This window comes from Vanellus vanellus, assembly GCF_965231255.1.
Source record: "Vanellus vanellus genome assembly, chromosome: 5".
NCBI lineage: Eukaryota > Metazoa > Chordata > Aves > Charadriiformes > Charadriidae > Vanellus > Vanellus vanellus.
Window position 1 is genome coordinate 11,309,693 of NC_138910.1, and position 141,267 is coordinate 11,450,959.

The 141,267-nt window shown below is 42.5% G+C and overlaps 7 protein-coding genes across 8 annotated transcripts in view; 5 read left to right on the plus strand and 2 right to left on the minus strand.

The window, feature by feature from the left end:
- Positions 1-9,471: 9,471 nt before the first annotated feature.
- On the plus strand, positions 9,472-41,575 carry ESYT3 (extended synaptotagmin 3; the record flags this gene model as incomplete). The annotated part of the gene is made up of 23 exons (XM_082483730.1): positions 9,472-9,756; positions 15,898-15,939; positions 16,197-16,331; positions 16,895-16,971; positions 23,438-23,504; positions 24,091-24,180; positions 25,248-25,303; positions 27,957-28,077; positions 29,078-29,251; positions 29,753-29,835; positions 30,285-30,333; positions 30,955-31,044; positions 31,903-31,965; positions 32,062-32,130; positions 33,038-33,103; positions 34,254-34,340; positions 35,184-35,333; positions 35,871-36,313; positions 37,503-37,592; positions 38,162-38,293; positions 39,796-39,901; positions 40,451-40,500; positions 41,414-41,575. 23 exons carry the CDS (start codon positions 9,472-9,474, stop codon positions 41,448-41,450), a joined length of 2,562 nt encoding a protein of 853 aa, XP_082339856.1. The 3' UTR covers positions 41,451-41,575.
- A 1,211-nt stretch (positions 41,576-42,786) lies between these two features.
- On the minus strand, positions 42,787-54,739 carry CEP70 (centrosomal protein 70; the record flags this gene model as incomplete). Its single annotated transcript, XM_082483439.1, has 17 exons — positions 42,787-42,956; positions 43,332-43,411; positions 44,372-44,486; positions 45,724-45,892; positions 46,421-46,567; positions 47,215-47,385; positions 48,071-48,173; positions 49,265-49,339; positions 49,701-49,789; positions 50,191-50,290; positions 50,990-51,049; positions 52,281-52,450; positions 52,766-52,946; positions 53,272-53,395; positions 53,557-53,684; positions 54,150-54,250; positions 54,338-54,739. The coding sequence occupies 17 exons, from the start codon at positions 54,737-54,739 to the stop codon at positions 42,895-42,897; spliced, it is 2,277 nt and encodes a 758-aa protein (XP_082339565.1). The 3' UTR covers positions 42,787-42,894.
- On the plus strand, positions 54,507-61,797 carry FAIM (Fas apoptotic inhibitory molecule). Of its 2 annotated transcripts, none has more exons than XM_082483747.1 (5): positions 54,507-54,533; positions 57,418-57,553; positions 57,921-58,149; positions 59,623-59,672; positions 61,115-61,797. In XM_082483747.1, exons 2-5 carry the CDS (start codon positions 57,443-57,445, stop codon positions 61,262-61,264), a joined length of 540 nt encoding a protein of 179 aa, XP_082339873.1. In that variant the 5' UTR covers positions 54,507-54,533; positions 57,418-57,442; the 3' UTR covers positions 61,265-61,797. The 2 variants fall into 2 exon arrangements, with proteins under 2 accessions (XP_082339873.1, XP_082339872.1); XM_082483746.1 differs by lacking the exon at positions 54,507-54,533 and adding an exon at positions 57,079-57,196.
- Positions 61,798-63,111: 1,314 nt separating this feature from the next.
- PARP9 (poly(ADP-ribose) polymerase family member 9) lies at positions 63,112-76,767 on the minus strand. Its single transcript, XM_082483658.1, has 10 exons — positions 76,718-76,767; positions 76,167-76,206; positions 73,381-74,213; positions 71,760-71,987; positions 71,462-71,680; positions 68,624-68,699; positions 67,825-68,199; positions 66,865-67,013; positions 65,311-65,485; positions 63,112-64,189 (listed from the first exon to the last, which is right to left on the minus strand). The coding sequence occupies exons 1-10, from the start codon at positions 76,730-76,732 to the stop codon at positions 63,894-63,896; spliced, it is 2,406 nt and encodes an 801-aa protein (XP_082339784.1). The 5' UTR covers positions 76,733-76,767; the 3' UTR covers positions 63,112-63,893.
- A 33-nt stretch (positions 76,768-76,800) lies between these two features.
- DTX3L (deltex E3 ubiquitin ligase 3L) lies at positions 76,801-84,964 on the plus strand. The gene is made up of 5 exons (XM_082484245.1): positions 76,801-77,016; positions 77,298-77,500; positions 79,867-81,408; positions 82,127-82,344; positions 83,962-84,964. The coding sequence occupies exons 1-5, from the start codon at positions 76,839-76,841 to the stop codon at positions 84,029-84,031; spliced, it is 2,211 nt and encodes a 736-aa protein (XP_082340371.1). The 5' UTR covers positions 76,801-76,838; the 3' UTR covers positions 84,032-84,964.
- Positions 84,965-88,521: 3,557 nt separating this feature from the next.
- PARP14 (poly(ADP-ribose) polymerase family member 14) lies at positions 88,522-130,588 on the plus strand. Its single transcript, XM_082483440.1, has 33 exons — positions 88,522-88,722; positions 89,513-89,710; positions 90,372-90,659; positions 92,300-92,536; positions 93,440-95,676; positions 97,068-97,301; positions 97,581-97,802; positions 98,817-98,907; positions 99,879-100,028; positions 100,543-100,605; positions 101,630-101,797; positions 102,680-102,886; positions 103,140-103,733; positions 104,850-104,995; positions 105,543-105,717; positions 105,939-106,216; positions 108,783-109,203; positions 110,649-110,788; positions 110,880-110,913; positions 113,124-113,384; positions 113,985-114,221; positions 115,267-117,545; positions 118,979-119,215; positions 119,464-119,685; positions 120,170-120,233; positions 121,152-121,301; positions 122,001-122,063; positions 123,307-123,474; positions 124,706-124,912; positions 125,003-125,611; positions 126,133-126,278; positions 127,602-127,776; positions 129,374-130,588. Exons 1-33 carry the CDS (start codon positions 88,611-88,613, stop codon positions 129,661-129,663), a joined length of 11,103 nt encoding a protein of 3,700 aa, XP_082339566.1. The 5' UTR covers positions 88,522-88,610; the 3' UTR covers positions 129,664-130,588.
- A 3,755-nt stretch (positions 130,589-134,343) lies between these two features.
- LMLN (leishmanolysin like peptidase) overlaps positions 134,344-141,267 on the plus strand; it is a gene marked incomplete at its 5' end in the record, with an annotated part of 14,229 nt that continues 7,305 nt past the window's right edge. The window contains 10 exons of the mRNA XM_082484247.1: positions 134,344-134,511; positions 134,864-134,961; positions 135,076-135,106; positions 135,803-135,889; positions 136,357-136,470; positions 137,290-137,468; positions 138,108-138,213; positions 138,469-138,563; positions 139,384-139,501; positions 140,762-140,869. Of these exons, the coding sequence (XP_082340373.1) occupies positions 134,344-134,511; positions 134,864-134,961; positions 135,076-135,106; positions 135,803-135,889; positions 136,357-136,470; positions 137,290-137,468; positions 138,108-138,213; positions 138,469-138,563; positions 139,384-139,501; positions 140,762-140,869 (1,104 nt within the window). The remainder of the gene's footprint in view (positions 134,512-134,863; positions 134,962-135,075; positions 135,107-135,802; positions 135,890-136,356; positions 136,471-137,289; positions 137,469-138,107; positions 138,214-138,468; positions 138,564-139,383; positions 139,502-140,761; positions 140,870-141,267) is intronic.

Consider the following 141,267-nt stretch of genomic DNA (forward strand, 5'->3'; position numbering starts at 1 on the left):
AGTAATGTTTACTGTATATACCTCTTTTTAAAGAAAAGGATTTTTAAAATTGTCTCACATAGCTGAGGTAGCTATTAAACATACCTTAATCCATTCTTTGTACATTTGTTGCAACTCCACTTATTGCATCTGTCTTTAAATTAGATCATAAGTTCTTCAGGGACTGGCCTATATTGTGGAAGAGTGTAAACAAACGAGCTCAAGAAAAGATATGATATTATTAGCAAGCCTTTTCTTTTTTAATTTGTTGCTTGCTGCAGTCTGATCACTTGCTGACCACTTTAATAATATGAGAAAATTCACCTCCACTAGATCTTGCCTCTGTATACAGTGACAGAAGCAGTTCATCAGAAATGACAGCTGCTCTCTAGCCAGGTGAAAAACTGGTATCTTAGCAGTTGTGCCAAAAAAAGGGACTATAGTGAACAAAGCTAGCTCCAAGCCACAAAACTGAGGACACCAAGACCAGGGAACATAAAGTCCTTTCCCTCACAGTTCCTCTGTAACACAGTGTGCTATAACACAGAGATACAAATTTTTATTTTCTGGACAGCAGCTAACATTTCTTACTGATTTTTTACCCATCTCAAGCCCTTTCAGAGTCTACTAAAACATACAGTAGGACAGGACTTTACAAAAAGTAAAGAGTACAAAAATTGATATAGCCTTTCTGCTAATAACATTCCCTGCCTGGGTTAAGGAAACTGTCTCAGCCTGAGACAGTGTCCCTCTTTCCTTCCCCGCTTGTGAGAAACTACAGACACCTGTGCATTCTCTCAGCAGGGGGAGAATTTCACCTCTCTTTGACAAATACTTCCTCAGAAAAAAAAAGTTCTGTTCCTTAAATTTTCTGTGTATTAAATTTGACTTGGTAAAGGATGGTTATAAATGAAGGTAGTGAGCCTGAAGTTTCAGAAACAGCTAGCTAATTTTCCAGGCAAATGTTTTTTCTAGTGCAAGTACACAGCAAAAACATAAGAATTTGATGTCCAGAGCTGCAGGTAATCACAATGAAATACTACTTCCTAAACTCCTGTTTGTGAGGATCGATATGTAATAATTGAATTTACCCTGACAATGAACAGTATTTGCCATCGGAAATGAAACTCATAAAAGAGCAAGATTATATCAACTGCTACCTTTTTCCTAAAACAAAAAATATTTTCATTTGCGGGCTGGATGTTTGGGTTTTTTTCAACCTTATAAGACTAAGCACAAGAGCAGTAAGCAATGACTCCAGTTAGCGCAAGCCCAAATGTAGCACTGGCTTCCCTGATTCAATAACACTCTCTCTCCTGCTTTCTGAGTAAGACCAGGGCCACAAATACACTGCAAACATTGGCTTGGAAACCAGAGACCGGCTAGGATTCCTCATTGTATTACCAAACCAGTTGTTTAACCTCTCTACCCCAGTTTCTGCTCTTGGAAATGGGCTTTAATAGCATTAGTGTTATGTATGTTGAACTGCAGGTCAGACAATCAGCTGCTCTCTATTAATTTGGCTCCACTAAATGTAATGGAGACAAATTAGTTTGCTACAGCCAACGATGTGTTTCTAGTCACTTATTCTGATATTCCTCAGTGATAAGCATTTACTTACTTTTCTATGCACTTCTCTTTTTATCCATAATGGAGGACATCTACCCTGGAGCACCAATCTCAATATACCACTTATGCCCTTACATACCACTTATGCACTTTTATCATTTACCAAAGATTTGGGTAACAGAAGAAGTCTTTGGGAAGATTTTTCTCTAGGACGTAACTTAGAAAGCCTCCCATACCAGCAGGGATACCTGTACCTGCATGTAAAAGTGAAGTAGGAAAGACTTGGAATATCTGGGCTATTTTGCAAGGCCCTTGCTATTGTATTGCTGCAAGTGACTGACATGAACAACATGCTCAGCATCAGGTGGGGTGCTGGCAGGTTAATGCATCACTGTAGATGGTGTCTCTTCTGTTGTCACCAATAAAATATCTATGTAAATCTTAGCTGGATTCAGGACTGCTAACACTTAAACAGATGCCAGGATCTCAGTTCTGGCCAGCAGAGGCCACTAAGAGATTATAGGAAGAGCTGTTGTATGCGGGCCTGGATGTTCTTTTAGCATGCTCACTGCTGGAGAGATAGCATCTGGGCTATGGATTAGGACCTTTACTAAAAAGAAGGAATCTTCTGAGGATTTTCAAACTTTACAAGATTCTAAAAATAATCTTGGGATGAATATTGCTTTTGCCACTGGTCTGCACTCTGAGTGGGCTGGTACTTGCCAGCAGTGAGCTGGAGCAGGTGCAGAGGGAAAGCTCTTTATAAAAACAGATCCAGGATACTATTCTACTTGTGCACAGTGCTAGAGAGGACTTTGTAACTACATTGAGCAGTTTGGTGCAGTAAGCCAAAGACAAACTGTCAGCATGCTTTTGTCAGTGTTTAATGGTCAAGCTGAGATTTCGCCTTTTGGATGGACAGTAGTAAAAGCCCAGATGTAGCCCATGGGGCACAGCTGTCTGTGTCACAGGGATGCAGTGAAGTGCCTCAGATGGGCTTTGAATCTGCTGAGTTTACTGTAATCTCATGTTCCTCTTGATGGGTATTTTGTGTTTGTGAGTAGCAGTGTTAGCTTACTTCAAAGCTGTTGTCTTTCCTCAAGTTTTTCTCAGTCCCTCTGGGTTTTATAAAACCCACCTAATACTGTCATGTCTTTCCCCAGCCCAAACAATTCATTGTTCTGTGCCTAACCTCATTCAGTTTTAGGGTACGCATTGCTGCGAAGGGGCAAACATTGGATAAAGGAAGCCAATTTTGGCTTAGTAACCTACTTCCATAATACTGTGCAATTTCTTTAAGTCTTGAGCTTATTTGTGTGCTGAAGCTGCTCATGACGAGCTAAGAAAAGTCATTTGAAAATTCACCCAATATGCGTCTTCAAGTGCGAAACTCTGGCACAAAGCAGTTCTGCCTGCTGGCAGGGGTTTCAGGACACTATTGCATTCAGCGCTGAATCTGCTGTAAGCAGGCTTTTCACTGACCTTTCTGAAGCTTTGAAGACAGCACTTCCCCAAATTCAGATCTTCATTTTGGAGCATCAGCTCTTTGCTGAAAGCACACACTGAAAACAGGTGGTAGGAACTCTTCAGGGGGAGCTCTTCAGTCAGGCTGTATATATGTTCCTTTCTCGAAGAAAAAGCTAAGTGCGCTAAGCAGAAACTCGGCAGGAGCTGGGAGGCATAGCCTCGCAGAGAGGCAAGATGCTGTCATTGGTCCTTGGCAATAACTTGGCTCGAGGTAAGTGGCTTCTGACTGACTGAATTCCCAGCCCTGTGCCAGCCTGGCTCTGCTGTTGCAAACTGTGGCTGTGCCATCTTTGGCAGCCCACACTCCAAGTGGGAGATGGCAGGCAGGTGTTCCTGTGTCAGGATCCATTATGATGAAGGGATGTCCGAGCAGGCAAAAATAAAAACAGCATTCCTCACAGTTTCACATGCATTGCTCTTGTTGTCACTCTGTAGGTCTGGATCTGATCTGACACGCGGTGCCATATACAGACCACAGACATGAAGAGTGCTCAGGCAAATCTGCACTTTAAATGGACTTTATTAAAGGTGTAATTATGACTGAGACCTGCAGAAGAAAGAATGGAGCAGAAAGTGTCAGTTTTTACCTGCCTCCTTTCCTTCTGGGGAGAGAAAGTGTAGCAAATGATGTATTCATTACTTCTTCAAAGCCTGGGTGTAAAGAAACTAGCTTCATAGGGATGTGTTATTAGGTAAAGCAGGTACAGTGTATCAAGAAACCTCTTTGTTTTGTAACACTTCAAATGGAAAGTATGAGGTAAACAAGATGTAGCCCTCCAAGAAACTTAACGAAGAAAGTTCCTCATTCCTGGTTTCACCATTGACGGGGAGGTACCAGCCGGGATGGCAGTTCAGTAGTTCATAATTATCCTCCTCCACTGCTTGACAATTTTAACGTGTTTCACATAGGTTGAGCATTCAAATTCCTTAAAGAAGAGGTTTCTGAGAGCTCAGTCAAGTCCTTTAAGAACTTAAAATAAGGCAAGATGTAAATTGTACAGATTACAGATTAAGCTTGTTCTGGAACTTCATCATGCACTTGAAAGGCAATTTTTACAGCCTAATGTGTGTCAGTCAGCAAAATAGAAAAGGATTTAAAAGGATGTGGAGACAATTTTTTTCTTAGGGCTTTCTTGCTTGCCTTTCACTAACTGACATAACAAAATCTATAAAATATGTTATCCTCAAGAAATGTGTTGTGTTATTTTTAGACTGAGGACATTGTAGCTTGTGCTCACAGATCCTGTTGCAGCTACAATTGTTCAAACAGAAAAATGCAATAAAGTCATGTTATAACAATGACAAAATTTAAACCAAACAGATTTCACAGTCTGTGCTTCTGAGATTAAAATATAGTATAGTACAATAATAGAAGTTGTACTTGGCAAAGACTTCTAAAAATAAATTGAAGTCTCCCTGGCTCATTGCAGTTCTCTGCCAGTTCTGTTATATGTGAAATACAGTCTAATTTCAGCAAGATTTGACTTTTCAGGTGAGAAATTATTTTTCCTCAATCCAGATTATAAATTACCTACCAAATCCAGTTTGCATACTAACATCAATGACACGATGCAAAGCCACCTTGTGACAGCATCCAGGGATGTGTCCTAGGCAGACAGGTCATAACTTCTCTCAGATAAGCTCTGCTCTAGCTCTATTTTCTGTAGCCTGCCTTCCTGAAGTAAAAGCTGTTGTCTTCAGCAGGTGGCACCAGCTGCTCGTGGCCAGTGAGACGACACAAAGGTGTGCTGATGTGTCTTGTGAGAAAATCTGAGTCCCCCAGAGCCAGCAAAGTGTCAGCTTCAACACACAGGCTGTCTCCGGAAGCACTGGAAAATGCTATCCTCGCTGTAAGGGAAGTTTATTTTTTCTCTCTCTGCTGCCGTCATAGATAGCGCTTTGCATTCTTTCACTTTCTCCTGCCTCATCTGTGCAGTTGGATAGTTTGTGTATAGAAGAAAGCTTTTCTCAGTGATCTGCTAACACAGGTGTCTGCTGTGACTTGAGGAGTCAGAGCAGTGTGGGATTTGCTGGCAGGAAGGGCAAGGCTGGGCAAGAAGGGGCACTGGGGCACACTACCCTTTTACCTGCTGTGGTGGATCCTCTGCACCCTACTGCACTGCCCTCATGTTAATGGCCCCTCTGTAGAAAGAACAAGTGGATGGGTGAAATAAATTGATGTTACTGGGTTTGTTATATTGCCAAAAGTACCAGCTGTCCAGCGCCTCTCTTTACTGCCCGTTGTACAAAAGCAGTGAGAAGCCACGAATGAGGCGGACACAATGCATGGTACAAGTGAGTAAGCACAGTGAAGCAGAGCCTTTAAAAGCAAGAGTCGTGTACTCCCAGCCTGGCCTTCCACTTACTGCCAGCAAGACCAGGGTTTGGTCTTGCAATCTTCCACATATTTTATATATATGTATATATACATATATATAATTATTTTCGTCATTAGCTTTACCAGTCCGGACCAGGTTTATGGATAACACCAGTTAGTCCTAGATTAGGCACAGTTTAGCTAGTCAGTATCCCACAGCTAGGCTTGAGGTTGGTACTACTTTATGCCAATGGAATGATTCACAAAACAGGACATACGTAATTCTTTTCAAGACCAAATATAGAATAATATACCTGGCTGAACAATGTAACATAGGCTCATTTTAGCTGCCCAGGTCATATTTAATTTCTGGACAGAATGGAGGAGACACAACTTTCTCTAGGGAAATGCACTCCAGACTCACTGGGAGTGTTTTCTCGAGAACAGGCAGTAGGAGTAGATACAGGTGATGGTAGGCAGAGTCTGGGTATGGCTTTCCTTGGCAAGGTGAACAGTGCCTGGATAGAGAGTGTGAACCCAGAGCAAACTGAACAATAACTCCTTGTCAAGTGACAACAAGTGCCAAATGGACAACTGCTTTAATCAGGTCTTGATATATAAGTCATTCTGTTAACGCAAGGAGTAAGGTTTTATCCTTACATAAGTGGTTTCTATTTTGCTATGGATGCACATAGAAAAAACATAGTGTAATTCTAGTATTTACTATCATTGATGTGGGAATTTCACACTGGTCACAAACCCTGGACCCACAAGAAAGTTAGAAATTCATCTTCAGTAAACCCTTTGATATCACACTGGTATGCACTTAAATGGATATTTCAGATTAATTCCTTCGCATATTCTCTATAGTTAAAAGAAAAAGCGTTGGCAGTGGTTTTTCATAACTCCCCACCTTTAAAGTGGGTTGCCTTAGTTACCATGGCCAGCTTGAGAGACAGCAAATTTAGTACTAATACATTGTCAAAGCCCTACAGTTTCTGTAAAATCTGTGTCATAATCAGCTATAACATATGCTTTTATCATAGTGTTAATGAGCTACAGTGGTGATGTCTGGTCAAGTTATATCAGAGGTGCAGATTGTCACAAGCCAGAACAATAGCCTTGGGTCATTACTTTAGTGACTGTTCTGTGCATTTTGGGAGAAACAGGTTGCTAAATTTCCATATAATTGGAAATAAGATTGGCTGCAAGTGGCTCAGGTATCTGGTGCTTGAAAGCAGGCTGCTGCAGTCAAGATCATACTTTCCCCAACAGCAAAGTGATAGACAGGTCTTAAGTTGTCCTCTTGATCAGTGATTCAGTATTTCCTCTGACATTTAAAAAAAACCTGCAGGAAACAATTATTCTTTAAAGGGTAACTACTATCCACCATAAACAGAGTTAACGGAGGTCTCAAAGGCTATTGATTTATCTTGTTCTCATGAGCACTGTATTCGATTTAAGAACAGCTCTCTGTGTAATCTGCTGTGATACAAGTAAATTTTCACCTCTACTCCTCTTTTTCTTTTGTTCAACTTTTAAAATTTTAAGTAGTACGAGCTTAAGTCTAAAGAAATTTTATATTATTTCTGTAGTTTAAAGTTCCTAGAACCACTTTTGATCTAGAAAGGAATTGTCTCTTCACAAGGTAAAGAGTTGGCAGCAAAGGAACAAGCAGCGCTCAAGACAGCATGGCTGTTTCTGAGCTCAGGGTCCCAGGGGACGGTACATGGTGGGACACGGAGTGGGTACATGGTGGGACATGGAAGTATCTCCTTCACTGAACAGCAGCTGCAGGCTGTGCTGCAGGGCTGAAGGTGCTCTGTTCCCTTGTACAGAAGGAACTCTCTTGTTATCCTTTAACCTTAACATAGGTTTTTGTGATCAGCTGAATGAAGAAAAAAAAAGTAGTTTATTTATTAAATTAGCCAGTAGGTATTTCAGTGCATCCCTACTGTTTTTCCTACTCAATAAGCTGCCACCTGTTGATGCTTCTAAACTGCATAGCTCTCTGAGCTAAATATCTCGAACTGTGTAAGAGTGGTAATTTGAAGGAGGAAAACACTGGATCTACCTTTTATTATAGCTTCTCCTGGTAGCAAAAGCAACATTCTAAGTCTTCAAAGCACTAACAGAGCACAGCTCCCACCGCCTTTTTGTTTCAGAAGCTTCTGTTTTTCTGAAAGGTTAGACTTTGGGTCTGAGATTATCCATGTGAAGCTTCACCCCGTGAAACGTCATACTGAAAATGTTTTACAAAGCTTTAAATGGCAGTGGCAAAAACCAAGTAACAAGTCAGCCTCAGGCTTTGGTCACTGTTAGAAAAAATAACAGGTGTATTTTTGCATGTAAACATCTCTCCTGATATATGTAATTGTGCAAACTAACCATTGTGTGGTTTTTAATGTATGATATCAAGAGGACAGATAGTTCTTCAGCTGTTAGATCCATCTGTTTCTGATCTTTCTTCCCAGCTTTGCAAATAGAAATGCCCTCTGGGGTCAGATCACTGTTCTGCCTGCTCTTGGTGGCAATAGGAGTTGCTGTTTAGGGAAAGAGCATAAGCCCCGTCATTTTCTGAACTCCTTTCCTCTCTACCTCCCCCAGTATCTACAACTGTGGAGTACATTTATGGGCCTTGTTGTTTGAGAATTTATCTAATCCCTTTTTGCACCCGCTGATACTGTCTGCCTTGCAGCTTCCTCCAAGTTCTAGAGGTTTACTGCTGGCTGTGTAAAGAATTACTTTCTTAAGTTTATCTTTGCAACACCCCCAGGAAGAAGAGCATGTTCATCCTCATTTGACAGAAGGGGAAGATTAGGGGGTTTGTTTCCAATAGTACCTGTTAGTAGTAGATGTCTCATGCATGAGTGTGTCTAATGTGAGGCATGAGGCTTGATTTTTTCAGATGCCTGAACTGATTTCTATCCCAAATCAGTCATGCGCAATGATTAACATCCAAATGAGGATCACTTGCGGTATTGTTTGATTTATTGACTGACCCGTAATTAGATACCAATTACATGGCAAAGCAGAGGCCAAACCTAGTTCTCCCCAGTCACAGTCAACTTCCTTTTCTTGGAGGTTTGTGCCTGCCTCATCATTTGTTATCTTGTGCAGCCAATGTCAAAAAGCAGCCACAACAAAAGCTGGCATCATTCACTGGTGTTCCAGACTTATCCACTGAACAAAGAGTAGCATTTGCCTGATCCAGGGAAAACTGCAGTGGAAAAGACAGTGTAGAACAGTACAATTACAGCCCATCTGTTAAGGCATATAGAGAAAGGTATAGAATTAATATTGCTGGGAGTGAAAGTATCTCAAAAAGTGTCTTATGGTTCCCCAAAAATGCTGCATTCCCTAATTCATAATTCTCAGTATTCCAAAATCTGAACCCCCCACAATATCTCCGTCAAAATCAAAATAGGAAGAGAAAAAAAGTACTCTTATTCTTCCAAGCAGCAAGTGTCCGGAAACAACAGGCCGTTTCTGCCTCATATCCTCCTGTATTAAGCAGGAAGCAATGACGGTGGGATTCGGTTAGGTCCACTGAAAGAAGTGGACCGCAGCAATGGCTGGGGCGAGCCAGGCCACTCTGAGGGGACCCTCCTTTGCGGTGGTGGGTGACCCCACATCTTGCAGCCAGAAGCTCAGCTACCCCTGCCCAGGTGGGAGCCCACCCCCTTTTGCAGCAGCGGTTCCTCCGCCGGTGCCCGCTCTGCCGTCTGTGCCACGAGTTCCCCCGCTCTCACCCCTTTCCCCGCTCTGGCAACACCGGTTACCGGCCGGCCCTCGGGGAAGCCGGGCTGCCCGGGAGGGCCGACTGCCCCCGCGATGCGCTCGCCGGGGGTGGTGGCGGGGGGACCACCGCGGCGCGGCTTGCCCCGCCGCTGCTCCGCGACGCGCCCGCTGGGGGGCGCCATAGTGCCAGCGGCGGGCCGGGCGGCCGGCGCGGCGCGCGCCTCCCCGCCGGGCGGGGGCAGCGGCAGCGGGAGGGCGCACTCGGCAGGGGCGACCCCTCGGAGTCCGGGGAGGGACGGAGGGGGGTGTGTGTGTGTGTGTGTGCTGCGGCGCCGACCATGGATCCGGCGGCTGCCTCCCGCCCCGCCGCCCGGCGGTCGGGCGCCCTGCCGCGGCTGCTGCTCTCCTCCGGCGCACGGGCGCTGGTGTGGCTCGGTCCCGTGTACCTGGCGGGGTACCTGGGGCTGAGCGGCAGCTGGGTGCTGCTGGGGCTGGCGCTGTGGCTGTGCTGGGGTCACAACCGGCGGTGGAAGCGCGACCGGCTGGCTGCCGCCTTCGCCCTGCTGGAGGATGAGAGGGAGGCGGTGTGCCGGGGCCTGGCCGCCCGGCACTTGCCGGCTTGGGTGAGTGAGGACCGGCGGGCGTCTGCCGCGCATCCCCCCGCGGCGGCGGTGGGAGCCCCTGGGAGCGGGGATGCTGCGGGCTGCCGGCGGGGCGGGGGGAGCGGTGGAGAGCCAGGTGTTCCGTAGTGAGCAGCTGAAGGGGGAAAGTGGAAAAAAAAAAAAAAAAAAGAAAGGTGCCAGTGATGCCTTGGAGCCAGCAGTAACGTCTCTGATTTCGAAGTCTTGTTCAGTAAAGTGAGAACTGAACTGGAAGTTGTTTTAGCCTAGGAAATGTGCGTGTTGCTGTAAGCGTGCTTGTAAAATAGACTGCTGTATCCCCGGAGAAATCTTTTAAATATGTGCTGTTGCACTGCAGGTATTTTCGTGTAGAGGATACTTATTATAGACCTCCTCATCTAGAAAGTTTTCTCCCTTTCTTTTTAGCATCATTTGAAAAAAAAATATCTATAAACATAATATTCTCTGCCTGCTAAAACTCAAATATTTAACTTTAAAGAGCCATCTCTTGATGGTATGGAAAGCCAGCCCCTGGTTGTTCTTCGCATTTGTTCCTAGCCACTCTAGGTTTTAAAGTGAAGAAACTCAAAAATCTTAACAGCACATTTGATTCTACGTCTTTGGTTATTTGTTGGGTAGCCTTGGTTGGCTAATGGAAAAGGATGATAAGGGTGTTTTTTTTCTTCATCGTCATTTGCTTAGCATTTAAAAACATGCCAGGAACTGGTAGGAAAATGCTTTTCTTGTAAGAAAGAGAATATCAAAGAGCTCTATTTGTAAGGAGTGTTGCATGGAGACATTTATAGTCAGCAAACTGCTTTATGTAGCCTACAGCACTTGGCTCTCCTTAATACTGTGGGAAACGAAGGCAGTCAGCACTCCTGAGAAGGGAGGCCAGGGTCTCCTAGCAGAGCTGGTGCAGCTCCCACACATGTTCCCTCCTGCCGGGCGCAGAAGTCTGTCTCTGAATGAGGTTTCTGCTTGTTTGTATTGACAGAGCGTTTAAAACAACTCAGAACGTTAATGAGAGTGGTGGTGTCAGCTCTTGCCCTGATGCTGTAAGAATAGTGTTGTGTTTTATCCTCAGGTGCCCTCAATCTTGGTAACAAGAAACTGAGTCTCTTAGTCATCACTGAAAGATCAGAATCGCCCCCCCCAGCACACACACAGTCTCAAAAGTTCTTGGGTTTTGTGGTTGAAAGTGTCAGGCTTCATTAGTGCATGTGCAGGTGGTCGATGGAAGGGATTGCCTTGTACTCGGCACACACAAGGCTGCACCGAGAGCGCTGAGTACCCCAAGTACAGGAGGGATTTTGACAAACGGGGAGACTCCAGCAGAGCCCACCGAGATCGTCAGGGGCTGGGGTACCTGGTGTGAGGAGGGGCTGATGGAGCTGGGGCTGTTCAGCCTCCTTCAGGAGAAGGGAAGGCTTGAGGGGGATCTCACTGCTGCCTCCCACTGCCTAGCGCTTGCTCACAGAGAAGGTGGAGTCAGGCTCTCTCCAGAGGCCTCGCTCCTGGCTTAATTCTTGGAGCTGGCTGCTGGAAGGCAGGATGTAGGACCTAAGGATAAAGGGGCTGCACCGTGTGCTTTTAGTTTTAGCTTTTATCCATTTTGCCACTGCTTGACCTTTCCTTTTCTATGTTGGTAACTTTAGTTCTTCATCCGTTGGTGTTTGTTTTCACACCACATTTGTACTTGATGTTTTTTTAACTCCTCAGCTTTAATTTTCCTTCTACCCCCTTTCAATTTGATCTTCTAGTTCTCCCCTGTGCCAGTCTTGGAGGCTGATTCTCATCTGCTGTCAATTCAGTTTATAATCTGTGGTGTTGTCTTTTCTTAATCTTTATTTTTTTCCTTCCAGTGTTCATGAGCCTTCAGCTCAAACAGCTCTAAAAATGTCCCTTGCGTTCTTCTCTCCTGACATGCAGAGGCGGGAGTGGGAATACAATTCAGGCTAGGGGGAGCATGGGTTGAATTTGCAGTGTTGTAATCCTAGGAAAGGTTCTGGAGGTGTGAAGCGATGGCAGTGTCTTAGGGGATTGGTAAATAGTTGTCTCCTTGCGTGCCCTGTAGTGAAATGAGGAGGATCCATCCAGTGAAGAATTAAGACTAATCATTGATTGCGCTAGTTGGTTAAAAACTGTTCTCTCTAAAAGCAGCGCAGTGGCTCCTTCAAATGTGGCTCAGTCTCCCCTCCATCATGGTGGTGTCAGTTGTTAGGAGATGCATTGATATTGCAGCCTTTCTTTCAGGGGGGATGCTGGGAGGATTTCCCTCATCTACTTAACCATCTGTTTCAGGGAATTTGCAGGGTTATTTTGCAGCACCAGTTTCTTGGCTGAAACCAGCCAGTGAGTTTGGAATAGAGGCATTCCTGTGCTAGACAGTTTACGTGGGCAGGCTGCGCTTCCTTAGGAAACCAGGCTGGAAATCTGCTTGTGTCGAGTAAAGTCAGATCTGTGTCTTGGAGAGGTGAGACTTTCTGACTTCAGCCTGTGCAGCCTTTAGCCTGACTTTTGTAAAACCAGTTAGTGCCCAGAGCAGAGGTAGCTGGGCTTCCAGCTGTGTTCTGGCTCCTGGGAGTGGTGGTGGCCTCACCGTGTTGCTTTTGCAGCGGTTAGCAGGTTGCAGGTGAGAACATCCAACTATGCTGGGTTTCTTCCTGATGTCAACTTCCTTTTACCAGGAGAAATTGATATTACTGGGTACAGAGTGGTCCTTTTAAAACTTTTCCTGTTAAATTCCTTGTTCGTGCAAAAGACTTTTTTTTTGCCCCAGTGGAGGGAGCTAAAAAAACTGTCCCTTAAAAAAAGAAAACAAACCCAAAACACCAAAAAAAACCCCCAACAAAACCCCAAACAAACAAACAAAACCCCTGATGGATAGATTCCTGTGGTGTATTTGAAGACAATGACACTGTTGTGGCAGACATGGGTTTTGCTATTGCTGTGATGGTTGGTTGGCCTGCTCCAGGGCAAGGTGGAGCCGTGCAGAAACTTACACATTTTCTTCACTTGCTAGTAATTGGCCCTTACCTAGTGTTTTTGATCTTCAAAGCTCTTTTCAAATGCTAAGTAATTTTTGCAACATTCCTAAAATATTGATGAGAAAGTATGCCTGCTTTTGTAAATGGGGAAAACTGATTTTGATAGTGGGACTTGCCCGGGGCTGCAGGATTAAGTCTAATTCTATAGTGTTAACTTTGGCAGCTCTTGGTGGCTGGTTCTGGGCTTATTAGGAAGTGTTTTAGGCTTCTCTTACCTGTACTGTACTGATGACAAACTCGAGGACAAGACCTTGCTGCCAGGGCTCTCACCAGTAACAAGAGTCAGAAGTGAGTTTGAAGTCCAGAGCACATGGTTAAAAAGTATGGAACTGCAGCTGTTTTGTTTGTTTTTTTTTGTTTTTCCCAAGAAGTATTAGGACACAGTAGGTTCTTGGAGTAAGATGTTGGGTCAAGAAGAAAGCTAGATGGTGTCACTGGGATGAACTAGAGCAGAACTCATCTTTTGCTCGTGGGAGATGCACGTTATGGGAATACCCTGTGGGTAGGAAAGGCGTTGCTCAGAGTTTATGTCTTACTAGTGAGCGGATAATTTAGATGCAACACTTGGATGCCAAGTTCTGCTTCCTCTGCGGAGCTGCTTGTTGTGTTCGTACCATTGAGTGGAGCTCACGTTTGGTATTGGGAACCCACTGAAATTCAGTGCCTTTCATAGTAGGCAGAAAGCTGTTTTTCACCAGAGGCATGTAGTCAGCCAGTTTCTGTGATGTTTGCCTCTGTGAGAGCCTTGTTGTGTTAGCCAAGGAGCTCCTGGTGGTCTTTGGTACCTTTGAGCTACAGCAGTGCTATTTCTTGCATCTGTCGAAGGAAACTGAGGCACAGCTTGCCTGGGTAGGAGCTGTGTTGCAGACAGGTGAATGAGAGGGTGTTGAGCAGGATGGAAATGTACCACAAATGGCTGCTAAGGCTATCGCAGCAATCTGAGGTGTGACACAGGGATCTGTGATTCATTGCGGTTACTTTTGGAGTTTGCCCTGGGCCGTCTGGTTTGAGTGTCTGTGGCTCAAATAGTGAATTCAATTTTGCTTTTTCTTAAGGTGGGTCTAGCTGCTGTCTCATTCTCATGGTTTTTGCCTGTTTCCTGATGCTCCTGTGTGCTGTTCCAGCTCTCGTTGGCCACCAGCTTGCTTCTTGGACGCCTCTTGCAGTTGCATTTCTAGCAGCTTTGGCTCTAGTGAATAATCCCAGCCAGTTTTAGTGGTTTATATTGGGCTGCGTTTCTCCCCTTAATGTTGGTGGGTCACACGTGGGCTATGGCTTTCTCATTGTGATCTGGTGGCCTAACTGTTGCCCTGAGTCCTGGTCTGTCCTTCCTTTTGGGTCACATCCCTCTCCTCGCTGTAAGGTCTTTTGAAGAACAGCTTGCCACACTGTTTCCGTCCATGCTGTGCCCTGCCTGTGACTGGTCTGGGGCTGTCGAGCAAATGCTGTGGGACACTGGTGCTTGGCAGTTGCATTGGAGCTGGGGACCACCTGCCTTCAGGCCACCCAGGATTTATGTGCCTTGGTGGAGGACATTTTGGTGAAAGATGAAAAACTGGCAGGTGAAGTGGAAGTCCCTTGATCCACGTAATCCTCTTTGCTGTAAAATGTCAGCAGCATTTTTTTTGGTATTGATTGTCCCTTCTGGTGCTGTATTCTCACTTTATCATGCAAAGAGCTGGGTAGGCTGACATTTCAGTCAACTCACATGGTCTTCTTTAATGGAAAAGTTGCTATTTAGAGCATCAAAATAAATTGCTTATAAAGAATATGGTAATATCACTTTGGGGTTTTTTTTAATGTAATAATTGGAGATAATTTGAAGCATTATTTGAGCAAGGGAAATGGGCTCTGAAATCATACATAAAGCTGGAATAAAAGGCAGGCTGCTGTCCATTCCAACCAAACATCTCTGAGCATCTCTCTGAAAGCTGCCGAATTATACAGCAAGCCTTTGACTGAAGAGTGTATGTAATTCACAGCTCTTGTATAAGGAGGTAATGTATTGTCCTACCCAATTGCTATTACCAGGCTAGATGACAGTCAAAGGAGTCCTTTCGTATTTGGGTGCTCTTGTAGAGCTGAGCAGGGCCCAAATGTCCATTCTGAGAAGCTGCTGCACCACCCTTCCCTTCTGCAGTAACCTGCAGGGCCCAAATGTCCATTCTGAGAAGCTGCTGCACCGTCCTTCCCTTCTGCAGTAACCTGCTACGGGCTTATAGCACTGGCTGAAGATACCACATCCTTAAGACTTTAATGTGTGATTGTAGTAAGGTGATTGTGGCTCTTCACTCAGCAGCTTCTTGGTGAGGTCTGAGAGATCAGTTAGTTACTTGAATGACAGTCATATCCAGCTGTCCTGCTGGTGATTAAAGTAATCACTTCAGGGAACTGGAGGGATTTTGCAATGGACACAGATACTTCTTGTTGGCATTTGATGCGTCCAACTTGAAAACATGATGCATGAGTGACTACTTAATTTTAATTTGTCTTTAGCATCTTAAAAACCTCTGAGAGGTGAAAACACTGGGCAGTTACACAGTAGTGTATGCTAATAGGCTTGAACTCTTACAGTGCTTCTTTCCCCTGAAGCCATTGGCACTATGTTAGTATTAGTGGAGAAATGCTGCCGCAGCCAATAAATTGAGTTTCCCAAGCAGATTCTTGTATTCGAAATTGTGGTGTCCTGGTTGAGGTGTGCCAGTACAGGAAACAGGTCCTGTGCAGCTCGTGATCTTGAAGGGAAGCAGATTCTTGTGGCTTCCCAAGGCATGACCAAGAGAAGGATGAGAAATCTAATGCTGCTTTACCTCACAAACAGGATATGACACTTTCTTTAATCATATAAATGTGCCCAGAGGCATACTGGTACCTCACTGCACATGTTCTTTTGCCTTTTACTATTTTTTACTGTATTATTTGCCTTTCACAATTTTTCAAGGAGGTAGTAAATTATAAAGGATGTATGTATGAGGGCAGAGGGATCTCAACTTACTCTAAAACTTGTTCCATGCTCCGTGATATCTTTTGCACATGGTGCAGTATGCCAAAACAGATGGCATGTGGCACTCACTTTATTTTTCTTTGCATCCAGGTTCACTTCCCTGATGTTGAACGAGTGGAGTGGCTGAACAAGGTGAGGAGCTCTGAACTCCAGTTTGTGAGGCCATCTGCTCTGAGCTGCATCACAGCACAAACTCTGTGGGCCAAGTCTGACAAAGTTATCAAGTCACTACAATATGGCTCTGTAGTTTGCAAGCACAAATGTGACTTGGTATTTTAAAAGGACAAACATTAATAGCCAGGTGTTCTGTGATGTGTGTGTCTGTTTCTTAACAAAAGATATGTTATACAAAGAATCTTCAGTGTGTTTCCGTTTTTGCTGTTCTTTAGGTTCTTATACAGGCTTGGCCATACTTTGGTACAATCATGGAAAAAACATTTAAAGAGGTTCTTGAACCAAAGATCAGAGCAAAGAATGTACATCTGAAAACATGCACCTTTACCAAGATCCACTTTGGTGAGAAGGTAGTGTGAAACCTTTGCAATGCTTGCAGTTCAGTCTTTTCTGAAAAGTTCAGATGCAAAGGGGAGAGCCTTTGTTTGGGAGTCTGAGTTCAGCTCTTTAATAGCTCTGAGTGTTTAAGAAAATGGTACAGCACTGCTGCCGCCTTTGCTCCCTCCTCATGTTGACTTGTGCATCCTTACTGTGAAGGAGAGATCATACAAGAGACGCACACATCCCTTCCTGCCGGCTGTCAGTATCATGGGACTGGGGATAGAAAAAGGGGCACATATCCACATTTCTTTATGTTATACCCTTGCAACAGGAGTTTTCAGTGCTTCCTAAGGCTTGCAGCATGGGCTACTTGCAACCACCCTGTATCTGAAGACTGCCAAGGCTGTTCACACTGCCTCTTTAAGGGAAAAACTTATGTGGTTTATTCATACTTTACATGCAGTTGTGCAAAGTCTTTAATGAATACAAAATCTTTAATGAATGCTTCTGTACTCAGATCAATTAAAGTGAGTAGGACTTTTCACTTGGGCTTAAGTTGAAAGATGCTATATCTTGTTTGTCTTTATTTCAGTGCCCTAGAATCAACGGAATAAAAGCCTACACCAAAGAAATCGACAGAAGACAAGTTATCCTAGACCTGCAGATATGGTAACATTGCATCCTTGATTATGTAGATGGTTCTTAACTCACTACCCATTTGAAACCTGCATCAGAGTTGTCATGCTGGAATGGACATGTGGTCCACTAATACCAGCATGAAGTGGTGAGGTCCTTATCTTCTATCAACCTAGAATGATATGAGATAATCTGTCCCCCAGCTGAATGTCCTCAATACTTACAGAGGTGAGATGTTGTGCATCAGCCTTTAAATCAGAAATCAGTGTCATCTGCACAGGTCTAGGTGTTACCTCCTCTGGCCCATCACTGTTGCCATGGATATAAGAATGTGTCCCTTGGCTTTGCTGTTCATGGCAGTAAGAACCCAAGTTTTGGAACCGTACTTCCTGTTCTGATAGCTCTCAGGCGTGGAGGTGCTTGGTCTGTCTATTGCCCCACCATGGTTCCTCTTCAGTCCAACCTCTCCAGTTCTTCCAGAACTACTTGCGCTACTTATTTTTTAATTCCTTCCCCTAGATTAATCCTTTTGTTTCACTCACCATTTGTTCTATGTGCCACCCAACACATTTGCTTTTTTTGATTACAGCTGTTCTCTGAGCAGAAAAATGCCTCTAGGTCTATTAACAACAACAACAAAATTAGATAAAACATTTGATACCTTCTAGGCTGTTTTGAATGAGCTTGTGTATTTTGTTAACATCAACTAAACTCTCTCCTCATTTAGCCTGGAGAATGGAATTACTGGGGGAATTACCACTTGCATACTGCTGTAGCTCTGTAAGTTTAGTGGGCGATTGAGCTGCCTAATTTAAATGGCTTTTCTTCATGGTAGTGCCAGGAAAAAGCAGTGTGAAGTTACTGAGTGTTTTGGCAATAGCACAGAGCTGCTCAGAGCTGTGCCTGCTGCTTAATGTGGCAATGGCATGGCAGCATCCCCGGCCCTGGCAGAGCACTACTGCACCCTGCAAAATGACATGCTTGATTTTCAGTCAGAACATGTTGTGCTTCAGTGCTGTCAATGAAGTGGTCTTTGTCATAGCCAGTTTTAGGGCCTTTGGCAAATCATTTGTGCTTTCCACATTGACATCGAGGGATTTGATGCCTTTGAGGCTCTGCAGGAGGTTGGTGCTGTTTGCTGTTAAACTGCTTCTCCAGGCTGCTTCTCCCACATACTCATTTTCACTGTCTTTTAACAATCCTCTCAGAGGGATTCCCCCACCTCCTCATTCCTGTCCCTGTGGCAGACCCATCAGCATCTCCAATCGGCCAAACACTTCTGTTCCTCATCCTGACAATGACTTAAGCTGAACTGTCATCTGATAACCCAAATATTTTCTGTATTCACACAGAAGTGTTCAGACTACATTGTCTCTCTGATGGGGGTCTCTTCTTCTGGGTTTCTCTTATGTTAATACATTAACATCAGTTTCTGCAACTAAGCTGCGTGTTGTGCATTGTATGGTGTCCGCAGGAGGTAGTGGATTACTTCCAGGAATGGGGAGAAGCAAATCTATGAGCAGTGGTGTTATTTATCTACTTTTTTCTGGATTGCCAAAGAAACATGTTTTTTTTTTTTTTTTCTTTTCTTTATTCATGGGTGATCTCTACTTTTCTGGAGTGAGGCAAACCCCCATTACAAAGTCGACTCTCTTAGCTACATGAACAGCAGTGAGTGTCTGCAGTAGTGCAGCTGGTGTTGGGAGAAGAGCTGGTTAGAAGAGATGGACTTGAGCTGCCCCAATGTGAGGCTGCCGCCCTTTGCACCACCTCTCTGTCACTGCGTGCTGGTGAGGATTAAATGGCTGGATCTGTCCAGAGAGCTGAGTCCTGGCATCACAGCCCTGGAGAAGAGAGTGATGTGCTGCGGGTGCCAGCATGGTGCACTTTGCAATGCTGACACCTCAGTGACTGACTTCCCCCTCTTGGGTTGGGTTTCAGAGAAGTGTAGCTATGTTGCAGTGGACATTAAAGGATTAAGGTGTCTGCATGTTCTAAACATGACTCCTTTGCCTTGGTACTTGCTAGCTGTAATTTTGTGGGAGTTCCTTTGCTGGTGAAGCCACGTGAGCGTGGGCTGTTGGCTGGTCACACTGCATGCAGTGCTCACCTGGGCGACTGCAGCGGGGAAGGCTGAGCAGCCTTCCTTTGCTCTGTGTTAATATCACATCACAAATTACACCCTTTGCTAGGAGACTGTGAAAAATAGCACTTAGAGATCCCTTGCGTGTATGGGCAGTAGCTGTCAGCAGAGCCAGTGCTGCAGTATATCTGATATTGCATGGAGTTACCAGAAGGAACTTGAGAAGCTGCTTTAATTAAATCTGTTAACAACAGCTTACATGTCCGTAGCACCAGAGCATTAGGAATGGTTATGTAGAGTACTGTCTTATTGCGATCTTGACTGTCCCACGTGAAAGGACTATACTTGAGTTTTTGGCAGGAAAACCAAGGCTCAGAGATGATTACTACTGAGGCACAGAGACCTTTTGGCAAAGGCAAGGAAGGAGGCTAGAAGTCTTCCTTCAAGATCTTTTGCTCGGTCCCCGAGATGATGCACCCAGCTGGTGTAAGTTAAGTTGTGTAAATTTTGTCACAGTTTATAGGACTGATCAGAAATGTTGAGATAGTCACTGCTTACCCTCAGGTCTGCTGTACAGACAAAGATTGTCATTTACCTGTCTGAAGGTCCTGGTGTCTGTGTTCTGTTCATGTATCTGCTTTCCGGCGCAAATATACCTGACCTACAACTTTCACATGACACATAAGAAAGTATCAGGGTTCTTGCAGTGGCCAAATGAAATATGAGATCCCTGCCAGACTGGGATTTGAAATCCCCAAATCTTAAATGTGAGATACCAGCTGGAAATAAACTGGCAATACTCTGGGATCTCCAAACAATTTGCCCTAGATCTAAATTATGAATCTGTCCCCTGAGCACAGGGAGCTAACAGTTGGATTCTCCACATGAATTAACGTCAAAGTATTCAAAAAACATTATACAAAATGGCATTTTTCAAAATGTAAACGTTTCAAGTGCAGCCACTTGACCTCCTACAGCTGCTTGTCTTCCCACTAATTCTGCAATTGCCTGAGCTGCTGTGTAGCCATGTAATCATTGGCTATAATCATAGAGTTTCAAAGTATTTCAAGGCTCTGTTAGCTCCCAGAAGAATATCACGGAATCACGGAATTTTCAGAGTTGGAAGGGACCTCTAGAGATCATCTAGCCCAACTCCCCTGCTAAAGCAGGATTGCCTAGAGCACATTACTCAGGACTGCATCCAGGCGCGTCTTGAAAATCTCCAGAGAAGGGGACTCCACCACCTCCCTGGGCAGCCTGTGCCAGTGCTCTGTCACCCTCACCGTAAAGAAGTGTTTCCGTGTATTTGAACGGAACTTCCTGTGTTCTAACTTGTGCCCATTGCCCCTCGTCCTGTCACTGGGAACCATTGAAAAGAGCCTGGCTCCATCCTCCTTCAGCCCACCCTTTAGATACTTGTACGCCATAATAAGGTCTCCCCTCAGCCTTCTCTTCTCCAGGCTAAAGAGTCCCAGCTCTCTCAGCCTTTCCTCATAAGGGAGATGCTCCAATCCCTTAATCATCTTAGTTGCCCTTCGCTGGACTCGCTCCAGCAGTTCCCTGTCCCTCTTGAACTGGGGAGCCCAAAATATCTTGCAATCCAGTTGTTTCCTATTTCGTTAATCTGATTTAGCACTCATAACCATTTTTCATTGGAAATGTTTTGAATTTTCATTTCCATGCTCCGTTGTGGCTTTTACAATACATGAGATGTCATAGAAGAATAGTGTAATAATTAATATGTATAGAAAAAAATATGAATGCATTGGAAGAGAATCTCTGGGCTTCCTAACTGGCAAGTTTTCAGATCTGGAAAGACAGTCTCTGTCATCTAGTGTAGAATTGGAGAAAGTAGTCAAAACAAGTGTGCAACTATACTTTGAGCTTTAGTGTAGTTTGAGTTAACTGTTTGTAGGATCTTACAAGAAACTAAAAGCATTTTGGAAACTTGTTGGTCTTGAGCAGAAAAGGAACACTTGCCCTCAGGAGCCTGACTTGATAGGCAAAGGGAAAAGGCAGAGGTGGTCTGTTTTTTTCTCGTACCCTGTGGTACTTGGTCATGTTTTCCTGTCTCTCTTATTTGTCTAATACTGCTTGCTCATTTACCCAAATCAGTTGGACTGAGCAGTCGTCTGCTTTACAATACACTTGAGAAGGCTGGACCAAAGGGGCCTGTTAGCATGCGGGCTGATGAGAAGATGGGGCCTGTGGGGAGTTGCTTTACAGGGGGCGAATTGCATGTGCCTTTTCTAAAGGGATACGTAGACATCCAGGTTAGTCAAACTTGTCAGTATGTGCTCTTGTGCCATCCCTGCCTTCAGCCAATGGATTGCCATTGTATCATAAACATTGGGCCCAGCTTTTCCATCCAAGTACAGAAGAGATACAGATACTTGCCCTTGTACAAGCTTCTCCAGTTGTCATCCATGGTATAGGCATGCTGAATTCCATCACCTTGTGCAATAGGTGATTTAGGAGAGAAATGGGTGGTTCTTCCGTCCTTCACAGGTGGGTAAAGCATGGTCCTGTGGATAGTGGCAGAGCAGCAAAGAAAGCCCTACGTGCTTTTGAGTGTCAAGGCTTGAGTTTGGCTCAGGTGTGCTCTGTCTGGGGGAGGACAGCAGAGAGCACAGCAAGGTTACTCTGAGCAGAATGGGCAGACAAAAGCATGAGCAGTTTGGACTGGAAATGGGGAGTAAAACTAATGAACAAAGAGTGCATCCTTCCTACCAAGTACCCTGGTGTGGTGGTGATACCTGTATGAAGCAGACTTAAGGATAATTAAAGGTTCTGGCTCTGATAAAGGGGTAAAGGCTTCTCTGACATCTGGTCTTTAAAACACAATTGTATGTATTGAGGTGTTAGTGGAGAAAAGAGACACCTAGGACTGGGTGGGAAGAGTTTTTGACTATGTGGAAAGGCATAAAGGTTGTAAATTGAAACACCACAATTATTATTTGATGTGTTGGACACTGGCAACAGCTGAATTAAATCCTCTTGGATTAATTACTGCAAATTGAGGAACTCATTTTGGCTTCTCATTTAGACTTTTATTGTGACAAAGCTCTATTAGCACCCAGTGTAATGAGCTGTAAGATAAGGCCAAAATTGTAGAAATTAATAAATGTAAAAATAAGTTTGTTTAATTATGTGACTAGCTCATAAGGAAGATTGTGTTAATTTTGGCATGGCCTGTGAGGTTGGTTATTTAAGAAATGAGAATGCTCTAACATTAAAGGCTTTAATTTGTGTGTTATGAGCTTTTTAAATTCTTCTAAGTGCCTCTCTGTAAACAAATATTTGAGAACTTTGCTTGCAAAAATGGAGACAAATTCACAGGCTGACACATTCTTGGCAGGTTTTTTTTTTTTGGGGGGGGGGAATCTATGTGTAAATTACGGTGTGAATTAGTGATTAGTGGCAACTGCAGCACTATTTGCCCATATACATGTGGTCAGAGCAAAAATCTTGTCCTTTTTCTTTGATTATGGGGTGAAATTATGCACGCAGGTGGCAAGCACAGCACATTCACTACACTGCGGTACCTTTACACCCTGCTTTACCTGCAGGGTGTTTGCGTGTCTGCATCCAGAAAGAGCAATTTCTCAGAGGACTGAAAGGGAACTTGGTAGCTCTCTTCAATTGTTTTCTACCAGAGGGATCAACAAAACTGCTAGGTTCTGCTCCCTGGGGAGTGGCTATCAGTTTCTGCATAAGGTGATGTTTGTACTTTTATTAAAGCTTAAGGTGGTTTCTAAATTGTGAAAGTACCACACTCAGCATTCATTTTATTTAGAGCCTGATGTTCTCTATGGCAACTGACCAAAATCTGATCTAAGACGTTGTCTTTTAATTCAGCCTCAAGGAAACCAGGTTATTTTTAGTGATGAATTTGTCCTTCGAGTGGGCTTTGTGGTTGTGGGCAAGATGAGGACCCTGTATGTAATAGCAGGATGGCTCTGCATCATCTTGGGAGCTGAGTCACCAGGTTGTGGGGTGGGATGAGGCCTTCGGCAGAGGAGGGAGCAAGAGGGCAATTGCCTTTCAATTGACCTTTCAATTGCCTTTCGATTCAATTGACTTTGAATTTTGAATGAGCCTGTTGATTCCCTCCTTGGAGCAAGCTTGCCTCAGCCAACTGCCAATCTTAAGAATGGAAAAGTAACCTTGAAATACAGATGTTGCTTTGACATTTTGCAGGTAGATCAATATCCCAGCTGACTGCAGGGTTTCTCTTGTGAAGATCTGACCCTTAGTCAATGTGCTCAACTTTCGCTTTTCGGTTGCTTGAAAATCCTTCTGTGCACATGGGGTCATGTTGTCAATCTTTAAACAATTTCCTTTATACTCTGTACAGCCCAACATTTCTCATTGAACTATTGCAAACTGTGGAATAATGTGAGAATTTTCTTTCAGTTACATAGGGGACTGTGAGATTCACATGGACATATCGAAATTTAATCTTGGAGTGAAAGGCGTACAGGTGCGTGCAGTGCTAATGTTGTCTGTGTGTGGCAGGAGGCAGCATGTCTCAATGGGGAGGTCATGACAACTGGGAAACCACCAACTAGCAGGCTTGGAATGATTGGCTTTATCTTCTTGTGTTTTGGCTGGGGAAACAATGCCTTCCTTGGAAAGCACCTAAATACCACTTTTAATCTTCTTAGTGTGACTCTTAAAGGTCAGTGCTAGAGCATCAAGCTTGTGTAGGCTAGCTTTTGCCACTGGAGTTTAGAGGAGTTGTGTGTTGGTAGAAAACTTCAAAAGAGCCAGTTTTGTCAGGATGTTCATAAACTCATTTGGATTAGACCAACAACCCATTCACGCAATGTTGAAAACTAATAGGCAGATCACTCCATTGTATGGCAGTCAGGATTGCAGGAAGATTCCACAAACTTACAAAACATTGCCCAATATCAGTAGCAATGGTTTGGGGGGAGGGATTTTTAGTAAAATTATTTCAAGTAGGATGTTTAAAATTATCTCCATCACTGAGAAGCTCACAGTTTTGAAACTGCACCCCGACAGTACCTTCAGGCTCAGTTTTTCTTGGTCTATTCTGTTTGCAGTTGTATGGGACGCTGCGGGTGATACTGGAACCTCTTCTAACCGATGCACCTTTTATTGGAGCGGTGACCTTGTTTTTTCTGCAGAAACCGGTGAGTCAGTAGTGAACTGCACTTTGCAGCCTTCTTGATATTTGGTCTGTCTAAATGGATAGATAGATCTTCAGTGAGTGACACATCACTGGTAACCCAAACTGCATGACTGTGAATGCCTCACAGTGCAGGTGTTTAAATAGCAAATTCCCAATTATTCAGCATTCCACTTGAACCCCAAGCGGGTGGGAATAAATTTGCCCTATTCTATTTTAGTGGTCGTAGTGCCTAAAAAGTTACTTGCTTCACTCTAAGAATGGGAGGACTTTGTGATGGTGACAACACAGCAGGTATTTCATAGGCCTTTGCTGCAAGGTTCTTGGCAAGTGGATTTTAAATCTTCCCATTCATAGATTTTTAACACAGTCATCTTGGAGACCATTCAGTCGTGGTCATGCTTTGAAACCTTGCCTGTTTAAGGTCATGTGCCTTGTAGCTGAATTGTGGTTTAATAAAATATGAGAAACCTTCTAGTCTTGTAAGAACCAGTTATAGCACACAGCTTTGCTTGCTTGTGGGTTACGCTCTGCTTGAGTTCATGGAAGTCATACATTTTTGATCTTGGGTAAGGTGTTTTTGTGTTTAGATGTAGTAGCATTATTTTAGCACATGAAAAAGCCCTTTTTGTTTATTTTGTGAATAGAAATACAGACTGTTGAAGCCATGTGGTGTTTGTAAATCTCCCTGCCTCAGGGCATAGGCCAACCCCTAAGTGAAAGGATGAGGAAACAACTTCAAAGTCTAGGTAGAGCTGTTGGATTTACTACGCATGACCCCAGGGCATCTGCCAGTGGCCGTTGCTAGGGGCTGAATGCTGTCTTTCCCTGTGCTTGCAGGATAAGTCCCAGTGATACCCTCATTTCAGGTATGTCAGGTAAAACAGATAAGGGAATTGCTACCAGCTGTTGGTTTTAATGTATAGATGCAGCCACTTACTGGTGCAGGTTTTGGTTTCTGTAAACAGCTGGCTTTCTTTTAGAAACGTTTGCTTCCCCTTTGAATTCTACATTTATTCTGAAATAAATTTTAATGGTCCTGTATAATTTTTCTCCCTGATCTTGTTGTAGCACTTGGAAATCAACTGGGCAGGCATGAGCAACCTCCTGGATGTCCCAGGAATTAAGTGAGTGTCTACTTTTCTTCACTTTATTCTTCTTTAAAAAACCTTTGGAAGTTGGGATGGTGTTCTTCAGTAGTCATCAAAGCTATTCTGAAGAGTGCTGTGTAAAGGTGTTGTGCTGATACTCATCCCATCCTATCTGGCTGTGGAGTTTGCAAAACCTGAGGAGGGTGCTTTTTACATACTGTCAAAATTGCTTCAATCGCTTCATTGCATTTGGGTTGTAGGATGGAAATAGTAAATCCCCAAAACTACAATGGTCTATAAACTAAAAACCAAGACCTTCCGTTTCCCATGTGCCAGTTACTTGCAAAGGTGGATGAAATAGATCTAGTTGACTGGCAGTCTGTGTTTATGTTTGTTTTCCTTAAAGAGAAAAAAGGCAAGGTATCACAGACTTATAAGGAGAAATGTTCTTCTCCGTGTAATCTGCTCACCTTTTAAGTTCTTCAGAAACAGAAAATGTAGCTCTTCCCCAATGCCTTTTGGGTTGATCTTGTACCTGAAACTTGCAGAGCAAGGATGAAAATCTTAGCGGTTTTCAGTACTGTAAGTTTCGAATTGTTTCTCCAGATTGGAGACTTGCTTTTTCCTTGTTCCTCAGTATGAGGAGAAAATCTGTTACACAAGAACAAAATATATTTGGTTACTCAGCCATTGCTTTTCTCCCTTTAAATGCAAATGCAGACACGGTTGCTCCCCTCTCTTCCCCTGCAACTCATGGTTTGCAGACTCATAGGAAGTGGCTGGCTACTTCAGGTACCAGTTTATGCATTAAAGGGCCTCTGAAGACCTTTGATGTTGAGTGAGAGGAAACCTTCTTTTTGTTCTTAATTTGAGGCCAGAGTGGCCTTTTGCCCTGAAGTTTGCCCTGAGAGCTCCAGTTTTTATCAGAGGAACGAATCTGTTCTTTTGAAACACAGCTTTCCTTAATCCTTGCAGGGAGAAGAAGGTATGTAGGTGTTCCAACCTACAGCCTCTCATGTAATTAAGTGCAAATTTTGTGTCCTAGATTTTCACTCTGGTTCTCTCACAGAGATTTGAACACAGAAACTCTTGCTTGTCCATCAGCACTACACATGAAAGCCAGGAGCAAAACATGCCTGACCATGAATAGGCTGAAGTACAGGTTGAGCAAGAGCTCTCCCTTTCAAATTAATTGAGAGTAAAGAAATGGATGCAGTCATCTGTCCTGATGTACAAGCTGTGTGTAGTTGGGTGTACCCTGACACTCGAGAGAAGGGACAATTCTGTGACCTTCCTGTGGGGATTTTTGACAGAAAAGCCAACAGCCTGACCGAAGGCTTTCAGGCTCCTGGTTTTATGTTTGGAGCAGGAGAGGACTTCCTGTCTGCGTGAATCCAATCTCATCTGTGAAATGTGACAATTTTATTGAACAGTCTTACCCTGAGAAGCTGCCTTATAAGGAGTAGGTTTATCAAGAGGATGAAAGTCTTTCAGATGTTTGGTGCTCTCAGGTTTCCGTGTTAATATTTTCTTCTGCTCATGCCAAGTGTATTGAAATCCTCTTATTAATCACCTGGAGAGTGCTGGAGGTCTATGATAGCCATATGCTTCTTGCTCAGGAGAATTAGGTCGAATTAGGTCAAATTAGTTGTCCCCACCATACAAATAGAGCAATTCCAAAGAAAAGATTTGAACTGAAAGGCTAAAAATGCGTAAGTTTTAGAGTAGACTGGAAAGTTCTCTAAACTCCAAGACACACGGTGCCCTCAGTTCAGCCAAGTGTCATCTCCTGTGTACCAAAGTTCCAGTTACTTTAAACAAGATTTTTTTTTCTTGGTGCAAAATATATCAAGATACAGAATCTCATCTTTTGTTTAGTCTTCTGAAAAAAAAAAAAAACAAAAACAAACTAATTTTGTTTTGAATGTGTCTGGCTTTTCCTTCCATTTTACAGTAAGATCTCAGCATATGACCAAGAGCAGACAGCAGTGTGTGCAGCGGCCGTGTTCTTAGTCTAAAAACAAACTACCTCGAGGTCTTGAACCCCCTGTGAAATGCTGACAATTCCAGATTCCCTCCTCACCATGTCCGTCTCTGGTGTCGGCATTCGCAAGGAAACCCAGAAGGCACATGAGTTTTGTAGGGCTTGTTTGGGTGCATGATGATCTCGTCACATGGCCTATGCTCCCATTTATCATTTACAACCTACTGGAGCCAAATTCACATCCAGCCCTAGGAACCCTAGACTGGAACGTCCCTGCGGGCAAGTGGGCACTGCACCATGTGTGCTACAAGGCAATGGCTATTACATGTGGAACGGTAGGGAATAAGGTTGAAAGGCATCTTGAGAGGTTGCCCCATGCTCATATTATTCTCTGTAGCAGCCCAACTCGATGCCAGTTATTGATAGAATAGGCCTAGCCTTCCACAGTGACCCACACCCACCTTTAGTGATTGGTTCTGGTGTTAAACTGTTCTCTCCATTTTCTCTTGTTCTAAGCTAAATGTCACAAGCATGAGTTTCTTCTGCCCATGTGCATGTAGGCACGCTTTGGGTGAAGGTAGGCAGTATCACTCCTTTTGCAGCACCCATTTCTTGTGTTGCTCCTCATTCTTTCATTCTAACTAAAATTGCTATCGATTGTAGAGATTTAGTTTGCCCTTTTTCTTTTTTTCTCCCCACCTGTAGTGTAATGTCGGACTCGCTAATTCAAGACTTCATAGCCACACGGCTGGTTCTACCAAACAGGATCACAGTGCCTCTGAAGAAGAACATGAACATTGCCCACTTGAGGTTCCCTATCCCACGTGTGAGTTTTTTTCAGTAAGAGCGCTAAGCTACCTGGCTGCACGTTTGCCACAATGCAGCTGCATGCAAGCTTAGCGTGTTAGATTCCTGCACATCCAGCTCTCATCAGCTGTTTCAGCCTGGATGTAGGCTTTCTGTAGGTAATATTTCAGAAATATAAAAGCAGATGTTGGATAGTGTATAATTTGGGGGAGTGAGGACTGAGGGCTCCTAGCCTCTATATGTGGCATAAGAAGTCTGTTTAGACACTGAGCTCACTTACCAATTTAAACCTTTAGTCTCATTTGAGATTACCACAGATCTTCAGTTAGAGAAGGTAAATACATGAGCAATGAGTGTCAGACTACTTCATTTTTTCACTAATGATGTGAAGGGGTATAAATAGGGAGCTCAGGGGGTGACGTCTCTTTGCTACAGAAAAAAAATCAGGGAAAAAAGAACCACTCAGATCTCCTAAATGCTTGAGATATATCCAGATCTTCAGTCTCCTGCTTCCATCGAATACCTAATACACTCATTAATGAGGGTAAATATAAATGAATGACAAAGGAATGCTGGCTATTGCAGACTCGCATCACCAAATTGAAGTTGAATGGCCATTCTGCAATAAAATAAGAACTTGCCAATGGATTCTTAATTCCTTCTTCAATCAGTGGGAATTGATCTTTACCCCACGCTTAATTTGGTTGTGGCTATAATCCTGTGTGCATATGTATGTTTCTGTTTTAAAAATAAATTGAAGAATATTTCCTAGCCAATTATGTAGATTGGATTGTGTATCTGTTTAAGTTTGGTTTGTTTTTTTTTTCCCAAGGTAAATGTTGGGAGAAGTGTTTTAATACAACTGTCATTTGAAATACACTGCATCAAAATATATGTCTTTGCAAACCTGTCATGATGACTACCCTTGCTGCCTGAAATAACTAGTTTTAGGGGGTAGCATATTATAATTATTCAAAGATCGCATTTTCATGACCAATTTTGTATCTTATTTTATCCAGGGAGTAATAAGGGTTCATCTGCTAGAAGCTGAAAACCTTGTCCAGAAAGACAGTTTCCTTGGTGCAATCAGGGGGAAGTCTGACCCGTATGCTCTTCTTCGCATTGGCACGGTGCAGTATCGAAGCAAGACAGTTTCCCGAGATCTTAATCCCATTTGGAATGAGACATTTGAGGTACTGAATCTTTTGATCTTTCCATCTGTAGGATGCACAGCCGTTTACATCCCTGTGCTTGGAGGACCTTCTCTTAACTGACTACACTGGAGCAGGTGGACTTCCTTGTTACTTGATTGACGAGGCATTTCTCTCCCAAGTTCAAATTTACATTGCAAACTTGAAATGTCATTCAGGTTGATCTGATTTACATATGTGGGTTCTTGGAGGCGGTGCAAAGAACTGCTTTAAATATCAATCAGTGCAGTAGTCTGTGCAGCTTTAGTCTGCTCTAGCATTGATTTTTCTCTGCTTATTAGGGATACCAGTTTGAGGGGTGTAGCTTGTAGTTCAGAATCAAGCAAGCTGGTTTTGAAATGTCTTCAATTGCGTTTGTTATATGTTTAGCCACGAAACAGCAGGGAATGTGTTACACAGATGTGGTGTCGTGTTCTTGTCCACAGCCAATATGAACCTGTGTGAATGCTTTTTATTTTTAATCAATACCTCTTTCTCCTCCAGTTTGTTGTTCATGAAGTGCCGGGTCAGGACTTAGAAGTGGATTTGTATGATGAAGATCCAGATAAAGATGACTTTATGGGCAGGTAAATTAGCATGACCCTTGCTTGGGATACAGTAACCTCTGAAACAGGACACCCAGATTATTCATACTGGAAATTTAATATTGAAGGAAGCTGTTCCTTTTGACCACATATTGATACTAAGTTATTAGTTCCTAGTACAACTAACTTTGAACTAGGTAGAGAATGGGCCCAGACTCCTGCAGGGAATGCCAGGAAGCCATTGGAAGTGATGGTTACAACACGACTCGAGATTTACTTCAAATATAGTTTAGTTTTGGAAGTATTTCAAGGGGGAGATTTCAGAAGTCTAAGTGCATTCCAGTACACACGCACACAGGTAATGCGTAGAAGTTGCTATTTGGAACAGATGAGTGTGGGCTTTTTTGGGTTCTTCTCCCCTCCTTCCCCCCCCAGCAGCAGTATGCTATATGCCTAAATATACACTGAAATGTTTGCTTTTTGTCTTTCAGCTTGCTTATAAGCCTAGTGGATGTAATGAATGACAGAACTGTTGATGAGGTAAAGGTCACAGCTTATTTCTAAATGTGGTTGGTGATGTACGCTTACTTGTACCCGTTTGCGCTCTCCATCTTCTACTACATTGTTTCTATATGCTTAAAGCTTCCTTGCACTGTGGTATTTTCACAAAAAGATAATACCTTTGCTCAGCTTTTTACAGTCAAGCTGGCAACCTCAGACAGCCCTGAGGTTACGCTGAGCCAGCAGTGAGTTATCTCGTGTTGATATCCCGTGTCCTGTGTGCACCAAATGTTTTGTGCAAGGCTACAGATAAAGTTTGGTGAAGCAGTCTGATTGCTGAGGGAAGAAATGATCTGGTCTTATCGTGGTTCTTCCTGCAACCCAGCACTCTGCAAACAATGCCAGGGTGCCTGTCTTGTGCTGTTGCTGGTTGGAAATATCCATATGCTTTGCATGTATATGTGTCTCTTATTTTCATTTTTTTCTGGCTTGTGTTTCTAAGTAGATGGACGTGCTACAATCTAAGTGTCACAAATGCAAGCTAAGGCACTCAAAGTGCAATTCATATTGTCTGTTGTACATAAGTCTCGGAGACTGCAATATATAAAAAAATTATTATGCCTTACAGTTCTCAAATTACTCTTTGTTGTCTCCATTTAGTGGTTTCCCTTAAGTAAGACAACGAGTGGACACTTGCATTTAAAACTGGAGTGGCTTTCACTAGTAAATGACCAAGAAAAGCTACATGAGGTGAGTATATTTGCTTAAAGGATTCAGATACTCTGATCCCCATCTGGTGATCAACAAAGGAGTGCATAAAATTAGGAACCCCAGGCAAACTCACGGGAATTCATTTTTGTCTGATAAAGTTTTGATGTGATTTTCCCTCCTGCTGCCCCTCCTGGAGAGGAAGGATGTTTGCTTGCCCCAGGTCCCTTGGTAATTCAGGAGTAACTCAAATCTGGCAGCTCTTCTTGCTTGAACTAGCAAAGCTTTGTTTGACTCACTGCAAAATGGCCTCTTACAGTTCCCTTCTTTGATAATTTTTCCCTTCCCTCTTCATCTAGGATCTTTGTAGGACCCCTGTCTGTAAGCTGTACTAGTCGTAGACAAATAGCCAGCACTGGTGCTTGGTAGGGCCATGGCTCCAAACGGTGTCTTACTTGTCCGGCAGAATTGCTTGGATAAAGCCCATCTCCCAAGGATGCTGTTTCTTCATAATCAAGCAAAAGCATTTGAGTTCCACTGAAGTGAATAAAATTTGTTTCCAGGCTTTGTTCTGCTGCCACTGATGTTGATGTACGTGGTTGAGCATGTGTTTAGGTGTCTTGCTGTACTGGGGAATCCAGCCAGTGCTGCAGTAGAGAGATAAAGAGCATTAAGGCCAGTGAATTGAAAAGACTTGCACCTCTGCTTACTGGTCTGCTTAACACTGTCATGCTGTATCCGCTTGTGTTCCTCCAAATTGCAAGTTTTAGGAGAAAGGTGAATAACTGCTTTGCTTTCAGAAACTATCCTCTGAATTTCTGTTGTGCTTTACGTTGTCCTTGATGAGTCATCATGCCTACCTTGTGAGTTTTTTTGTTTTATCTTTCCTGGCCTTTGCAGGATAAGAAGGGTCTGTCTACAGCTATTCTGATAGTCTACTTGGACAGTGCCTTCAACCTCCCAGTAAGTACAAACCACATGCAGGCTGCCTTCACTCCTAACCTTTTTTTTTTAAAACCCACAAATTAATTGTTTTTAAATACTCTTTTACTAATTCAGAAAAACCACTTTGAGTATTCAAATGGTGAATGTGGAGCAAAGAAGATCAAAAATAACAAGTATCTCAAGGTAAAATTTATATTCTCCTCCCATGCTTGCAAAACAGCAGTCTGGATTATGTGGTATCGTAGCAACTGAAACTAGCTGCAGTTAAAAAGAAATAATCTTTCCATTGTCAGAATCAAAGTGACCAGGAGTCAGAATAGTGATTGAAAGCCCACCCCACCACAGTGAAAGTCTAGGAGGTCCAAGGGGGAATGCAGCACAGAAATACTTGATTGTGGGGGGTTGTCTTTATTTTTATTTTATACTTTGGACAGTAAGAGCCTCCAGGCATCAGACCAAGTCGTGTTGTCCTTCCTGCTGCTGCTGCAGGGGTTCTTCCCATGCTGAGCTGTTCCAGTTTGATCTTCCACATTGGGATGGGAGGGATTCAGAAGCCACTCTGTCATTCATGCCTCCTCTCTCTTTGCTTCAGGTTACTTGTTTCAAAGTAATGCATTTTGCTACTTTCATTTGCTACTTTCATATTTACTTTGTGATGTAAATAGTAGGTGTAGAGAAGAAAGTCTCCCTTTTTTCTTGAACAAGCTACACACAACCACAGCTCTGAGCAATGGTTAAAGCTTCCCGTTCTTTCTGAGTAGCTCCCCTCCTAGGTGCGATCTTTACAATTTCGATGAGTTACTAGCACTGTGATACAGATCACATTTGATAATCTTTAATTCTGGACTTCATTGTGTACACTTTTCTTGCTGTGCCAAAACGAGATAGTCAGCCTTAGTGCACTAGTGCAGAAGAGCACAGTACGAGAGGTTCAGCATTATTGCTTCTGGGAAGGAATTGTTGCCTATTTCAAGTAAGAGTAGTGGTTTAATATGGTTTAATATTAGTTCTTGTAAACTATAAATATCTCTTTTTTTTTTTTTTTTCCCTTTTCCTTTTTTTTCCTTTATTCCTTGGTATTAAATGACAGAAGACTGAACGAGAACCTTCCTCCTTCGTCCTGCTCACAGTAGGAAACAAGACTCAGAAAAGCAAGGTGAGGCTGTTTGACTCTTCTGCTTTCCTTAGTCACCCATAAAATAGAAAGTATTTATCTCCAAGTAGTGCCTGGGAAATGTAGGACTAGTGAAGCTGTAGTTATGGTGATAGCTGCAGAGGCCAGGAGGTAGGGGGTCAACCAGCATGTGGAAGCACTGTGTCACTGGGCTGTGCTTGATTAGTAGGTGTCTCATAGCTGCTGTACAGATGGGTGGTTTTCTGCTCATGGCCATGAGGTCGTGTTGGCCAAGATACCCTAGTTCTGTGAGGTCTGCAGAGGAAAAAATGATAGGCCTCCAACCTGGCTCATCCTTTCTCAGGGCAGGGTGTCATTTGCATCAAGCTGGCATTTGTTCCCTCATCAGTGTCTCCTGGCTCCTGTGTTTCACAGAAGTTTTGCTTGAATGTTTTTTATCTGGACAAGACATATCTGGATCTCCTCCATTTGACTTTCCATTCCTTTTTGCAATATGTAATATTTATTTTTGCCTGATGAATATGAGCAACAGCTGAGTTTTGCCCTCTCAGTAGCTGCTGTGTTTGTTGCCCCATAGCTGGATGTGGAAGAAGGCAGCCCTACGTTCTTTTGGACACCCAACAAATGCAAATGAATCCTGTTGGCTACACATGAGCATATGAGACTGGCCCCTATTTTCCTCTGTTTTTTCCACTTTGTCCAGCCAGAGACTGGGTTCTGCTTGCAGAACCCCTCATACTGCTCCTCTAGCTTCCTACCCTTCCCCTCCAGCTCGCTGCAGCTTTGGGAGCTGGCTCTGGGTGCCTGCAGGCTGGAAGCAGCACTCTGGCTCTCCCTGGGTGGAGAGGTGGGAGGGAGGGAGGGAGGGAGGGGTGCCTTGCTGCAGGTGAGGCAGGCTGCTGGTCCAGGCAGCACTGGTTGGGGCTAACTTCAGCTCACCAGACTCGTTCTTCAGCATTTCCATGCCCCGCAGAACTCGTTCTAGTTGTGCTAGAGACTTTGCTTCTGCATGCTTCTGACCTGGAAATTTCACTCTCTCCATACAGTGGGGGTGTAGCATCACTGAATAAAACAAGAGGGTCACTGTGACCCCCTCTGGTGATCAGTGTCATGGTATTCTTTGCTGCTTACAGAATAAGCTAACATATATGCTGCAATCTTCTCGTTGCAGACCTGCAATTTCAGCAAAGATCCCACATGGGGCCAGGCTTTCACCTTCTTCGTCCACAGTGCTCATTCCCAGTCACTCCATGTTGAGGTAAGAGAAAAGCCTTTCCTTTGAAGGTCGAGTGCACACCCACACGGAGAAACCTCTTTTATGGTGGATGTGACCTCAATGCTGGTTGTTTCTGTGTGCTTGTACTGGGGTCCTCCTACTTAAAAGGTGGAAGAAGCACCTTTTGTTGCACAGAAAATTCTCTTGTTCGGTGATGCTGGTATCTACCTTTGCTTTAGGATCATGTAATGCATATCTTAGTTTAAAACATGGTACATTTCTGGCTCCAAAGTGCAAAGGAGCTTTTATACAGGTCTGTGTGTAGTAAAGCCATGAATATTTTGCTGTCAGAAATTGCAGCCTTCATAATTCTTAACCAGAGTCCTATCTCTTTACCTTGGAATTTTGGCTCGTTAAGAATCCTGTATCTCACTAGCATACATTGCAGTCACAGCCAGTTCTATGGCTGTTCACTCGGCTACAGAAGTGGATTTGAACTTCGAAGGTGTATTGAGGTTAAAAAGGATAAACAAACTTACCGAAAAAGCTTGTAAAGATTTAGACCAGTTGTCGTCTCAGCTGCCTGGGACATTTTCTCCAGAGCAAGTAAGGAAAGTCAAATAAATCCCAGGGCCTAGTTTTTCTGCTAAGGCAGTTCCTTCTCTGCATAGTTAGAAATGGGATTTTTACTCCAAACATAATATTTGTTACACTGCTGAAATATTGGCATCACCTATTTGGAAGTAACCATATCTGGTTGTACATCCTGAAGTAAATAAGCTAATTTTGATCTCTGTCTGAAATACCTTCTTGGTTTGCTGTTCCCAGTGGTATGCTTTCCAGTTTGCCATCTAATAAACACTTTTTTTTTTTTCCCTCCACTAGATAAAAGACAAGGATCGGGATAGTGCCCTGGGAACTTCAGTGATATGTCTCTCCCACTTACTTAAGGACCCAAACATGACTCTGGATCAGAGATTTCAGCTGGATCATTCCAGTTCAGACAGCTTCATTAAGATGAAACTTGTGTTGCGGGTAAATTGTTCTTTGCCATATTCACTCAGCTTCCCCAGCGGAAGCATCCAATTGTAACCAGGCAGAAGAGATGAAAGGTGGGAGAGGAGAAATGCAGCTTTGCTTCATAGATGAGTAGAAAGTAGAAGCGTGACAAGGTCTTTAATGCAATTAAGAGTACATGGTAGAGCTGAGAGGTATCCCTGAGGCTTCCTAAAATTTAGTGTGGTGGTATTGCTGGAAATCTTCTCAAGACAATAAAGAGCTGGACTGAGAAAATCTAAGCTGGGAAATCAAAGCTGCTTAACAGTAAGAGAGACCGATGCTTAAGAATTGTTTTCTCACTGTGCTCTTAATCAGTATTTAGACACTGTGAAATACATACACAGCAGGACAAGGGAAGGGAACATCGCACCTAATCCCATAGGCCTCTGTCACCTCTAATGGCAGATTCCTGTTGTTTCAATTTTGTGGCGAAACTTCATCCTAGGTGGTAATGCTGCCATTAACCCCAGTGCTTTGGGAGCAGCACTCATTTCTCTCCCTTGTGATTTTTAGGCCTTGAATGTTGAAGAACCTGATCCACAAAGAGTCAAGGCTGGTGTTGATGCCTCGAAGCAAGGTCCTGTGCATGTCATGGAGAAGGGTGGAAACCAGCAAAAGTTTGCCTCCCCACCAAAACCAGAAGTCTCAAAAGTACCTCCAGTGAGCAAAGACTCCACAGCACTTGAATCCCTGCCAAAAAAGGACAGCAGAGAAGACCTGGACACAAATGACGGTTCAGGAGCGCCTGTACCAAGTGAAACTGTTGCTGGCCTTAATGAGACAGAGCGCGAACAAAATCCAGAGCATCACCCATCATCAGCGTTGCATACCAGAGCAGCAGTAGTGCCCACGTTGCCGGTCGTACAGGAACTCAGGCTTGCGCCCAGTGTTGCTTCGCTGGGTTCTCTGCCTTCTTCTTGCTTTGAATTAAGTAGCAGCAATCTGGACCTTCAGAAGTAGGTGTTCTTCCAGCTGAATTGTTCTTCTCTTGGGAAAGTTTAGGTTTTATAGGTCACTGTTGCATACAGTTGAATTCAAGACTGCTAAGTCATTTGGAGTCTTGGGTCTCAAATCACCTTGTGAAGAATTGACCTAAGTATTCTTGTCAACAACAAAGTAAATTACAGGGTCACTATCAGATCAGGTATAAAGTGAAAGCATTTTCTTCTCTGGCTCTCCTGAGAAGTGCTGCATGTGTTGGCTTATTGTTTAAGAGCCTCTCACACGGAATATCCTGGGTGCCGTAACACATGATTTTAGCAACAGGAGACTGGAAGTCTGAATATCCCAATTCTGTAAAAACATAAACTCTTGATAAGCATATCTGGCTGCTTAAAACTTTGGATGCTGTGTTTTATCCAACAGATTTTAGGACTCTCATAATGCTGTGAACAAAGTTTTTGTGGATAGGTGTGCTTGTGTGTGTATCCTTCCCACAGTGCGAACTGCGAGGCTGCAGGTAGTCTGCTCTGTCAAGGACGGAGAGACAGATGTGTCTTTCCTGGGGTCCAGAATAGAGCTAGTAGAATCCTTAATGAACTGAAGCAGCAAAGGAGGTCTGTCTCAATTAAGAGAGCATCAGAGCAGTTAGCAACCTGAACATCAAACCCAGCTCCAGCTGTTCAATCTAGTACTTCTAGACTGGCAAATTCTCCAGCTCTGAACAGGGCCTTATTTAGAAACCATTTTAACGCCATTTTTTAAATGATGTTTTGGATTTGAAAGCACTTTAATGATGTGCAGAATGAGATATAAAGAAGGTCCCATTTTGCACATGCAGACATCCTTGAAGGAGCTGTGTAACAAGCTAACTGGTACTTTGCTGCTTCATCTACAGCAGGCCAATTGGTGCTTTTTTGGCCAGTTACACTGTGGGATAGAAATGGGATACCTGTATAGGAGGCCAGCTAGGCAGTGCTGGCACTAATGGGAGTGTTGTTTCTGTGAAGCCTCTGTCATCCAGCCGCTTTCTAGACAGCAAACCTTGGGATGCCAGAAAGGGGAATGGTGCCCTGGTTTTAGTTTTAGTTCACAATGCATCACCAACTTCAGAAGCTCGTGTGCTGTTTTGTGCTGCTGGGTCTGTGTGTGTGATCTGTTAAATGGCTGTATTTAAGAGCTTTTGACTGTGCGACTGTCTTACAGTGGGACTGAAATGCCTCTGGGAGAGATTCAGCTCACAGTGCGGTATGCTTCAATACGGCAGAGTCTCGTCGTGCTGGTGAACGGCTGCAGGTAAGGTTGGCGTTTGCGTCTCTCTGTAAAGGGAAGGGGAAGAGCTCTTGGCGCTTGTGTCATTCAGCAAAGCTGGAGCAGAACCACGTACAGCGTGAGCTGCCCAGCTGAGACGCCTTAGCGTTGGCTGACTTCCCTCTATGCAGCTTCACTAAGCCCAGGCAGGTGGAAACCACCAGCTCTGGTCAGTGCCAAAAGCAGGTCTGTGAGAGTGGCCAGCGAGTAGTGCTCGCTGCAGTAGAGCTACTTCCACTTCCATCCACCCAAAACTTCTCTGAACAGCACTGACAGCTGATGCGTGCCTTGGGATGTCATGATAGGCATCATGACAAGGATCGACACCTATGACTGAATTTGTAGATGTTTAATTTAGGAACCCAAATAAGTGGCTACACACTCAATAGGGAGAATTTTGCTTAACTTCACATCCTTTAAGTTTTATTTTCCTATGTCCCAACTCCCAAGATAAATGTTTTTGGCCCATGAACCCATGAAGGGTTGGTCTGATTCTATGAGGGACGAGGTATTAAAACACACAATGCTTGTCAACACTGTGTTTCTTTTAACAGAAACTTAGTACCCTCTTCCAATCGCGGAGTCGATCCCTATGTTCGTATATACCTGCTTCCAGATAGAAGGTGGGCAAGCAGGAAGAAGACTTCCGTTAAGAAAAAAACTCTGAACCCTCAATATGATGAGAAGTAAGAAAATTTTAATTATGGTCACTGCCAAAATAGTTACAATCTCTGTATAATGAAAGGGCTTACCTAAGGTATGCTCCTGTTGCGCTGAGGGATTGTCTTGTGAACGTTTGCAAGTCTTCTGAAAAAAAAAAAAAAAAAAAAAGGCACTTTAACTGTGATTTGAAAGTATTCAAGGCTGGCCTTGCTCTGCGTATGGTGTTTCCTGTGACCCTGGTAGGAGGGCGCATCTTCTCTTCACCCCCTTCCCTGATCCTTGCAGGCACAGGCTGCATTTGCTTCTTTGCACACAGCCATTCCCCGACCCACGTTTAACTCCCTGTCAGCGCAGAGGCAATCTTTCCGTTTGGGTACCTCGCAGGGCCTGCTTCTCTGTTCGTGCTGCTTTGCTGGATGCTTATTCTGACATCTTTCCAAAAGCCAAAGGCAGGAGTACAAAGCCCTTTGAGACTGGACCGTTCTTCGGACAGATGGATGGATGTTGTCATTGAGAACTGGTGGGAGCAGGGTAAAATGTTCCCGTGTCTTTGCCGATGGTGTCATGTCCACAGCTCTGCCGCTGAAATGGAACGTGTTTTGGATAAAACCAGACAGAGCGATGCTTAGAACTAGAGCTCTTTTGAGAGGTGGTTTTAATCCCATATTTAGAGGAAGGCACATGTATATGAAAATATATGGGGTGGTTCTGGGTGGCTCAGTTTTTTCCTATGTTGGATCCTTTCTGTATATGTCAGCATAGGTCAGAAACAGAGAAGAGATTTTAAAATATTGCATCTTAACACTCAAAACACCAGAGTGCTAGATTTTGCTTCTGCTAATTCTCGTGTATCTCCACCAATTTAGTGCCAGCACAGCTGTTGGGAACAGTATCTCTTTTTCCTCATCTGCAGTATTGACTGCCCTGTACGTCCTCAATTAAGTGCAGTAAGGTTGAGCAATACTGAGCTCCAAAACACATTACCTGTTTTACAACTCTGACTTGGGGAAAAGCTATTCGGGTGGGCAGAACTTAGATGATTTAGCGTGGACAAAACTCACTTGACACTAGATGATGTGTGTCAGAGGCGTGAGTCAGAGCCATTAAGAATTTAATTGCCACAGGTTTCAGCCTTTGTCTTCTCTTAATGTGGTGTAAGCCTACTCTGTAAAGCTGGGGGGTGGCTCAGCTATTTCCTCTGAGTAATAAAGCTTGCATGGAAAACATGCTGATCTTCCATGAAGGGGGAAAATGATGGTAAATAGCATTTCATCATGGATGCATGTTTTCCTCCTTCCCTCTAGCAGGGTGAACAGTCTGAACAAGTGTCGTAGTCTTTCATGAGGCCCAGAAGAGATTTCTCGCAATGAGAATAAAATCTGACTACAGAATTGCCTTTTCTGCATCTTCCTTCTCTGTTAAAGCTCTGGCCGCTCCGCTGATGCTATATTGTCACTGCAGTCTGGCCACTGATGCTTATAGGATTTTAATTTTTGACTCAAGTCTCTCCTCTCAAAACTTTTAGGTTCGAATTTTTCGAATCTTTGGAAGATGTCAAGAAAAGGACGCTGGACATTGCAGTGAAAAACAGCAGGCCCTTCATTTCGCAGGAAAGGAAGGAGCTGGGGAAAGTAAGTTTAAAGACATTACACTACTGATTTAACAGAGCTGAACGGTGCGGGCGATTCCCATCATCCTGAAAGGCGGTTCCAGTAACTAAGTCTCAGTAGTAGGACTGGCAATCTAGAAACATGTTGTTCTGCCATATTTTCATCTGAAATCAGGCTGTACCCTTGTGGAAGCTTGTGTGCCCTCATGTGATTTGTGTGCTGTGCTGCTTCATTTCACAAGGGCGCTCCTGAATTAAAAACATGTTTCCTGAGATCTGCTGCAGCCCCTTTGGGGAATGGTTCCAATAGTGCAAACACGAAGCTGAGAAAAATGCGTGATTAAAACCCAGAATTTGCCAAGCGTTGTGTGAAAAGTAAACTGGAATCACTGCTTCAGTGATAATTTTCCAAGCATTCCCTGTGTCCTGGGAATGCAGGAACCTGGTCTACCTTGAGCCCGAGCTGCAGCCGTAGAACCTGAAAGTGGGTCTGCCGTGGGAGGAGCACTAGCTTAGCTAATTGATTTGTACGCTGAATAATATACAAAGAAATAAAATTTGCTTTTTAAAGGTGCGGATTGACTTGTCACAGGAGGACTTAATAAAAGGTTTTGCACAGTGGTAAGTTTTCATCTCCCCGCTTTCACCCCTGCTGATAGCTTTGCCGTGAGTTTGCCCGACTGTTGTGGAAGGGCTGGCAAAGGGGCTGTGTATTTTGAGCAGGAAGAATATTTGACCTGCAAATGCAGGACTAACTTGAACTAATCTGGTAGTTTTATCTAAGGTGCGTGTTAATCCAGTTGCCAGTGCAATACCTGCCCCGTGAAACAGTTTTAATAAGAGGCCTATAAGTCAATTATAGTCTTCAGCATATTTTAAGTTACCATAAAAGCCACTAGGATACATAAGTAAAAGAATTATGTTTATTAAAGTAACCTTGCAACAAATTTTAACTTGGATAAAGATCTTAACTAAATTATTACTCTGATCAGCAATATATATATATGATAAAACTTTAATTACAAAGCATTTATAGGAACTATTATAATAAGCCACTTACAGTTTTGCTTGTATGTTCGTTGTGGTTCAGACTTAAACCCTAAGCATTGGTCTGAGGCAAAGATTAAAAACTGGGTTTTTTTTTTCCCTGCTATGTCTGTAGTTAATGGCAGTAGTTCCTCCTTCTCTCTCCGTCAATGGAGCCGCCCAAGGAATGCAGTGTGGGTAGCCCAGGAGCTTGCCCTCTGCGCAGGCAGGGAGCCAACACTGGCCAGCAGGATAGGAAGCCCAAGTTGCCCTGGCCCAGCTTGCGGCTGCAGCTCACGTAAGCTTATGGCAATTATGGGAGTAGGAGAAAAATGACACATCCAAAGTTCCTGGTTAAAGAGCTGAAGTTTGAGGCCATCTCTGAAGCCTCCTTTGCCATGCCGCCCAGGAAGCACAAGCAATGAAGCAGCCCATGTTGCCTCTATTGTGCCAGTTAAAACTTTAAAGTCTTAAACCACTATAATTACTAATTGTGTCTGTCTTGCAGGTATGAGCTAACAAGGAGTAGACGCAAGAAAAATTGATTTCTTCTCATGTACATAAGTTACTAATTTTTCAACTTTATATGAATGTACATATCTCTTTTGTAATTAATGTGTTTTGAACAGTCACTGCAAATTTGAAGCAGGTCCAGTTCAGGACATGTAAATTTAATGATCCTACTGCGAGATTAGTTCTCTCTGAAGTCAAAAACCAAAGAAACAAACAAAAACAACCCCACATTGGGAATTATTTCTCTCTAAATAACAAGTCCTTTGGTTGTGCTGTTTCCGGTGTATCTCCCCCAAAGAACCCTTAAGTATGAATACTCTCGTGAGGAAGAGTTGTACCTGGAGACATTGTAGGCTGCCAGCTAAGTGTGTCAGTGCTTTGCTTGGCAGCCTCATTTCCCCACGATCCTGTTCATGTTGTTTTAACATGAAAGCACTGCACTTTTAAAAGAATAAATCTTTAAACAGCATTCTTCATCTGTAGGGCTGCAGAACCCATTGAAAGAAACTGTTTAAAGACTCTAATAGCAATTGCTTTTTTTGAGAAACTAAGAAATTGATATTCCACTGTTCAAAAGTATCTTAGCAGATTGTGGCTGCAAGTATGTATATAATGAGCTTCCAAAAGCAGGGAGACTAGTTTACCAAGATGTCATTAAGGTTTTAGTTTGTAATGCCTTAACGTGTTTTGTTCTTTGTTACAGTACATTTCAAAATCTTGTAAACCTTAATAGCAAAGCATTCTGCCTGAGGAACAGCAGAGTTTTGTAAACCGAGCTTTACTAATATTGGAGCAAAATATACCAAAATATTTTTGGAAGCTTGGTGTGCTTGTTTCTGTACAATAAACTTCTAACTGTCTTGCATAAGCAACTTGATCTATGCCTTTCTAAAACGGACTTTGGAAATATGACCATGGTAGCTTCAAATCTGTGCTAGGCAGAAACCCATAAACCACCACCTGAAGCAAGTTTCAAATATTTTTGGCCTAGATTATATTAATCTAAGTCTGCCTTACTCCATGACCAGAATCTCACTGAATAACAATTTGCTTGCATCCCAAACTTACCCAAAGATGTAAACAGCATTTTAAAATAGGGTCTCCAGAAAACCAAGATAGGCAAAGGCTGAGAGCGTTACAGGTAAGGCAGTCAGAGCACCTTTATCTCATTCTTACTGTGTCAGCAACGCTCTAAGTGTTTAGTGGCTACAGGCTGCCGGGCTTTGTGTGCTGGGTTCAGTTCCCAGACTGACGCAGAGTGTCTTGGTTCTCTCTCTGGGATTGAGCAGACCAGTTGATAGTGGTTACAGTAAGTTTTTCTTAAATTGACCATGAAACAATAATTAAGAAAAATAAAAAAATGCAGCAGCTTTTATTTATGTCAAAAAATCTGAAACTTGATTAGGGCAACAGAGGTTGGAGGTAGCTGTAATGTCACACACACCAACAGGTACATTCACAGGTAAGATAAATCTCTTAACTAGCTACCAATTTCAGATTTCGCACAGCAGGTAAAATATCATCCAGGTTACTGATCTCTGAAACAGAATGAAAAGCAAAACGGTAAGGCGTTACGTTACCTACATCTTCAAGTTCAGCCAAAATTCTAACTTAAATGTTAGAAATACAGCTAGCGAATAAAATAAACTCCTCACACTTTTTAATGCTTTTGGAAAAGACTCGATTTAGCTTTTCTTAGGAGTAATATGATTGACTATATGCAACAAACTATTTTGGTCACTTCCTGAGGAAAGATGGAAGGAAGAGGAGAGCAAGGCAAAAGTTAGCACCTTCCCTCACATCCTCTTTGTGTTCTAGCACACCAGGGGTAAACAAAACACGTGTTAGCTATTTAAAGTTTTAGGATGAAGCATCAGAATGAAGATATTACAACTGTTGCAAATATTACTCACCTAGAAGACAAAGCAAATCTTGAATGAGAGCTTGAAATGGTGGAAAGAAGCACTCATGTTCTTCTAGCTTACTGATTATACTGAAATGTGGAAATGAGACTCTCAGATTAAAGGTGTAAGGGCATTTAACGTTCATCTCCTTGGCTGTGTTGCTGTACTATGTCGTGACTTTCTGAACACACTGCTACTTAGGAGTACATGAAACCATCTACAGCAAAAATGTGTTCTCAGGTTCTGAAACCTGCAGCCAACAAGTGTTAGCCATCAAAAGAGGATCTCTAATCTCACAATTTATGCCCTGTATACATTCTTCCTTTCCTCCTTACATGGCACCAGGTAATTTTTGGCTGGGAACATTAGTCTGTGTATGCTAAATATACTGCCTGGGGGTGGCTGATAGAACTGCCTCAGAGATGGAGCAGGGGATGTTTTATAAGCAGCGATTCTCTAGTTAAAACCAAGGAGTGCAGAAAGATTGGAGTTAGTATCGTTAACTCAGCATGCGTCAGACTTGCCGCCTGCTGCAATTAATTTTTTAGTACGTTTGCAGAGCCCATGCTGAATGCAAGCTCTTACAGTCTGCTACCAAGTATACAAATGTTCTCACCTGTTGAAGATAGATTTGTCCAGTTCCCAAAATATTTGTAGGCAGCTAGAGGCAGACCTTCTCTTAGCAACTAATACATTCAATACTACAGCTGAAACCTTGCAACACTTTCTCCTCCCCACCCACATGCAGTATTTGCTTTGTCTCCTTATGAAACACATGTCCTTAGTAAGCTTATTTGATCACCTTCTCCATGCAAACCAACAAGGTGTTTTGGAACCTTCTGGCCTTAAAAAGGATAAAGCTAGCAAAGAGAAAAATTGAAGTAGTCAAGATTTGTTTCATGTAGGATAGTAGTAACTGCTTTGCTGTCAACAGCTCACTGACTTTGGAGAAACTATTAAAGTTTCTTTCAGTATCAGTTTTAGCCAGTTCTCTCAATTACTAAATTTGACAGTTGAAGAATGGTCACCAATAGAACAGCCCCACATACCTGTGGATGTCTTGGGTCCCCAGAAGCTGCTGTACCTGCTCAGTCACGTTCTCATTAATTACGTCACACAGTTTCCCAACAGTATCCACTACCACAGTGGGTGGAGCTGAATTGTCTGTGGAAAAACAAACACTTCATCTTTCCTATAACAGTAATAACAGGAAAGTATTTTGGGCACAATCCAGTCCTTGCAGGTGCCCAGATTTTATTCGGTTTTCACACGTCTAGACATACAAATGCCATCCTTCACAGAAAACCTGTGGTCAGAAATGAACTGATGTTAGCAAGGAATGATGAATCTCTCACTAGTCCTTTAGTGGCAAAAGAACTTGCCAGAGCTGTGTATTTTCACAGCAGAGATGGTACTAAAGTGCACCCTACAATGTCAGTGCAAATCAGCCAACTGACATTATATCAAGGGAAGGTTATTCCTCAGGTTCCTGTACCACAGCACAAGCGCAGTACAGGGGCTAGGCCAGCAAGGAACCTGCTCAATAAATACTTTGTTAACAGCCAGAACTTGCTTTGGTACCTGCTTTGACTGCTGTGAGTGAAGGTAACAGACTCCTTGTCCTTTTTGCCCTCAATTTTGGAAGAACTAGGCTTCCTCTGAGCTCCATTGGTTTGTGATTATTAGGGGGACACGAGGCTTCCTCATCTCTTGTGCTGGCTGCAGGCAGGGAGGCTGCCCCGCTCCTCAAATGAGGCTCAGAAGACCTTAGCGGTCCAGGAGCCTTGCTCTTGGGCTGCACACCCTACAGTGCAGTCAAGCCTTGACACCCAAAAAGTTCTCTAGAAGTACAAACCAGAAGAGAACAGGTACCGGGAAGTAACTAAGTATGCCTCTAAGTATGCACTCAGGTTTTGACATTCAACAACAACTTTTTTTTTTTTTTTTTTAAGTTTAGCAGTGTGAGATGGAAGTTTCTGAGGACTGGACATAATTACACTTGAATAAATTACTGAGTAGAAATCTCCATTAGAGGTTGAGTTATTTTTTCTTAAACTTGTTATCTTTCAAGTAGAGAACGAGAGATGGTCAAGAAGAATTATGAAGTCAACTCACAGGAAACAAAAATTTGTGGAAAAAAACCCAACACTAAAAATTCAATTTCATCTGTTATTTCTTTCTTCTGCCTCCCTGGTATTCCTCAACAACTGCTAAAGGCTTACAAATAACGGGGGTTTGCTATTTCAACTCCAACCTATTTTTATCTTCCCAGTGAAGAATATACCTAGTTAACTTATTTCTCAGCAGCTCAACATATTTTCTATGAAGAGATCTGCCTGTCACTTGCCGCCTTCTTCCTTTGGAAATGGGGTCTGAACAAACGCTAGTGGCAAGTCTTTACCTAGTTGTAGGAGCTCATGGAGATTTTTCATCGCGTTGGTCATTTCCCCAAGCTTTGTGTAAACCTCATTCATTCGTGGATAAACACCGTTCAGAGAATTCACGTCAAACAGCTTCTGGAAGTGAGAGACTATTGCAAACAGGGTTGGTAAGGACGGTGTCTGGCCATTCTGTAGCAAGCATAAAGAATAACTTGTCAACGTTACTGCTTAACAAAGCAAGGAATCTTTTAAACCACGAAAAATTCTTAAAACTAGTCTATGAAGAGAAACGGTTGTAACTTCCCTTATTAAATCACAGCATTTCAACTATTCTTAAATCTGAAGACATACTTTACAGAGTTTTCGGACACAAATTTCCAGCAAACCAAAAATACTCTTTTGAAGGCTTTCTTCTCTGTTGCTTAGTAAGTACATTTATGTATTCTCAATGCTGACTTAGAAACAGACAGAACAGGATAATACCTGAGACTACAGGGCAATGCAAATTCGTCGTTGGTCAAGTGACTTTGATGAAAGCAGTCTTCCCCAAGGTGAATGTATCCATTATGCTAAATAGCCTTTGACTATTGAAGATATTCAAACAGCAATTTCTTAAGCCCCGCAAGGCTTTCAAATGTACAAATGCAATCACCGTGTGAATAATGCATTTAAGAATTCCACAGTAACTTGTGATTATAAACCCCTGGTGAGAATTACCTTTTCCTTATTTTCTATTTCTTCCAAAATTGCATCTACTATGAACTGGAGGTCTTCAACTCGTATGGATTCTCTGTTATCCTGTGGATCTGCAGTGTGCCAGGGTACCAATTCCAGAGACAGTTTTTTCAAGGACTTATGCAAATCCTTTTAAAAGAAGGGAGGGAACACAACTTATTTTAATAACTTCTTAAAGTTGTTTTTGCTGTAGAAATAGGCAGATTTTCTGTTTCTCATATGCAAAAAGAGTCCAGTACTGGAGACAGTAAATTCGGTAAAAACTAAAACCTTAAGCACAGTATCTTGCTTACATTCTTTGATTTAAAAAGAACACCAATAGTCTAAAAATTGAAGTATTTCATATATTACACTTTCAGTGAAATAATGAGTGTTGGTCACAAGAGAGTTTGGTTTTAAACAAAATTACTTCACTTGTATTTAGTTCAAAAAAATTCCTGTTCTGGCAAGACAAAAGGAAGAAAGAGAATGCATCGTCATTAATGTGTGAAGTACATAGACTACAAAGCTTAAATGCCTTCTTAGGGACTCAGCCAGTGCACAAAAACATTTAGATGATATACACAGAGGAATACCTCTGGCCTGTAGGAAGACTGCAAGTTTTTCACCCTGATATATTTTAAAGTAGTATATAAATGAAGAATTATTTTTTAAATGCAACACCAAGTCAGCCAATAACAAAAGCTACAAACAGAAAACAACCCCTACAAATAGGGAGGGACCGAGGAGTGGTCAGCAGATAGAGGAGTATAAAGCCAAGTACAATAATGCGTTACCTTTAGGGCCGTTAGCTGATCTGCCCACATTTCTATAGTAAGCGGAAGGTGCTCAAATCCACATTCCTGTCCATTCTCTTTAATATAATTTTGCACTGGCCCTTTACTGCGCCTGTATATTAATGGAGGAGCTCTTGGACTTCGCAAAATGGAATCAATATGGGACAACACCTTCAACATCAAATAACAAATGTTGTTGCTCAAATATGTATGACATTTTATAATAAAATCCCTCTCCAAACAGTCATAACTGTCTAAACATTAAATCATAAATAGCTCCAATAAGTTACTATTGATGAATTTTACAGATGCACTCAATATGTAATAGATTCAAAGATTTAAAAATATACTAGCTAGAAGATATGTAAAAGTAATGCAAATATACTTTCCTTTGAGGGGTACTTAACATTTATCCACTTGAGGCATTGTTACTTCCACATTTACATTTTGCTAAGTTTTATTATATTTGCCTTTTTTTTTTTTAAATATTCAAAGAAAAATAAAAGACGCTATCTCCTCAGGCATGTTTAAAACCGTAACATAAGGATCTGTTTTGCCCAAGACCTTGAGCAAATCCCCTGTCCTGAAAAGACTTCAGCTAAGTAATTGACTTGATGTTTGCCAACCTCGTCTCTGCTTCCTTGCTGTATTTTCAGGTAGTTTACACTACGATAGAACAATTAAGAACAAGCCTACATTAACTGCCAAATCCAGAACATTACGCATCTTGTGTAGAGGACTTCATATGAACTCTTAGATTCAAAATAGTATGCTTCAGTTTACATAGTTAAAACTTGTGTATTATATTCCATTGTAACAGTGCCAGATACACAGAGTACAGATGAAATTTGCATACCTGTAAGTATTGCTGGCAAACTGCCTGCAGCTGATCTACTCCTGTGATACTCTCAGGTTCTTTCTTTTCTTCTATTCTTTCTCTGGCACTACTCCCCGAAGATCTACATGCCAAATACATACAAGTGGGTTACACAAGTAGCCTTAGCAGGAGGTACTACTTCCAACTTGATTAAAGAACCAGGTATGCAGCACATCAACTTGCACCTACAAAGTAAAAACTCCATTTTGTGATGCCTGCCAATAGAATTCCATCAATCTAAACTAGCTGAAAAATATAATACCTAATATCAATATCATTAATTTATTTCAAGTCTCCAGGTTGAGGTTATTCCAGACTGAGTGTTAATTTAGAATGGACACCACGAGATGCACAATTCTGTTACCAGAGGTTCTACTACTACTGAAGACTTAAAATCTAGAATTTTACTCAAAAGGGTCAAATTCCATGCTCATGGTCTTCATCTGCTTCTGCTTGAACATCTTTACTGGCTTACTATATATGGCTTGCTACCCTTCTTGTCAAATCTAAGATGACTTTCTCTAAAACCACCGTCTAAATCATACCCACTGCATGACAGAAAAGACCATTTAAGTATACACAATGTAAAATGAAGAATGGAACATTTTTAAAGTTTAAGTGATGTCTTTTTCAGGCTATAAATATTTAGCATTCGGTATACACATGCACAAATGATTAAGGGAAGTTACAGATAAAAACACTTTGTCAATGCTGGATCTCCAATACCTTCAATGTATTTTCTTAGCAATGTTTCAGAAAAAAAAACTAAGTCAATTTCTAAGAATAATATGGACAGAACTTCAGTAGCTGCAACATTTTTCTGACTCATACTTTCTCATTCATAATCCACAATGTAACCAATAGCTTTCTTTACAGCTCATGGAAGCAGCAAACACAGTTTGGTCCTGTCCATAGTGCCTGCAATAGTACTCAAATCCAGAAAGACAAAATAGAAAAGACACACAGCTGTGCTCCCACTTGGAGACCACGCCATCATTTCAGGGATTCACAGGGTGTTTTCGGAGATACAGTAGCATTTGTTGCCCATAACCAGGCTCCCAGGAACGGTGATAAGGTACATGCTTTGTAAGCTGCTATCTACATTACGGGTTGCAGAATATCTCTGCCTTAAGTTTAGAGGGTTCATGAAAGTTACTGAAGAAATATACTTACTGGATAGTTTTCTGTAAAGTTTTCTCTAGTTTCTTCACTTGGTGCTTGTAAAGTTTTAATTCCTGTGTAGTTGGTCTGTTAGGAAGAAAAGGTACCATATTATGTGTCTTGCCTTTGAAGGCATCTATAAAACTCAGCCAAGCGAAATAGTACGAAAGCTTTGCCAGTGCCGCAACATCATTCTGGAAATTAAATTCTGCAACATTTCTACACGGCATCAGCAATAAACAGCAAAATAACCATTAGCAGTTTTTGTTATTAACAGCGTAGGGAAGGAAGGTTGACTGTTGCTGCCATATCTTATTTCTAAGGATTGCTTTAAAAAGGCAGATTTCATACTACACTTTTACAATTGCTGGTGCTTTCGGGTTTCTTTCTTTGTAAATCACAGCCTACTGCAATGCCCTTAAAAAGGATGATATTTATCCTTTCTCACCTTATTTCCAAATCTTTCTTGAGATTTATATTTTCAAGCAAAAGGTGTTCATTCCTGGCTTTTGTTTCAATAAGTTGTTTCTGGAAAGACTGCAACATAGACTGCGTTATTTCTTTTATTTCATTCGTTCCATAATCAACAAGCTTGAACACTTTAAAGTGTGTATGTGTTAAGAAGGTTTCCCATTTGCCTATACAGCAAGACAGCATGGATGAGGAATTAGTTGACTAAGATCAAGAGGCTGCTGCATTAGACCGCAGGTGGAGAACCTGTGATTACGGAAGCCTATTCAGTCCCCAGCAAAGATGACTCCCAACATAGTACTGAATCTTTGCATAAAGGCACTGAACCCTGCCCAGAGAGGTTACAAATTAAGAAGACACAATAAGAACAAGGGGATAGAAATCAAACACACATATATGTTTCTATGTGGCCCTTGAAGGGATACCATTTAGAGATCTGCACTGACTTATTTGTAGCACTTCCATACCGTGAGCAGCGCTCTATAATTAGGAGTAGCATCTAGATTTAAGAATTCTTCCTTGCTTTTTACTTCTCTCTGTACTGGGTCTTCATCTTTTTTATATTGCCTATTGGGAAAAATAAATTGTTTCAGTTTGCTGTAATTTGATTACCTCAAAGATTTAAGTTGGCTTAGTTAGCAGTTACGTATGATAATAATGCTTCCATAAACTGCAAAGTAAATAAAATAGAAATTCTGCCCCAAGATCCACTGCCCTTCTCTATTATTTCTGGGAAGCTGCTTCATATACTAATTAAGTGCACTTATTCCTTGAGAGAAATTCCAGTACAAGCAAATCCCATTTCACTTTTCAAGATAATAATCTCAAATTATAAGAATGTCTCGGGTATCTGCTTGTTGCTTTGTACCATGTAGGCACCACGATAGAGCTGAAAAGCTGGTATTCCTTTTGTTTAGGGAGACCAGTTGACTGAGCACTACTAATGCAGTAATTCTTCTGCCTGTGAACCATGGCAAAAGAGGAAGGAAAAAAAAAACCAATCCAACAGAAAAAAGAAAGAATTATAGCTCAAATGTCTAAATACCCCCAACTTCCCTGCTGTCCCAGCCTCCCGACTGAGCAGCTGCTTAGCCTGACTGACAGCTATTTCCCAGATGAATCCAAACTTCCACGACCATTACAATCCTTTGCTGTTTCTCACATGCTAATGACATCTGGTACACAGAATATTTACCCTTACACACTTTAAGAAGAGGAAGGAGTAAGGAAATTTTGAACAATAGGGCCATAAGGCATCAGACCTACCTTAGCTCCTTTTTCATTTGACTAATTTGAGATTCATAATAATCAATTAGACAAAGGAACCTGAAGAAAGGAAAAATGGTATTCTGAATTTCAGATATTCTCGAAAAAGACATGCCTGAGAGATACTGTGACCACCCCATAGGAACAGGCCAGCTTACAGAACTGCACTGCACTTCAGAAGTGACTGCACCGAATAGCGGGTTCTCTCTCATATCAAACACACAGAGCCACAGTTTTCCAAAACAGAAAAGCAGAGACATTAACTCTGTACCAAACTAAAAGCTGGGAAATTATTCAAGAGGACAAAAAAGCTAAATCCTCCTGATGGGCTCCTCATCTTGTGACGATGTTTACCCAGCAATCTTAACAGCGTGGTACCGTCCTGAGTGCTAGGGCTCAGCGACCATTGCAGGAGGTAAAGAGCACAGGTCTCACATAGCCCGAGAACATCCACCTCCAATGAAACTAAAAGTGCTTTCAAAGTGGTTGCAAAAAATAGAATGACAAAAAACTGAACAGCTGAGAAACTACCTTTCCTCTTGAGCATTCTGAGATTGCCCGTTTTGGAGAGATGGGAAAGCACAAGGAACCAAAATTAGCGATCCTTCTTCTCATACAGTGAGGGCACAAGAAAAGGGCTGTGCGCACACAATACCTTTTTAACACTTAAGGTAAAGGTTACTCAGTCTGGAAAACCAGGCGACATCATCACAATAAAGGGATGGCTACCTGAGGCCTAAGAACTGGCAAATCTCTGATTATAGCAGAACTACAGAGATCTTACTGCAAGAGACATAGGCTTGGAATGCTTTCTCAGAACTCTACCACTAAAGTACTTGGGCAGCCTCACAGCAAGCCCGCAGTCAGCAGTTGCAAAGACCAGTTGCACTTCAGAAGTGACTGCAGACTGGGCAGGTTTTTTTAGTGGGTTGTGGGGGTTTGTTCTTTTGTTAATTTACATTTTAAAATGTTACAACCCCAGGATGAGATCACCCTAGCAGATACTGCAGTTCCAGAGTAGAGTGAATCATTCCCTTCTCTTTGCTGACACCTAGCGTATACAGGGGCTGATGATTTTTTTACTTTCTGCCATAGATTTATCCAGCTCACATTAAACAAGTAAAAATTACTGCATTGATGTACCTTCACAAGAACTCATATTTCAGCTTGCACTCCTAAGGTCTCCAGCTTTTTTTTTTTTTCATATAATATCAAGAACAGTTAGTCACTTTAAAATCTGTTTCTTCATTTAAAGTTACAGGTCATTCACCAATATAAGAAAATTACTTACTGCTGATCTAGAAGGGACTTAGGAGCTCTTTTGCAAAACCGACAGAACATTTTGTTTTGAGTGGAAACACGCCGTTGCTCTTCCATCCCAACTTTGCACAGCTCCTTCTGCAAAAGGGCAATAATCTCTTCCTGTTCTTGCAGCTTTTCCTGCTGCTGTTGATATTTTGCCTGTGAAGAGATAATGGGAGCATTATGAAATTATTCTAACCCACATGCTGGAGACTGTACTGTACATGCCCAAGTAGGCACCTGGTCCCATGGAAGCTTAGTACTTGGGTTTTAGCCATACTGAAGAGGCAGTGGAAGAATGATACAGGTATTTTTCTACATTATCACTAGAAAATTCCATATGGATTGAAAAATCCTAGCTATAAATAGTGTACTAACACTATGACTCATCTTTATTTTGATCACTGTAAATATTTTTTGAGCTTTTAAAACAAGTCAAAAGCTTGAATCCTCAGACAACACTATGTGAATTACCTGTGAAACCTGTTGATCTTTTTGAAGTTCTTTGACTTGATTCTGTTGCTGGCAAACTTTAGCTATTGTCTCATCTTCCAGCTGACAAATTTTGGACTTAATGTTTTTCACCACATTTTCCAAATCATTAGCCCGTTGCTCTTGTCGAGATGCCCGACCTCGTTCCTGCCGTATCTCATCTCTGAAAAAAAATAATCCTTGATTTAAATTAAGCACATTTTACTAAAGACAGTGAAGGAAGCATAGGCCTTACAATAGTTATCTGATGACACTCAATAATAGCCTGTGGCAGCAGGTACGGGAAATATGCTGGTATGGGAAGCAGCAACAGATGAAATAACGGAAGAGCTCAAAAGGAATTAGGCAACACAGCTGCATATTGGACAAAAATCTCAGGAAAAAGTTCTTAGGCCTTGGATGTGACAAGAGCTCCACCTGGCAGGAGATGGACACTAATAATACTTTTGCTTTGCATTAACAAGTAAGTTCCTTTCACTGTGTCTTACCGAAGACAACGATTAGCTTCCATAAGCCCCTGCATCATTTTCTGCTGTCGGTCAGTGTCTTCCACCAGCGTTTTTAATGCAAGTCTTATTCCTAGAGAAGACTGAGTGTCTAAGACAATCATATCTGCAGGTACAAATAACAAGCAAAGTCATAATGAAAGGCTTTTAATAGCTGAAGAAGATCACATCTCTGCTACCTTTTGGAAGTGACAGCTTCAGAGATGCCTTAGGAACTCAGGCTATTTTCAAAAATACAAAAAAAATGTAAAATTAGCATTTCCTTACCCGATGTATTTCTGCAGCTTTGGGGGGCAGCAAGACTCACCGGTTTCAACCCATGACGCGTTAACAGCTTGTTTAGGTTTTCCCATTCAGCCTTCTCCTGCTGCAGTTGGGGGAGAAGAGACAGAAACCTGAGTTCTCAAGATCATCTCTGGGCCTCCCGTCGTTCCTTGTCATGCTGGCAGCAGAGGATACCAAATGGCCCCAAATAAAAACAAACCAACCCCAAACTCCCGAGAAGCCCCAGCCGCTGCAGGCAGGCGTGTGAGACTTTCCAATAGGATCTGCTAAAAACACTGGGAAAAACAGTGTACTTAAAGATACACAGGATACTCAGGTTGCCCGATCCCTGTTAGAAGGAGAAACACGCGCAATGAGTAAAATTTACATTTTTAAAAACCTCAGACAACCAGCCCTCAGGTAACCCCAATGCATCGGGGGGCGGTGGGCAGTGGGCCCCGACCCCCTGTCCCAGCCCCGAGAGAAGCCCTCAGAGGACGGGGCTGCCTGCTTTGGGCGTTTATTGTTTGGGTTTGCGGGTTTTTTTCCCCCCCTTTTTGTTCTGTTTTTAACCACCAAGCAGTAACAACAACCACCTCAAGTCCGCCACGGTACCTCCGTCATGGCGAGGGCCGCCCGCTCTCGGACCGCTGGCGAAAGGGAAGGCCGGGCCCCAACCGCCGCCCGCGGGCGGCCACTGTCACGCAGGAGAGGAAAGGGGTCGGTTACCGGGACGCGGAAGGCTCAGCAGGTCCTGAGCAGCGGCAAGGGGACAACCTCCTACCAGTGCTGCCCGCGGCGGGAAAAGGCGCGGAGGCAGTCGGGAGGGCGGCAGGCTGGGGTGAGGGGTAACGGCCCGCCCGCCGCCGCCGCCGCCGGCAGTGAGGGGAGGGAGGCGCGCGGGCGGCCGCGGGGCGGCGCTGGCCGCCCGCCGCCATTTTGAGGCGCGGGGAGCTGAGGGGGAGGAGAGCCCTGCGGAGGTAAGAGCGGGCCGGGAGCGGTGGGGCTGGGTAGGGTCCACCTCGCCTGATCTCTTCTCAGGCAGCACAGCCGTCGGATGGGGAGGCCAAGTGCCTGGGAGCTTGCCCTCTCTCACTGCGGCCTCTTCCTGCCGGGGCTGAGGGAGCGTCTCCCCGGGCTCCTTGGAGACCGCCTGGCAGCTAGAGGGGGAGGAGGAGGGAGCCATTCCGCCTGTTGCCGCGGGCTCGGCCCGCTGAGGTGCTGGCGGGACGCTGAGGCGAGCGCGGCCCAGAGGGGAGTTGCGTCTTCTCCCCGGGTATGGGGGATTCCCGGTGATAGGCTGTTAGAGGGGGGATTTAGAAAGGTGGTTGTCGGGACTTAATTTCAAGAAAAAAAAAAGCTCTTTGTTGGCAATAAACGTGGGTGGTGGGGAGAAGTTTGCTGTCTCTGGAGTTTATATACGTCCTGGTGTGCCATGGCCCGCTGTCTGCCAGCAGGCAGGGATTATGTGGAGGCAGAGCAGTAATCCTGTCTTGGCTTTTCAAGAAGTCCTTTATGTATCAAGAAGTAAATCGCATTTTGGGCTGCTGCCTTGATTCAGCAGAAAAGGTGGTGAAACTAGGGGGTCAGCGGTTGGTACAAACCCGTTTCCTCTGGATTCGGGCCGGGGAGAGGGTGTTTGAGGGAGAACTCTGCGGCGGCATCTCCAGGTCGGGTGGTCGTGTACCGCTTTCCCTTCGGGATGGGATGGTACCGACTGTCCTTCAGAAAACATAAAGCTGGCCTAGAGTTTGGGTTCAGGTTTGATTTAAAAAAAAAAAAAAAGTGTATTACCCCGTTACCATGATTTGAAAAAAAGTTTCTGGGATGTTTCCTAACCCTTTCAGCATTGTTCATAAATTATCTGCTCCAACTCACTCAGCAGGGTTGCACGCTGCCGGGGGTGATGTGGTCTCTGTGGGTAGGCTGTAGATGTGCTCCAGGTGCCACCTCTTCTGGCATCTCTTTTTGTGCCTGAGGCTACTTCTTGTGTCGACCAGGTGGCAGGGACATGCGTGGGGTTGTCCTGAGGCCCTGGCAACCGCTCCCTTGGCAAGCAGGGGAAGGGGAAATACACCCCACCTGATTTCCACCATGTGCCGGGGGAGTCACAGAAACCAACCCGTAACTTTAGGAACAACCAGAATGACCTCCATGACATTTATTATGTGGTGTAGACTGCTCACTACTGTGAGAATTAAATCCTTACATCCTTAAAACGGTTTCACTGTTTTAAAAACTTTTCAGTTTATGAACAGCAATGTGTGTAATTACTGACAAAACCACGTACAGTAATACAGCAGTGTACTTGAGTGTGTTTTAAAATAGAACCTTAAGTCAGAGTGAAGGAGGTTTAATTTCTAAACACATAATCCTCTGTTATGCTGAAGAGAGACCCTGGAACTCACAACTTTACTTTTAATTCCTTTTTAACTGAAAAGTACAATTTATCAAAAAATCACTTATTTGCACTTACTTAAATGATGCTTATATGCACAGACTTAATGCAGATAGCTCTTACATAAATTAATCTCTTTACTGAAAATGAGAAATTAAAAATATCAGCAGTGTTGTCGAACATAGTCATGATCTAAAAACATCCTAAGTAAGAAACAAGTGATTTCTTTGTGGTTCACATAGACTTTATGACTGAATTGTCAGGTCAGTTTGCTAATGTGATTGTTGAAAACTACTGCAGTGGTTTAGGAAAACAAATACGTTGAAATTGTCACCTGTTGCTATTATTTCACTTTCCCTGAGGTGGCAACAATCTCTAGTCTGTTGTGGTTTCTGACTGAGATGGGCATCTCTGGCTGTGACAGCTTTGGTCAAGTTGTCCGTTTCTAAGGTTTTGCTTACAAGTTAGGCAAACCGTTTTTCCATCGAATAGCTAACACATTTATGATGTGCTAATAAAGTTAGTATAAGTTGCGCTTACTAATTTTGTAAAAGAATACTTATATTTGCCTTTCTGTCTAAGAGGAAAAGTTATATTTATATTTTATCATATGTACAGCAGTGCATGATAGTTCATGACACTTTTAAAACTGTCCCTTATTTTAAATGGAGAAAACAAGGAAAATTTAGGTCTCAACACTTCTCTGCTGCTATTCTGCTTTTCTTTTTTTCTTGCTGCTAATTGGATTAAAAGCTGTTTTTGTTACTATGGCATCCCGTGAGGAGATTACTATCTATGAAGATGAAGTAAGGTAAAAAATCAGAACTGTGGTATGAGCAGATTTGGAAAGATATCCACAGTTCCAGTGGTCACTTATGACTGTATTTAAACTTTAAAAATTACTTAAATGAAAGGATATCTTGCCAGATCTCCTACCCTGTGGGTGTTTGTGTGTGCAGAGTTGTGTTTCTGAATGACGTAGGTAATGTTTATGAGAAAGATTACAGACAAATCTTGTTAAAACAGATGATAGCTAAACTGGTCATCCTTACTATTTTTCAAGTTTAAAAGGCTAAAACACTTTCTTAGAGACCAACCAAAATACTCTATTTTAATGCCTGCCAAGAAATCGCAGAACTGTCCAGGAGCATCTGAATTCTAAGTATAATTTTGTAACCATACTGTCACCTGAAACAGAAGTTTTAGAGGTTAGATGGATGGTGTCTTTGTATGGTGTTTGTCAAAGTGAGTCTGTTTAACCATCTGTTTATATTTTGTGATGTTTTGTCATATTTGAATGTTTGAAAAATATGAAAATATAAGCAGTTCTGTAAGCTTATTCTTTCAAGTCTCATTTTTCATTTGTAAAAAGTGACTTGCCCTGAAGCGGTAAAGCTTTGAACTATGGACATCAGTAATTGAACTCTTCTAATGACAATTAATTTACTTTTTTGGTGTTTCCATAGGTCTCGGTACAGCCACTTAGAGAAGATGACAGATTTGGTGGCTGTTTGGGAAGTAGCTTTAAGCGATGGTGTTCATAAGATTGAATTTGAACATGGGACCACTTCAGGAAAACGTGTTGTCTATGTTGATGGAAAGGTGAAATTGCTATGTGCTCAAAATTCACTATGATACAGATTGTATAAGTACAATTCCATGCAACAGGCATCAGAACAAACAAAAGACTAATAAATGCAACTGAGGTATATTCAGTTGATTAACTTTACCTAATTTAATGAACGGCATCATTCTTTTTTTCAGTTATAATTAAGGTCAGAGTATTCATGAAGTGCTTTGCTGTCCCTGGGTAGAGGCACTCTAGACATACAGAATATTGTGTATTAGTTCACTCTGAAATAATAGTTAAGTACTGAGCTGTTTCCTGAGTTCTAGTTCATTTATTTTATACTAAAGCATGCATTCAGGTTTATAATTTAATACCCATTGTCTTTGTGTTGTTCTACAGGAAGAAATAAGAAAAGAATGGATGTTTAAGTTAGTGGGTAAAGAAACATTCATTGTTGGAGCAGCCAAAACAAAAGCTACTATTAACATTGATGCAGTCAGTGGCTTTGCATATGAATATACTTTGGAGATCAATGGAAAGAGCCTCAAGAAGTATATGGAGAACAGGTCAAAAACAACCAATACTTGGGTACTGAGCTTGGGTGGCAGAGACTATAGAGTTGTTCTAGGTAAGTAAACGAATTACTTCATGTTGCTGCCTCTGAATAAACTTGTATGCATTTAATAACTGGTAATTAAGAGAAAGCATAGTTCAGTGGCTAGCACTGTTGCAGTGTAAAATCCTGGGTGGTCTGGAAGTTTGAAATTAGATGGCAAAAACAGTCCAAAAAAAAAAAAAGGTCTCGTTACACCTGTGTAAGCTTGCTGTCAGTGTTCTGTTCTACAGCAGCATGGTCTAGATTTAAAAAAAAAAAAAGAGAGAGAGAGAAAAAAGTTTGGAAGGAGTTACAGCTTCTGTAGCCGTAGAGCTGCCCTAGCAAGACAGTTCTCCAGGTGAAGCATGTTATAGAAGTTTTAGCTGTGTTGTGATCAAACCTGCTCTGTGTGTGTTTGTTAACCAGGTAACCAGGCTTTCCTTCCAAAAATCATAAGCTGAAGTCAAGGAGTCTTTAACTGAAGAAGTGTGACAATGTTATTCTACATCTTTGATAGATTAAACAGCATCCTTTTTTCTGCATCACTTCTTAACTACAAATTTAATCTAAAACCTTCAGAAGACTTTTTTCACTTTCTTAATACCAAGGCAATACATCTCTTCTGGCCCACTTTCCCAAATGCATTACAAGCAGGTGGGAGGAAAGGATTCCCTGAGGAATTTGTCCATGGCATCTAGCAGGAAAACTTCCACTTAGGTATTGCTGTATGGTTAAACCTGGGGATAAGATCTTGGGCTACGATTTCTTCTTAAGTCTCAGGACAGAATTAACTGCCCTAAGATAAAGGGGGCCAGGGAGGAGAGACAATTTTAATGCCAGAAACAGATTATTCTCCTCACAGACTTCTAATGTCCGTATGCTTACTTAAAAGGCAAGCAGTGTTCAGCTCTACTGATGTCCTGTGGATGACAGTGTCAGTAATGTGAAATCTAGAGCAAAGTAATTTAAGGAGGATGTGCTGGGAGAAGTAAAAGAATATTCTGTTTCAAATGAAAAAAATCTTAGATTCATATTTAAAGTGGTACTTGGGTTTTCAAGGAGATTTTAAGAATACAAAGAGTTTGATGGATGTTAAATAATGCTGCTTTTGAATTGAACCAACCTGCAAAAAAATGTTAGAGCTCCATTGAATACACAGCACTCAAATAATTAGCAGAAATTACTTCATTTTTCTGTCTTCAAGTTTTCCAGTTTAAGAATGTCAGAATATGTCTGAAAATATTCAGAACAACCCAGTGTTAATAGCCAGGGCTAGGGAGAGATAAAAATGTATGTTCATAACAAAAGTTGTTTGCCCACTGATAACATCACATCTCTGCGATAGAAGAACAAACCCTGTAGCCCAGGTACAATGGCTAACTTCTTTTGGGAACTGAAAGTAAAATTAAACAGTAAATTTTTTAAATTCCTAGATCTTCTTGTCTGCAGGGGGAAAAAAAACACCATTTTGTTCTTTGTACTTTTTGTTTTCCTTTTCCTTCACAGAAAAGGACACTATGGATGTGTGGTGCAACGGTCAAAAAATGGAAACAGCGGTATGTGATGATTTCCAAAAGCTTTTCACAGGCTGGGGTTAGATAACCAAAGCTTAGCAAAATAAGCCCCAGAGGGGCACGTTACCTCACTTTACCCCAGACAGTAGTACGCTATTAGTCCGATTCCGAATGTCCTTCACTGTATTTTATAACTGACAGTGTTTCAGTTAGGATGCCAAACATCTATTTAAGGATAAACAATGCTTTTGTTTACACTTTTTAGACAAGCAAAATCAATCTTCTGGGTCTGTTGTCCAGGGTTTTTAGGGAGAAAACTTTCAGGGGAGTGGGAGGGACTTGAGTTTGATGCAGCGTAGAGCCACCTCATCCAAACCTGCTCATTTTAGTGGTGACTGAAAGTTGAATGCTTGTAGTCTGCTATGGCTATGGCTCGTGATTTTTTTCCATCTAGAGATGGTCCCTAACACTTGGGGCTTAAGAGTCTTCTTGGAACAAATCAAATCTTTTGTCTTTCTGTCACATCTGCATTAATTTTTAGAGCAGGTTGACAGCTGAAAGGCTTTATCTATTTGGTGTCATATTACGATGGCTTTGAATATGCATACTATGTAGGCTTTCTCATCCTTGCAGGATGCGCTTTCTCACCAGAGAGTTGTCACTGTGATTACTACTGCCACAAGTGATACCCTGGATGAGCAGAAATTGTAAAATCAACAGTTTTGCTATACTTGAGAACAGGATGAAAAGATTCACCAAATGTTTCTTTGGTAATCAGTGGAAGAAACATCCTCTCTTGGGGTATCAAAACAACTGCTCTTGACAGTTCTCGGCCTTTCCTATAATGTAATAAATACACGAGGAGCTATTCTTGCTAGCTATGAGTACAGGTTTAGTTGTCAAACTGTGCTTGCATTAGAGCAGCACACAGATTTTTCTACTTTCCCAAAGATTATGACAAAAATATAACCACATGTGGCAAAATCATAACAGGAAATGATGTAACTGCAGCAGGAGCTGTGTATCCAAAATACGCTACTGTTATACTTATTTCAGGGATCGCTTCATCCTGCTGTAGAAGGCACCACTAAATACTTCATGGTTTACTGCCACTTCAGCATAGATTTGTGTGGTACTTACTGGCTGTACCGCACAGCTCAGAAGGAAAATGTCTTTCCTAGTTTTGTTTTACTGACATGGTTCAATGGTATTAATTCACAAACTCCAACTGTACCATTTCTGATTATGTAACATTTTGATTGTGATCTGATACCCAAAAATCTTTAACTGGACACTGTGACAAAACCCTGTGTGAGATTCTGCAGCTTTGTTCAGTGTTTGCACTGTATTTGTCGCAAGTACCTACAGCTGCTCTAATTGTGGGAACTATAAATGATCTTGACCTTGGAAACAGTATGATGCACTCAAGCTTTTATTTTACTAAAATAGCATGTCTGGTTTTATTCTTGTCTCCTTTCTCCCAGGGAGAATTTGTAGAAGATGGGACTGAAACTCACTTCAGTGTTGGTGATTACAGCTGTTGCATTAAGGCTGTCAGTAGTGGAAAACGAAAGGAAGGAATTATTCATACCCTTATTGTGGATGACAGAGAAATCCCGGAGGCTGTGGAGTAGCCTAGAGTTAACTGATTATTGTAGGACTAAGATCAGGAATTTTCAATTACTGTGGTAATTATTTTAATATGTACTACTTGGTACATCTGGTTTGTGCTGGGTTTATTTTCTAGTTTCTGTATATGAAATTATTCTTTTTGAGGACCAGATAAAAATAATTATATATGACCTCTTACATTATCAGTTTTATAAAAACTGTATATATAGAGAATATATATTATATCACTATATACAGAGAACACTGGTGAATTTAAGTAGAAATTATATACTAGGAAAAGATCTTGCTATAATAAAGTGGAAAAAAAATGTTCAGTAGGACTGAATCCTTATAAACTGCAGGTGTATGTGGAGGGAGGAGGAAGCATGTGCTGGGCCTTCAAGTAAGCTGTTAAAACTTTCTCAGTAATTTTTTTTTCTATTAAACTGAGTACCAATGTGTTTCAGATGCAGTTAAGAAAGTTACAAAGTTAATAAAAAGGTTATTAATGAAATACATTGTTACCAGTACTTGTGTAATAGTATTAAAATAATATTGTGCTATGAAACCTGGTCTTTATTCCGAGTAGAAGAAAAGATGTTACTTTGTGCCAAAAGAAAATCCTTAAGGTTTTCTGAGAAATAATGCTTGTTAGAAATTGTTGCAATAGTTCAGAAACTTTCCTGAGTTTTTTCAAAAAAGAAAACAGAAAAACAGCATTCTTGCCATGAAACTCCTTTAAAAAATGAAAGCTTTTGAAGCAAGCTGATATAAGAGCTTATTCTTGTTTAATGCTGTCTAACAAACCTTAAATCTACAGCTGTGTGTCTTCCTGGCAGTACTGTGTGAATCAAGAAACATGAGGAAAAATGGGACAGAAATAGAGGAGAACTGGTTGCTTAAATGGAAGAATTAAAATATGAATAGACTAATTCTGTTTTCAAACTTCCAGCATACTCTCTAAAAGCAACCTTGGGATTTCTGTGAGAACAAGACTTATATGGTTAGATGGTTCTTAGAAGTTCGTGAGTTTTCCCCTTTTACCATTACACTAGAGCATACCAGGCTCACATGCTACAAAAGCTACCCTTTTTCAACAATGTAGACATAGCTAATTTTAAAAAATACAAACAAAATATGAATATATTCATTCAAATACTTGTTTTGCAATGGTTAAAAAAATATTTCCACTTGCAACCTCACTTAAAGTTCAGAATTAGACTTTTATAACTTAATTTCTTTTGGACTTGTGACTGGTTCCTAGCACTATGACTACTGTCTTGGGAGTTGCAGGTACAGTACAAATGTGCTGAGAATTCATTAACAAATTATTTTGAAAAGTTTTATTAAATGCCAATTTCATCTTTGTTTTGGGGTTCAGACTGCTCTCCATTAGCACAATGCTTTACATTTGGATTAAAAAACGACATTGTCATATGAAAAGCATTTAACAGTTTTATGCAAGCCCTTCTTCTCCCCAGGTAATTACAGTTTTAACCGTAGGTGACTTTTCAATCTAGAAGCAAACCTGATTATTGACAGGTGAGCCTTCATTTCTGCATTACAGCACTGTTATAAGCCCTTTAGGTGTTTAGTTAGGGTCATAACTGGTGGTTTTAAATGCTTCAGATTGGAAAAATCTGGTAGTAGCTTTAGTTTGGGGCAATAGATTTGTTTTAAACCCTGCTAACATCAGATAGTTTCAGGCTTTAGTACAGAAAGTTTCAATGTACCGTAGAGTTGGATTAATCCCTTTTTACATTGAAATGAGTAGAAGAGCTCTTTGGCTTTTCCATTTACTGCCTTCGGGTCACCACAGAAGCAGTGTGGGGATACCTAGCTACAAGGTTGACACTGTCATCTTCAAAAGATTTTGGTAAAGGCAGATTAATTGAAGAGCAATTTGAAGGTGTAGCTTCAGCCAGTTCTCTATATTTGGTAGCCTTTCAAAGAGACTGAACACCACTGAGAAAAGCGAAGCTCAAAGACAGTCCAAGTCATGTTCTTAAGACTACATGGAAAAATAACAGGTTAGGTGACAGTGTCATTCATACTTTTTATTTTGAATACACGTATCTACAATGCTTGGAATTGCTTGACTGATAAAAACTGTAACAGCAGCTACTGTTAGAAATCATGAAGTATTGCCTCATATTTGTCATAACTATATGTAATAGCACGTCCCTAAGTGGGAAACAGCTTTCACGTGTTAGATTCACCTATTTAAGTCAAAAGCAAATTTAAGAATCAAAGGCACAACCAAGATTTCTTGGGTTTCACTAACACATACAATATCTCAGATTAAGAAAACGTAATCAAAGAATTACAACCTACACAAACATCAAGTGCGTAGTCACATGTGCAGAACACTTTAAGGCATAAAGTAAATGACCAGGTAAATGTTAAACTGTATTTTGTGATGCTTTCCCTTCTGTTTCCATTCACAGATAACTTTGTTCTAACCTCCTTAAGGTACTGACTGACGCTTTTTGTTCACAGATATTGCAGAGCACTTTACATGAGGCACTTGGATCACAGCATGTTACTAAGTAGAGCATCCTCTTAAAATCTAAGTACTAGACTTTGTTCTGAGGGCGTCTTCACAATAGCTACAGTTCTGATTAATTCTTACTCTGGATGCTGCTTGTTTCCTCAGGGGCCATCTACCTCTTGGGTAGTCAACAAATATTGTGGAAGGGCCCCAACGCTGTTGCAAATGACAAAGGTGTCAGGATTGTTTACATCATCTACTAAGCTGTCATATACCTTAGTGGCATCCCCCTCCACTGCTGGTGGTATAATATAAGTTGGCTTGCCTTTAGTGTATAAGCCTGTTAATACGTCAGCCTCAAACACGTACATTTTAGAGTCTGTTTCCCGCGTATCTTTACCCTCGATAAGGCTTTTCGGGTTCCTTTTAAAGTAGACGCCAGCTCCGTATTTTTGTTCTGGAAAAAAAAGAAACATTTTCAGAAGAAAAAACACCACAAATGGTTCTTTTGGTGTGGAAGTACTAAGAGACTGCTTCTTGATTCAGTATGACGTTTTGTTACTGCTCGATGTGTGCCATCCTTGTGCAAGTAAATTTGCATTAAGTGGATCTGATGCTAGCACTGACATCCCATGAGCAAGGACAGCTGATGGCCATTCCGATTTAACTGCTACTACAGTGGTGACTATTCGGATTTAACTGTTAATCCAGCAATAGAAACATCAAGGTATAACGTATTTGTATAGACAGTTCTGTCATCATGTCCTAGGGACTCTGATAAGCACCAGAGAAGGTAAGATTTTAATAAGGCAAACTATAAAAAAGCATTTTGGGATTTATAAGGAGAATGCTGCATAAAAATGCTATTACGGTACCACATAGAAAAGTGCAAAGAAATGAAATTAAACCATCATCCTATTTATTACTTTGAAAGTGTGCCACGTACACTGCATAGACAAGGAAAGGCAAATCACTTTTTGAACAGTTCATTGCCTGAAATCCCAGTTCTGCATTTGACAAGCAAAATATCACACCCTTCACCTATTGCAGAATGAAGTGCTAAATGCTTGTTCTTTCAATTTCTGAAAACATCTGTCTGCTACACTATTTCATAGACACCACAACTTTCTTCCTGAGTGTACTCTTGTTTGAATGGCAGTTTGCTCAGTCAGATGACCCACTGTCTCTGATTTGAGCTGAGGTTAGGCTAGATGACCTTCAGAAGTACCTTCCAGCTTCAAATTCTTCTGCGATTCCTTTTAACATGTTTTAAAGCATCACGCTGTTGAATGCATGTTTGCAGCAAGTAAATAAGGACACTGACTTTCTTTTAGGACTGACACAACAAAATAAAACATGGATGTGGCATTCTGTGTATATTAAGAATTCTGTCATCAGTGTCTGGGCTAGGCTGGAATCCAGGCTTATCCTCCCAGAGCCTTCAGGAAAATCTTACTGTAGATAAAAATGCTCATATGATTCTACATGCAGGTAAGAAACATTTTTCCCCGATTTTAATCCAACTCTAGCAGTCAGTCACTGTTCATTTTGATTAAAGATGCCAAAGCAAGTTATTACCTGTTGGTGGAGAATACATCCTGTGAAATCCAGTCTGGCATACCGAGCTACAGAACTGAGCAGGAACACGCTGGTACAACTTGTGTGTTATTTTGGAGGTACCTTGTTTTTGTTCTATTTCTTTTTTCATTTGTTGGAATGCAGCAGATAAAAGAGGATTATGTATCTTTTCAATCTATAACGTAAATAATAGCATAGTATAAGCAAACGGAGACCATTATCCATGAAACGTATCCGTGCTCTTGTTTAGACTATGTTCTTCAATATGAGAACCTTTGATTTAGCTTATATGCATTGACTACATAGCGGATAAGGTATGTGAAGCGTGCAACTGATCCACAGAAAAAGAACCATGCCACTGTCCCATGCCTCTTGTTGCAATCAGTGGGAATATATCCTAGTGTACTGATTTCCAGTACTTGAGTTGTGCTGAACAGATTGAGTATCAACCCTATGTGAGAATAAGCTGTGCGGGTGCTTACAGCCTAATCTGGGAAAGAACTGCAAGTGTCCTGTAAGGCGTGGAGAACCTCAGCTCTCATTGATCAAAACTTTACAGCTCTTGGGGAAAAACAGGTCCACAGATAGAGGGCCTTTGTGTTAGCTTTTGTCTTGGAAGCATGGCTGCAGGCAGTGTTACACCACACAACTTCAGGAGAGCTGGCGATGCTGCAGCTCTCGCTCCCACACCTGGCTCTGCCAGCGGGCCAGTCACAGTCCTATGGCAAAAATCAGTACCAGGGGCCTGCAAGGCCTCTTCTCCAGCAATCTGATCATGCCACGCTTCTGACGGCTCAGCTAAAAACAAGCAAGAGCTGAAGCACAATCAAGCTTCTGCTCTCTTAAAAAACATTTAACTAAGCTGTGACCAATCCTCAGTGGAGCACTGTTTAAAATTCTGATGTAGCTTTTGCGTTGAAACTCAAAAGAGTCTTTAGTTCTGCAGAACTTGCTTTCACTGGGTTGGCATTTGCTATTATTTCAGTGTTAAATACCCTTCTCGTGTGAAAGGCAGTTTTGCACTTGGCAGTCTGGTTTCCAGTTACCCACTGTTACTGCTATGCACCCAAACCCCTGTTTACAAACTTCTGTATTTCGCTGTGTTGCACAGCCTCATCCTCTTCCTGTTCAGTAAAGCACTGTTTTCCAAGCAAGATCCTAATCAGACCATAACTCTGACAAATTCAGTTGCTAATTTTTGGTGTCCAGCTCACAAGAAGAAAACGGAGATGCTGCATTAGTGGCCTGGAATATTGTACTCATTCTAACATACCGATCTCTTATTTGAACATTTGAAGCATGAAATAAGAGATAGAATATACAGTACAATTAAAAGGACTTCTCAGAATTTAACCACACGTTTTGAGTGATTATTTGCATTATGTTTAAAATATTTTTTACTAGGAGTAATGACTACACCTCTTAAGGATTAAGCTGATTTGATCTTAATTTTTTTAAAAGCAATATATTGAAATAGTTCATCTGTGTTTTTTAAGCACATATTAAACATGTTTGTTCACTGAGATTTAGTTTTTCCATGAATACCCTCTTTACCTTGAGAACACGAAGCCCAGCTTTTTCAAACTGTTTCTGTCTGTCTTTAAACTCCTGAAGGTGTGATTCGACCGGTGAAATGTGGACGCGTGTAGTAGCTCTTGTCTTGTGAAGGTGTCCTTCTGAAAGCTGCTCTGCTTCTGGTTGGCCTGGATACAAATCACAGAGTACAATTTTCATATAACATAATATCTGAAGCAAAGGCAAGGAGGAGGGATCCAATACTATAATTTGATAGTTTAGTTAAGAACAAAGAATGTTAAATATTCTCTGAACTAATGCCAGAGGCTAATATTGAGAGGGACTGATAGATATATCTATTAATTTATTCTTTTTTTCTACATTTATTAAAGAAACCAGACAGAGAGAACTAAAGAAAAGCAATTTATCTTCTCTATTATATCTCTCCTCAGCCCAGCTTTCATGTAACGGTATCTATACTGAATGACTATACAAACATGAGGAAAAATGGATCACTCAGCTTTTTGTGATGCCACTAGTTCTATCAACTGTTAATGAAAGTCAAGGACTCTGCAGAACAAGTCCATTGATTGGTCCTGCAACAGTGGTCCAGCCATAGCTAGCAAAAGAGCTCAGCAAAGGTACGCGTTAATTAAGTGCAAATTTTGTAAGTCTCTAGTCGCCAGGCTTTAAAGTGAAGCTGTCCTGGAGGAAGCCAGCATTACAGCTGGCTGTACAGTGACGGCTGGCCCCAGCATAAACTGTGCGCTACTGGGAATATTGCCAAGGGACTAACCAAAGCTAATCAATGGTCTTTCAAAGTCTTTCTTTATGTTTATCAATATGATAAAAGTACAGCAATATCGGTATGTAAAGCAATGTTCAGTATGTGTGTGAACTGACTGCACATCTGTCCACTCTCAGCAATGCACAGATACATGTTGCTTTACACTTAATCCTATTTATGCACTTAATTAGTCACTTATTTACTTGACATACCCATTAAGTAAAGCAGTTCCTTTTGTTTGGCTGCAGTCTTCTCTTGCATACGAAGCAGTAATTTTTCAGTTGCGAGCACTGCATCAATCACAGTGTCAGGGGGGCCCCGAAATTCCAGTCTTGCTTTTCCACCTAGCACTTCTTCTGATACACATACACTGGAATGCTGCTCTTGAGATAGTTCTGCAAACTCGTTTTTACCAAGGCTAAAAATGTAGTTGTTTTCAATAATGGCATGGTGAGTTTCCCAAATTTGTACCACACTTTGGATCCACGATTTTGCTGCTTCCAATGCTGTACGTGTGTACCCTTTAAGTTCAACAGCTAGTTCGTTATTTGCAGTCTCTTTTATGCTTCGACTGCCTGACTCTGTACCTGGAAGAAAGATGTGGTTTTTTATACAAGTACGTTGGAAGAGTGAAGAGCTTTCAAGGGCTGTCACAAATTCCTATATGTAATCCAAGATGTACAGTGCCAGAAACACACTACTCTTCTGGTATGCTCAAAAAAAAAAAAAAGATATTAAATACCAGGAGGTAAGTTTTCCAGGAAAAAAAAAAAACAAAAACACAACAAACCCACATAGCATGCAGAATTTATTTGCCTTCCACTAAATTACTTCCAACAAGTTAGGCGCTGACGATGATTCTGATGTTTACAAATCTTAAAGGGAGTAGTGCCCAGTTCCGTTCCTATCAATGTAAAAATGCAAAGCGCTCCTTTTTAAAGGAATGTGATTTCAGATTCTCAAATCCGGTGCGCTCATTTATTTGAAATGCCCCTTCTGTTATTTACTTACTCAAATGATCACTTCTGTTGTAATATTGCTTTTCTTCCAGTTTATGTGCTGCTGAATGAAATTTTCTCTGGAAAACCTTCAAAGAGAAAAGTTTAGGAGCAGTTTGCAATCTCTGTTGTCAAATACACAATTTGTCTCTTCAAAACTATTAGATAAGCAGTTTACAGCTGTACTTACACCCTCCCCTCAAATTCTGAAATTTTTCACAGCTGATATTTGTCAGCTTTTCCCAAAGTTTTATTCCTGACAATATCAAATGCATTCCTGTTCTTCTACGTCTCCTAAGGTAAGACACCTTACACAGTGAATGCCACCTTTCCCAACTCCTTGTGGTTGTGGCATATCTAGAACTTGTGGAACCAGTGTTGATAAAGGTGTTCATTACTTGCAGTTTAATGCTGAGGAACCTGAACATACATAAGTCTACCGGACCTGATGAGATGCATCCCAGAGTCCTGAGGGAATTGGTTGATGTCGTTGCCAAGGCACTCTCCATGATATTTGAAAAATCATGGCAGCCAGGCGAAGTACCCAGTGACTTCAAAAAGGGTAACGTTGCACCCATTTTTAAAAACGGTAGGAAGGAAGATGCTGGGAAGTACTGACCTGTCAGTCTCACCTCCGTGCCCTAGAAGATTATGGAAAAGATCCCCCTAGAAGCTTCTAGACAGTCAGCATGGCTTCACCAAGAGCAAGTCCTGCCTCACCAACCTAGTGGCCTTCTACAATGGAGTGACTGCATCAGTGGAAAAGGGAAGAGCTATGGATGTCGCCTATCTCAACTTCTGCAAGGCCTTTGACACAGTTCCCCCCCAACATACTTCTCTCTAAATTGGCAAGATATGGATTTGATGGGTGGACTGTTCAGTGGATGAGGAATTGGTTGGATGGTTGCATCTAGAGAGTAGTGGTCAGCAGCTCAATGTCCAGATGGAGATTGGTGACAAGTGGTGTCCCTCAGGGGTCTGTACTGGGACCAGTACTGTTCAATGTCTTCATTGATGATATAGACAGTGGGAATGAGCACACTCTCAGCAAGTTTGTGGAGGACACCAAGCTGAGTGGTGCGGTTGACATGCCTGAGGCACAGGATGTCATCCAGAGGGACCTGGTCAAGCTTGAGAAGTGGGCCCGTGTGAACATCACAAGGTTCAACAAGGCTAAGTGCAGGGTCTTACACCTGGGTCAGGGCAACACCCAGTACCAATACAGGCTGGGGGATGAAGGGATTGAGAGCAGCCCTGCCGGGAAGGACTTAAGGCTACTGGTGGATGAAAAGCTGGACGTAAGCCAGCACTCACAGCCTAGAAGGCCAACCGTATCCCGGGCCGTATCAAAAGAAGCATGGCCAGCAGGTCAAAGGAGGTGATTCTGCCCCTCTACTCTGCTCTGGCGAGATCCCACCTGGAGTACTGTGTCCAGCTCTGGAGCCCTCAGCACAGGAAAGATGTGGACCTGTTGGAGTGGATCCAGAGGAGGGCCACAGAAATGATCAGAGAGCTGGAGCACCTCTCCTATGAAGACAGGCTAAAAGAGTTGGATTTGTTCAGCCTGGAGAAGAGAAGGCTCCAGGGAAACCTTATAGCTGCCTTCCAGCACTTAACAGGGGCCTACAGAAAAGATGGGGGGAGACATTTTAGTAGGGCCTACTGTGATAGGACAAGGGGTAATGGTTTTAAACTAAAAGAGGGTAGACTTAGACTAGATAGAAGGAAGACATTTCTTACAATGAGGGTGGTGAAACACTGGCCCAGGTTGCCCAGAGAGGTGGTAGATGCCCCATCCCTGGAAACATTCAAGGTCAGGTTGGACGGGGCTCTGAGCAACCTGATCTAGTTGAAGATGTCCCTGCTCATTGCAGGGGGGTTGGACTAGATGACCTTTAAAGGTCCCTTCCAGCCCAAACTATGATTCTCTCCTTACTGAGTTTTAAAACCCAGACATTTCCCCTGCCTTTATCCCTAAGGTACTCTTCATGATGACACATGGAAAGCATCTGAGAAGCACTACGCTGCTAGGCAGTGGATGTGGTATCTGGCAAATTGCCTTTCCTTCCTTTTTCAGCAAAGAGTTTCTGCTGTGTCCTGATTATCAAGGGATTAAGTGATGAGCACATAGGTGTCATACAGCTTCCTTTAGAGTTTATGGGACTCTTACAGAACGTAGATCTGATCTTACAATCTTAGAAAGGTTTGGGTTGGAAGCAACATTAAAGATCACCTAGTTCCAAGCCCTCTCCACCAAGAACCTCCAGGTTCTTCACCTGTTGGAAGAATGGATGGTTGAAGTTAAATGGGAACAAAAGCAAACTCTGTACTTTTATAATGGATGGCTATCTAAAATAGTCGTGTATTAATCACATCAGCCAAATATTCAAAAGGTGGAAAACGACACATTGCAGTTGAAATTATCCACTGTCTGTTTGCAACCCTTCTATCATGTGAGGTCATACAATGTGTTGATAGTGTTTTGTCCTAGGAACTTCATACCAAAAAAAAAAAAAAATCAGTTAAAGAAATTTCCTAAGGAGGAATAAGTTTATTCCATAATGAGTTAAGAGTAGACTCTTTCTTATAAAGTCGCTGACAGTCATGAGAATTTCAGAGCTCCCTCCCTTTGTTATCAGGCCACAGGGTGAAGACTTCTGGTTCAGTGAAGAGAAAGTAAAGATTTGTAAAGATTAACAATACCTGTCAATGGGACAAATAGTTTCATAAAGGGGCCTGCTGCTCACAAATGTTGTAAGTAGTACAGAACGCAGATTATCTTAATTTGTAGTCATCTATGGGGATATTTTTACAGTTTGGTCTTTTCCTTATTGGTAGCTAACAAATTTACCTGATAGGTACCGTAGTCATCCGGGCAAATGACAAACTGCACATCTATCTTCTTCTCAGGATGCACCCTGGCAAAATTTAAAACCTCTTCAATCATTATCTCTGCCACTGTATCAATAGGCAGCATTAACGGCCAAATCCCATTTGGTGGAAAAGAAACTGAGGGAGATGGCGAGTCCCAAAAGTAACATAGGCATCTTCTCACTGCAGCTTTTAAGTCCTGCAAGAAAAACAAGTGTTTTAGTCCTCACATCATTCAACATGAAAATCAATTAAAATCCAATCTAACTGATCATTACCTCACACAGTAACACCTTGTGGCGGGATAGCGGCCATACAATGTGCAGCACAAACTCACAGGGCAGGTTATGCCCTTTTGTTACTATGAATGGGTTATAAACCGAAGAATGTTCAAGATGAAACTTAAGCTCATCCTGAAGAGCTAAACCCGCTTTTTGCAGCAGTACTCTTGAAACTGGAGAGTAAGGACCACCATCCACAGACAGTGGATTAACAACTGCTGTAGTCTGGAAGAAAAGAGTACAAAGTTTCAGTATACTTCAAGCTTACTATTTGCAAGCTTTGCTACTATAGAGAACGCTCTTTCTAGGGACAATTCTTTTAAAAAAGCCTGACTGAAGCAGATCAGCTGTTTGAAAGGTTCTCTTACTACTACTAATGGCAGTATGCACCTTCTAGTGGCAGTAGATGCATACATTTTTTTCAGGAGCCAGCAGCATGCATAGGACCTGTTCAAGTCATCAGAGGGTATTCAACAGAACTATTAACACAGCTGTAGAAGTGACCCATACGTGCCTCATCAAATGCAATTCTGCAGCCAACTGTTAATCAGCAGGAGAGAACTATGGCTATGTCTGTTATCCCAGCCCACGCAGATGCTCCCCGTGTTAGGGTAGCAAGCGCGCATCACCAAACTAGCAGGGGTCAGGGCACACAGGGGAACTGCAAAGCTACAGTTGCTTCCAATTCACAGTGAAAACAGCAGATTCCCGTAGTAGGTCTTCTGTATTTCAAATTAAATACACAAAATGCAAAAAACTTTTTTACAGAATGCTGACAACAGCAGTAATTGTTCTAACTTTAACTGTTGAAGATTATCTAAAGATACAACACTTCGGAGCGTATTTTCCTCATAGTCTTGAAGGCATGTGGTATCTTTCAGTACTGTAGAAATGGTTAGTAGAATTCTCCATGTCAACTTTGCCATCCTTTGCTCTCACCCCCCAAAAATGAATTTTCTATTCAATTAAGATACTTTTTTAAAATAAAAATTATGGTTTTAAGATACGGTATTTGCTAAAAGCAAATGCCATTCCTATGATGCAGCTTCCAGTCTAAGAGCTCTGTTAGATTACTAGGCTCATATATTTTCTAGCTAAAAAGTTAAATTAATCCATTTAAATGATGCACTGTTTAAAGGTAAGGTACATATCATCTGTATAAGTTATTTTCAGCTGTTTCAGTGTTTGCTAAATAACTCCAGTATTGACACCTATGAGAACCTAAATTACAGGAAAAAAAAAAAAAAAACAAGGGAAAAAATAAGAGTAGATTTCTAGGGAATGTATGATAAAATGTGAACTCCCAGGATGTTATAATAAGAAGATAAGCATTAACATAAGGATATATTACTATTAAATCATCCAATCTTTAGCTGCTTCCTATTATTCCATAACAGCGTGTATAAAAAAAAATAAAAACGTTCTAATGTTTCATACTTATTTAGAAAAAAAACAACTCCTTGCCACTGTAGTTTATTTACCATCTGTAAATTCTCATCAGAATGAGAAGATAATTATCTAGTGGACCGATATAATATGTGTTCTGGACCCTCGGCCTCCAAATCCTGCAAAGACTTGGAGGCAACTCCATCTTCAACATATGACAGGACAGACTTACCTTCTGTTCTTCAAGGAATCCTCTTACGATGCGCAAGCAAATGCCTCCAAGTTTGATGAAAGCTGAAGGCTGGCTTGGTGAAGCTGAAAGAGTTTCCTGAAGTGAACTGGTATCACCCAGAAACTTTTCACAGGCCTTCTTCATTTCTGCAACTGTAGCCTCACAAATGTTCACCAGGCGGATTTCCCTGAGACAGCTCAATGGACTTGCTTCAACAAAGTCCTTTATAGCCATTACAACCACTTGAGCACACAAATCAAGTGGGAAGCCATAAACACCTGAACTCACTGCTGGGATAGCCACAGACTCTATAGCATTTTCTGGAGCACTAACATACCTCAGAACATTCACAATAGCTTCCTGAAGCAGGAGACAACATCTTTCCTTTTCAACATGCACCCATACTGGACCAACTGCATGAATAATTTTCTTACAAGGAAGCTTCCCTCCACCTGTCACTGCTATTTGGCCAGTTGCGAGTTCTCCATACCTTTGGATATAAAGATTGCATTGCTCTTGTATTTCTGGCCCTCCAGCTTTCACAAGGGCTAAAGCAAGGCCTCCCCTATGATCTAGATGTTTATTGGCTGCATTCACCAACGCATCGGCTTTGTGTCTTGTGAGATCATCCTTACAAACACAAATGTCAATTCCTGGCTTTAGTTTTTTCCTGTATACTTCAACAGTGCATTTTGTACTTTTGAAAGTCAGTGTACAAGCAAACTTTTTGTAAACGAGATTACTTAGACAGTTCTCTCTTTTCTCAAGAACATCATAGGCATCTTTAGTGATGGGGATCATCAAGCTGTCCTCATCCATTACCATGCTTGGCCCTAGGATACAGAATAATATAAAGTGAAATCCAAGACACTATTGTCAAAACATTGATTTTTATATAGACGTGTGGTTTATAGCTCTCAATTTTATCCTACTGTCATTACGTACTAATATTTTTTGGCATAGTCTGATCTTCTCTCTCCCGTTTTCATAGGCTTAGAAAGTCCGACTAAGCAAAGAAATCAAGGCCTCAAGTGTTGTTTGTTATTCTCTTCAAATTAACCTCCCCATCTAGTAGCTCCTTTCCCACCTTTCCTCAAGACCTTCTCCTCTTTCCTTCCGGTGCCTCATGAATCACAGCAGTGTGATTTTCAGGAAAGTGGAAAGTTCAGTCACGCTCTGTCAGGGTTAACGTGTTTGGATTCTGAGAAACAGTCAGTATTATGCTGTCCACAGTTTCCTGTAAGCCTATGAATACTTTCACTTTTGTCTTTTCCATCAACAACCAGCTCCCTCCCTGTAACTGAACACAGGCAGACACGGCAGCGGCCAGCTGCTGATCAGTGTCCTCAGAGAGACCACACACCCTCCCCTGAAGCAGTCTGTCTTCAAGATTATCTTCTGGTGACCCGGCAGATGTCAGACGTGGTAAAATATGCCCCGAGCCCCCAAACAGCCCACTCAGAATCCTCTCAGCAGAGGGATTACCAGCATATAGCGTGTAGATCCCTTGGGCAAATACCTTTTCCTTAGAAGTGGTTGACCTCTTCTCTTTCCCTATTCTTCCTCCAAAGGCACTAAAAGAGGACAACAACAGTATCACTGAGCCCGTGGTGACCTGAGGGTTTGGGTTTGTCTTACTGTTTACTTGAGGAGGAAGCTCAGTTAAGATGTGTCTCCTTCTGTTACTTGTTCTCTCTTTCTTACTATGTATTCTCCCCACCATTAGGTTGACACAACCATTGTTGGGGACATATTCTTAAATGAATCAGTGACGTAATCCAAATTAAAAACACACCGCAAAAATTAATTTGATTTAGAGCACCAACCTCAAAGACTAATGCAGCAGCACAACTGAATAGGCTGAGAATAAATGGTGAGAAGGAAGAAAAAGGAACAGACAAGTGCGAGAGGAATGTCTTTGAAACAGATGCTGTTACAGGGCATTGTTAACTGGCTGCATTTGCCACTAAAACTCCAGCTGAGAAAGCAAATGTGAAAAGCCACACCATAATCAGGGCTTCAAAATGCTTGTAAGAGTGGAAAACACCGCTTTACCCCTCTGCTGCCAGGGCTGAAGCCTGCCCCTGCCCTCTCCAGGGTGTTTTTAGCATTTTGTTACTGATTTCCAGCAAGGTCCAAGGGTGAGTACCCCAGGCCCTTGCACAGTCAGCAGCTCACAGCCACACCGGCAGAGGAACACTTTCCGATACGTTCATTTAACCGTGCCACAGAGATCTTATGCTTCAGCTTTGTCTTTACTTCTGTGGTCTGCACTTAAAGCCCACAAGCACTTTCTTTGTCATATGGAACTTATGAATTCAGAAGGGCTTTTCAACCCGCTTTTTTTAAGGAACAAAAATAATGGTAAAGATTTGGGCAATTTTTATGTTATCACTATGGCTATACAGCCCTCTCCTGGCAGATGTCAGCAGTACTATATGCAGTAACTATGTTAATTTGTGTAAATCAATTTGCGTGAGCTTAATCAAACTTTCCTCTGGGGTATGCTACCTGCTTGTAAAAAGAGTTGTAACGTTTTGCGCTTACAAAAGTATACATGCTGATTCATCAAAACACTCCTGAGCTCTTACTTTTAAGAGAGACACGCAAGCAAATCCTGCTGACTAATGAATAATAACGTTGATTCATAACCGTTTCTAATTCATAGATTTCAGACGGCTTTTGGCTATTCTAGGTTGATGTTTTCCAGTTTGCTGGCTGTAAGCAGGCAATTTTCAGCTTAAATACAGGAACACGCTTTGCAGGTGGCTCAACGCATGGCTTACCAAAACCGCTCTGCCGTTTCAAGGTCTCTGGGAGGTAACTCTATTGGAAAAAAAACAAACAATCAAACAAACAAACAAAACAACAAAAACACAAGAAAGAGAAAATAGACGTTACTACCTGCCGGGCTGCGTTTCCTACAGGAGCGGTTCTGCCGCAACGCAAAACCGGCAGCACCGCCTTTCCAAACATTCGCAGGAAGTTTTCTGCTATTTAAAAGGCTGTTCCGAGCCCGACTCCCGCCGGCAGCTCCCCCGGCTCCTGCTGACCGGGGGGGGCGGGGTGTGTGTGTTAGAACGGGGAAATTTTCCAATTTTCCCCTCAATCCCGAGCACCTGGCCCGAGAACACCACTTCCCCCCCCCCCTCCCCGGCCAGGCAGAGGAGAGCTCGTCCTGGCCTGCGGCCCAGGGCCACTTCCAGCCGCAGCCCCCCCTGAGCTCCCTGAGGGAGCCGCTGCCCGGCGCAGGGCCGCCCCGGCGGTGGGGGGGGACACAGACGGGGACCCCGCCGCTCCCCCCTGCCCTGTCCCCGGCACAGCCCCGCTCTGTTACCTGGAGGATCCCCATTAACCCGTGGCCGTCTCCCCGCTCAGCGCCGGGACCCGGGGCGGGGAACGGCGGCCCCGAGAGGCGGAGCGGGAAGGGAAAGCGAAAGCGGGCAGCGGCGGGGGCCATGATGGCGGCGGCGCCGCTGCTGGTGCGGCTCTGCCCCTCGCCCGGCGCCGCCGAGAAGGCGCTGCTCAAACTCCACAGCTACTTCCAGTCAGGGAAACGGTCGGGGGGCGGCGAGTGCGAGGTGCGGGTGGGCCCCAAGCCCGGCACCTACTGGGTGCACTTCCAGCATGAGCGAGGTGAGGGGACGGGGGCGGGGGGTGCCCGCGGCTCGGCCGGCGCTGAGGGGATGAGGTTGAGCCCCAGCCGTCCCCGGAGGAAGGGGGGGGAGGGTGTCAGTTCACAGGGAGGTCCCGCTGGCGTGGGGGGGGGGGGGGAGGGGGCGGGAAATGGCCGCCGAGGGCACCGTCCTGCGCCCCCGGGCAGAGGGCGGGCGGCCGGGGGCTCTACTGCCGCTCGTAGCCGTCGAGTTTTCAGGTAACGTTATCAGTCTCGTCTGCCCGTCCCCACGTTGCTGCAGATAAGAAGAGCGTGGAGTCCCGCACGGATCACGTCTTGGAAATGGGTGCCAGGCGCCTGAAGGTTGTCATCCAGGCGGGAGAAGGGGACCTGGGCAAGAGCCCGTTGGCGGAGCGGGCCTCCCCCGGCTCTTCCCTGCCTCAGCGGCAGCAGCCAGCAACCACAGGCCACCGAGACGCGGCAGGAGAAGTCATTACCAAAAAGGTACACTGGTAACGAGCAGTGTCGCGAGCTGACCTGCTTGTAGTTCCACAAGTCCTTTGCGTTAACTTTACGTTGCACGTCAATATTTCACGCCAGGCAGATGTCAGTTACGCTGTCTCAGTCAATAAAATGGGGAGGAGGGAGCGACTTTTGAGTGCTGGACCACAGGTCATCCACACGCATTCACAGGCAGCATGGTCTCCAGCGTGGCTTTGGCACGTACCAACCACCGCTCCCCAGAGCGGCACCCTGGCAGGTTTGAGCACCTCTCCTGTGAAGACAGACTGAGAGAGTTGGGGTTGTTCAGCCTTGAGAAGAGAAGGCTCCAGGGAGATTTTATAGAGCCTTCCAGTACCTAAAGGGAGACCAAAGGAAGGCTGGAGAGGGACCTTTGACAGGGGCATGCAGTGATAGGACAAGGGGTAATGGCTTTAAGCTGAAAGAGGGTAGATTTAGATTAGATATAAAGAAGAAATTCTTTACTCTGCGGGTGGTGAGGCACTGGCACAGGTTGTCCAGAGAAGCTGTGGATGCCCCATCCCTGGAGGTGTTCAAGGCCAGGCTGGATGGGGCTTGGAGCAACCTGGTCTGGTGGGAGGTGTCCCTGCCCATGGTAGGGGGGTTGGAACTAGGTGACTTTAAGGTCCCTTCCAACCCAAACCTTTCTATGATTCGGGGGATAGTACGCACCAAGGACTGCTCCCAAAAGGTGGAAGAATTTTGTGAGATTTCTATACCTTCCTGCTACACAGACCTTTAATACTATTTAAGCATGTTTTGTACCTTCAAACAGGCCTAATTACTTCCATCCCTCACCTCAATGTTAAAAAAAATCTGCTCTGATGGGATGTAGCACAGGAAACATTATTTCAGATGCTTTGAACTAAAAGTTATGCAGAGAAGATCAACCATGTGTTAGGGACATGGGATAGGGCCAGGCTACAAGTTACATGATGCGAATGTGGCTTTACCAAGAGAGACGCTGATGTCTGGCCCAGAGGGTTTCCCCTGTTTTGCATAGTACCATAGATGTAGCATTTGAGGTATAGCACGTGCTAATGTAGTGTTTATCTGACATCTGTAGCAGTATACTGCAAGTTCCCTTATCCTTCCGTCTGTGCCAAGTAGAGATGTGAACATGTTTGTTGCTATTTTTTGGAATCCTATTGTCTGCCTTAACCCTGAATTACTAAAGCATGACTTCTCAGATTTTTTTAAAGAAAGATGGTAAGAGAAAACTAGAAAGTTACTATAATTAAAGAACAATGTAATATATGTACTGTTAAAACATGTGTCTCTGTCACCCAACACAAAGGGGGCAGACAGGTTCTTCAGGGGATCCTTGGCAGAATGATGATGGCACTAAGTTGTAGTTACAATTAAAGTTTGTCTGTTTTTTTTTTTTTTTTAACAGGTTTTTATGATTAGTATAGCCTAGCATAGAATTAATGATCAGAATAGGATTTCTACAAGCAGAACCAGTGCAGCGCAATTTTATAAGTAGTGTAGCACTGAATTTTATAGCACAGCTTAGCTTATGGTTCCTAATTACTTGCACTCTCTGCAGATCATGTCAAAACTTAATACTTGGCTTGTTGTATCACTATAATAATCATTATCTAGACTCAAAAAATGCATAAAAGAATATGAGTCATCCATTCAGTCCTCGGAGGAAGCAGAGGTCGGTGGAGGTGTCCCTGGCCACCAAGGGATCACGGGTCTCACTGTCTGTCAGCAGTTGCGGGCCAAGTTCCCACTTAGGGCTTGTAACTGCTTGATTTTGTAGACAGTGGTCTGCGTGCTGTTATGCTTCTCTGTTCTGTGATCATCACCATCTGGTTGCCGTGGTGCCTGGGACCTTCAAGGCCAGTAAGGAGGGGAGTAATCAGCCTGGTGCTCAGGAACCTTGAGCATGACAGGGAGTGTAAGAAGAAATCTGTTTTGCTTTGTCTGTGTGGTGTGCAGGACCTTCAGGGCCTGATAATGAGGGGAAAATGGATTAATACGTGACCACCTCAGTCACAGAGAATGGCCTTATAAAATGGCGTTAGTTATGCTAACCACATTACCAGAGGTCAGGAGCAGGGAGTGCTGGTCGCAGTCTCAAACTAAGTAGCAAAGTTACTGTCTCTGTTCCCGGGATGCTGATGACTAACAAATTTCCTTTTTGCTGCTGGAGCAGATTGCTTTACTTACATGAGTGTGATGTCAGTATACCTGACATAAAAGAAACACTGCACAAATGTGTCTATAGTAATGTAGCCCTACTGAGACGTATAGAGCTTTTCCTTACTCAAAATACAGAAGCAGCAAGCAGAGAACCTTAGAAAAAAACAAATACTGATATCTTCTTGTCTTCTCTTTAGATATTTCTTACAGTATCTGCAACTTTGAATACCAGTATGTTCACTGAACAGCAGAGAGAGAAAATTACCATTATATGTCCAAATTTAAAAAGAGAAGGAAATCCTAATATTGATGGCTCTGAGAAATTGACAGGAGACTTTACAGATATTGAAAAAGCTTATCACTACTTCAAGGATGTCCTTGCAGGCAATGACACAAAACATAATTTTTCACCCTCTGAAAGTAAAAAGCGTTTGGAAGATGAAAATGGTGTGAATACTGAAGAAATGAATGAGCTTACGGTTCTGACAGCTCTATATGAATATTTCAATCATACCTGCAAAGAACAAATCAAATTACTACAGGAACGTTTTGGAGTGTGTATAAGAAGTAAAGATCATTACAATGGAACCACATCAGTATTCTTCACTTCTGATAAAAGTCCTGTATCAATACAAAGAGCTAATGATTTTTTTATCAGAACTTTTCAGAGAAGTGTAGAAGATCTGAAACAGGAAAAAATTCCTGTAACAAACAGTTACACATTAAGCGAGACAATAATGAAATTAAATGCTAGGTTCAGTAATCTTCTTGCCAAAGAGGAAGGGAATCAGTTGCTACTCCGTGGTCCAGCAAGTGAGATTTTAGCTGCCAAAAAATTTCTAGCAGAGGAAGGTAAGAACAGCCAAACTGAAAAGAATATGAAAATATCAACTGAACTGTACAAATACAGGAATGGAATAGAAGTTGATGCTTCTGTGTTCAAATTGCTGGAAACAATATTAAGGAAAGAAATTGAAGACATTAAAGACAAATTTGATACAGTCATAGAAGAGAAAGACAGTTCATGTGGCGAGAAGGTGCTTATAATATTTAGGCCTAGGATCAAAACTTCTGATCTGTCTTCACATGCTACTGAAAGTTTCATTGATGCATTTCAAAATGCCTCTGCAATGTTAAGAGAAAAACTCATCAGCTCGAAGCTTTCAGAAGATCAGAAGAAAAGATTAAGTATGCTACTTAATGGAAAACAATTGGAAGATCTGCATGTAAAACTTAAGAAGAAGGAAGACAAATTCATCTTAAGTGGTTTACCAAACCATCTGTATGCTGCTGAAAAGCACATTACGAACCTTCTTAATATTGAGGACTCAACACAAACTAAAAACAGGGCACCACTGTCCTCTGATCTCGGCTATCAAGAAGCTACAGGAGCGTCTGAGAAGAAATATAATGGCAGGCAAAAGAATAATTTTTCTTCTGAAGTACAGTCTAAGGCAAAGATGGAAGAAGAAGACAAACATGTGTGTCCGATTTGCATGGAGAGAATTAAGAATAAAGAAATTCTGAGGAAGTGCAATCATGCATTTTGCAAAAGATGCATCGACCAGGCCATGACTTACAAGCAAGCTTGTCCTGTTTGTAATACTGTCTATGGACTCATGGAAGGAGACCAACCAGAGGGAACAATGTCAACTAGAACAATATCTTCAGCTCTCCCTGGTTATCCCAGTTGTGGTACTATTGAGATTACATATAGTATGCGCGGTGGTATTCAAACTGTAAGTATATTTAAAGGTTCATAAAAGTTATTTTTCCTGAAACAAAACAAATATTGAATATAAAATTAACTATTTTTCCATCATTTTAATGCATGGCCGGGAGAGACATTTCTTCATTCTGTACAAATCTGCAAGTATTTAATTCAGTATTTTTGGGTGCGATTAGGTAATATAGTAGGAATTAAATAATCAAATGGTAGCCCTCCATTATATATGCACCAGGACAGAGCTACCTGTCTTTAATTTGTACATTGGGAAGAACTGAACTGAAATCTATGGCGTGATATCACGTAAACAAAATTTTGTAAGTATAACAAAGATTCTCTAAGACATTCTCTTAGCTGCTGACACCAATGGGCAAAAGTGAATAGAGCACTAGCTTGTAAGATTTCCAGGTGAGAAATAAGCTTATATTATGTGCTTAGAGTCATGACTAGGACTGAAAATGGGATAAATGAAAAAGTTGGAGGTGGGGTGACATGCATTTGGGAGAGCAAAGAGGAAAAACAAATTTAAATATAACAATGGATGCATGAGTGATGACAAGAAAATGTGAATGAAACTTACATGAAAGAAATCATCCAATGAGAAAAAAAATTAAAATCAAGTCATGCTGTATCCTTCTGAATCAAAGACAGGATAAAAAGTATTGCAAAAGCTGGGATCTGTGATTTTTCACACTTTCAAAGTGTTTTTATTTTGTTTTTCTACAAAACAGAGCAACCATCCAAACCCAGGGAAACCCTACTGTTCAACTTTTCGAACAGCGTATTTACCTGACAATAAAGAAGGGCGAGAAATTCTGCAGCTCCTCAGAAAAGCCTTTAACCAAAAATTGATTTTCACAGTGGGGCAGTCACGTACTACTGGTGTACGAGATGTTATCACATGGAACGATATTCACCACAAAACTTCCATAGCTGGGGGACCTACCAAGTAAGTAGTTTTCTCTTTATGTAATTTTGTTGCTACTCAGGTGTGTCGGGAAGGCTACCCTGAATATTTACCTCATTGGAGCTTACAGATTTTGTCACTATCAAAGTGATTGTGGAATGCTCTATGGATCCAGACTTGAATCACCTTCACCAATTTGGACAGTTGGAGCAAGGATGAGCTTAGATGAGCTTAGATGAGCTTAGCCTTCTGTTGCCCCTCAGGCCACTCATTCACCAGTGAGTTGTTTAAAGCACCTTCTCAGTTAACTACTCTGATGAGAAGCTACTTCTAGGACAGGACAGCAAGCTCTTGATAGCAGCTAAGGTTGGTCTGCTGATCTCAGCCTCTTCTGTTACCTGCTGTTTTGTACCAGGAGGTGCTGGTCCGTTATAATCCCAGTAAGGACAGTACTCAGACTCTGTAAAATATGATTTGAAATTCTACTTATTAGTGCTAACAGCAAGAAGAAAGACATTGTAGTATAGATGTGGTTATGACCTTTAGATACTAGGACCCCTGTGTTACGCAGCATCCAGTAAGCCTCCCATCAGAGCACAGGATGCCGTGCTGACACTGTCCATAGAAAGGGTTACCCCATTTGGGTTGTTTGAGCTATTACAGAATTTTCTTAGTAGAAGACGGCTCTGTTCAGCACTGTTTGAGGACTTGCTCCACTTCTAGATAAAAGCAAGGACACGCAGGTGGTGTAGTCACCGGTGCGGAGTGGGAGCTTCCAGCAGCACCTCTCTGACAGTGATCTGGCTGAGTCTGTCCTGTGGCCAGGGCATGCGCGCAGCCCCGCCACGGGTCTGAAGGCCACGCCGCACGTCCAGCACAGCATGGCATGGGCCTGGACCTGCCCCGGTTAACTGTTACGGGATCACCAGTTCCTCGGTGTGTAATGGTCTTCCAGTCAGCATCGCTATGTTCCACTTCTTGATGCACGTACAATTGACCAGTCTTAAAGATATGATTAACTACAGATTATATCAGTAAACATTTGGCTCCTGGAAAAAAATCTTACTGAGGCAAGAGGGAGGCTCGGAACAGTCCTTTCAAGTTTGTTGCAGCCTCTCAGGGGCAGGTGTCTTCCTCCAAGCTCTAAAGATTGGTGTCCAGATCCTCCTTCCTGTGCTAGGGTCATAAAAAAGCAAAAAGTATCAGTTTTACTTGAGTCGTGTGTCCCCTCAAATGGTCTCCCTAGTTATTGCTTGCTTCATACGCACTTTTGGTGATGTGCTATTTAAAATCCAGAGGTACCATTATATTTGTGTTTTGAATGCTCACTTGGATATGCCTCAGGTCTGATTTTTAGAAAGATGCATACCCAAAGTGCCCCGTCATTTTCAAGTGAGACAGCAGGCAGCTTTGAAAGTCAAGTTCTTAGTGTCAGTTTGTACAAGCAAAATCAGCCATTCCTTTTCTTGAGTTTTTAGCTTTACCCTGTCTGTACCACCTCTCTGACCTGCAAAATAGGGTCTGTTTTCTCTGTGGAGTAAGAAGTAAGTGCATAACACTTGTCAAGTGTTTTAAAAGACTTTGATGAAGAGGTTCTGCAGAACTGTCAAGTGCTTCATTGCAGAAGTAGCCCAAACAATTCTTTTCTTCTTTCCCTAGTTTTGGTTACCCTGATCCTGATTATCTGCAGCGGGTTCGATCAGAATTGAAAGCAAGAGGAATTGAATAAAGAAATTTATCAGCCGTCAGCTCTGAAGTGTAATAACTGAACGTGTAGCAGTTAATTTACTATTCAAACACTAAGAAACAAGTTACTTTGTTCAACTGCTGTATTTAAATCACTTGTATTTCACAGGCAGCCAAGTAATCTTTTTTTTTTTTAATCAAATGATGTATGTTCTTTTTACACATCATTTAGTTCCTTGAATAATGTTTCCCTCTGTGAGTAACCTTTACAGAATTTGGGTCTTGTGAATGCAGCATCAGTACTTGTTGCCCTTGTCGAATATCATATTGTGTATCTTATTTTACCAGTGAATCCGATCTGCACTTTTTCCCACGAGCGTTCAGTCTGACCACCAAAACCAATAGATCCACTGCTAGCTTTTATTCAATCAAACACTTGCATTAGCTTTGTGTAATTATGTCTGTCATCATGGGTAGCATCATGTAACCCATCTGCTGGAAAATTTTTATGCAGCAGTTCTAGTATCAGCTCTGATGACCCTGTGATCTTTTGCTTTTTTTCCTTTTCGGGGTAGATACGGCATTAGTGGTTTGGGTTTTCAGCGTGACATTGGATAATGTAGGAGGGGGTATGTGGATGTTGCTATATTTTTAACCCTGCAGAAATGCTGAATGCTCGGAGCAAATGGATGGTGACAGTGCCTGTGGTCACCTCTGGTAACGGGGGTGTGCCTTGCATCATGTTTAAGCTTAAATACAACTTTTAAGTCAACTATATTCTTTCCATTCCTTCCAATACGTGGTTTAAATTGTGTTATAAAGATACTTTTTTGCTACCCTGCACTGTCTAAATAGACTGCTAATTATCTGTGTGGTGGTGTGAAACAAATAGCTTTCATTTAATGCAGCCATAATTTTTAGTTCATTAAACCATTTTTGTTAGACTATTGAATATAACTAATAAATAAAATATAAAAATACCATCTGCTTAGTTCTGCATTCTTCTGTACAGGTTTTTCCTCCTGTTTTAGGTATGTTTAGTTGTGTATTTTTTTTAATTTAGGAGCTTCCCAGCAGCGCCATGATTTGGGGTGATTTGGACCCCATGCCACCTTTTTTTATTTTTAAGGTTCCCACATTGGGACCAGGCAGTGCTACTTTACCACCTTGACTTTCAGATTGCATAGTATTGGGCACTGGTCGGTTTCCACATGGGTTGGGATGTCTTTCCTTCTGTGGTTTTGTTTTACTGTATTTGTTTTCACGCTTTACACTGTTTCAAATTTCCTCCCTTTTCTGGGCAGTAAGATACCAACACTCCAGGTGTTTCTAAATGACTGTGCTTTTCTGCATACTGAAACCAGCTGTGAAGATCAAATCTCCCCAACTTCTTTCGGTCTCTCGTTTCACTTTCTGTCCCACTAAGCCAGTTCGGCGATGTCGGACCCCAAGCTGGCAGTTCACCGGTTCCCATGTTACCTGTGGCAAAGTTTTTGCAGGCTGAGTTTTGCGGCAGAGTCCTGTTGACTGTCACTGAGAGCTCCCAAGCTTTTACCCTCTAAACCAGCTGCACAGACTTTCACTTTCCATTACAGCTGTACAGGTTAGGAATAAATCCACCTGATTTGCAGTCAAAGTCAGGCATTTTGCCTGGGTTACAGCAAGGGAGGAGAGCATGCACCTGGGCTAACGGTTGAGAGAACAGTGCATTAGGATGCGAAAGATTAATCACCCACCGACAAACAAAGGCACCCCCGTGTGTCTGCTCATGACACCTATATTTAGCTGACATCCACCCATGCTTATCATATTTAATGACATTTGGTTATTATCCATTTCCTCAATGAACTTTCAGTGAAATTATATTGTCCCTAAATAAGGGTTCTTCAGCCAATGTGCAAAAACCAACAGACACACTGAGTCGAGAGATTTGGTTTTATGTCAGTTCTGCAGAATCCGGGGCCGGGCGTTTAACAACAGCCAGCACACCTCGCCTTTCTGACAGTCCAGTATTTATAGTGGTGAGACAGAGCTGGTGGGTGAGCTACAGTTCCTTTATCATCCCTCATCATGTATCTGCATTCAAGTTAATGTTTTAAACATTTTGGAAGACCCCCTTAATTAGCGTGCTCATTATTTACAAGAGGGTCTTATCTAGACTCCGTTGCAAGGACAGTGTGTGGTGTCATCCCATGCTTTGATGAGAGGCGGGGGTGTACTCCCTGTGTGGGCTGTATTCACCTTCAGTTGAGCTCTCGATGTGGTAATCCTTCAACAATTCCATTTCTTTGATCTAAGTTTCCATTGATTGTTTCTACATCTAGTCCAGGTGGATGTACAAGGACGTAGTTAAGTTTAAGTGTTTCTACATCTAGCCCAGGTGCAAAGAGCCCGGTTAGGTTTTAATTTCAGGCCTTCAGCTAAAGCTCAGTCACAGTTCTGTTAGAATTTTATACAAAGTGCTTGTGTAACTTTTAAACCATATTATTTTGATGTTGATTAGGGGGGGAAATTTTCACTCATCTCCTATTTTGGTGTCTCATATTTGGGCGCATTAGCAAAACACGCAGCAAGAGACAGCAGAGGAGGGCAAGGGGGAGCCCTGGGCGCTCAGCTGAGGATGTCCCCGGCACGGTGCGCCCAGGAGAGTACTCTCCCACTGCAATCCGGCGCGGCTGCAGAAGTGTTTCTGACGGAGAACGATGGGAACGGGTCATTTCACTTTGTGCCACGACTCGGTTTGAAAGCATAACGCAGGGAGAGCGAGGTCCGTGTTCCCCAGTGCCTGACCAGCGCCAGCTCGGGCGGTGGGAACGGCGGCGTTCCATAAAGGCGTGGAATGGTTTGGGCTGGAAGCGACCTCGAAGATCATCCAGTTCCACCCCCCTGCCCCGGGCAGGGACACCTCCCACCAGACCCTGTCGCTCACACCCGTTTCTCGTACCGCTCTGTGGAAGCCCCTACACCGCCTACATGACCTCCTGAGCCCGGCGGGCCGCGCCGCCCCCCACCGCCGCCGAGGAGCCGCCACCGGGGCCACACAGGCGCCAGGGGCCGTGCCGGCGGGGTCCGCCCGCTCCCCCCTCCTCCCGTGGCAGGGCGGAGCTCGCCGCCGCCGCCCTCGACGGAGAAATGAAACCGAAAGCCCGGAGGGGAGGGGAGGAGCAGCGGCCGTCATGGCGGGGCCGGGGCCCTTCCCGCTGCTGGTGCGGGGCGACTGGGGGTGCGCCGAGCCCTCGCCCGCCCTGAGGAAGAAGCTGCTCTGCTACTTCCAGAGCCAGCGGCGCTCGGGCGGCGGCGAGTGCGAGCTGCGCGCCGGCACCGTCACCGGGGACCTGCTCGTCTGCTTCGCCCAGCCCGAGGGTGAGCGGCCGGGGCCGGGGGAGGGGGAGGCTAATGGCCGCTTGCCGCGTTTGGAGGGGAGAGGGTGGCCGCCACCCTCCTCCCCTCACCGGTGCCTGTCGTGTTGGCAGTGAGGCGGCGGGTGCTCGACCGGCGGCTCCATGAGCTCGACTGCGGGCCCCGAGGGCGGCTCTCGCTGCGGGTCACCGAGCTGCCCGCGGACGGCGACCCCGCACAGGTGAGGCGGGCGGGGAGGGGAGGGCAGGGCAGGGGAGGGGAGGGGGCGGGTGGGCGAGCGGGGCCGTGAGTGACTCCTCTCCTCTCGTTCCGCTTCCAGGCGGTGGGACGGGCCGGCGGGGCCGAGGTGGCAGGTAGGGGCTGCGTGAGGCGCCGGGGCCGGGGCGGCGGGGGAGGGCCACCCCGCGGCCGGAGGGGGACGGTGGGAGCCGGTGACCGGACCGAGCCGTCTGCTCGTCCAGCGCTTGGGCGGGCCGGACCGGCCGTGAGCTCTGCTCTTTCGTTTTCCATTCCCAGCACTCTTCTTCGTGATTTCTTGTTTTTATTTTGGGTTTGTTTTTTTTTTTTTTTTTTTTAAACCACCAAATTAGTTTAACGCATAAAGCGCAGCCCTTCAGCCAGCTCCCAGCCATGCATAAAAACTGACCGAACCAACTTTCTGGGCAAGTTTTCGTTAGGGCTCTGGCAGACATCGCGTGCGCTCGCCCTGCGGGCGGCAGTTTGCTCATCGCACGCAACCTGCTTACCTCTCCCTGCACATCACTCATTTGTGCAAACGAGGGTGCACAGGTGAAGATCGAGGGCCTGGACTAGAAAAGCAGTCCGGCATTACCATTAGCTTTTGTCTTCTAATTTAGCTGTGTTCCTTATTGTTCTAAAGGAGCTGGCAGTGGTGTGGTACGGGGTCAGGCTGTGTGGTGAGAGAGGTGCCCAGTTCCGAAGAGTGCACCCCTCCAGAGGAGCGATGTCCTCCGCACGTCTCTTGGTGGACTACACCGTTTTTGTAGAAGGATGGTGCTGTAGTGGGTGGGAGGACCCGCTCACAGCAGTTCACGCCGTACCACTCTGTGCTGGTTTGTTTTTTTCACACTATGCCTGAGGCTTTTTTTGAGCTCAAAGGGTGTTTCTGTAGCCACATTCAACATATGGTTTGGGAAAAGGAATATATGGGATCCTGTGATTCTGGCAGTGTCAAAGGAAACTAAATACAAGCTGTGTTAGCTCCTTGGTCTTCAAGAGCGTGACCTTTTTCTTCTTGAAGTATGCAGTACCTGAGAAAGCGTTGTCATTTATCTCTAGTTAATGAACCCCAGGTATCTCTTCCCACCCGCCAGAATAAGGAGGTTTCTGCGTGCGTTCATCAGGAGAAGACAGGTAAGTGTGCCACTCACCAAGCAAAGACCAGTGTTTTCTTGCTTCGTTGGTTTTCATTGGCCTTTATGCTACAACAGTACCCGGGTCACCTGGGTGGCTTGTGGTGTTTGTCTCATGTAGTGTAGAAATCACAAGCTCAGGCTAAAATAAATAAATTGATTTTCTTTTTTTTTTCTTTGTATGAGTCCCTTTAGGAAACTCCCCCCTTCACTCACTGCCTCAGACAGGTCAGTTCCTTAGGGAGAATGTGCAGCGGATGCTGTGGCCCTTGTTCTGGGTAAGGCTGTCCCTACCCAGACCTTCCCAGCTGCCACCAGCCCTGCCGGGGCAACCTGTGGTAGGACAGCAGTAGCTGTGTACCTCAGGTACACCTGAGCTCCTGTGGCAGGCAGCAGGTGGAGACCCATGGTGACTCACAGCAATGGCTGGAGCTGTAAGTGGAGAGGGTGCACAGGCAGAAGAGCGATGGTTTCCCTCATGGTGGATTTGTGAAGGAGCTTTCCTAGCCATTACTTCTGCTGTCCTTGCCTGGTGATGAATCGAAGCCTGTTCTCCTCACCTGTTGATACGACAACTCACGCTAGTGATATGTTTGGCTCGTTTGGGATTTAAAGGCTGTTGTGGAAAAACACCCACTGCCTGAACTACTGTTTATATGCCTGTTCCCTGTTCTTTTCCCTGATCTTATCTGTGATCTGAACAAAAAGTGGTGTAAAAGCTTGGAAGATAATATGCCTGGGTTTTCCCTTAACTTTTGCCCAAGGCATTAGGGTGTGATCTTTCATTTCAGAATCATGTGAGAAACTGGAAGTGGAAAAAACAACCCCTAGGAAATCTGTCATAGTAGTAACCACTGCCTCTGGGGAGGAAATAGAAGATGAGATTGTGGAAATGTACTTTGAAAATAAAAAGAAGTCCGGTGGGGGGGACATCGAGTCCTACATCAAAAAGGATCAGCAAATAATTATCACCTTTCAGGATGAGGAAGGTATGGTCGTACCTTATGGGTCTTATATTAATAAAGCCAGGGATTTGGAGACTGGGAGGAAAAGAGGTAGTAAATGCTATTTATTTTTTTGACGGAGAAGTGAACACTTGCCCTTGTGAAGAAAATTATTTTAAAGTAGCCTCAATTTATCTGTGGTTTTCCTCTACCCTAAATTGCTGTTGGCTACTTGTTAGTGTGTGAAGGATGTATGCAAAAAGAGGAAATTGTTTATGCAGGATAAATAGTTAAATATTTAACATAGTCCAATGTAGTTAAATAATTAATAGTTAAATATTTGTTAAATGCATAAGGTAAGAAGGATGGAAAACCCGTTCTTTATTTGCTATTTATTAGATGTTACTAATCTGGAGAACAGTCTCTTGCACTTGAGGGCAGTAGAAAGGAGGTAGCACTTACCTCAAAACATAACTTTTTTTTTTTTTTTTTTTATTCCTTTGGGGGAGACTGGGGACATGCGGATCATAGAGTAGCTTTTATCTTGACACTAACTTTTTGATGTAGTTTTGCTTTATTTCTGTTTCTTCTGCGACGCGAGAAAATATGGCTGGCCAGATTTTTTAAGTAGAGTGTAATTTAACATGTTGCTCTGCTGTGGCAGGAAGGGAAAATTACATCTTTGTCTGTTTTCCTGTGGAACTAGATGCCCAAGAAGTTTTGCAAAGGAAGCATCACTCAGTGAAGAAGATTGATCTGTTCGTGAAGCCATTGCAAGTGGAGACTGTCCAGGAGCTGTGCCAAGTGGAGGACTCTCAAGGATCTCTTCCGTCTGCCATAGTTGTGCTTGAAAATGTGCAGAAGATGGTAAAAGACTGCATGTTAATTTTGCTGGTGGAGAACATCAGCGGCTTGTCAGAGGATGATGGTGACTTCATTGTCGAAATGATACCTGAAATAAGCGCTGCTGTAGTTACTTTTACTGCAGATATTGGTAAGAAGGAGTCAGAGTTGCACATCTTTTTTATTAGCTACTTAATGTCTGTGAGAGAGAGACTAAGCAGGAAATGAATGATTTCTGTCATAGGTTTAAGGTTTAATTTGGTATTGCATCATTTTAAATGAGGATTTACTTTACTAATGTTAACGATGTACCTTTTATCTGTAAGGTGTAGAGGCCAGTGTAAGTCAGAAAAGGGCTAGCTCTGATTTGGATAGTAAACAGAACAGGTAGGACTAAAGCCAAACATAGAAACAATGAAAGGATGTACTTGTTCTTAGAACAGATGGGTAATAAAGGCTCTCCTTGCCAAAAGGTGTTACACATGTAGTAAGTTTGTGTGGACTTGAGGAGAAAATTGAACAAGTACGTGGAACAGAGCTTTTTAAGGTTATTAAATAGACTGCATCAGGCTTGGGAAATGTACTGCAATAGATTGGAGGCTGGGAGAGGATTAGGGAAGCGGCGTCTTCTTACAGCTCTTCTCTAGATTCCTGTCTCCAGCAACGGCCACAGCAGGTTACTGGGCTGGATGGACCCTGGGACGCTGAGGCAAGTCCAGCTGTCCTTATGCAGGATGGCAGCTGTCAGTTATGTGACACGTGGAATTAACACCATGTGCTCTGTCTGATGCTGCAGTACCAACTAGGTGTTAAGCTACTGTGTGCCCACTGTGGTTTTTTTTTTTAGTGTGTTCAATACCACACGCTTTCTCTTCTGCCTTACTGATGATTGATGACAAAGGCACCTTCCAGGTGACGGAGAAGTGTCAGCTCCTACTTCTCACCAGTGAGAGATTGGGGGGAACTTTCTGGTTCCTGCCGAGACTTATTATTAACAAATTCCATCCCAGGCTGTGGGCAACAATAAGTGGTACGATAAGACCAGATTCAGAATCGGTACAAGGCAATGCCGTAGCTGATGTTGTAGAGATAAAGCACTGCGTTACCAGGAGAACTGAATTAAACTGACAGTGGCGAACTGGTTCCAGGATTCTTTGAGTTTTGCTGCGCTTGAGTCCTTTTGGGGACAAGGTGATTTTACGTGTGTTTGATTCTGGGTGAGGAGGTGGGACAGGAAAGAAGAGAGAATTCTGTCTTCTATGAGGAAAAATAGTAAATCCCTTTAAAGGTAGAACATGGTGAAAACCACTTATATGCCACTTTGAAACAACTTTGTGGCATCTTTTAAAACTATCTTTTACCATGATGATAAGGGGGGGGGGAGAATAGCCCAAAATAGGATGTGTTTGTCATAAAACTGAAAGAAATAACTGTTGACTTATGCCCGATTAGTTGTATAAAGCTATAGCCCCAAAACTTACCTGATTTTATTTTCCTTTGGAGTTAGAGACCCTGTGCTATCCAGTAGGAAAACCAGTGACAAATTCTGGCTTTGGTAGTTGTAGTCAACAATTGTGATCAACCATGTGGTGAATACTAAGTTAGGGATACTGAATATGTGCAAAGAAGTAGTTTTGTGGCACTTCTGAGTTTATACGTGCTCTGTAATTCAGTGCTTTGGTCAATTCAATGATAGTCTGCTAATATCATAGTAGAAAAGCGAGCTACTAGTTTGATCTTGAGTTTTTTTTTTTTCTTTTGTTTTTTTTTTTTTCTTCCTTCTCTTTCTAGATGGAGGGGAATTTGCTGAAAAGCTTAACCAAAACCACAGAGCAAAGCAACAAAATATTACTGCACGGTGCCTTGAGCTAACAAGAAGTGTTAGGGCTGAAAATATACCACCAAACACAGCCAGTGACTATATAACCATCTACTTTGAAAGCAAGAAGAATGGAGGTGCGCAAGTGGTGGATGTTCAGCAGCTGCCTGAGGAAGATGCAGCTATCATTACATTTTATGACCATAAAGGTAATGCAGAAATATGAAGCCTTTTATTTCTCCGAGATCCTTTCACTTAAAGGTCAAAAAGTGGATTTTCTAGAGAAATGCCTACTTTGCCCTCATAAAACAACAGATCTGGTGCTTTGTCAGTAGATCTCTGCTAACTGGAGTGCAAGCTTAAGTTTTGGACCAGCTGGGCATGAGGCATAGAATTTTTCCTTTTTAGGCACAGTTTATTTCACCCAGGCCTTGATCCTTTCAGAGTTGAGGTCACAGTTTGAGTTCCATAGAGAAAGCACAGCCCCACATAATGCAGGAGACTTCTCTCCTTGGCGCCTTCACCACCAGCCACCCCATGGCAATGTGTGCTGTCTGACTCATCTGAGGGCAACTTCTTGGACAGCTTTTTGGCTGGAGAGCAGGTGCTGTGGCTCATCCAGCCAGCGACAGAAACATGAGCATCTGTGGAAGGCAGAGGACAAGGGTGAAGCTGGAGGCATTGCAGTGAAGGGGGGGAGCTGAAGGGATGTTGAAGAAAATAGACGCTCTTTGGCGGAGAAGCGGAGGAGCTGTGATTTGATACAGCTGAGTAACAGCCCAGACAGCTACTGAGTTGGGTGCTTCAAGTACAGCATATAACAGAAGTGGGGACAGAGACAGAGCTGTGCGTATCTCCTCCTGGAGGAGGACAGTGTTGGTTCTTCACTGGATCTCTCTAACTTAGTTTTTGGCATTTTAAACCAGTAAGTCTTCAATACTTTGGGATTATTTCTATCTGGTAAGGGGGGGAAATTAATGTAAAACTATTCTTAGACATAAGAAACACTATGATGTAGAAAACAAAGTTAAAAAAAAAATAAACAACAACCCGAAGATCTTTGGGTTTAAGTGCTAGCATTAATTGTTAGGGTTTTTGTTTGTTCATTTCAGATGTAACCAAGATCTTGGCAAAGCAGCATTCGCTCAACAAAACGCCAATCTCTGTCTACCCTTACTACACCTCGCTGGGAACAGCTCTATATGGAAAGGAAGGGCCACAAGTAAAGAAGCCAGATCCAATTACAGTGCCTCTGGATCCACATATCTGGTATTACTTGCAGAGAAATAATAGGCTAACTAATGCAGTAAGTTGTGAAATGGCAAAGTGTAGTTGTGTGCTAACATGGCCTGAACCCGAATGTGCAAACCCAAAAGTCACTTTGCATCCTTCAGCTACTTTGACTGAGCAGAAGAGATTAGCATTTCGATTGATCAAGACATGGAATGAAAATGTTTCCACGGCATTTTCACATAGCATATCAAAGTACAAAGCAATTAAATGTCAATTAAGTGCAGAGGTGTGGGAAGCCATTAGAAACAGCTTTACCCACGATGAAGTTCTGATAATCCCATGTATTTCCGAGGGTTTACTTGTTCTAGTAGGTGAAGATGAAATTGTGAAGAATGTTGAACAAGAACTGAAGTTTCTGATAGAAAAGGCCACCAGAGAAATTGAAAGAGAAAAGCAAAGAACTGAAGAAATGGTATTAATGGGTCCAGGAGAATATGCAATTGTACAGAGTACTGGTCTTGAAGAAAAAATTCATGCAGAGTTCCCAGCCCTGCAGATAACTTATGATCATTTGCAGAAGGTAATTAACCTATGTGGAGTGCCTGAGGAAGTTTATAAAGTAAAAGGGGAAATATTAGATAATATACGCCAAATGGCAAATAAAACGGTTAAAATCCACCCTTACATTTTCAAGTTTTTAGAGCATATTGATAACGAAACCCTGTCACAGAGCCTGTTTATGTCAAAACAAATTAGTGCCTTTTATGAGCTTGGCACAGAAGCTATTGTCTTGAAAGGGAGTACTCCTGAAGATCTCCTAAAAGCAGAAGAAGAAATAAAGAAGGAACTGGACTACAAAAGCATTACTTTGGAGGATGAGTCAGTCCTCCAGAAGAAGGAATGGAGTATGCTCACCAAGCAAAACTGCTGTAATGAAGATGTAACAGTCATTCAGGCAGAGAGTCAGGTCATCATTGCTGGTTGTTCTCAAGCTGTAGCAAAAGCCTTTGAGGAACTCTTTAATTTTATAGATGAAAACACGCAAGTAAAAAAGGTCATCGGAGGAAAGCCCATCGCAGTCATAATCTTTTTTGAGAAAGAGAAGACCAATGTTTGGGGTGACTTACAGAATAAAGGTGTGAAAGTGGACTTTAGCACACAGAACAAATGTAGAGCTATATCCTTGAGCGGGCCAAGAAGAGAAGTGCTGAAGGGAGCCACCTTAGTTGAGCAAATACTGTCTGGCCTGCATTATAAGCGTGTGGTAATTAACGAGCCAGGAGCCAAGTCATATTTCAAAGAGCGAGAACACTTTTTTGCCGCCACTGCGAAACATGATTTTAAGTGTCTAGTCAGGCTGGAAGAGCAGTCAGAAGAACCGCAAGAACATAGTAATATAGGCAAGCCCTATGAGCAAGTGACCATAGGTGGAATTGTAATAGCGGTTTATAAAGCTGACTTGTGCACTTACCCTGTTGATGTTGTGGTAAATGCCTCTAATGAAGAGTTAAAACACATCGGTGGCCTTGCTGAGGCACTGTTGAAAGCAGCTGGTCCAGAGCTGCAATGGGAGTGTGACGAGCTGATGAGGAAGAACGGGGCTTTGCAGCCTGGGTGTGCAGTTGTCACGGGCGCTGGGAAACTCCCTTGCAAGAACGTCATTCATGCTGTTGGGCCCAGGTGGAGGAAGGATGAAGCAGAAAACTGCGTGCACTTGTTAAGAAAGACAGTGAAGGAAAGTCTGCAGCTAGCCGAAACATACAATCACCGTTCCATAGCTCTGCCTGCTATAAGTGGAGGGATTTTTGGCTTTCCACTGGAACTGTGTACATATTCAATTGTATCCTCCATCAAGGAGACCTTGGAAGAATCCATGGGGGACAGCAGCTTGAAGGAGGTTCATCTTGTGGATATTGCACAGAATAACATTCAGGCTTTCTGCAAGGCACTGAGAGAAGTGTTTTCAGATGATTCAGTCTGGTCACAGCATCAGACCACTACAGTTCATAAGCCTACAGAGAGCAATACTACTCAAAATAGCAAGAAATTCCCATTGGTAAAAACTGAGGAGGGCCTTAACATCATGCTGAACAAAGGAAGCATTGAAGATGCTACAGTAAGTGGTTTATATTATTTGCTTTTAAAATATCAGTGTTTTTTTTAAAAAAAAAAAAAAAAAACCACAAAATGCAAAACCCCCACCAACCTCAGACCATCACCTGTAATTAGTAATGTGACATGTTTGATACGTTACTGAAATTGGCTATCGCTGCTGATTATAAGAACTGCTGTTAGCTGACTGTCTTACACGATAGATACAAATGGCTGCGTAGCATTGTATTTTGTCATCTGCTAACACAGAGGCATGCAGATACCTGTGGTACAGGGTGCATCACAGTTTAGCAGAAGCAGCTGGGGTCAGCAGGAATGGTTCTGGGCTCTGAACCCCCCTGACCCTCCCTTGCTGGGCAGGAACCACCTGCATGTGGTATTGGCCTTCCCAGAAATCCTGATTACAAGAGTGTGGTACCACCACAAAAGCAAAAGAGGGTGTTGGGGGTTGGTTAACACCAGTGCCTTGCCATGCGAGAGTGGCTGGGCTGCTCTCAGATCCACTGTGGTCCCCAGGCAGCACAGCCATGCACATCTTGAGCCCTGCGCCCAAAGCCAGTCTGGTTCTCCCTGCATCTGTCACATCTTGATCTGGAGAACTGTTATCCGTTACGTCATTGGTGAACACTGGCACGAAACGTGCGGTTACTATTGCATTTCTTGTGGAGAACCAACTTCACCGGTCGATTTCCGGTTGCCTCCAGTATTGAATTGCTGTTGGCTGGCTGATAGCTACTATGTCACCGATACTGGAAGCAACTCCTTTCAGAACCCTTTCTGTAGTGGCCAGCAAATCCTTTTAGGAGTGGATGCCTCCCATAGCTTATGCATGCAACTTCTCCAGTTGGCCAGGACAGAATAGACATTAAAATGGGTATAGAGGTCCTCCCTGGGGAGCTCAATTTAGTGCTTGACACAATGTTCATAGCCCTTTGTATTTCTCTCCCTTGTGAGATAGTGCTTTTCTCACTTCTTTCTCCTTAGCTTTCCCCCAGTCTTGTTTATCTTCAGCGGCTCCTTTTTCTCTAGACCAGCCAGGCATGGGAGGTCCTGCTCCCATAGATTTTTGGTTTGCGAGCTTCTCTTGGAGAACAAACTTGCATAAACATTTTTCAAATGGAGGTAGAATGAGTTGACAAGGGATGCAGATTTTTAACGTTCTCCCATTGGGTTGAAATGAATTTCACTGTTAACTCAGTTTTTGTGTTGCTTGGGGCAGGCTCATGATATTAGAATTGAGCATAACTTCTGGTTTATTCCAAAACTTAGTTTGCTCTCGGATTGCTGCCCAAAAAATTTACTTTGTAAATCAGCAGGCAGGCTGTACTTGATGAATTGGTGCAAAATTTAAATTTGATACTTAAAAACTAGAGTTTTTGCTTGTGTGTTTTTCAGACAGACGTTGTTGTCACCAGTGTTACCAGAGATCTCCAGCTTGATAAAGGGCTGCTCTCTAAAGCTTTGCTAAGGAAGGCAGGGCCAATGCTTCAGATGGACTTGAACGAAGAAGGCTCAGGAAAAACACCTGAGGAGGGATCTGTGTTGAAAACAAAAGGTTACAATCTAGGCTGCAGTGTTGTGCTTCATGCTGTTGTACCCGCATGGTCCCAGAAACACGCACCTTCAAAGGTATAAGTTTTTTTTTTTTTTTTTGCCTGAACTCTAATTGGTCTAGGCTTTATAGTGGCTTTAATGCAACTTCTCCTTTGAAATGAGGGACAGTTTTGTGGGAGATGAGAGAGTTTGGGCTCTTCTTTTTTAGCTGTGTGGCTAATCCCTTGTTGACTAATAAATTCCTTGTGATGTATGCAATTATTGTACTTTAATACCAAGAGATAGCTAAAAGGGAAAGTGCTATGTTGCAAAAAAATTTACTTTAAGTAATTGAAAAAAAATTGTGCTTTACAGGTCTTGGGCAACATCATCACAAAATGCCTGCAGATTGCTGAGGAACTGTCTTTAAAATCAATTACCTTCCCAGCGATTGGGACAGGGAATTTAGGATTCCCAAAGTCTGTTGTTGCTAAATTACTGTTTGACAAAGTGTTTGAATTCAGTAGTAAAAACAGAGTAAATTCTCTTGAGGAAGTTTACTTTCTGTTGCACCCAAAAGACACCGCTAATATTCAGGTGAGTCACTATGTTTTTCTGTCACTGTTACATGCTGTTTTATTTGGGTCTATCTCATGGTACTTGGCTATCTGATGATCTCCAAAGAATCCATGGGGTGCTTGGTCTTACACCGAAGAAGTGTGCTGACAGTCTCTCTTGTCTGTACTGAAAGTTCTCTTTTTGATTCTATCCCTCATGGTCACCTGCCTGTCCTGTACAACTCTGCTCCCTTCCTGTCCTTTTCTGTTCCCTGGCAATAATACAGATGCAACTGTAATTACTCTTTATCTAATGATGTCGCGTAATTCTTCAGTATGTTGGTAGGACTCGCCTACAGATAAATTTGCTGAAACTCCTGCATAGATGTCTTCGCTCTTGGAAAAAGGAGTGCTTTCAGTGGAATGCTAATGTTGTTTTAGGAAGAAAATTATGCTAAGATTGCCATGCTGGTAAACTTCTCCATTAGAAAACCTGTCTGTATTCCGCATCCCCCTTTCTTCAGTATCACGTTAGCACAAATTTTCTATATCTGTGCTCAGGTTACTCGTTTCACACATGACTCTCTCAAAAGGGTGCAGTCAAGCTGTGAATTAATGTCCAGCATTATTGTCCAGTGTTCCTGCATCTGTTGACTTCTGTTATTTTGTGCAGTAGCTAATACATTTTGAAGGGCCAAACTTGAAGGCTACTGCACCAAAGCCTGAGTTGTTGTGCATAGAGGAGGGTGGCATTAGCTGTGAGACTTGAGTTAGAGTGTAAAGTAGCCCCTCAGCGTAGGGGTGCCGTCTGTTCACGTACCCCTCTGGAATGTAAGTAGGGCTTGGACTTGGTCACTTACCTATTCTGTCTATTGCTCACCTTGCTCTCCAAGAACAACGGTGTCAAAACTCGCCATTGGCATTATGGCAGATGGTATGAAGTAATTTGCATTAAGCTCCTTCTAAATGCTTTTTAACTTTACTTTTCTAACCTGTATTTCTACTGTGTAATCTAAAGACTTCTACAGAGGTTGACTGTAATTTCCTTCTGTAGGAATTTGTAGATGAACTTGAAAACAGATGTGGAAATACTGTAGAACTTGAAGTGCAGAAGAGTTCTCCAAATAAGGCTAGCCAAGGGGCAGGTAAGCTTGTTCCACAGAAGTTCTGTGACTAGTGGATATATATATTTTCTTTTTTTAATTCTTTTAAATATTCTAGGGAATGCATTCATTATGGATGTTTAGGTATTCGTTTGGTGAGCATATAATTCCCAAAGTCCAAGTAACAGTCAAAGTGGCTGATGTAAAGGCAGCATATGGTATTTTTAGGCTGAGTGTCTGTAATGTCTGAAACAGTGTTGGAGATGCTAAGAAAAAAAAAAAGTACCCGTGATTCATTATCTGGATAGTGCCCCTACAAATCTGGACAGCCGAAGTTATCATGTGCCAAGGGCACAAGTACGGCTTTTTCTTTTGTTGCAGCAGTACTTGATTAGATCATGAACAGGTCGGAGTCTTCCTATGTCCTGGGAAGGCAGGTGAATTCTTGCTTTTATGACTTAAAGTGGCCTCTTTGTATTCTCATAAGTCTTTTACACATTCAGACGAATAGCAAAACCAAGCTGAAATATCTTTGGTGTTATCCAGCCTAATGGAACTGCAGTGTGTAGAAAATAAGTTACATGTTGAAAGCGTCATCAAGTTTTTACAAATAGTGCATAGGTAAAAAGTTCCTGTCAAGCAGTAGAGAACCTGCCTGAAAACTGTGTGAGACAGAGGAGCAAGGGAGCGAGACTTGGAATGTTTGCTGCTCTCTTACCTTGGAGTTTCGCAAAGGCTTATATAATAAAACATCACAAAGTAGTGTCTGTATACCAGGTGTGCAGCAAAACAGGGTTTTTCTTTCATCTCAGCATGAATAGCAACGGTGGGAATAGGTGAAGGTTGATCAGAGACTCTTGTGAGAAGGAATGATTTTCGGTTAACGTGGCAGGCAGTCCTCTTCCCTGGCCGAGTCTGGAGGCAAACTGTGGTCTCTGTAGGCGCTGTACCCATGAACTAGTCCCTTATCTCTTTGCTCCCTTCTGCTCAGGGTCTGCATTTCTTTCTTGCAGCTTCCTCTGATACCTCTTCAACCCCAGCAGAGGATGTACATGAAATGAGGATTGGCTCCATTGTGTTCCGGGTGGCGAAAGGTGATATTACCAAGGAAGAGGGAGATGTCATTGTAAACGTAACAAACCAAACCTTCAGCCTACAAACAGGTATTTTAATTGGTATTGTATGTGAAAACAGTACATGTGGTTGGAAGGGTTGGATAAGAAGAGTAGGACGTATTCTTTTCAAGGTTTCAAACCCTTTTGTTTCACGGTTGCTTTCTGTTTTTCTTCTTGGGGTACAAAGGTTCAGTTAGGAAGTGTCTGAAACTTTCTCTTTCTTGTTAATCTATGTTACAAGGTGGCATGTTTAAGACCCTTGCAGAAAGGGAAACTAATATTTTTTTTATAGAATCTTTTTATAGAACATCTCTTGGACTAAAGGAGAAGACAAACCTCTGAGATTTTGACCTCAGTGAAACCTGTTAGGTACTTTAGACATCACTTTGAATTGAAAAGCATAAGTCTAAAACTTAGGCAACAGTGCTTTTCAACTATAACCTTTACTGTTATCAGGATTAAGATATTTTAAGTATTTTGTGGTACACAGTTCTGCCTCAGATGGGACTTTAACGGCATTTACAGTAGTAACAGTGGACTTGTATGCCCCTTCTCATTTAAGGTGTCTCCAGAGCAATTCTAAGCGGTGCTGGAAAAGCAGTGGAAGATGAATGTGCTCAACTAGGTATGGTACAACATTTTTGTCCTGCTTTCTGAAGGTGTTCATGCATAGCATGGAATCTGTTGGAATACTTTCTCAGTGCCTACTGTACATCTGTCTGTATTATGCACTGTGTTACATCAGCTAGTTTTTAATCAGCTACTGTAATATTTGTAAAACGTCTAAAGAGTGAAGGAAAAGAAAAATCTTCAGGAAGAGAGGGCTTCTAAGCATATGTAAAGAACTAAACCTATTCGTTATTGCATCCTCTTATTACAATAGAGCTTTCCTAGATAAAAAACAAATCAAGTCTACATCAGACAGAGCCATGAGCAAGGGATGATGTTGGCAGAAATGTTAACAGAATACGTCACTGGAAGCAACTGTCTACCTGCAGCTCCTTTTGTCATTCCCGAGTGACAAAATACATGTTTGCTGTTGGCTGAACTAGCAACCCACTACCACATGCTCTGTGTGACCAAGAGGGCAAAACTAGCGAAGTTGGGTTCCTGCCTCAGAAGAGGCATTTATTTGTAGACCAAATTCAGCTACTGAATAGCAAATGCAAGGGATGGGGAGTAGGGATGGACAAGTATGTGGTTTAAAACCCCACCAACTAAGGGAAGCAGGAAAGGGTGTGAAGGTCAGCTGGGAAGACCAACCAAAGGAAAAAGAATTATGTGGAGGAGATAAGAGGTAAACCTGTGTTGCACGGGCCGAGAGGGTAATTCAGGCCAGGTGCCTGAAGGTAGGTGGCATGCTTGTGCGTGTGTGAAGACAGGGTAGTACTAGTCTGCAGGGCAAACTTGGCAAATAAAGGCCCACAAAATGTATTTGCCAAATGAGGGAAATATTTTACAAACATAAAATGAATCCTTCTGCCTTGAAACTGAACATAGAGAGAGGAGGGGGTTGCACAGTTTGTGGAAGGAGACTTGGAGCTTCTCTTGGGGCATATTTTTCACCATTTATCTCCTAATGAGGATTAGTACATGTCTATATTGTGGACAAGTGTTGATTGATTATGTTCTCCTACTTGATGTTTCAGCCTCACAACAGAACAAGTGCTATATTACCACTCAAGGAGGAAGGCTGCCATGCAAAAGAATAATTCATTTTGTTGCCCAAGATGATATCAAGTTCCTTGTCTCCAAAGTGCTTCAGGAGTGTGAATTACAGCAGTATACCTCAGTCGCCTTCCCAGCAATTGGAACAGGTCTGTCTCCCGTCTGAAATGGGTTCAGTGCATTCAGCTGATGGATTCTGCTGATCTCAGGGCTCAAACGCTGAGTTGGATTTATCTGGAGGGTTTATTCTTTGGTGAAAATACACTCAGAAACTGCAGACTTTAAAACTGTTATTAGAAGCTTATGAAGACCTAGAAAGTCTCACTCCTTGCAGTCAGCTAGTATGTAAATAGTATGAGTGCTCTAGAGCTGACACTTCCTTGCTAACAGGGATTCAAAGGTATGCCTATACTTCTTGGAGAACCATAAATATTAGTCACAGCAGCCTGATATGCATGGGCAGCTCATCAGAGAATAATCCAGAGAGCTGCTACTCCATTGCTCAAATCAGTAGATGATGCAACTCTGGCTAGCAGCCACAAAAGCAGGGTTGATATGGATGGAATGTCAGCCTGTCGAGCAGGACAGGTTGTTTCTTTTTCTTCTCTTGTTATTTTCAGTTTGATCAGTAGAAATCCCTAGAGTCAAAGGATCCAGAACTGGGCATGCAGAGACCTCACACGCAAATAAAACAAAACTTGTTTTTTCAGCAAAGAGTTGGCTATTGGGCCATTGAGTGTCAGACCTGTGGCCTATTAGGTAACCAAGCTGTATTGTATACATCATAATCTGATCAGTCATCATGTCAACAAAAGTAAAATTCTGTTTATCCCTTGCTGGAAAGGTGGTCTTGAACCTCCTTTTCCTGATAAATAGAAACCTTTCTTAATTGCCAACCTGAAGTTATTTCCGACTTGTTTGTGATCCAAGTGATTGTGGATATCTTCATAACTGTTCTTTCAGAGATGTTTTAACCATTTGTAACAGTTATTAATGCTTTTTAAAACCAAAATGTTTATAACTTGTTTCAGGTGAGGCAGGCCGTGATCCAGCTGTAGTAGCTGACGACATGATAGATGCAGTAACTGACTTTGCAAGGAGTAACGCTGCTCCATCTGTGAAAACTATTAAAGTTGTCATCTTTCAGCCACATCTGCTGAGCGTGTTCCAGAAAAGCATGCAGAAAAGAGAAAGGCCTGCTAAAACAGCAGCTAAAACGTTGTTTTCCAAGTTAAAATGTAAGTAGATGTCACTTAAATACGTACTCCATCCTTGGAGGTGTTCAAGGCCAGGCTGGATGGGGCTTTGAGCAACTTGGTCTAGTGGGAGGTGTCCCTGCCTATGGCAGGGGAGTTGGAACTAGATGATCTTTAAGGTCCCTTCCAACCTAAACCATTCTATCATTCTATGAAATACAGGTGTTAGATCAATCTGTTTAGCACCAGCTGATAATAGTTGATGTTAATTGCAACATTGTGTATTTCAATGCAGCATTCTGGAGCTCTGAGAAACCTTCCCCAAAGGAAAAAAACAAAGCAGTTTTGGAAAAGAAAATCGACGTAGCTGTTGTGCAGATTTGTGGTGAAAACAAAAAGAAGGTGGAAGAAGCTGAAAACTGGTTGAAAACTGTAATTTTAAAGGAACAGTTTAAAACACAAATCACAGATGAGTTTATCTTTTATTTTGGCGAAGCGGAGAGTGAGGAACTGCATGACCTACAAAAGAAATTAAGTATTGCTCTCTATTTGGATGGTACCACTGTTCAAATTTCAGGTGTTGAGAAAGATGTCTGGATTGCTTATTCAAATATTCGGGAAATGATCCACAGGGTAAAAGCTGCTAAACAGGAAGAGACCAGGGCAGAACTTTTACAAAACTTAATCGAGTGGAAATATTTTGAAAAGGATTGCTACGTGCCCTTCAACAGTCTCACAAATATGCACTTGGAAGAAGCTTTCATAGGAGAGCAGAAAGACATTTCAGTCATCATTAATAAGAAGAAATACACAGTGAATGTAAAAGCTAGATATGCTGTGGATGACCAAGGAAACCAGACACGCATTATACGTGTTGATAAATCTGAAGGTAAGTAAAAGCATCTTGACAGACTGATGTTCCCACGTTCAAACCAGGTTGCACGCAGCCTAGAAGACTAAGAAATGGTAAGAATATGCAAAATATTGTTAAGAGCTTTGTGAGGGTCCATTTCTGGAGAATGTAGAAAGGAACTGAATTGGGAAACAAAAATAAAAGAATCGTGCAGTTATTTAAATTAATTGGAAGAATAGGTAACGTGTTCTGAGGTTCTTAACAGGGTTACTAGCAATAATTAGATGTTTGTAGCAGTTGTCATTCTTGATCTCGGCTAATTTCTGTTCTTGAGATGTACCCTCTTCCATTTACTTCTGGTCCTATACAATATAAGGAGCTACCTTTTTCTTACTTATGAATACAGGGCTTTTCCCAGTTTATTATTTGTGCTGCTGTGACTCAGTTTTGCAGGGGCACATTTTATACCTTAATGGGAGTAACTTTTTTTCCACTTAATGCTTGAAAGTGGACAGGTTTAAGTAACTGTGCAGCTCCCTGTGCCTTAGTAATGCCTCCTGCACATATTTTCATATTTTTATTTTTTGTTTTCTTACCAAAAAATGTCACTTCTAATTGAGTGAACCTATAATGCTGGAAGTCTGTAGCATATGCTTCAGTCAGTGTTACTGTTCGGCGATGCAGCTAGATACTAGGCCTCATGTGAAATGAGAGAAGGGAAGAAAGGGAAGACTGGAGAGTATATTCTTGAACTTTTTAATTTAAAAACCTTCTGTGTTCAGGTGCTTTGCTCCTAGTCTCCTTGTTGATGAGGATTAAATACTCAGTAAATCTGCATTTGCTCCATGTCCTTGAAAACTTGATTTGCAGGGAAGGCTACTGGTAAAAGATGTTGCAAAGTGTCCCTCTTCAGCTGCGAAGAACAGATTTGTCTGCTAACTCGGGCACATCAATTTCCAGTGCAGTGGCAAACTAGAAACTGCAACACCCTAATACTCTGGTAAAAGACCGATGGAATGCTCTTGGCTGACAAAGACCAGTAGCCACTAGTGATAAGTTAGGTGTATGGGTGTTAGAAGAGTTTGTAGCAGGGCGTATTTCATTTTAAGCAGAGGATTTGTGTAAATGTGATTGATTGTGTTTCTCCTGCAGATCAGGAGTCAACGGTTCTCCCCGCAACGTGGGACGATATGCAAAAACAGCGACTCAAAATAGTGGAGCTAAAACCAGAAACAAAAGAATATAGAGATGTGCAGCAAAGGTTTCTGAAGAGCTGTCAGTCATTAAAAATTGAAAAGGTAAAAGCATGTCATTGGCTCTGAGCATAAATACTTTGATAATAAGTGATGAAGAATACTTGTAACAAGGGAAAAATAAATTCCACTGGGCTTTCTGAAGTTGTGCAAGTCTTCATGGCTGTCCATAACTTTAATCAGCATCAGTTTCATGTTGCTGTTGAGGCATTTGGAATGATTCTTAAGCAGTCGCTTCCTCAGCACCCAGGGAGAGTGCTCTTCCTTTAAATCACTTTTGCTATAGTAGAGCACAGCGTTTGCTCGCTTAAGCCATGTGTGCTTTGCAGGTAGGCATGTCATCCATGCCCCAGAAACCTGTGAAACTGTCCTATATTGTTTCCTGTGGAATGTTTCTGTCATGTTTTGGGCCGGGTTCTGCTGTCCGTCATGCCAAAGTTTGGAGTGTTTTCATGAACTTATTTCATAATCTGGTATACACGCATCAGAGATGGGAGTAGAATCTTGGAAGCAGGTTGAGTAGTTGATACACTGTTGTTTCCATAACAGCAAGCTAAAGAAAATTAATGTGTCTTGCTTTCAAACTTTGCAGATTGAAAGGATACAGAACCCATTTTTTTGGAAGGCCTACCAAATAAAAAAGCGTGAGATGGATAACAAAAATGTTAACATAAATAATGAGAGGCTTCTGTTTCATGGGACAAGTAAGGAGTCGTTAACCTTAATTAACAACCATGGATTTAACCGGAGCTACGCTGGAATGCACGGTAATGTGAATTTCAAAACAACTCTTGTTTTCCTGAATAGGGCTAGGACTGATTTGCTATGCCACCTGTGTAGTCCTGCCTTGTATGCAAAATTATTTTTGTTAAATCTCCCTATTGTAAATAAAAAGCAAAATTTTCAAGAGATTCCCAGGCTCTGAAGATGGCAGATAAGTGATTGCTGCTACTGAAATGCTCACAAACGCTTGTTTTTCTGACTACAGCTGCACTCTTTGGAAATGGAACGTACTTTGCTGTTAACGCCATCTATTCTGCCAATGACACCTACTCTAAACCAGACATGGATGGGAAGAAGTACATGTACTTGGCTCGAGTCCTTGTTGGAGAATATTCTCGGGGGACAAAAGGATCAATTACTCCAGCAGCAAAAAATGCTAGTAACCCTGTAGATCTGTTTGATAGTTCAACTGATAATGTGAACCAGCCATCCCTGTTTGTCATATTTAATGACATTCAAGCTTACCCAGAATACCTTATCACTTTCACTAGATAAGCATTTTGATTGCAGCCAAGATTGTATGTCTTTCTGTCTTATAACTGAAACAAGTATAAGAAAATACACAATGAAAACAATAAATAGTTTTATCAAATTAAATTCTTAAAGCTTGTTTATATTTAAGCAACCTCTGGCAATTTTTGATAGCACTGAAATAGTCTGCTTGTTTACACTCAGAGTAAGTGAGCGTATTTAACACTCGAGCTTGTTATTCTACTGAAAACTGCTGCTAGACTACAGGTCAAGCCTTTATACTGTATTAGCCTTTCCGTGCAGCCTTACGGCCATCCTGGTTGGACTAGGAAGTAAGGACTAGTGGGGGATTGGAAGAGACCTTCTTTCAGCCACTGGCCGCTTGATGTTGCATTTCTGATGGCTTCTTACACTCTGTAAATGATAGTTTGCATCATGAATTATGGTATAGTGGTTTTCAATAAACAAACTAATTTTAGTTAACAGCTTGTGTTTGCCTAAACCTCCCCAAACGTTTAACACTTGGTTTTTGACGTCTCAAATATGGCTTGGTTTTAATAGAATAACCCTCCCTGGCAAGTTAATAAGAGGTTCTATAGAAGGTTATAGAAGTTGTATGAGTTACTTGCATATTGCCTAAGAGAGACAGGAAAGATGTTTCTGTGATCATATACCAGCTGCAGCAACCTTCCTTTGATCTTAAGGCGAAATGGATAGAGCAAAGAAGAACACAGAGGGGTTTAGGGGAGTTGCTGAGACTTAAATAAATAGGTTATCTCAAAGGGGTGATCATTAAGCCAAAGTTCAGAGTTTCATGTTGGAGGGGGCAAGAGGCAAAGCAACATCATCTTCTTTGTAGCATGTTGATGGAATAAAAAAAATATGCCTCAGCCTTAGATACTGTAACATCTTCTAGTGAAAAAAACACAGTGATGCATCCACCTCCAAATTCTAAAAGCCCTTGACTCCTCCAAATGTATCAGGTTTGACTTCTTATTTGGTTGGATGATGAAGAGAAAATCTTCCAATATTTGCTTTACGTAGGTTGCTGTTACTTAAAAGTTTTACCGTGGGTTGGTGTCTCCGTCTGAGTAATAATCACTACAGGGTAAACATTGCCAGGGCCACGTTTTCTAGGGAAGGTGGGGTGAAATAATGCGAGCGTGCAAGTATCTCAGCAGAGCTGTAGGCATCAGGCTGTTTGTTCGCACCCTGCCCCATCACTGGTGCTGGAACCACTCGCTTTGGGCTTTCTTACTTTTGATCACATCAGTTTTCTAACTGTTGAAAAATGCTGACTGTTGTATTCCTGGTGCTTGAAATCAAGATATGGGCATGGGGGCCAAAAGTCTAAATTTTTGCTTTTAAAATGAATAAACTTAATTGATACCTGTAGCAAATTATGTCACTGGTTCATCAACACGACAGGAGGCAGAGGTGATGGCTTGGGGTGCTCCACTGCAGCTGATGAGTCACTGGTATCACTCTGACCTTTCTCCTCAGGAGACAGTAAAACATCTGTTCTCAGCTTCTCCATCACCACAAGAAGCCGTGGAGAACACCAAAGTGTCTTTTCCACCAGTGCTTGCGTTCCAGGCGCCTAGGGCATCCAGCACGGCTGTCCTGGTTTGAGGCAGAGCAAAACCAATCTTCTTTTCAGTAATTTTACTTTATGGTGAAGTCTCTTTTAATGGACTGCACTCCGAAATGAAGGGCATGTTTTTCAGACAGTGCTTCTAGCAGTGATAAGGTCTGATGTTTATAGTTACTCCTAAGGCATGGTATGCAGAGAGGCTCCTGCTTAGACTTATTGCCGTAACAACCAAGGCCACCTTGCTTGTATATGTGCCAACGTGGAGGGCTGAAAGCTGAAGAACATAGCGGGGTCCCACCTGTGGGGAGGAGCGGACAGGACAGGTGACCCCAAACTGACCAACGGCGTATTCCATCCCATCTGCCTCCTGCGCAGTATAAACGGAGGGATCAGAGGGTCAGCCTTCTTCCTTCGGTGGCTGATGTCCGAGGAGGACTCTGTTCATCTGCCTGTGATCCCCATCTGTGCATTCCTGAACCCAGTTCCCGTCCGCCACTCTGAGTCCAGTTCCAGTGCCGGCCGATGATGTGATCGTCATCCAGGGAGCTTGAGATTGGTTTTGTATATATTTACATATATTTATTTCCTTATTAATATTATCTTTTCTTTTTACTGTTAATACTTTGTTAGAGCTGGTTTAGGGTTGGGTTTTTTTTTTTCCCCCAACACGTAAGTCTCTCTCCCCTTCTGGGAGAAGTAGTTGAATATAAGGGAGTTAATAACATCCGTGGTTCGGTTCGTGGCCAGCCCAGCCCACACCTTGGCCAGTAGCCCCGGGCTCTGCCCAGGCGACGGGTAAGAGCCGCTGCTTCCCCAGACGAGCCTGGTACCACCTACAGGCCCGGGGGGAGGGGGGGGAGGCCGATGGCTGCCAGGGGACCTCGTTCCTCCGGCAGCCCACCGGGCTTCCAGCTCCCAGCAGCGGCAAGGACGGGACATCCGCTCAGGCGGAGGGAGTGCCTGAGGCAGTTTTGGGTGTTTTAGGAAAGGAGGGCAGGTGCGACGCTGGGACCGCCGGTTGAGGAGAAGCCGGTCTGGGGCGGGTGTGTGGTGACAGACGGCGGCCGAGGGGGAGCGGGGAGGGAACCCGCCTCACCCTCCTCCGCGGCGTCCCGGGCCCCGCCTGACGGGAAAGGCGGTGAGGCCGCCCCGCCCCGCCGTGCGCCGCCGAACGGAAGCGAAAAGCAGTGGTGTGAGGAGCCCGGAGACACCATGGCGAGTGAGGGGCCGCGCGCCTTCCCGCTGCTGGTGCGGGGCGACTGGGGGTGCGCCGAGCCCTCGCCCGCCCTGAGGAAGAAGCTGCTCTGCTACTTCAAGAGCCAGCGGCGCTCGGGCGGCGGCGAGTGCGAGCTGCGGGACGGCACCGCCACCGGGGACCTGCTCGTCTGCTTCGCCCAGCCCGAGGGTGAGCGGCCGGGGCCGGGGGAGGGGCCCAGGCGGCGGCGGCGGCCGAGGGCGGAGGGGGCCCGCGAAGGGGTCGGTGCATCGGCGGCCCGCGGGAGGGAGCGACTGGGGGCGCGTTGCTCACCAGCCGTGGCTTTCTGCAAGTTAAAATGTGTTATAATGACTTAGTTATCACGTGTGGTGCGATACATACAGTCTGGCGCGTGTGATGCTAGATGGTCTTCAAGGTCCCTTCCAACCTAAATCGTTCTGTGATTCTATATACACCTTTGTAGTACACAATATGTCATATACATCCTGTAATATGCAATATTGACTATATAATAGGTATTTGCTTATATATGATGAAATTTGGTGCTTAGTGCTAACTTCTAGATTGCATTTTGAATAACTCCAGGCTATAAGTTAATAAATGTGCCCTACCAGGTATATATGCATGTATATTAATTTCGATGCACAGTAGTATTCTCTAGATTGCACTTGGAATAGAAGCATAGAATGGTTTAGGTTGGAAGGGACCTTGAAGACCATCCAGTTCCAACCCCCCTGCCATAGGCAGGGACACCTCCCACCAGACCAGGTTGCCCAAGGTCACGTCCAGCCTTGAACACCTCCAGGGATGGGGCCTCAACAACCTCTCTGGGCAACCTGTGCCAGTGCCTTACCACCCTCAGAGTGAAAAACTTCTTCCTAATATCTAATCTAAATCTCTCCTCTAGTTGGAAACCATTACCTCTCGTCCTACCGCTACGTTCCCTGATAAAGAGTCCCTCCCCATCTTTCCTGTAGGCCCCCTTTAATAATAAATAATAATAAAGTTTATGTTAGTATAACTTAATATACGTTGCAGTTACAGATATATATTAAAATATGAAATATATAATGTGTGTGTATTTATATAAAGTTGCAGCAAGGTGGAAAGCATTTAGCTGCAGTTTTGTTAAATGTATACATATACATGTATGTACACACTTTTTTTTTTTTTTTTTCTGCCTATCATGCTTCCCAGTTCCTGACTCGACCAGCTGGTAAGTTCAGGACATGCAGTCCCAAGCCATTTTTTGACACTGGCTGGAAGAGGGTGTGCAAGGTGTGGGGCCGGTACTCGGACCCTCATGCTGCAGTCCCAGGGCAGGGCTGCCTGCTGGACACCAGCCATGAAATGTGTGGTGGAGCTGAGCTTTGTATCACTTGCTGGTTTTTGGTTTGGTTTTGGTTGGTTTTGTTTTTTTTTTTTTTTTTTTCAGAAATAATATCCTCTGCTGTTCTTCGGTTCCTTTTCAGGAGGAAAGCCTTGTGTGTGCTGTGTTAGCATTATTGAGTTTAAAGCTCTTTCGTTTTGTGGCACAGTACGTGCATCCTAATATAACAGTGGAAAAGTGCTACACAATTTGAGGTTGTATTTCTATTCAGATTTTCACTGTTTTTCTTTTTGTTCTTATTTAGTGAAGCAGCAAGTTCTTGAGAGACAGTCTCATGAGCTGTATTTAGGAGAAAAAGGAGTATTGAAGTTGATTGTCACAGAGCCTGAAACAGCACTAGCTGCTGAAGGGGAGGCAATTGAAGAAAAACTAGTTCCCACAAAGGTGAATAAAAATTGTAATCCTAACCAGAGCTTTGAAATAGTGGTGAGAGCATCACATCAGTCACTAATATTTTGCTTTCATTTTATTTTAGGCTCTGGATGCCATGGGCAACCTTCAAACAAAAGGTAAAATGTTATCCATCACTCTGTGTGCTGATTCGTCATAAAACGAAAATGTTGGTGCTTTTCTCTGCACACAGCTCCAGTTCTGTGGGGAGTTGTACCGAGAGTTTCTGAGTTTGGCAGCCCGACTCAGGTTATACAGGGAAAGATGTCTGGCCAGGGACACTATGGAGTTTATCACCAAGGATGGAGTTCACCTTGCCAGACTTAGACCACATGCCTGGTTTGAGCTTCTAAAATAGCCTTTTTAATCAAAGGAACATCTCCAAAGAGGGATTTAGTTCTGTTATCCTGCATAACTGCTCTAAGATAAGATCTGCGTAGAAACATGTAGATTGAAGGTCTTAAGCCCAGGCCTGGTGTATTTGTACTCCCTAGACTTAGGAGAGTCTGTAAAGGCAAGTGGTGCATCTCCCAAGTACCTCAGTGACTTTGGTCCTCTTTCAGCAATATTTTGCTCAGCTTTGTGGTTCAAAAAGCAATCTAGAAAACAGTACTGTGCACCCAAACGTGACGCCATCCGTGAAGAGTAAATACTCAGTCCCAAGACAGACCGGTTAACCAGGAAGTTCTTCAGGAATCACCCCTCTATCTTTTCCTTTCCATATGAAGTCTTGTTCGGTGCAGTTTTGGGTGGGTTTCCTCCTTTCAAAATTAGGTACTCAAAGTTGTCATCTGCTATTTTTTGGTTGTACTAGAGAGGACCCTGAATATCTCCAGATGCTGCTCTGAATTGCTTCGTTGGGTCATCTTTCAGTTTTGGCTTTTTTGTACTTTTGTCATTGGTCACAGTGGAGCAGGTGATTCCTGTTGGCAATCTGGAAATTAATATCTAGCATCTGTGGTTGTTTCTTTTGTTTTCCTCTTGTCGGGCTTATGCTGGTAGGCCTTCAAAGGCAGCTGTTTTCTGTAACTGTTGTGGGTTTGGTATCAGTTGTTGTACCTCTGGAGACCTTGTAAACCTGGCAAGCGGGCAGAGCCAGCTTGTTTGCGCTGCCACCTGCTCGAGCCTTCCCACCCCACGTCTCTATCTCTGTCCTTGGGGCTGCCCCCCACGGCCAGCCTGTTGGGCGCTGCTCCAGAATTTAGGGATTTTTAGGTGTTCTTGAGCAAAAGCAAGCAGAGACCTTACCTGCCTCCCCTGTCCCGGGTCAGATATACAACTGCTCCACCGAGCTCCTCTCCCCTCAGTTGTACGTCCTCTGCCACAGCCAGAGATGGTGGCTCTGGAGGTTTACACTGAGGGCAGTGAGCGTCAGGGTTTCATTTGATGTTTGTCTCCCCGCCATGGTGCCAGGGATGTTCTGGTTTGCCAAACTGAGAGGGGCTTATACTCCTGATTGTGTTTGCTGGGGCAAGGAGTGGAGAGCTGCCTTTGTTTGCAAGCATGGCCATCTTGAGCACCCTGGGATGCTCTTTGGCCCATGCCAGTCCCCCACTACCCTGCAGTGCTCTGTGGACACTGTTTTCCATTGCTTGTTGGACAGTTGTGTTGCCACACACCTGGGTGACACTTGGAGTTTACTCAGGCATGCGGAGGAGCACATTGTTTTCATTCGGAGGTTCTCTACCCCCTCTACCCTCATCTGTCTGCAAAGCTGGAGATGTGCCTTCCTCCAGCAGCCGCTGAACTTCTGGGGTACTCGGTTATATTTTCTATCTGCAAAATGTTGTTGCATCCCTGCCAGCTTTCTGTGCACATGGGTCCTTCAGTGTTGTCATACCACAGTGACAGCATGGCCCGGTGGTCATCAGGAGGCTTTGCATAGAGTCATGCAGAACTACTGGTGGCCTGTGGTGCCTGTGGGTGTCCTGAGCGGTGTTCAGGCTTGTTATGCCTGCACCTGGGCCAAGAAACCGATGTGGAGGCTGCAGGGTCTCTCACAACCCTTACAAATGCCTGAGCAGCTGTGGCCGATTATCGCAATGGATTTTATTTTATTTATGTCTCCAACACAGAGATGTAACAGTGACCTTGGACTTGTTTAGTCATGGCTATTTTTGTGCCACCAAAGAAGCTGCCTGCAGCCCCGCAGAATATTGCATCTGGGCTGTTTTGAATCCCAAAATGTCCCGGGCTACCCTGCAGTATTTGATGCATTAGATGATCTCTTTTCTTGGGACAGGAAAGGAGAGAAAGGGTGAGCAAAATCTGTTTATTCCAGGAAACGTGTACCAATATGTTATGTGGCTTATTTCTCTTTCTGTTGAAGATGATGCAGAAGCCTTGCAGAAAGCAGAGAGTTTTGTTCCAAACGGCGAACTCCAGGAGGAAGCTGGCTCTGCAAAGAAAGTTGCAGAAAAGTCTGCAGAGACCTCACCTTTGGTGGTGTTTGAAAACATACAAGGATGCAGTCTAAAATGCTTAAGTATGCTGTTGGAGAGCATCAGTGGCCTGGCAGTAGATGATGACTTCACTCTGGAAGTGATACCTGAAATAAATGTTACTATAGCTACCTTTATAAAAAGTATCGGTAAGACAGGATGAACACCGTCATTCATTTCCATGTATATGTATGAGTAATAGCGTTCAGAGCTTGATTCTTCTTCCGTTAGAGATTCAGACAGTTTTTAAAAAGTACCTGGACTGTAGTTTCTCAAGAAAGATGTAAGACTTACAGCTCCATGAAAATGCTTGCGATTCAAGTCTTACACTTAAAAGAAGAAAATGTGGCATCTTCATTAATTGAAGTTGAATGAGAATGTTTGATTGTCTCTGTCTTATTTTGGGTTAGGTGGAGAAGAATTAGAAGCGGACTGAGTGTGGAGATGAGTTCTGCAAATTATTATAGTATATAAAGTCTCCATTTGAGAAGACAGTGAAACAGTGAGAAGTTCATCAAGAGATGAATAAGAGGGGAACAGAGACATAGTGGTAGTGAATAGCAGAGAGTAACATGGCTGTGTGCATTTCCCCTTTTTTGTTACAACGCAGAGTTATTTGGCACCAAGGACAGTTTTGCTCCAAATACAGGAAGAAGTAGACTTGTCTCATTTCTCTGCCAGAAGTGATAACCAGGGCTGATAATGACCCAGGAAAATACGGTCAGTTCATACTGTTCTTCTGTTTACAGATACTGAAGAATTTGTCAAAAAGTGTTCACAAAACAAGAGAGTTAAAGAATTAAAAATAACTGCCAGGCTTCTTGAATTGACCCGGAGTATCAAGGCTGAAAACATACCGGCCAGCGTTTCCGCAGACTACATCTCAGCTTACTTTGAGAGTACGCAGAATGGAGGGGGGCCTGTGTCAGATGTCCAGCTCTTCCCTGAGAAGAACTCGGCCATCATTACTTTCTGTGATCACAAAGGTAACACTGTCCTTTGCCTGATCAAAGTGATCCCAGGTGGTGGACCTGAAAGAAAATTACTGCAAATTTGGCCATTAGGAGAACCAGGATTTGCTGTTGCTGAAGCCAGCGTACACTGTCCTGTTCCTGGGAAATGCTCTGGATTTAGAAATACTGCTGCATGTCTAGGGTTTCAGAGTATCTCTGTTTGTTTTTTTTTTTTTTTTTTTTTGTTACCAAAGGTACATTTTAATACCTGCTTTGTGCATGGGTTATTCCCACTGATGTTTTTTCCCCGTTTACAGAGTGTTTTATCTGCAATACCACATTAATTGTTGAGGAAGCAGGATCTGTCAATTACTTCAGCTTTCACAGTTAGTTTTCAGATACTAATTAAGGTCAAATGTCTTCATTATCAGGGAGGAATAAAGCTAAAGAACAATCTTGTTACTATTTCTTGTGTTTAATCACTGTCCCATTTTTGTGCCAGTGCAACCTCTGGAGACTCTTGACTTGGCAAATTCTTTTACTTGTAATTAAAGGTATCTGCCAGGTGATCATTTTTCTTCTGACTCTCAGAAGTTGCTTAAGAATATTTTGTTAATTAAGTTAACGTGTAATTTCAATCACTGTAATGTGGTGTTAAGTCCCTGCCAGTATTATAATTCCTTTCCTTTGTCCACTCCAACTGAAATGGGGGGGTGGGGTGGGGTGTAAAAATGCACTGACACAAAGAGTTTTATCTTAAGTTGAGAGTAAGGAGCATTTCAGTAGTAGTAAGTTGATGCAGCCCTGCTCTGTGGTGGGGTTGACTTAGGAAATGAGAACAAGGTGTAGCTGTATAGCTCAATCCAGCAACAAGCGTATTTACCAAGCTAGTTGGAGCCAAGCCTCTTATCTTGTCCACTACAGAGTGGGCTGGAAGTCAGTAAGACATAAAAATAGCTCTTTCAAATGAAAAAATCCCATTATTTTATTGAATGTAATAGTTCTAAGAACAGAGTCATTTGCTTGATCTGAAGTTAATGGTGTATATGTGTTCGTATGTGTGTGTCCTTACTTTTAGACCTAAACACTGTCTTGGAAAAGCAGCATTTACTGGAACAGAAACCAATTTCTGTGCATCCATATTACCACTCCCTGGGAACAGCTCTCTATGGAGAAGAAAGACCAGCTGTCAAGATGCCAGACCCCATTGGGGTGCCACTAGATCCGTATGTCTGGCAGTTTTTACAAAAGCAGGTTAAACTGATCCAAGACATAAACCAGGAAATGGCAATTTGCCATTGTGAGCTAAAATGGCCCCAGGTGGCCTGTGCAAACCCAGAAATTATGTTGTGCCCATCATCGTCTCTCTCCAAACAGAAAAAAGCAATGATTAAGTTGATCAAGACATGGAGGCAAGATGCTTCAGCTGAGTTCTCGCGTATCATGGCACGTTACATAGCTATAAAATGTCGAGTAAATTCAGTGGATTGGAAAGATGTGAAAAACAGACTGGTGGAAGATGTTGCTTTGATCATAACTGATATTTCTGAGGAGATGGTGGTGATTGCAGGCAACAGAGCAGCAGTGGACAGTGCAGAGAAGGAAGTGAGGAAATGCATGGGAAAACCCGTGAAGCAAAGTGAAAGCGAAAAACAAAGCATAGAAATTTCTGTGTCAGTGGCCCCAGGGAAGTATGCTGTTCTGCATAACGCTGGGCTAGAAAAGAATATTCACAAAGAATATCCCTGCTTAAAGATCTTTTATGATGACACAAAAAAAACTGTTCAGTTGTGTGGATTACCTGTGGAAGTATATAAAATCAAAGCTGACTTACTGGAAAAGATATTAAATATGCCATGCGCATCAGTTACTGTTGATCCCTATGTTTGCTACTATCTGCAGCATGTAGATAATAAACTAATATCGGACATATTATTCACTAGGAAAAAAATTAATGCTTTTTATAAGCTTGAGTATGATACTGTGTTGATATTTGGAGATGCTCGCAAAGATCTTTTAGAAGCAGAAAAGCAAATAAGGACAGGCTTGCAATATAAGTGCATCAATGTGGAGGACGGTGAGGTCATTAAAAAGCAGCAGTGGAGTAGTCTTCTTGCCTCCTTGCGTAAGAAGTACAGTTCTCCCCAGGAAAATGTAGTCATTGATGAACCTGTTGGAAAAGAAAATAAAGTCGTTATTGCTGGCTTTTCTAAGGCTGTCACAGAAGTTTATCAGAAACTTAATGATTTTATAGATAGAAACATACACATGGAAAAAGTAATCCTGGCTAAGTCGCTGGTGGTAGTGCAGTTTGTAGAGAAAGAAAAATCCAGTTTTTGTCTTGAATTGAGGAAGAAAGGTGTGACAGTACGTTTTGACACCAAGACACTGTGTATTTTTCTGAGCGGACCAAGAGCAGAAGTGCCAAAAGCTGTCACCACATTTGAAAAAATTCTCTCATCCCTTTATGTAAAAAGCCTGGCAATTAATCAACCAGGAGCCAAAGAGTTCTTCACTGAGAGGAAAGATTCGTGTGAGTTTGAGGCAAAGCAGAAATTTAGCTGTTTGATTAGGCTGGAAGAAGAACAAGAACAACAACAACAGAAGAATGAAAAAGTTGGCAATAAAGAGAAAACAAAGCTGTACTACAAGAAAATGCTGCCAGATGGAGTTGTAGTAGCAGTGTATAAAGCTGACTTGCGCACTTACCCTATTGATGTTGTGGTAAATGCATCTAATGAAGAGTTAAAACACATCGGTGGCCTTGCTGAGGCACTGTTGAAAGCAGCTGGTCCAGAGCTGCAACGGGAGTGTGATGAGCTGGTGAGGAAGAACGGGGCTTTGCAGCCTGGGTGTGCAGTTGTCACGGGCGCTGGGAAACTCCCTTGCAAGAACGTCATTCATGCTGTTGGGCCCAGGTGGAGGAAGGATGAAGCAGAAAAGTGCACGTACTTGTTAAGAAAGACAGTGAAGAAAAGTCTGCAGCTAGCCGAAACATACAATCACCGTTCCATAGCTCTGCCTGCTATAAGTGGAGGGATTTTTGGCTTTCCACTGGAACTGTGTACATATTCGATTGTATCCTCCATCCAGGAGACCTTGGAAGAATCCATGGGGGACAGCAGCTTGAAGGAGGTTCATCTTGTGGATGATACAGAAGAAACAGTTCAGGTTCTGAGTGAGGCAGTAAAAACAGTGTTTACAGCTAAATCACCCTCCTCAAGGCTGCTGACGCCACGCTCAAGAAACGGCAAGCTGAGAGAAAGCCAGGAGAAGAGAAAACAGGATCTTCAGATGGTTATGACAAATGAAGGACTCTGCATCCGAGTGGAGAAGAAAAACATTCAGGAGGCCATGGTAGGTCTTTAGTCTTCCGGTTCCTTTCTAACTTGATGTGTTCTTTAAATTTAAATAGAAAAGGAATGACACTAGGTTATATTGATTTACAAGGCAATTGCTACGTGAGGAAACAACAGCTGCGTGCTACCTAAACAAGGATGCAAGCTTGCAAAACTGATGGATTTCAGGTTGGGATCTGTCACTCTGCAGCCGTTTATAGTGGGCAGCTTTGAATTTTGAGGTGTTTCATTCCCAGCTGGGTTTTATTCGTTCTCCGGATGTAAGGTCAACATGTAAAACGTTTGGTTTTTTTTTCCCTAAAAGGGAAATATTAAAATACCTCCTAAAAGTATTTATATGATCTGTAGCTATCCTGTCTGGATATTACAGGAAATCAGCACCTCTCTGGGCCACTGTTGTGAGTCATGCTAACAGGAAGGATGTAGCTTATTTTTTTTAGTTCCCTTCTCTTTGGATGGGTTAAAGATGCAGTCTATGAAGAAGTTACTGGCCTCTAGAAAAGCAACCCTGTAGAAAGGTGCATGCTTAGATTGTTTTGCTGAAATCTCGACCTGATTCTACTTCCTCCCCCCCTTTTGTTTTTTTTTTCATTCTTTTTGCTAACAAAGAGTTTAATTGCTACTCATCTAGACCATCAAAGCTCAGTTTATGCCTCTGGCGTAGTTTCTTTCCCTTCTGTTTTTGTCTTCAGTGATGCAAAGTGCATCTAGATAAATTTCTCTCTTTCTCTTTTGCCCCTGATTTTTCTGCTTTGGGAATTTAAAATCTCCCTAGATTATTATTGTCATCCTGTTGTTTCAATATTAGTTGGTTCTGTCATTTGTCATTTTGGTGTCTGTAAAAGCCTATTCCAATAAAAGAGCGATAGTAGATATAAAAAAGCTCACTATGATGCATATTTAAAATATTTTGTAATTAAAAGACAAAGCAAACAGCAAGCTTTGGGGCTTTGCCTGTTTTATTTCATGAAAGCGCAAGCATCTCACTTCACCTCGTTTTGGTGCATAAGGTGCTGCTTTTCTGATAAGATGTAGACAATCCCACTTCAGTGAAAAGGAGGAAGGGGACATTAAACTTTCTACACTGGGCTTTTTTCATGTGCCCAGACATTGGCATCTGCTCGGGATGAGGTGAGTCACAGCCTTGCCTCCACTGAGGGCTTGCCAGCTCTGCCTGGATGGATGGACGGATGGATGGATGACCTGCTCACATGTAGATACCTGTGGTGTTGGGACTCACAGTGGGTCTGATGCTGCCTACCACAGGTTTCCTACAAGTCCAGGAATGCTCAGTATGTAGAGGCTGTGATGAAAATGAAGTTATCATTCTTGTTTTTTGTGCTGTGCATTGCTTTGGTAGTGCTGTTAGTGTCGATGCGTATTTTTACTTGAAGTCTGGCTATAGATATTTTCATTGTAATTTTGTTGCAGACGGATGTTATTGTCAACAGTGTTGGCGTAGATCTGAATTTTGGCACGGGGCCTCTTTGCAAAGCCTTGCTGGCGAAGGCTGGACCAGCGCTCGAAGCAGAGTTTGACAAAGCAAAAGACAGAGAGTTTGCTGATGAAGGGAGTGTGCTCTGCACCAGTGGATGTGCTCTGGCCTGCAAGTCTGTGCTTCATGCCATAGTTCCCTTATGGGATGGATTAACAGGACAGACCCTGGAGGTACATTTTAATTATTAAAAAAAAAAAATAATTGAAAACAGATTTATTTGGGATTCTTTCCTGAAGCTTTAGGGTTTAAAATAGTTAGTTTAGATGACTCAATTCCGTTTACTTCTGTTTGAGTGACCCTAAAGATGCCTTCATGTGCTGAGAGCTTTTTCTCATACCAGTGTAGTCTCTATGGAACTAATAATAAACGATTCTTTTTTTTTTTTTTTTTTAAAAAGGATCTTTTCTGTGTTTTACAGATCCTAGAAGATATAATCAATTCCTGCTTGAAGAAAACTGAAGAACTTGGACTGAATTCAATCGCTTTCCCAGCTATTGGAACTGGAGGCTTTGGATTTCCTAAAACCCTTGTTTCTGAGTTAATGTTTGATGTGGTATTCAAGTTCAGTAGTAGTCACGCTCGGAAGACTCTCCAGGAAGTTGTTTTTTTCTTGAGCCCAAAAGATCTGGATAACATTCAGGTAGTTCTTCTCAGGACAAAGCTGACTATGTTACCTACTGTTCTAGTTATGTCTTAACAATATATTTTAGTTATATTGCTTTCTTAAGGGAATAATTTAGCACTTTCTTACTGCTGTGGGCCGGTGACAGTGGGATCTCTCTCCAGTGTATCATTCAGTGTCTCTGAAATATAAACTCTCAGCAAGCATAAGCTCTCAGCAAGCACAAGCTGCAGACAAAATTGGCCTCACTGTTGGTACTGCAAACACCTGTAGATGCTCACTCATCTTTTGACAGAGGAGCTCTGGAAACGCAAAGGCAGTATCTATTATCGCACTGTCCACACTGAGGCTTCCACTGTTGTTAATGATACCTAAACACAACTGTAAAATGTGACAGACACATGGCTCAGCAAGAGCTACATGACCGCTAATGTTAATTGTAGAAATATTCAGTATATAAACTCTTAAATACTATCTTTGGTACCTTTTTTTCTCTTCTTAGGCTTTTACCACTGAACTAGAACGTAGGGTAGCTGAAAGTTGCAATGCTGCAGCACCGTGGTCAAGTAAGTTGTGTAGGGGCAGGAGGTGGGACTCAAGGGAGAATGTAATTGATGTAAAGTGGTTTTATACGTCTCAGCAAACAGATGAAATGTCATCAAGACACAGAGCATTTTTTTTCCTCCTAATGGGCTGGCATTCTTAAACTCGATTGGTAAAATCCTTAAAGAGGCAGGTCTTAGCATGTGAAAGAGGATGCCCTGGTAGGAGAACCATCAGTTTGTCCTACCCAAAGATTATAAGAACTTGGTATCACTTTGCCAAACAAGCCAAAATAATATGTATTTCTGAACCTTTAATCTCCTGTATAGAGATATACAGAGTGGATAATTTCCTTTCCATTTATTAATTGACTGTAGTGTGACACAGCAGCAAAAACATGAGAGTGAACTGCATCAACGGCAGAGGCTTATTCATAAGAGCATATAACTCTTCTCAGTTGCTGTATCCATGAGATGAAGTTAAAAGTGAGCAGATAAAATATGAATTAGGTAAGTTTAGACTAGAAGTAAGGAACAGCTTTATATCTGTGAGGGTAAAGATGAAATAACTTACAAAAGTTGTGTGATGGGATCTCCATTACTGGCTTAAGCTGGATACTCCATTTCTTGTAAGAGTTAATTCAGGAAACTCTGAAACAGAGCTAGGCCGATCAGATAAGCCCAGGAATCCTTTCTGCATTTATATTGTGTGAATTTACAGGAGTAGAAATGGTTTCACTTTCGCAGGATTTAAATGGGAAGAATACTGCACGTTCCTGCTTTCAGAAATGGAGTAAAGAGAAAGGCAGAGACTCTCTAGGTCCATCAAACTTATCTAGAGCATATTCCGTAAAAGGATAAGTTGAAGTTTCCATCTGTGGAACAGAGTAATACCCCAAACTGGAGGAGAAGTGTTTTAAGGTGTTTTTCTTCCCCTCGCAGGTTTCATTAGGCCTGTTTCAACTGAAGCATTGGGAGTTCATGAAATGCAGATTGGTTCCATTACACTCCAAGTAATTAGTGGAGATATTACCAAGGAGGATACAGAGGTTATTGTAAACTTAACAAACTCGACATTTGATGTCACAGCAGGTATTCTGTTGAATATGTAGTTCTTTAGTGATAAGTTTGGTCTAGTTTTTTGAAGGGGGAAGGGGAAAGAATTGTCCATATGTGAAACTTTTATGAAGTATTTTTCAGATGAGAAAGTTGTGATTAGTCAGAAAATAGATTTTAAGCAGGTTTTTTATGTGTCCTGAATGTTCCATTTAGTTTCCAAACTACTCAAACAGAAGGCATCTAACCAGATTTTTCTTGTTTAAAACCAAAAATGCTTGAATAAAAAGGAGCTTTTTAGCTCAAATGTAATTCTGAAAAACTGCTCTTGGCTTACAGTGAACATACTAGGACAAAGTCCTGGTTAAGTAAATTGACCTGTAAGAAACAGAGGATTCTTTAGAGAAATTGTGAATTGCAAGCATGAAAGACATCAAATGATATAACGCAAAGCAATCAGAGAGTTTGGTGAGGGGCGTACTATTGTCTGGTGAAACAATGAAATAAGAGTTATTCTTAATGATTTCTAATCGATAATGAAGGCGGTGTTCTCTTTGCAGACGTTGCAGTGTGTCATGGAGGGTACTTAGGGGAACTGATTAAGATTTTGTACTTTGTAGGATCTTGCCATATGAGAATTTGGGGTATTTGTAGAGTACAGAAGTTGAGTAGAGTTTTGCGTAGAAATATCTAATGAAGTTAATTAATGTATATGATTTTCTTGTATAACTTAAGGGGTATTCAAAGCCATTATGGATGCTGCTGGTTCCCAGGTAGAAAAAGAATGTGCTCAATACGGTATGTTAAAGCATACTATTTTGTTTGATTAAGCTTGGTTTTTTGTTCTCTCTGAAAACTTAAAGTTGTCTTATAATTCCCTACTCTGATGGTGTAATTATTTTATCTGAAAAAATAGCTTTTACTTTTAGGAATTTTGAAAAGGCCTGTTGTTGTTTTGACACCTACTTTGAGAATTTTTCTTTTCACAACTGAACAGAAGATGGATACAGTTTTCTGATGCTAATAAGTACCAGGAAATTAATGTAACTTAAGTTCTGTACCCCTCAAATTACCTGAGCGTGTTCTTAACTTAAGAACAGAAACAGTCCCATTGACTTGAGCATAATTTTTAAGCTCATCTAATGTCAGCTACAGCAGAGCTTAAGTTTTGAAACTGAACAAAGTGGTGGAAGACTGTCTTTTGGTGTAAGCATGTGCAGGGCTGGCTTTTAAAAGCTAATAGCAAATCTTCTGTAGTAGAACAGTAAAATCCCAACTCACTGGGGTTGGCCTCTACGAGCACAGAAAGGAACATATTCTGGTTGCATAAACAAAATGTTCCTGCTCTGAATCCAGAAGTTAACCTTCAAGATAGAGTTTCCTGGATATTTTTCCCACCCTTTGGCTCTGCAGGCTCTCCCTGAGCCTGATCTCAGTACAGGCAGAGCATCTTACAATCGGTTGTTACCTTTGTGACCACTGAAGCGGTATGTAACTCTGTGTTCATTAGTCCATTCAGCCTCACAACGTGACTCCGTTTTGAGGTGTTTGTGACCAAACATGAGTGAGTGCTCTGAAAAAACACAAATGTCTTTTTAAAGATTCTGTACCACAGTTCTTAGATCAGTTGGTCATTATCTTAATGATATTATTTTAACCATTCAGCTCTTCTGCAGAATAAGAGTTTGAGCTTTCAAGGAGTAAGTGGCATAAGAAAAGATTTCTCATGTAAATGATTTGTGCAAGTTCTATTCGCATGCTTTTACGTAAAAGCAAGCTATATTTAATTTCAACATAAATTCTTAAGCTGTACTTAATAGGAAACTACTTTGTAGCAGTGATCTTGGGGAAATTAGAAAACACCCAATTACTTTAATTACTTCCTCAAAGCAATTCTGCAAAACCAGGATAATATAGCTCACAGCATACTTCTTTCCACTTTTTCCACTTCTCTTCTAACATCAGTATAACCAGCTGTCCTATCAGAAGAGATAGCCACTTTAAAAATGTTATGTCTCCTTCTTTATGTTCTGTCTTCCAGCTGGGATGTCTGAAAATGGTATGGTTATTACACAAGGTGGAAAACTGTTGTGCAGGAAAATCATGCACTTGATTAATGGTAACGATGTGAAGAGTCAGGTCTCTGTTGTGCTTGAAGAGTGTGAGCGAAGGAAGTACAAGTCTGTCGCCTTCCCGGCAATTGGAACAGGTTTGTGTTTTCTTGGGAAAGCGATGAGGGCTGTGACAGAGGTAGTTCAGAAACTGGGACAAGGTTAATACCTCTGATACTGATAACATCAGATTTGCACAAGAAACTCTAACCTGTGATTTGTGAAGGTTCATTGTAGTCAGTTCAAACAGCAGCTGCATGCTTCAAAAATGCTGCTGTTTTAAAAAAGTATAAATATTACAGTCAATATTGATTGAGCAAGAGCACCTAAAGAAAAGGTATTGCTCCATAAAAGACATTCTGCCCCAAAACCAGACTGTGTATCTCAGCTGGCCACCCTGCACCCTTCAAACTTCCCATAGACCTTGCTTTGAGATTTCAGCCCCACAGGAAGGCTGGGGCTGGGCTTTGTAGGCAAAGAAAGATGAAGTTGTCCTGAGACCAAAACCTTGCCTGGCTGATTATGAAAATTGTGGGCTGAGTACAGAATACCTGCAGTTTATACTTTTTATGGGTCTTGTTTGAGCCTGCCTGCTCCAGTGGAGGGCTGGAGGCAGACTAGCTTATTTGGCTTTAGCTTCTGGTTAGCTTGGGGGGCGGGGCTTGAAGAAAGCAGGGTGTCCTTCCCAGACCAAGGGTCCCCTGGACTGGAAAAAGAAATCGTGAGCTGGTACTTGCTCAGCATGCCAGGTTAGGGTAGGAGCTGGTGTGTGGTTCGGTGTTTGAAGTCCACAGTGATAGTTATAGCAGGTCCCCTGGACTGCCAGCATCATCTGCATGCCGGTGTCACGATGGCTGTCCCAGGGATGCCGGGGCTGAAATTGGCAGGGGTCCCACCGTTTTTGGATAAGCTTTAGGTTGGGCTTCAGGCTTGTTGTAGGGGAGTGAGAACAGTTGTTTTGAGCTTGGTGTTCCTGTTTGTTTGTTGAAATACACTGCAGGCTTGGGCCAAAATCCTCCACTGATTTTGATTTGGTTTTACTTTGGTACCCAGTTTAAAGATGGGGATAGCTGAAGTGCTTGATGGAGCCTCAGAGTAAACGGGGATGAATCCCAGAAGGGCTGCCCAGGTCTCCGAAGGGTGTCAGCTCCTGGAGCTCACAGGCTGAGGTGTAAAGCTGAGGTTAAGCCTGGGGCTTTGGCCAGAAAGCATAATGGGGGAGGAGAGAGGGACACCAGTCTGTATGAGCTGGGGACATGGTCTCTGTTTTCTGGGTGCTGTGTTGATTTAAGTACTGTTTGCTGATATGTGCCTTTTATTTTTGTTTAGGTCAAGCAGGACAGAGTCCAGCAAAGGTAGCTGATGACATGCTGGATGCTATAGTGGAATTTGCAAGCAAAACATCAGTACGGCATTTGAAAAAAATTAAAATCATCATCTACCAGACAAATATGCTCAGACACTTTTATGAAAGCATGAAGAAAAGAGAAGGTTCAGATTCATCCACAACAGGTTTGTGGGTGTCTATGTTTAAATGTGTAAGTAGGTGGGTTTTCCGTGTGCATGGGCACATAAAACTAAAGATCTTTTATTTAAAACTAATAATTAACATGTATTTCTTCACAGCATTTTTGGGGGGCAGACCCCAACCTATTGAGAAGAAAAAGGCCGTGGTTTTGGAGAAGAAAGTTGATTTAGCGACGTTTCAAATTTGTGGAGAAAGCAAAAAAAATGTGGATGCAACTGAGTCTTGGATAAAGAATTTAATTTTAAAGGAACAATTTGAAAACATTATTTCAGATGAGTTAATTGAAAATTTTGATGAGAGGCAAATTGAGACTTTGGCAGATCTCCAGAGAACGAAGCATATTACCATCCAGCTTGAAAATAAACATTCCCCCCATCACATTAAAATTTCTGGTGTTAGCAGGGATGTCTGTTTTGTTTCTGTGGAAGTTCAAAAAATGATCCAAAAAATTAAGGATACGGAAGAAGAACGATCTAAGGCAGAACTTGTTTATAACCTGGTAGAATGGAGGTACCAAGGAAGCAATCATAGCTTTGTTGCTTTTGATAAACTGACAAATATGCAGTTGGAGGATGCCAAAATAGCTAAAAAACCACATCTTACTGTCAAAATTAACAAGAACAACTACAATGTGGATCTGAATATTCTACAGGCTAATGATGACCAAGGAAAAACTATAAACATTCAGCGTGTGCCAAAGAATGAAGGTAAATTACAGCTTTGTTAATAAAATATCTTTAGTAGTGATTACTGAATGATAATTCTGATAAATGCAAACTCAGGTATTCCAAAGAAGCAAGAATAGCTTTTTATTCCCACTTCTCATCCCTCCCCCAGCACTTTTGGTTTCATAATTAGTGGCAGGTATGACTGAAATCAGAGCATCTGTTTTAAATACAAATATTATCCGTATGTATGCGACTAGTGAGCATAGATTTCATGCTTAAGTCTGACAAAGGGAGTGGTGTATGAAGAATGTATAAAATTCTTCTGTGGTTTTCAAACTTGTTTTAGTTAGATATTAGTATGGGGATAATTCGACTAGAGAAAATGTAGTCTTAACAGTGCATTACAGAGCCAGTGATGTACTGATGAGAGAGTGTATTCCGGAATTAAGGATTGTGTAAGGTACTATCCTCTCAGCCCTCTACATGCAGCTTTTTTTGTAAGACGTGCCTACAAAACTGAGCTAGATACCTGTGATGATAATGCAATCTCCATTTTGCAGATAAGAAGTCAATAGAGCTCCCTGTGCAGTGGGAAGACATGCAAGAGGAACGGGTCAAACTGGTGAATCTCAAGCCATCATGTCGGGAATATCAGGAAGTTCAGAACAAATTTAAGAAAACCTGTCCCAGCTTCATCATAGAGAAGGTGAAATCCTATGGGGGAGACAAAGTGAATTCTTGGGCTGAAAACATTAATATACTTTATAAATATTTGTTTGTAAAGTGTCTGCAACCTAATACACCTTTCATATGTCAGTCTCCCAGCACTGTACAGGGTGGATATAAATCAAATAAAATTTCCTAAGAGTTGCCCTGCCATTTCTGCCTTCTAATAATGCAAAACCAGTGACCATCAGTCTTCACACTGACTCTTATCTATGTTCAACTAATGTGGTACTCACTAGTTAATGTGGTATTTCCAATTAAGAAATTCTATATTGAAATGGAAGCATGAGCAAATGCTTTCAGAATACACAGGAAAATACAAAGTCCTTGCAGGCTGGCCATAAAGCTTTTTACTCTTTTACTACTTCTTCCCTGTCAGTCCCAGACCCTTTCAGGCTACTGTTGGTTTTAACCAAAGTGTCAAGATTTGATTCTTCTTATTGAAAAGTCTGTAACACAGTGCCTAGAGCTTTACTTGCCAGGGAGAAGATGAAATTTTTCAGAATCAGGAAGAGCGATAAATAGGAGAAAATACAATGAAATTAAGAATGAGAATGTGTGTTTTAAAAATTTTCTTCCATCATGAGATTCAATGAACATGGTCACTAAGACACAAATAGAACAAAATACTAGTGTACAGTGGAAAAAAATCAGGTAATGACATGAACCCTTTTTCCAGTGAAAATTGAAAACTGTTACAGCAATGCCTTTAAGATTATAATTTGACATAGATACACTGTTTTCCCCTAAGCTATATTCATATTGTTGGCATAGGGAGCCAGCAACATCTATCCTCCCACCAATTTATTTTTGTATAAGAGTTTCTTATGCGTTGCTAAGCTACACAGTAAAGGAAGTAATTTTGACCTCCAAGCTGAGATCTGGAAGAGAAACTTAATTTCAATGTAATGCTATTGCTACAGTCTACCCTTTAGAGAGAAAACCATGAGTAAAGATGACTAGGATGTACAGAAGGCATCTTATATTGTTGCCTCTAGCAGTGGTACAACAGCCTATTTGTAAAAATGATAATGCACAGCTGCCATGATTGCCTGTGACCTGGTATACTAGGCAAGACAAAGGTGCCAAAAATTACCAAGCTTGAAAACCTCTTGTATGCTACTTTGATTTCTGATTTTTCACAAGGCTAGTGTATTTGGTTCCCCAACCCAAACCACACGCTATCAGGGTATAGTGAAAATTACTGTCATTCTTTCAGTTTGGTTTGGTTTTAATGCTTTGCTGCCATGATAAATATTGGTCCCTACTGGTATAAATACAGTTCAATTTTGTACCTCTGCAGATTGAAAGAATACAAAATCCCTTCCTCTGGCAGACATACCAAATAAAAAAAAAATCTCTCTGCACAAAGAACAAATACCAAAATAATGAGAAGTTGCTATTTCATGGGACAGCTGCATCCTCATTGAGCACAATCAACTACAATGGATTTAATCGTGGATTTGCTGGAAAGAATGGTGAGTCATTACCCAACGCAGTTAATTTCCTAGAATGTCAATGTTATAGTGCTGTTAGCACAACATGAAGACTGAATAAAGTTGGAGAACAAAGTAATAAACAACTCTGGAGCGTAATCTATATGGACGGAAGAATTAACCTGTTCAGTTAATCCTTTCTTGATGAATGCCACCGTCTAGGGCATGTTGGAAAAAGCTTGCCTACCCTAAAATCAAGCCTGGGCAGCTTTTGAGAAATGTTTTGTATCATCTGCCTACAGGAAGGAACAAGGATTGCTGCTCATCATCCTCAGCTGAGATACCAACAACTAGCTGTTGGTATCACCTCTCTTCTTACGAAAGGGCCAGTAGCAAAGTAGAGGTGCAGATACTTGCCTCCAAAGATATGGACAGCACAATCAGCCAGAAGATCCTACTCCCCTACCACTTTTATGCTAATGAAATCAGTTGAAATTCATTAATTAATTCTTCCCTTTTAATAGTTATCCCTAACAACTATTAAATATTTAGCAGAAAGACTTTCTGTATCAGTTCAAAGATTGTTTTGTCCAGTTTCTCTAGTACAGTCATGTTATGTTTATTAGTTGGTAGCATTCAAAGATGAAGGACAGGATCCAAAGAAGTAGAACTTGGGCTAAATTGAGGTGCCAGTTGGTCTTAGAGGTCCTGCAACCTTACTTCAAAAGTCCTTACTTTCTCTTCTTAATGTTGTCTTCATTAAGAAATAATTGTACATGCCTCGGGCTGGCTCGATCTTGAGAGAGCTGGGCAGCTTAACTCAGATCTAGTTGACGCTTCAGTGTGGTCTGGATCCAAAAGTAGACATTTCTCTGTCTGGATCCTCTAGAGGTACTTATGCTGATATTTTCTTGAGAAAATGAAGCCCAACATAAACAAAATATATCGGGCTGTGCACAGATAGAAACGGCAGCCACCATTTCTTTTTAAGACATGGCCAGAGGAGATGTAGTTTCGCTTTCCTGCTCTTTGGTAGTGCCAGGAGGTTGGTTTTACTTGGGAAGCCAGAGTTGTAGATCTCTCTGCCGGTAAATATAGACATCCACCTCTCCATCTCAGCCACAATTTACAACAGAAAATGCAGACTGTCAGACTGGGTAGCCGTGCAAGAATATCTAAAGATCAAAGCAGCCAGATAGGAAGGACCTGTCTGGCTTGAACAGCTTCCTACCGACGTCAGGAAAAAAGAAATCTATCTCACACAAAGAAGCGTGATTCCTCTAACGTCTTGCTGTGAAGTGCAACTAGAAAACTGTAATTACAATTATATAGTTGTTTTAAGTTGAAAAGGCTCTGAAGGTTTGCAATTTGATAGATTGCAGGGTAAACAACAAGGCTAAATAGAGAGGAACCCTTTTCCCCATAGGAAAGGGCAGTCAAAACCTGGATGTTGATACTTACCCGACACCTAAGTGGATTCACATTTGATTCTGATACAAAGGATTATTACTAGAATTTGCTGTTTAAACTCTAATCAAATTTATAACTTCCACAGAGTAAAAAAAAAAGGGGGTGGGAGGGGGGGCTTTAGAGATTCTTGTGGGAATGCTATATTTGAAAACATTGTCTTTCTAAACAGCTGCAGTCATTGGAAACGGAACGTACTTTGCTGTTGATGCAAGTTATTCGGCTCAGAATATTTATTCCAGACCGGATATGAACGGCAGGAGATACATGTACTTGGCTCGGGTCCTCACCGGGCAGTACTGTGCTGGGAGCAAAGGCCTAATCACTCCACCACCGAAAGACCCAGCCGATCCTACTGACCTGTATGACAGCGTGGTTGATGATGTGAATTCTCCAAAAATGTTTGTCATATTTAATGATATTCAGGCATATCCTGAATACCTCATTACTTTCAGAAAATAGAATGTTCTTAGTAGCCTGGAAAGCTTACGCGTGGGAATTAACAGGGCAATTCTTGATTCTTGTTTACATCTATGTTTCTTAAACTAAGTGGTTATTTGTCTATCCATGTGTTTAAGTATGTCTTCAAATTATCAACCCAACGAGGCCAGGGTAAGCAAATGTTTTAGAACATGCTATTTCAACGCTCACGTTTCAAATTCAGTTATGTGGAGGTGTAGGCAAGAACTGTGAGCACAGCCCTGACCTCTTCCTATGCAAGGCAGAGGGGACTGGTGGGAGAGGGAGCTGCTCTGCCCCACCTGTGGCCTGGTGTCAGAGGTGTAGAGTTAGGCTAATGCATCTACACGTGTTCCTGTGTTTCCAGTTATCACCGTAAAGCACCAAGTGGCTGCCTGCCTGTGAGGATTTATTGAAAACGCTCCACTTTGGAGGAATAAACTCTCTCACCAGCAGAGTTTTCAGTAATTCTCAGGCATCCACTCACCCTTGTTGGTGCTGAGTCCTGAAGAAAGAAAAATCCAACATTAAACATTCACTGTGTTCATTGTTTCACCCCTGCCTTTACGCTGTTGTGGCATACTTTGTTATTTTCTAGGTATAAATTCCAATATTCATACTTGTTTCTTATGGGCATTTTCTATGGTCCCCTGGTACGTGTACCTCCAACTTTCACATACAAAGTCTTTGCTTCTGGAATTTTCAGGGCAGTAAAAGGGGACTTTTGCTTTCTTCTGGTCAGTACTGAAACACTAACCCTTCTGTAGAATTACCGGTTTGCAGAGAGTCATCTATAGGGGCATACTCAGTTACCACGTTTAAACCATTTGAAAATTTTCAAAGGTTCTGTAAAACAAGTAAATAATAGAATTTTTACATCTTTGCAAGCTGTACGCTTAATTACAGTGATAAACTTACAACTGCCAGTCAAAAGCCATATATGTGTGGTTTCAATAAAAGTAGTTTTCAAAGAGCTATGTTGTATTACTGAGTAATTTTTTATGCAAAGGAACATGCTTAAAGCAGAAGTGTCACTTTACATTTGAATATCTTTATGTTACAGTGATGCTATAAATAGAAACTGAAAAGACTTAGAAGACAAAATTGTTTTCTTACATTGTTTGCGTGACGGATTTGTGCGTATGGACTCCAGGTGAAATTGTTCTGCCATCATCCAAAGGAGACCAGTGCTGCAAATAGTTGCCAGGATGTCTTAAAACCCTCCTGGGATTTTCCCTTTGCCTGCAAAGGGGGAAAGCGCTTACAGTATCTGTAGGTAGCAATATGAAAAAAATTCTGCTCTTCACACAGCTGCTTGTGCAACGCTTCAGATGAATGTCCTGCGTAAATTCCCATTTAAAGCAAACCAGAGTTTAATAATAGATTTTGCTCCCGTTGAAAAAAGGTGAGGATGGTTTTCTCCCTTCTCTGCGTTGTTTTTGGGGGGTGCTTTTCTGTATTATGGCAACACCGCAGCAGCCAGAGGGACTCGGGCAGCCAGTTTAACTGATGGGACCAGGCGTCTGCTGGCTTGTCCCCTGCTGTCACCAAGCTGCTGGGTGAGCCGGGGCACACTGCTTTCTATTTGCGTGGCCTTCATTATAATTGAATGCCTTGGAAAGCAGCCGGAGCTGGAGCACTACAAGAACCCAGACAATTTTTATCCCCGGTGCTGGTGGTAGAAGTTTCTTTGCTCATTTCGGTACTGAAACTTGGGGATAGTGCGTTGTACGGTGTTTGTGGGCTGAGAAGCTGGGAAAATGCTCTGTGACTGATGAAAAATGAAATCCCAGCCACAGACTTGAGAGCTGGGATGGGTTGGCTGCAGGAAGACCTTTGCCTCTAGGCTGTGGGATTGCAGACTCGGGGCCTGGAGCAAACTCCTCAAGGCACAGGACCCCCAGGGATGAGGAGCTCTGTCTCGGGGAGAGAATGAGGGGCCTTGTGGAGCTGGGGACACGGCGCCCTGTCCTGGTTTGAGTAACATGGGATAATTTATCTTTCAGTAATTTTACTTTCTCTTCTAATGCTAGGGAAAACTGCATTTTTAGAAGACTTCAGTGTCTGAATTTGTGAAAATACTTACTATGTGTGCGGGTTTCAAGGTTTTTGATCTCACCAGGTGTAGGGAGGAGGAGGAGCAAGACCCGGGCACTTGACCCAAGCTGGCCAACAGGATTATTTTTCCACGGAAGTCACATTCAATATAAAATAGAAAGTTTGCTGTAAAGTCTCTCTCTCCCTTGATGGCTGTGATCCTGAGAACTTCTTGCCCTGGTGTCGGACCCCTGAGCCCTTCCCTTCTTCCCAAAGCCATAGCGCGCGCAGTGTCCCACATTTGCTGTCCCCTGCTGGGATTGCACAGCTTCTATTGAGAGCATGGTCTGAGTATAATCCTGGTTAATTTTATATTGGTATTGGGATCGATGCTGTGAAAAGCTGAAATCAGGACTCAATAGTCTTGGTGACTATTAAGCAGGTATTCTTCATTGCAGCACTGGACGCACAGGGGATCGCTCCTCCTGATGTGTGCGCCGTAAAGGGTTAGTTATCCAGCTCATATACATGCCATATATACATATTCACAATATTTCAGAGAAATTATTAATGTGTTAATTACTTTTCCGGGAACTCATTACCATAGGTTACTACCCACTCCCGCATGCACTATACAGTCTCTCAGTGGTCCTTCAGAATCCTCTGGTAGTTGTTTACTTCTCTTTATCACCATATTCTTTTGGTGAACTGTAGTTCTTTGTTCCTTATCTGGTTGCCAAAGCTGCCCAGCTGGTTCTGGCTGAGAACCAGTTGGTCTCAATTGTCTCAAGATATCCCGCTCTCTTTGTTGGGTGATAGTTGTAATAGTTTAAAGCTAGCCCTGTTCCTTAAACATAAGGTTAGTTAATAAGTTTCCATCAGGTCCTCTCTTCAGGATCAATACTGGTTCTTTAGTATTATCAGTGTTAAATATTTAGTGTTATTCCATTAAATTTGTTTATATTTCAACCCTTGTGTTTCCTTGTTTTTTTCTGATTCCCTCTCCTGGTTGGGGAGGGGTCATCGGGTGATAGAATAATTGCCAAAACAACAATAAATTGTTGAGGGTTCTTAAAACCGTAACATGCCCCAACCCAAATCTGGCTTTAAGAGTGGCAAGGTGAGCAGGGAGAATCATAGAATGGTTTAGGTTGGAAGGGACCTTGAAGATCATTGAGTTCCAACAACTGGGCAGGGACACCTCCCACCAGCCCAGGTTGCTCAAAGCCCCATCCAGCCTGGCCTTGAACACTTCCAGGAATGGGGGAGCCACAGCTTCTCTGGAAGAGCGCTGTGGGGTGCACTGAACCTCATGCAGCGACATGATGTGCAGCTCCCTGCTGCGCGGCATGGACCCCACGGGACTGCGCCCCACCGCAGTGAACTGGATGGCACTGCAGTACGTCGCTCTGCTGTCCCCAAATGAGGGGACTTCACCCAGTGTGCGAGAGCCAGTCGAAACACTGAGTCGAGAGATTTGTCTTTATTTTAATTCTGTAGAATTGGGTGCCGGGCATTTAACAACAGCCGGCACACCTCACATTTCCAACTGCCCAATATTTATAATGATAAAATACAGCTGTTTTGTCAATAATGATTCATTCACCACTCGTAACTATACATATGCATCTCAGCTCATGTTTAAAACCTTTGGGGAGGTTAACTGATTAACATGCTCATTATTCATAAAGGGGGGTGTATTTTAGCACGATCTTTACCCAATGTTGGGATGGGATATGCTCTTGGCTTGACTTTGGTCCAGAACTTACATTTTGTGCTATCTTTTGTCAGGAACTGCAAAAGAACATGTAAGACACGTTGTTTTGTTTTACATCCTATTCAAGGTTAGGTACCTTCTGTGATGTATCAACCATGTCCCAACCAAAACTTCTTGAGAAGCAAGAAGAGGCTCTGGGGAGACCTTATAGCCCTTTCCAGTACCTAAAGGAGCTACAGGCAAGATGGGGAGGGACTCTTGAAACGGGAGTGTAGTGATAGGATGAGGGGTAATGTTTTTTAACTATAAGAGGGGAGATTTAGATTAGATATTAGGAAGAAATTCTTTTCTCTGAGGGTGGTGAGGCACTGGCCCAGATTGCCCAGAGAAGCTGTAGCTGCTCCATCCCTGGAGGTGTTCAAGGCCAGGCTGGATGGGGCTTTGAGCAACCTGGGCTGGTGGGAGGTGTGCCTGCCTATGGCAGGGGGGTTGGAACTGGATGATCTTTAAGGTCCCCACCAACCCAAACCATCCTATGACAAACTTTTAACGTTGATCTTTAGACATCAGCCCCGCCCCGCCCCGCCCCGCCCGGCGCTGTCCCCCGCCCCGCTCCTGCCTCCCACCGCTCTCTGCAGGAGCCTGAATTGCGTCGTGCTGCGCTGCGCTGCCCACCCCCCAACACTGCATGACGCTGCACTGCTGCCCTGCATGACGCTGCACGGCGCTGCATGACGTTACACCGCACAGCGCTGCATCCCACCGCGTCGCCCCGCCCCCCTCCTGCCCCACCCCTCCTCCTGCCCCACCCCTCACCCCGCAGTGAGCCGCGCCCAATCAGAAGCGCCCGTCGCCTTCGCCCCTCCCTCCCCCGCTCTCCCATTGGCGGGCGCCGCCTCCATGGCGACGCGGCGGAAGGGCAGTCGAAGATGGCTGCCGAGCCGGGCGGCGGGCGCCCTCGACCTTACCGGCGTTACCCGACGTTGCTTGCCGCGTTTACCGCCGCGCTGCTGCTGGGCTGTGGCCGCGCCGCCGCCTTTTCTCCCTTCTCCTCTTCTTCCTCCTCCTGCCAGCACCGCCTGCCCAGCGGCGAGGAGGTGGGAGCCGCCGCCGGGGCTCCTCAGGCGGAGGCGGGGGTGGGGGGGTGAGGGGTGCCCCGTTTACCTCTCCCCGCTCCCGTTATGGGAGGGAGGGCCGGTCTGTCCCCTCACGGCTGCCCCGGGCCGCGGTGTGCGGGGTGCGCCCTCCCCCGGGGTGTGCTTCGTGGCGGCTTAGTGCCTGAGCGGCGCGGCAGTGCCTGAGGAGAAGGGGCGGGAAGGGGCTTTGGGTGAAAAACAGGCAAAAAGAGGCTCTCCTGAACGAGGAGGAGCGAAGGGCCTGCGGGGCGCTGGTTGGCGTGGCTGTCCGGCTGAGCTGCCTCATCCAGCGGCGCGTTCCTCTCCCTGCCAGGTCGTCTATCAAGTTCCTCTAAAGGAAAATCACGTCTTGAAGAGAAATGTGGATCAGCAGCTAAGAATTAAGATTATATACGACAGGAGTGTTGAGGAGTGAGTATAATGTTGACTCCCTCCCCCGCCGCCCCCCCCCCCCCCCCCCCCCCCATCTGAGAATGGGAATCCTATTAACTAAAGCTTGTTTGCTTTCTTTTGTTTTAAATGTAGCTTGCTACCTGAGAAAAGACACCTTATAAAGGTATGTCATATTTTCTTCCCCCTTTTGTTTGGACATAAATTATTATATAGATGAAGTTAAGGCTTTGCCAGTTCAAAGCCTTTAATTAAGGGCTTTGCATGCCAGCCAATTCATATCCTCTAGTCAGGGAAACCAAGGCTTTGTGCACAGATTATGCCTCCGGTCCAAATACTTTCAATGTTCTGATGAATGTTGTTTGACAGGTGCTTGCTATATCCTCACGTGCAGAGGTTTCAGTGAGCAATACGTAGGTAGTTTTTAAAAGGATTTTAACACCATTAAGAATATCTTAAATGTCTTTCCTGGCTTCTTTTGATATACTGTGCAAATAAGGAGTAAAAGAGTGCAGCAGTCAGGCTTGAGGATTGCAGAGAGACTCTTGGAAATTTGTGATGGACGATTCCCAGTGACCAGTAATTTCAGGGCTGAAATAAATTCAGCCTCTTTGAAGCTGTACGTTCAAATTAATAGTGACTCCCTTCTCATTTTGTAGTTCTAATTGCAAAATATGGGAATATTGAAACAAAATATTTCCTAGATATATTGATAACATTTGAACTTCTTAGGAAGTCTGGATTTCTGCTATTCTGCTCTACTGCAGCACCTGGCAAGTTTCATGTAACTTGGTAGTTAATGCTTGTAAGGTGAGTTATGTCTGCGCTGCTACCGGGTGACTTTTATTTTTGTTCTATTTAGAACAAACTTTTTCCACAAGCTATATCTTATTTGGAGAAGACATTTCAAGTGCGCAAATCCTCGGGTACTATATTACTAAGCAGGTATGTGAAAGTTTGTTGAAAATCATTTGTTATATTTGATATTTAACACTGTGTTGTATGGACTTTGAAGAATAAGAGTGTAAAAAATGCACTCCCGAATCAGACCAGTGAACCATCTGTCCCAGTGGTGGTAGCAGGTGTTATTTAGGGAGAATACAGAAATCTGCCAACCTTCCATGATCAGCATCTGCATTTGTTGTGTCAGAGATGTTAAAGGGTGTACATGCTGCCTGTTTCCTTTTACATGTACCCCATTTATGAACCTGTTCCTAATCTCTCTTTGAACCTGTGGATACGCCATTAACAACTGGAAGCATTGTATCTTCCAGAGCAGCGTGACTAACAATTCTCACTGTAGAAGTTACGTTAAATACCTGTATTACAGCGTTGTTGGGTGCTGTAAGACTATTCTACAGTTACTTTTGGATTATAAAACAGTGCTGACTGTCTTTTGTGTTTGATTGAAGGCAGTGTGCGACAAACCAATATTTAAGGAGGAAAGCTGACCCTCACAGATACTGCCTAGGGGCCTGCGCACACCATACAAGATGTGGGCCAGTTGTAGTTCCTGAGAAACACCTCCAGGTAAGATAAGCCATCCAAGTGCTTCTTAACCTTTGAAGTATTATTGTTCGTGAAAATTACTAAAAATGTTAATACGGCTAACAGTGACCTGTTTGCAGGAGATCACTTTAAATTTGAATGACAGACTAGAACAACTTTTGTTAGTGGGAGTTTCTTTAGCTGTTGAACCAAAAGTAAAATAAAACTGGATGGTTTACTGTTCTCTAACCCTGTGTTATAATGAACTGTACAGAGAGGATGAGATTCAAAGCTTGTTCAATTACAGCTAATCAATTCATTATTGTCCTTGGTCAATGAGTCAGATTTTCACAGCATTAATTTTGATTTTTTTGAAGGCCTTATTTGATGAGGTTATCCACTGAACCAGGAGCACAGGGCAGGAAATGCTTCTATCTTGTTTTCTTGCATGAATTTTTGATTCAACTATAGTATGTGATCAGTAGGTTTCTTTGTTTCTCTTAGCTTGAAGTTTCAACTACAGTTTTAAAAAATGCATTTCATGTGTAATCTGGTACAATTGCTACTTGTGTATACTATTTCTGTGAGCCAATTTTTTTTTTTTTTTAATTTGTAGGAAATAAATGGTGCTAGTTTTGAGATATCTAGCTTGGAAGGCCCTTTTTTTCAAAAGCTCCACATTCCTAGTGTCTAGCAAATCAAAAGAGTTAGTTGCTTGAAAGTTATTCCTTGGCTCTGGTTTTATTTACTGTCTTCATAGGGCGTTTTCTCATCTGCTGTCTTACAGCTAGTTGAATATTGTCATACAAAATTTCTGTCATAGATAACGTATTTTAATTGTTCATTTGAACGTCGTCAAAGCAATGCAGGGTGTGCAATGGGAGTGAATGGCACTGCAGACCCACTGGCTTGCCTGACCAAGAAGGGGTTCGAGATGCTGACTTTGTACTTTACGTTAGTGCTCTCACTACTGAAAGGTGTGGCCATGAAAATATCATCGCATATGCAGCCTACTGCCAACTGGAAGCTGAAATGGATAGGCAAGTATTCACTGTGGCACAAACTCTTTTTTCAATGAAACTTTCAAGTTTTTTAATTGTTCATATGTGGAGTATAATTGTTTGCCTGTGTTGTATAGCATAGCAAAGTAGAAGTCCTTACCTGAAGTAAAGACAAGCACTATGTTCAGGTAAAACCACAAAACAATCAAATAGTATTTAACTTGCAAAGCTGAGGCATTTGAGTCAAAGCTAATCCTCCATTGTTATTGCCTAAACTTTCTCTCAGGATCCTGCTTCTGTTGAAGTGAATGTCCTACTTTCACAAATTTAAAGGAGAATGCAAATGGGCCCTGTTTACGTGGCTTTTGTTTCTAGTTCGGCTGTAGTGATTGTAACAGACACTTTGTACCTCTATAGTGTCTTACTTAAAATTCAGATCTCCTGTACTGTTGTCACTAACACCTGTGCAGAATACTGAATACAGAGATTGATCCCATCCCTCCCCATTTCAACAGTAAACTAGTTGCTGTATTGTTTACAGACTATTAATGATTGGGGAAGTTGTTATTTTTACATTAGTCTCCATTTTCTTTTAAATATTGTGCTTCTTCAAGTGAATATGATTTGAATTTGCTAGTATTTTGCTGAAAACAATTTAATTTTAAAACTGTCTTCCAGGCCAATAGCAGGATATGCTAACTTGTGTCCAAATATGATTTCAACGCAAGCTCAGGAATTCATTGGCATGTTGTCTACAGTGAAACATGAGATTATCCATGCACTGGTAAGGGTTGATGTTATAAAATGTGTTTCCCTGAAATTTGTGCCTGCTTCCTCACGTACCTTCAGCTTGTTGCAAGAGAAGGATGTTTGGAGGAGGAAAGCTTTTATATTACCTCCTTCAATTTGTGTGTTAAATGCCTTGCAGTGTCATACTTCCAGCGTATCTGCTGTGGGAATGATAACTCTTTCATGGTATTTGACTTTGTATGTGAATGTCTTAGCAAAGGTTTCCATGTGCTTGGTTTTTAACTTCAAGGGTTTCTCTGCTGGTCTGTTTGCATTTTACCGTGATGATGATGGAAAACCTTTGACAACAAGATATGCAGATGGACTCCCACCTTTTAATGAAAGGTATTTTATTCTTTTGGCCCTCTTGGTACTTTTTAGGGTGTATTCTTGCCTGTTGAAAATCCAGCTTTATTCCATTATTGGAATACTTTGCCTTTATTATGTTGAAACATTGGTGTGTGGTGTTTTTTTTTAGTCTGTCTTTACATTGGCATTAAGCACTTATATTATCCATATATGTTACAAGCTAAGGCAGGATTTCATTTACCAGGAGGAGTCTTGAAGTTAAGCATTAAAATTACCCGTGCTTAAATTTCAATACTTGCTGAACACTTCAATAAATTGAGTCTTGTATTTTCTGTAGTCTGTCTAATGTTAGTGCAGTTCATTTTTAAGAGATATATCACTCAAGGCTTGTAGTTATGCAGAACTGACAATTCGTGTAGTCTGCTGCGTGATTTTGCTGACTTGTTATTCAATGGTTTGCATTTTTTTTTCCTTTATTTAGTTGATATTGTAGATATCTTCTGGGTGGTTTTTTTGGCGATGGAAGGGTAGAGAGCTTTTGGGTTTGTTCACCTTCCTCTTTATACTAGAAATTCTGAGGATTTTTTAGTTTCTTACACTTTTGGTAACTGTAGAAAATAATGTCTTGAGCCTACAAACATCTGCTTAATAATCTTACTTTGGCTTATTAAATCAGAGTTGTGTATGTAATGAACTCATATCTTACAAAGGCAAAATGTTGCATAGTACATTCAAACTTCAGAAAGCATGAGGAAGTATAGAGATTATTCATGATTCTGTTTCTTACAGAGATAAATCTTCACAGGGTAGGGTGTATTTGTGGGAAAGATTTGTAACGAAAACATTCTTCTTACAGTCTAGGTTTGTATCAGTGGAGCAATAAAGTCGTTCATAAAGCAGTGAGGTTATGGGACATACGTGGTGGCAAAATGCTGCGCCATGCTGTTTATCTTCTGATAACACCTCGTGTGGTTGTAAGTGTGGATAACTTAAACTTTTACACTTTGTGATGGCAACCTTGGCATGCATTCTCGAGTCATAAATATTTCTTTAAGAAGTAATAACCTGATATTAAATACCTTTTTCCTGAAGGTATGGCCCAAAAACTGTGCAATTAAGATGGTATAATTAGTTGAGAGGGTGTATCCAAAGTAGTGGAAAATGGTTGACAGGCAGTGTGAAATAAATAAATTGACATAGTGAGAGACAATGAAGGGACTGGGAAGTAAATTATAAAATGGTTAAGCAAAATTGATATCAAATAGGTTCCTTAATCCTACTCTTTAGATGTTTTCCTACAGACTTGGACACCTAGTACTTCTGTTGCCTTAACAGACAGTATTGTCACTGATTTTCTAATTTGTGAGTTCATCCTATTTTTTACTTTTCTCTTTAAAAGCATAGTTTTAATCTTCTTGTAATTTTTATCAATTACAAAACAATGCAGTTAACCTTTTGTTATGTTTAAAAAGAAATTGCTCAAGTATTCTTGGAAATCTTTCTTGCTTCCCACGCCTCTGATTCTCCCCACTGCCCCCAACAGAACATATGCTTAAGTGTAATAAACAGGTATTGGAAATAAGTTACAGTGTTAATCATATTTGGCCACAAATAATCCTTTTGTTTGTTTTAAATCTAACACAGTATATAGCGTAAACTCAGTTTAATTACCCCGGTTTTGAAAATTGGCGATGCTGGTCAAACTGTTCAGAGCATTAAAGATGCTTTTGGGTAGTGCTGCACTGGCAAAGGCCGGGCTTCTGAGACCACAGCATTGCTGTGTTGCCTCTTAAGACTTTCAAATATTTTGCAGAAAACACTTCCCCCAAAAAACCTAGTTGACGCTTACAGCTTCCTAAAGGGTTTTTTCTCTGAAACGTTTGACAGAAGCAGGATTGTAATGTTCCTACACTGTTTGGGTTTTTTGTTGGTTTTTTATATGGTCTTTAGTGTGTGCATGCTATTCTTGGCTAATTCTGTTGCTGTTCTGTTCTTGTAAACTTCCATGTTTTATTTCCAGGAGATAAGTAGACAGATTGTTAGGCTTTGTGTTGGGTTACTTGCTGGATTAGTCAGCCACTGAGTAGGAGAAGTGTTTTGCATTCGGAGGAAAACAAGATGGTAGAAAAAAGAAATGCTGAAATACTTTTAAAAGATAATTCTAGAAGATTAGAACTGCATATGGATATGTATCTCAGTGTTTTGAGAGTTGTGTTGAAATGTTTTCTTTCTAGGAAGAAGCTCGAAAACATTTTAACTGTCCAATTCTAGAGGGAATGGAGCTTGAAAACCAAGGGGGCATGGGTACTGAGCTCAATCACTGGGAGAAGAGGCTGTTGGAGGTTAGTCCTGATATTAGGAATGGAGGGGGACGTGGGAATGTCTGCTCCCCTGCCTTCGTGGTATCTACTGGAAACTTGAAAATGCAAGTGTATCAGACCTCACTGAAATAAATCACAAACAGTACTAAACTACAAATACTTACATGTCCAATTTCTAGATAAACTTATTGCTAAGTCTCAGAGTATGAGTTTGAGATAAGCCGATTACTGAAAAACTAAATGTCTCTTACTTTTGCCTGCCATTTACCCTTGTGAGAAGGTCTATACCCTTTTTAGGAGAAAGTAGGTGTTCCTTTGAGTCAATTCTGTTTTGTCACCCTCTGCCTCTTATACATCAAATATTTGATCGTTCTGTCTATTCGTTATGCTGACTTCATCTTTATTCATATGCCCTAGGG

Bases quoted from the DNA above. Each gene is read 5' to 3' on its own strand.
- FAIM (XM_082483746.1), top strand. From the start codon at position 57,165: ATGGATGGTGTCTTTGTATGGTGTTTGTCAAA. The intron at 57,197-57,417 runs GTGAGTCTGTTT...GTGTTTCCATAG, and splicing joins TTTGTATGGTGTTTGTCAAA to GTCTCGGTACAGCCACTTAG. The intron at 58,150-59,622 runs GTAAGTAAACGA...TTTCCTTCACAG, and splicing joins AGACTATAGAGTTGTTCTAG to AAAAGGACACTATGGATGTG.
- PARP9 (XM_082483658.1), bottom strand. The intron at 68,700-71,461 runs GTAAATTTGTTA...TTCTCTTTGAAG, and splicing joins ATGACTACGGTACCTATCAG to GTTTTCCAGAGAAAATTTCA. The intron at 67,014-67,824 runs GTATGTCAAGTA...ATTTGTATCCAG, and splicing joins GGAACTGCTTTACTTAATGG to GCCAACCAGAAGCAGAGCAG.
- DTX3L (XM_082484245.1), top strand. From the start codon at position 76,839: ATGATGGCGGCGGCGCCGCTGCTGGTGCGGCTCTGCCCCTCGCCCGGC. The intron at 77,501-79,866 runs GTACACTGGTAA...TCTTCTCTTTAG, and splicing joins GAGAAGTCATTACCAAAAAG to ATATTTCTTACAGTATCTGC. The intron at 82,345-83,961 runs GTAAGTAGTTTT...TTCTTTCCCTAG, and splicing joins ATAGCTGGGGGACCTACCAA to TTTTGGTTACCCTGATCCTG.
- PARP14 (XM_082483440.1), top strand. From the start codon at position 88,611: ATGCAGTACCTGAGAAAGCGTTGTCATTTATCTCTAGTTAATGAACCC. The intron at 89,711-90,371 runs GTATGGTCGTAC...CTGTGGAACTAG, and splicing joins CACCTTTCAGGATGAGGAAG to ATGCCCAAGAAGTTTTGCAA. The intron at 106,217-108,782 runs TTCACTAGATAA...TGGGTGTTTTAG, and splicing joins ACCCAGAATACCTTATCACT to GAAAGGAGGGCAGGTGCGAC.